Source organism: Melozone crissalis, unplaced genomic scaffold (assembly GCF_028551555.1).
Source record: "Melozone crissalis strain CALT ecotype California unplaced genomic scaffold, PUWL_Pcris_2 ptg000018l_1, whole genome shotgun sequence".
NCBI classification, from domain to species: domain Eukaryota; kingdom Metazoa; phylum Chordata; class Aves; order Passeriformes; family Passerellidae; genus Melozone; species Melozone crissalis.
Genome location: NW_026535796.1, coordinates 34,659,804 through 34,803,639, shown reverse-complemented (window position 1 = coordinate 34,803,639; position 143,836 = coordinate 34,659,804). Strand labels below are relative to the sequence as shown.

The following is a 143,836-nucleotide window of genomic DNA, read 5'->3' as shown; positions in this document are numbered from 1 at the left end:
TTTACTCAAGCATCTGTAACCAGTGATAAGGTTATCAGCAATATAAACCCCCAAATTATCACCAACATTTGCTTCAGATGAGCTAACTGAAGTGCATTTTGACTACAATTAGAAGATAACTTTGCTTGGCCCACTTAGTGCAAATACTTGCACATGTACGATTCTATCACCAGTGGAGCAAGTGCACTGACATAGCTGAAATTATTACCAGCTGCATGCTGCCTTCCTCTTCTTCATATCCACCTCTCTGTGTAACCAGTTACATCTCAAATAAACTTCAGGTAGCATCAGCAAAATGTCCAGGCTTTGCCTTCCCACTGGGAACAGGAGTCAGGGTAGCACCAATGTTGACTGACTCCTCTGTCATGGCCTGTGCTTACTGGGACTCACACTATTCCTCCTGCCTCAGGAGCTGCATGGGCACGAGGTGGCCCTAGCAACTTTCTTAAAGTGGATCAGTGTGTATTAACAATTTAGAATGGAGCAATCCTGAAGAGACGGAAAGTCAGTTTTCTTAAACCACAAGCTGTTTTTTTCAGTTCAGCTCCCCTGACTGTGGCTGACTGTCTGGTATTTCTCTTGAGTTTTCACTGCTGGCTGAAGAGTCTCTCTCTCTTTAATGGCATCCATTAATCATACAACAATGCATCTCTGCAGCACAAGAGCTTAGAATTCAAGTTACAGTACTGATGAGCATTGGCCCAGCTTCTCAGGTTGAGGGTGCTCTAAGGTCAAGTCAGAGACTTCAGGCTCTGTTCACATTTTGGGTGTAATGTAGGACACCCAGGATGTAGACAGCTGCTTGTTCAGGCACAAGAACAGACTTTCAGTTGAGCATGCTGAGTGCTGCAGGTCACAAGTCACTCTTGGGGCTGAGGGAAAGAGAATAAAGCCACTGTCACACTTTGTGGATTTGAAGGCTGCAATGACCCTCCCAAGAATTGTCCCAGTCTGTATCAGCTCAAGCAGGTCCTTACAAAGACCAGGGCCTCAGTCTCTCATGTTCACTGGCTGCTCTTCTAAGAGCAGATGATCACCTTATGCACTCTTTTTATTTTCCCTAGAACAGTCTGTCAGGTTCCTACCAAGGTATCCAGTTTTTCCAGTGCTCAAAGACCCAAAGTCAGCAGTGTCTTCTCTCAGATGCCTTGTGGATGCTGTGATGATCTGCAGGTACAGTGAGAAGCAGCTTTCCAGACTATCCTCCCCCTCCTAGCTGGACACAAAAGCAATTGAAGAGCCTGTGGCTCGAGTTTGCAGGAATGAACTAAAAATGGCCTTCAGGGGATTCCTTAATCAGCTTTTCCTATCTCTTGTGTTGCCAAGATGGCATTCAAAGTAAAATGTCATGGCCTGATCACAGCACAAGGATCACCAGTCAGACAGCTCTGTGCTAGACACTCCTGGGTTTGCTGCATGATCCTTGTTTCAAGGCCTTTCCATGTACCCCACTCCTTTTGCAGTCTGTGTCAGGCATAATGACTCAGCAAATACATATGCTTCTTGTTGGCAGGTAGTGCAGGCATTTGCAATGTTAAATATTATATGTCCTTTTATTTATTTTGCCCTAGTGCAAATTTGACTACAGACTGTTCCATTGTCACTACAATATTTTGTTCAACCTCCCCGCTTCCTTCAAGAGAGAAAACAGCCTGCAGGTGCTGCAAACACTTTTTGTTCCTTTATGACTAGAAGAAACTACTCTATTCCTCTAAGGCTTTTAGTCTGACTTGATCCTGGCTCACCCACGTGCCTGCTTTCTCTGGAGAGCTGGCAGGTGAGTATTTTCAGTAATTTACTTTAGAGCTGTTCTATCATTCTGCTATTTATTTCTGCCATAAATTATACCCAGAGGTTAGGATGCTCTTATTTTCCCACTCACAAAGGAACCAAAGGAAAATATTCTGCGGGGCACAGAGGCATCTTGGTGTGGTTTGTAAATATTTCCAGAGGCAGATATACTGGGGAATGAAAAGAGCTGTAGTCTCTACCTTGCAAGCATCGCCTGAATTAACCTGCATCTTCTAGGTTATGCAACAGGGAGCAGTTGTGCTTATCCAGCCCCCTCTTCCCACTGTGATTTATATCCAGTGTCTGTGAGATACACCAGCTGCTGCTTCAAAGCATATAGAAGAAATAATAAAAAAAAAGCCTTGAGAGATTATACTTATAGCTTACTCCTCATGCAGTGGTTTGACTCATTAAAATCAGTGGAGCAATTTTCAGTGACTTCTCTGGGATTGGATCAAGCTCTAAAAGCACAAGCCTTGAGAACTGGACTGCAGCCAACTAACTTAAGGGAAGCAGAATTCCAACCGAGTTTTCATTTTTAATTCAGAAGCTAAATAAAATTGAACATCAGTGCATTTAGATGAGCTAGCTCCAAGAAAAATCCAGGGAAATGAAGGAAGTGATATTTCTTGTGTGTTTGCCTCTTCTTAGCTATACCCTAAGGGGCTGGTTGCTCTACAAAGCAGTATCAGTTACCCAGCAATGGACTACTGCTCTTATTATTGCTATATGCCTATGTGCTCATTGTACAGAAGTCCAGCAAGCTGGAAAGCACACAAGTATAGAAAAAAAGAGATGACCTTTGATGTTCAGAGTGTCTCAGAGTCTAGATTTACCATTTTATGCTCAGTTTGCTGATGGGTGTTGCACCACAGAAAGGGGCATTTTTTTTCCCTGTTGAAGTCACTTATGTTCCTAGTGCCCCAAGAAGGTGATAGGGAGGTTTAAGCTTCTTGCTTTGACAGAAAAGATGAAACATTAAGTCCTGGTTTTGCCACTCAAATTCCACTATGTTTGTATGGGAAACACCTGCAGAAGTTTATTCAGCATGAGGATGAACTTAGTTGTATCCTACAGGCTTGTTTACAAAATGCAGCATTGCCTGCCTCAAGGCCAAATTTGTACCTTGTGCCAAGGCTCCCTGCCCTGCTCTAGGTAGCAGTGGAGAATTAGCCTACACTATCTCAGTATTTCATGAGTATGTGCTTTCCTCAGAAATATCTCTTTTTCTGCTCCTTCCTTTTGTTTTTCCTCAGCATGCCCTGATTTTCTGTCCTTTCCTTTGATACCTCTCTTTGGTTTTTGTCTTTTTTGATAGCATCACCTGGTCACCCTCTGCAGATAATTCCTCCGGAGAAGGGCAGACATACAAAAATAATAGTTGTAAATCTCTCCCTATAATTCCCTTGGCTTGTGAGGTGCAAAAATATACCTAATTATTTAATTATTTGAGGGGCTACTGTGCTCCTCTGTGTTTAGATGAGCCATAATCATGTTACTCCAGACTCCAAGAAAGGAAGCTCAAGAAATGCCAGAAGAAAAGGTTGTCCCTGTTTCCAGATTTCCCTGTCAAAACCTTTGCCAGTGTGAGATAAAAACCCCAGTATGAGCAAAGAAATGATAAAGGAGAAGAGAGGGAAAGCAACTCAGAAACTTGGGGGCAGTTCTGGCTCTGCTCCAGCAGCTGGTGCTCGTCTTTGACAGGTACAGGGAGAAATCAGACGGAAGAGGGATCTCAAGCAAGCAAACAAACAAATCACCTAAATGAACAAGCTGGGTAATAAAGTAGAGCTGAGAATCAGTAGCTAACGAACACATCTCTGTCACTGCACTGCTTTCTCCTGGCTACAAGGGGAGTCAATTACCCACCTTCCAACAAGTTATTGATCAGGCTGCTGCCATGTATTGAATTGGAGACCTGGCCATCCTGCGTGTGGCTCTTTGATTTTCTCTCCCTCTGTAGTAGCACGTGGATGGAAGCCAGATGAGCCAGCACAGGACTATCGATCAATCCACCTCCCCCCTCCTCCTCCTCCTCCTCCTCCTCCTCCTCCGCCTCCTCTTCACCCCGGTTGCCGTGGCAACCACGGCTGCTGCAGCAGCAGCAGCACTGTTTACCTGGCCTATTTATTTTCCTTTTCAATATCCTTCCCTTCCCCCACTGCTCTCACCTTGGCATGATATTGGCAAAGCACTCAGCAGTTGTAAAAGGGATGAATTTTTATGACTCTGAGGAGCACAATGCAGTTCTCGTTCTACTTTATCACCCAGTTTGTTCATTTAGTTGATTTGTTTCTGAGGAATCATTGCCTATAAACAACAGATATCTCAGTCACCAACTAGGTCATGCTCCAGACATGGAGGAGGACCTGTCATTCCAAAAATACAGGTCTCCTTCATATGGTTTAAGTGTGCCTGTACTAAGATGCACATTTTCTTCTTTATATATTGCCCAAGAGTGGCAACAGAGAACTTATTCCAGGTATGCCATCATTTACAAGCTGTTAATCTCACAAGACTCCTGGGACAGTATATCAGGTGCACCAGCATTTCTTTCAGGTCCTCAGCCACATTTGTAAGGGGTGTTGAGGGTACAGTGTCTTACAGGGACCAGCTGCTATGGAAGGAACAGTGACCAGAGTCATCTCCCAGTAGAAGGCCTTTGCAGAATGTTCACCATGGCTTCCAGCTGCATACAATGAGCAGTTCAGTTTCTGGCTCTTCCCAGTTCAACAGCACTTTCAATCATCCTTGCAATCTTCCCAAGTGACAACGCAGTCTTGTCCCATCTCTTTTCTCACACTGCTTTCATTGCCTGAAACTGCCTTCCCATTCCTAGGCAGGATGACAGTCATGCTGCAAAGACCAAACAGTGGATAAATGAACAACGTTCAAGGAGTAGCTCATTTCCCCCCTCCTGAATGTGTTATTTTTTTGTGCTGAATCATCCATCTGCTGATTCTCAGTATAGGATTCTCTGCTGAAAAAGGCTTTGTGCAGGATATGAAATATAAGATATACAAACAAAAAATATTTCTTAGAATATAATACAGGTGTCCACCCTGTCTCAAAAGTCTTCCTGGCTTCCTTTTAATTGAAATTCTTCACCCAAGTCTCACATTCCTGATTCTTTCCACTGTAAAGCCATCAAACCCTCCCAGGAGACTCCCAGTTTTCCTCATAATTCAGTATGATTGATACAGGATGTAAAAAATCAGTTGATGTTATCAAGAACATATTATCTCTCCTTGAAGCAAAGCATTATAGGATAAACTGTGGAAATTGCTACTGCATGATATTAGGGAAGCAAATACTGTATTTTAAAGAAAAGAGAGACATCTGTAAGAAACAGAAAGGCATTGGGAATTGGGTGAAGTTCCAGCCCCTAGTGCTGGGAGGCACAGAAGGGCTGGGGTCAGTGAGAAGTCCTGCTTAATCCTTGTGTTTTGTCTACCCAAGATTACTGCCACACTGGGAGTATTACAGAGCCATCATCCTTGCCTCTGAACAGTTTGGCTAATGTCACTTTGTCAGATACACTACCAAGTTCAACTAGCCTAGAGTGTCCCTTTATGCAGGAGCTCAGATCCACGACTGGCTGGGCCATGGACTCATTGAGAACGAGCAAGTCTTGGACAGACTCTGCAAAATGAGCCTGGAACTGGGTGTCCAGCCACTGCCCCATGTGAGGGCCCCACCTCACTGGGGGACAATTGATTCAGAGCACCATGAGATAGAGGTACATGTTTGACTGGCTGGAGCAGTGGTCTGATGTGACACGGCAGGACTATGGTGCTAATGCAAATTGTTAGTAGTTGTTAACTAATGAAATTATTGTGCCTGTAAGGCACTTAACACACTATGGGAACAGAAAAGAGCCCAGACCCTGCCCTCAGGAGCAGAAGGTCTAAAAAGGCAAGTACAGACCAATAGTGAAAGGAAAACAATTAATATAGAAGGAGTGTAATGAGAAGCAGCACAGCGTTTTGCACAATTTCTGTCTGGTTTTGCAAAGAAAGGCTTGTGTGGTCACAAGATCTTTGGCAGGGGGACAGTGTATGACATCATAGGTCTGTCCAGATGCATGTATGATTTTTGATACACTGGTCAACTGAAAGTAAATTGGATGGGTGAGAAGCTGGTTCAGACACACTTAATTTCATTAAAACAAAAACCCAAGAGAAGACCCTTCTCCTCAGCTCCTAAGTAGGTTGCAACAGGACTTTATATTTTCTCAGACTTCAGAAAATTCACACAGGCTGCAGCTCTTAAAAACACATGGAAGAAAGAGCCTTTAACTGGTGCTTGGAATCAATAGAACACAAAACTGTAGGAGATCAGACTACCTTAGCTGCAGAAAGCTGACCTGAGCAGAGATGCTGCGAAAGGTGGAGCAGAGCAGTATTAGAGAACGGCATGAAAGGGCGTGAGGAGACTGACAGGGCTAGCAAAGGCTCACACTATTAGTGAAGGAGACAGGGAGAAGCATACTGGAAAAGACAAATGCGCAGTCTTGCACAGGTGACTTTCATTGTAACAAGTTCCTTAAACTCAGTTAAGTAGGAAGTAGTAGATAAATTCAAGCCAGGGACATGACAGTGTGCTGCAGAGATGACCTTTCTAGCTCCATTTGCTGCGTACTGCAGAGAGGAGAGGTGCACGTCTGATCTGGGATATGAATGCTATTGTAATAAAGATGAGAGATGCAGGGCCCTTGATACAATGGCTATAGGAACAAAGATCTTGTGAACACTGGGTGTGAAGAAAAATTAGTTTGTCCACAAATTGGATGGGTGAAGTACGAGAGAGACAGGAATTAAAACAGGGCTGGCTGTGGAGTCTACCAGAAGAAAATCAGTGAGCAGCAAGAGCAAGAAAGATTAGGATTTAATTTTTATCCAGTATTTTAATTAATGGCAAGATGTGCAAGATGGAGCATGCATTCACGATACCAAATGACAGTCTGACCCAGCCCAGCCTGTCTTTTCCACAAAACACTGGCGTTTCACTAAGCACACGCTGCTGCGCTGTTTCATCAGACACGCCGCTCTGGTGTGTATCATATGATATGGCAGCCGCTCAGGCAGGCGGGGAGCAGCGCAGCCTGTAATTTCCTGGTCATATGTAACTGGGTGGGGAAGCGCCTGATCCTTGGGGTGAGTAATGCTGGAATCACACCATGAGGCACCCTGCTCTTTGCTGTTCGAGGCAGTTGAGGTGTTGCTCTTGCTGTTCTGGCAGACATTCCCCATGGCATCCGAATGCACTTACGCTCTGCTACACTTACACACCCTCCTGTAACCTGTTTCGCTGCGCACACTCGCTCACTTTCCCACGTTCCCAGCCTTTTGCCGGCGGTGGCCGCTATGAGGACTGGGGATCCTAGGGCGGCACGCTGGCCTTCCCCCTGCCGCGGGTGTGCAGCAGGACGGTCCCCGCCGCCCTCACGATCCAGGGCTCTCTCTGCGGCGATTATCTGGGAAACGCTCCGGGCTGCCGAGCGAAGGGGGGCGGCCTCTCCCGGCAGCTTTGCCGGCCTGCGCGGGACCGGGGGCACCGCCTCGCTCCTCCCCGCCTTCCTGCAATGGCGGCAGCCGCAGCCTCCCCGCCGGGCTGCCTGCCCAGCAGGCCCCAGCCCTGCCACGACCCTCTCCAGGCGAAGGGTGCTTCGTTTTTTTGGTTTTATTTTTTTACTTTTTTTTTTTTTTTGCTTTTCCTTCATTTTTTTCCCATTTTCCTGCTCCGAGACATTTTCCTACGTGGATTTTTCTCCAGTCGAGCTAATTTACGAGCTGGGTTTGGCGAGGGCGGGAGTTGCCGGCCTCAGCGCGGGGAGGGCGGCCCGGGGCAGGGGGGCTCCCGCTGGGCTCCCCAGCCGGGGGAGCGCACGTCTCCCCGCCCGACATGAGCTGTAATTTCCGGCAGACATTTGAGGGCTGCGACATCTGCACCAAGGCGCGGCAGCTCCCAGCAACCCCCATGGCCGGGAGCGGGGCGGCCCCTCCTGCCTCCTCCCCAGCCATTTGTGTTTTACTCATTTCCTGCTCCCAGTAATGAGGCCGGCGATGCCGGGGTGGCGGTGGTGCCGCTGAGAATGCAGATTGTTAAACACACACACATACACACACACGCACATGGATGTTTTTGTTTCAGGATGAATTTTTAGTGCACGCGAGAGGGAGGGACTAAGCGGAGCTCGCTGGAGCCTGGCACAGGACCAGCAAGCTTCCCGGCAGCCCTCTGCCAAAAGAATCCAGACGTCCAGTCCCCCGCCCGGCTCCTGTGGCCCCTTCTTATCCGCTCTCTTCCCCCTCGGCTCCTCAGGGGCCCCTTTCCCGGGGGCAGCACTGCCCGGGGACCCCTTGCTCACCCACACCTGAGTCCCTTCACTGCCCCAGCATAGGGTTCCTCCCGCTGTGCAAACACGCTGCAGTCCTGGAATTACTGCAGGAGGGTGGACGGAGGCTGTGACATTCACATCCTCGGAGTAGAAAACAACTAGAGGCCAAATAGATGCATTGCACTAGTGACTTGAACTAGGTGAAATGTCGACAGAATTACTCAACACCACAGCCTCAAACTCTCGGTACAGAAAATAAACAAACCTTCTAGTGATATTTTGTATAGTCTCCAGCCCAGCCCCAACCCACTCATCTGTTTCATTCCCCAAGGGACCAAAGGGACGTGGGTCTCCTGGCATGTGACCTATCTTCCCCTACACATCTGCCACAGATGAACTCTGCCATTTGTCTCCTGCTACAGTGTACTAACAGGATTCTGCGGGTTTTGTTCAGTTTTCTTCTGTTTTGATTTGGTGGTTTTTTTTTTTTTTTATTTGTCGTTAAAGAAAAAAGAACAAAAAAACTTTCTTGGCTGCAGCTATCAGCGAATTTTTGGTTGCTTTCGAATGCCAAGGCCAGCAGGATCCAGGAATTCATCTACTGGTGCCAGCAAGAAAGCACTGACCCAAACAAGGGAGCCAGAACTTGGGCTGCAGTCCTTGCCAGGGATCAGCAAGAGGCCAGAGAGCCCATGCTGCTGAGTCATCACCGCTCCAGCTGCTACAAGCCTTTTCTGGGGACGCGGCTGTTGCTAAGATTCCTGGGAGCTGACTGATTGCTCCTTCTATAGTCATGTAACACACACACACACACGTCAAAGGAGCGAGGAGCAGCAGCTGGGGCGAGCACACAGCCTGCTGGCCGTGCGCGGCCAGGCTCGGTGCCTGTGCCGGACTTCGTGCCCCGCGGGAGCCGCTGCGCTGCTGCTCGGGGCTCCTTCTGCAGGCACACAGCTGCCTCGTTCCCTGGAAGCTCCGTCTGCCTCCCGTTCATGGAGGCATGTCAAAATTCAGACAGTCCAGGCGGCGATTCTGTACAAAGTTTTCTTTCTGTTTGTACATGTATGTTTCACCGTATTCCCTCCCGCCCCCGCATTTAGAGGTAGGGACATGCTTAAAATCTGTGCAGTGCATTCCTTGAAGGGTCACTCTTCGGGCATTCTCGTCATGCAGTAAATAAATATGTTCAGTCAGCAGGCAAGTAAAGTGAGCACTTTCCAGTTCTAGGGCCCACAACTGAAACTGGTGATATTTCTTATTAAGCTCTGTGAGGTTTCATAGTATTCTGCAGTTTCACACACTGCACAGGAAGGGAATGCTTGTTCATGAGCATCCTGCATTTTCCTTCTGCCAATTTAATATATTTTAATTTTTTTTCTCCTGTCTTTTATCTGCCTGAGGTACTTGCCTCCCTCAGATGCTGCAGTTACCCTTGTTTCCTGATCCACATTTGACACTCAACATACTACATGTACTCAGGCTTTCAAATCTCATGCTATATAATCACATTTAAGTTGTTAAAGCCTAAGGGTGTAGGACCTGTCTTCTCTCTCTGACATTAGACACATCACTGATTTCAAAGGAATAACTAATCATACTAACATTTAATAGTAAAACTAATGATTCCAGAGCCCAGTCTCCAGAGCCCAGTCTCCTTCCTTCTCTGTTGAGTGTTTGTTGAGGTGCCAAACTGAGAATTACAAATTGCCAAATGAGGATGCAGAGCACTTGAGTTTTGTGGTCACTTTTTTTTTCCAGTAGCACCTTGGAGTCCTAGCCATGGTCCAAGATCACTATATACCATGATACTAAAAAATGGGTCTCTGCCCCAAAGTGTTGACAGTCTAATAATAAAAAAGAGACCAACAGTGGGCAGAGATAGACAGGGAAATTAATTTGTTTTGGCCAGCATGGCAGGAGGTGTTTTTCACAAACAAGTAAACCAACTGAATTTTAGGGCAGTTTCAGGTCAGGAAGGAGAAATTTTCTGAGATCCTTAAAAAGACAGTTTTCAACTCCTTTTTGCAGGAGAAGATAGGCACCTATGACTGTTTCCAAGAAGGAGCTTTAACTATTGCATAAGGTCAGTAGCACATTTGAATCTACCTCTGACCAAATCAATACCTCAGCATATGAAGTTTGTTTATGGAGACAAATGTAAGCTGTAGCCAAATGCAGACATGGGTAAACTTACCTATTAAGTGTTTTGAGAAAGATGATAAGAAACCATATACATACCAATACAGAAACAATTACAGTCTAAATTGCTGAAAGTGGATGTGGGCAATCTCCATCACAGCAAATGCAAGAAAAGCTTGAGGCACACAACAAAACTGCTAGGAAAAAAGTGCTTGGGGACTGGAAGAAGCCACTCAATGTTGACTATAAAGGAACAGTTTAAATGGGATTAGATACAATTTTTCTAGCTTTAATTTATACAGTGGTTTAGGTAATGTAGAAGACAGAGGGGAAGAAAGCACTACACACACACACACATAAAGTTTCTAATTACTTGCATATGCAGACTCAGAAGCTGCTTTTGGCTTGTGGCCTGACAGTATGTCTGCATGGGCGGTGAAAGACATGTATGATGAAGCTCATCTTTCCACTCCATGCAGTTACAGGCATGCTGTGCTTGAAAAATTCTGCAGTTACAACATCTGAATCACTCTTTTTGTTAACCAAGAGTGGTTTTATGCCCCTAGAGTGACTAGCACTTCAGAGTACAGGGAAGTCTCTTGGGCATTGCTTGCAGAAGCTCACCACCCACAACACAGTGAGAGAGTACACTCTGACCTAAGATGCTACACAGCATCCCCCATTCTCCAATTTAGGGCATTTTGATATCATAAGAACCCTTAGATCTGTTGTAAAGAATCAGCCACCACTTATATTTGAGACACATGTCTGCTGTAGCTGGGATGGATGGCAAGGGATGTCCAGGAGCAGCTTAAGCTGCAGATGACAGGAAATCTTAACACTGGCTTTGAAGAAGAGGTCCAGCTCCATTCCATTCTGAGTCATGCTGTTGTTCAGCCAGTCCTCTCAATAACATCTCTGGAGCAATCACATCTTCCAAGCTACTGATTGGTGTTGAACCTCTCACATTCAAACAAGATAGTAAAGTGGCCCATGAAGAAATGCTCCTGTGCACCTATCTGTCACTGAAATCCAGGACAGGCCTCAGCAGAGGTTCAGGTTTGGTTGTCATATAGAGGGTGCAGGCAGCTGTGTATTCATTCTCCTGGGCTAGCCTGCAGTGCTGGCTTCTAGCTCCAGCTGGCTTCTGCAAAACTTTCTTTCTCCAGACACTAGTGATAATTACAGAGACTCTGAAATTGATCCTTTCTGCTTATAAAAATGTTTGTTTGTATGATATGGACAAGGATTGCTGTTTCTTCTGCCTTCAAAGAAGTCATGTGAAGAGCCCCAGAAGGCTTCAGCCTTCCCCCACTACTTTCTACATCAATTCTAGGTCTTTATGTTTATTCTCAAGGCTGCCTGTGAAACTGTTGAAGAATATGTTAGAAAAGCCTCTTTCTTTGCATGTTGTTAGCACTGTTCTTCTGAACCTTAGGATAATGAAAGACAAGGCATTCTGTAAGCAGGGTCATGGCTTTACAGATCACTCTACTTGAAGATATAAATCTCCTTTCTCTGACTTTACTGAAGACAGATCTAAAAACAGCAGAGAAAAGACAAGAAGGTGAAAGAAAAAAGAGATGAAAAGAAAGCACGATTGAAAAGAGCTAAAACAGTGAGAGAGAGGGAGTGAGGAAAGAAGCAGCTTGAAAATACAATTAAATCAGTTACAATGAAGAAAAAGGTTTTACCTTTCCTGAGACATGGGAAAGAAAATCAGCCCAGTGGGATGCCATGCATTGTTCTGCCCTTAGATACTCTAGAGAGAGAGTTTATGAACATATGGAGAAAGGAATTCTATGCAGTACAAAGAGAGATGCCTATACAGGTGATGTGTCTGCTTATACAGCTTAGGCCAGTCTAGCTCTGTGCAGTACATTAACAAAACAAAGTCCTATACCAAGGGCTTTGCAGCTGTTTTCTAATGTCATCCATGAGAGCATTTGACTTGATGGCAGCAGGGATCCATGTGGCATTTCATCCCAAATCATAATCTTTTTATGGCATGTAAGTTTTATCTTTTCTGATATTTCTATCCTGAAGCTTTAAAATTACTGTAGTAATACACTCATCTGAAGGTCACCAACACTAAACAACTCCAATATCTACAGATACTGAGCAATCTCGGGACCACTGTGAGTTTATATCAATGTCAGTGGAAGGAGTCTGTCATGGGGAGGGAAATCCCACTCCCTTGTGCATGCTTTTGAAGGCCCACAAACCTTTAGTCCAAGAGACTCAATAGGATTATAATAGGATTGTAATTCATGCAAGTGTCATGCTTTGGTGTCAGTGTCATAAAGGTTTAAAAAAGTGTAGTTAATCATTAATTGGTTTGTGATACTAAAACACATCAATTACAATTAAAACATAAAAATCTAAATAAAACACACATTTCTACTATCATTTTGTAGCGCTAATCTTTAATGATATCTCAGTCGCTGTTACATTCCGTTCTTGGGCTTTCTTCTGACACAGAGCAAGCCCGATAGTGCTGTTTGTAGCACTTCAGCCCAGCCTTACCAACAGACAAACACTTCCCTAGATTTTCTTTGTATAAACTACCAGCAGGTTTTATTCCATCTATGGTAGAACCATTTCTTTCTGTTTCTGCTATTCTATATTACAATCCACCTAAAACTTCTTTCTCTCTTCCGTATTTAAAGTAGTCCACTTGCAAAATCGGGGTGCATCCCCATTTCCCATAAAGGGTTCAACTGCAAAGTGCCTTGGTAGATTTTAGCATTAGCAAATTCTAGTTTTACAGACCATATTGCATTACATGTAGAGAAAAATTTGAAAACCTTAAGTATTGTTCTGGAGTAACTCACATGGTTCAAGTAACAACAGGGCTCCAAGTCAGGAAAGTATTAATATGGGATTCACAGTGGGTCGTGAGATACTGGTTGATCACATCACTGTTAAGCAGAGTACTTAATCACTTTCTCAGCATTAATACTTGTGTGAAAAGGTTAAAGAGAATTAATAGAGAGCCAGGAAGCAGCCATCTTAAAAAGGGGTAAAAGCACACTTTGATGTTGTAAGCGAGTCAGCTAGCTTCAATATCTGAAAGAACACTGGAATAAGTTATCAAATAATCAATTCATAAGCACCTAAAGGATATCCAGGTAATCTAGAACAACCTGGCTTCAGTTGTTAAGAACAAATAATGTCGAAACAATCAAAATCCCTTTTTGACAGAGTAACTGCCTAACAGTGAATGGCAAAATAATAGGTATTTATATCTGGATTTCAGTAAGGATTTCAATGTCTCATCTAACCTTCTTAGGACATGGCAGAAATGTGAGGTAAACTAAATCATCATTAAATTGAAGCACAATTTGTGGCAATACACTTTGAAGGAGAAATTCTCAGTAAGCTGATTGCTATCAAAGGGGTGGCTAGGATTTTAAAAGAAGCCCCCAGGTCTGTGCTGGTCCTACCCAAAGATCAGAATTTGTAAGTTTATGGTAAATGAACAAATGGCCAAAACCTGGTTCAGTAAAAGTATCCTTTTTTTTGTGTCATAGATTAGACAGAGTTCAGTGAATACTTAAGATAGACTGCCATAGAACAGGAGCAATCTTTGAGAGCCCTTATGGTTCTACATGTCTTTACTTTCTATTTACTTGACTGTATGACTGAAATGAGAATTTTCTGATTCATAATTTTTTTTATAAGCTGATTTCTTTTCCAGACCTTTGTATCAGTGTAAGAAATGTCTTGCTGGGTCAGATTATTGATTCACCTTGGTGAGTTTTCTGATTCCAGCAGCGCCAGCTGGAGATTGTATTTGGGGAAAGCATGAGTATTTGATCAAAAAGAGATATTACACAAATCAGCATTGCCCTTATAACCAAATCTGGTTCCTTGTGAGCCAGATTGGGGGGGGGGTGGAGAATAATACTAAGGCAATTATCCTCCTAGTTGCTGTTAGGATATCTCATTTTGGAAATTTTGGGAGCACAGGGACAGTGGTTTTTTGTGCAGTTGTTCTTTAGGCTGTTGTTCCTGGAGTAATGAGACTCTGTACTTTCAAGCTTTGTTACATGGACACAACCTCATGACAGCAGATAAAAGATGGAAGAATTTACACTTTAACAATTTCAGAAAGCAGTCTTAGAAAATGAACAGCGATATTAGAATTTGAAATTGTCTTGTTCCAGTCCTTGACTTTTGTTGCAGTGAATGCTTAGCACTGGCTAGTGGTTAGTTAGTTACTCTGTGCTCTGTGCCTCTGCTTCCTTTAAAATCTGGAAAGTGGTATCTGTCTCCTTCATGGGATATTGTCATTATGCATATAAGATTATGAGATACTCAATAGGCTCTAGTAATAGGCTCTATTTAACAGTCTGATCTAGAGATATATAAAATACAGAGGGTTTCAAGAAGTGGCTGGAATATCTTTTTAAAGGGGGAAAAAAATCCATCTGAGGAGGTTATGAGAGCATTAGGAAAATGAGCAAAATGTGAGCATGACCATTACAAAATAAGAATGTGGAAACATCAGAAGAAAGATTAAAAGGAAGCTTTAAGCAGGACATTTTCACAGATGTGGTTATACAGGAATCACATGGGAGTGGGAGAATTCTGCCTAGAGCTGGAAGACCCAGTGTGGACAAACATGTCTTTTCTCCTTTCAAATTCCAAAGTCATCATTGGCTGGTTGTGTGGCTCTGAGTAGGTCATTCTGTGTGTGAGGCACCATCATCTCCACTGGTGACACAGGGGTAATGGACCATGACAGGGAGATGAGAGATTACAGATGGGGAGATTACACTAACTGATGACTGAAACACTGTAAGCTCTTCATGGGGGTGCACTAGAAGAAGATCAAAAATACCACGATTTGTTAGTCACAACATTGACTAGAAACATTTGGAAGATCATTAACTGCTGTTATTTTAAAACTAGAATGGATGTTGTCAGTGATGAAAGACAGAGAAGTGACATAGGGACAGTTTTTCCAGTGCAGGGGCATATCACTCGTCTGATCCCTGCAGTGCTGGCGAGTAGTATCTGGTATCCTCTTTCTTAAGAATCAGTTGTCAGGTCCAGCTGTGCCTCAGACCAGTCCTGGATCACCCAAGGATGAATAGGCTTTTCAGCCTTCCTCCTTTGAGAGGAAGAAGTGCCAGGTGTGATGTGGTTTTTGGAAGGTGAGAACCATGTGAACCACTCTGAGTACAGGTAGTGCAACTCCCCTACTTGCAGGGGGCCACTACTCGTGGTCTCTGTCTCATGGGCAGCATTGTACAGGCAGCACGTGCAGGAAAGCATGGAGAGACATTGCAGAGCACCTGCAGTGTCCAATCAGCCTTTTTCCAGGTGATTCATTCTCCTCTCTTTACTCTGACTAACCAAAACATGCCTTCAGCTGCTGTTTCAAGAGACAAACCATGACTATCTGGCACCTCTATAAACCATCTCAGTGAATTAAAAGAACCAGAGTGCATTGTAAAGACCTTTAAGCTACCTGCTTGTTTCCAGGTAATTGAGAGGCTGCCCTTCTGGTAGCCAAGTTGTTGGTCCGGATTCCAAGCATCTTTCCTCTGTCTTCTATCACTGTCTTCTAACACTATTGCTTCTTTGTCCCCTTCATTCCTTTTGTAGCTGTCTCATATTTATTACTGAAACTCAGCATTCCTTGGGCAGGGCCCATTCTTTTCTTCTCTATTTGCACACTGGCTAACACAGAGAGGTACTGGTCCTTGACCAGAACTACTGGGCACTATGCTAATGATTCTAATGGCAGTATTTAATAATGCTTTGATCTCTGGGCTTGCCGAGGCAGTCAGCTGCTGTAATTGTGTTCCACCCTAGGGCTGAGTATGTAGTCAGCTTGCTCTTTTTGGCTATATCTGTTGATTTGATCTTGGTGCCCCATTCTTATGTTCACTCTGTCTTCAGACTGGCAGACTGGAGTCTCCTAAAGTGGTTTTGAGGGCAGTTAGCCAGGCTGCCTTTGGATCCACTCCTTTCACTGGGAATAGCTTGTTTTCCCTTGTATGCTCTACTGCTAGTGTTATCTTCCTCTGTGTTCACACCAGCTCCCAAATAAGGTATTCCTATTTCCCTGTTGTGCTGATGTCTTGTCATGATACAGCAGTGGATTTTTTTGCACCAATGAATGTTATTCACAGGTCACTTGTTATTTCCAGGTCCTTATATCCATACACAACTTCTGTTGGTTGGCTGGGAATTTCAAGTGGAGAAATCAGAAGCAATAAATATCTGGTTGACTAGACTGAACATCTCAGCTGATCCAAGGAGGAAATCTGAGAGGCTAAAATGGCATGGATTTGTGTTTCATGTCACAAATCATACATGCTTGTGCATTTTTTTATTTTTGAGCGGATACACAACCAGTTGCATGTGTAGTTCTGGAAATGACAGTGGACATCCCTGTGCAGCTGTGAGGGAGGCTTGTCCCTTGAGGGACAGAGGGAAACTTCTCAGCAAATGGCTTCTCTAGAGCATATTGCTTCTCCACCTAGTACTTAAATTGCCCTAAAAAGAGAAGTGATGAAAATTTGTATTTCCATCCCCCTTTTTTAAAAAGTCATTCTAAGGCCATTGCTAGTTCCTTGCCAATGGAAGAGGTTTCCATTTGACAATCCTTCTAGGTATCTGAACTGTATCCTGCTGATATCAGCTGTGCTGGCAAAGTCTGAGTGGTGTCACTGGGACAAGCAGCTAAATATATTGTAGAAATGTGAGGCCCTAAAGAGAGGCTAGATAGGTGTGGCCTCTTCTCCCCAGCAAGACCTCCAACACCTTTTCCAGGAGTGGAGTGCTGCCATCTGCATGGCAGGTTTCTGCAGCTGTGGTACCGTTTAGATCCCTATATAACAGCGTGCCATCGGAAGGCAGAGCGGGAGGAGGCAAGAGTCTGGAAAAATGGGAACTGAAACCCTCTTGCCTTTATCCCAGACTCTCTCCAAATGATTTCCAAGCCACCCAGAACAGCTGCAATACTGCACAGTCTCACACCTACAGGGGAAACTAAACTCGTGAGTCACTCCAGGAGGGCTGGACTAATGCAGCAAAGTTTGGAAACTTCATCCCTTCATCAAAGCCACAGAAGTCCAGGGAAGGCCTAGACTGGCAGGATTAGAAATACAAGGGTGTTAGAGATCACAGCAGGAGACTTAACCCAAATTTGGTGGCCTGCCTGAACAAATGTGACGGAGAGCTGAGGAATACGATATTTGTGCTTGTGTGAGAATCAGCTCAGTGGAATAGTAATTATCATCTGCTGAAATGGCCAGAGCATGATGGAAAGTCAGGACAGATCTTTTCTAGTTGGAAAATGGGACCTATCAAAAAATGATTGATTGTTTCTCAGGACTTGCCAAGTCTTCCAGGTTATTCAACACCACTCCAGTTGCAGTAGTGGAGAGGACAAAACCACTCTTGCAGTTAACCTCTGTTCATACTAGAGATCTAGAGCAGATAATATCTTACACAAGGCTTCAATTTTCTTGTGAGGTCTTTTGGGGCATTTACAAGCAAAGCCAGGTTCTATTTTACTTGGGGAAAATGTTTCATGCAGTGAAGAGAATCAAAGATTTCCTTTCTGAGTTCTCATACTCCCATTCCCTCCTCTTGGCACAGCAATCAATACCTCTAGCAATGGATTCAGCCTTGCAGATGAACTGTGGGAAGAGAGCCGAGGTCCAAGAATCTCACTATGCCAGATCCTTGCTGGCTGGATTCCTTAAGTCTACAAAAGAAGGAAGATCAACATAAAACATCTGAAAAGCAGAACTTGGAACAGTCAGCTTCTTCTGAATACTAATTTCCCAAGGGTTTCTTTTCCAAACAAGATGGGGCAGTTTAGGGAAGAGCCAGAAACTTTCAGTTCCATTTTATTAGTGTGTTAGCAAGAATCACCCATTAGCTCATTCTCATCTTGTTGCTTCACTTAATGGATTTCAGATACATTCTCATATCTGCCCTGAGACTACCACTGATCCCTTCTGATCCCTAACCTGTCCTCCAAATCTATTCCTTGCAGCTAGGAAAAAACAGGTGTCTTCCTACAATCTTGGAAGAAATCAAGGATCCAAGTGCATTTAAGTCCTGGTATGCAAATGTTATTAAAGGACAGAATAAACCCTGATGCAGGCTTATACCATTGTGCATAAAGCTGTTTGTTCTTGTACTGTATTGATGTTTCATTCCCATTTTCTTTTGTTTAATGAAAGGTTTGCAGTCCTTCCCTTTTTGTAAAGGGACTGCAGTATTTAGTATGAACATTGAGATTCCCTGGTCGGAGGAGAGTTAATAAGCACATAGTAAACAAGCAAGAACGTGTGTAAACAAAAAAATACTGGTAATTCTTTATTCACTTCAATCAGAGTCCCAAGTCTCTGAAATCTTGGCAACTCCCAAACTCAGAGTTCTTCCCTCCACCGGGATGAGACATTAGCTAGTGTATCAAGCAATTACATAGGGTATTTTTTTCTGCAGAGCTGTGACATCATGCTTGGCAGCTTCCCAAGGCACCAGATCCAATTACCTGAGTCACCAGCAAAGGGAAATTGCCAAGAGGCTGTCACTGAATTCAGCTCTGGTGAATGCAAGAGCAGAAAAAGCAAGTGAAATGGCTGACAGCAGACAGGGGGAGGGAGGGGGGAGGGAAGGGAGCAGCAGCAGTTTCTCATCAGAAACGTGGAAGGAGAAATGGATAAGGAAAGGATGAAAAAAAATCCAGGGAGAAGGAACTAAGAAAGAGCCGTAGGATAAACTCTGTAAGGGGAATTTCCAAGCGTTCCCTCTGTCCTACATAAGGGATGATTGGAGACACTAGATTGACACAGGTCAAATGCTCTTGGAAGAGTTTTTTGGTATGTAATTTAAAAATTAATCTTCACTGTCAATGGAACTGATGCCCTTTTCTTTTGTGATCCCATCTGGAACGTTCTTTTTCAATTTGCTGCATTTTCCAGCTTTCTGCTAAAGCTGTTTTCAAGGACTGACAAACGGACCTCATTGGTGCTTGCTGTTCCCTGCCCTGGGTTATGTTTCCTTTGAAGCTGCAATATCTTCCTTGCCTGGAGGAGTTTGCAAGGAGTACAAGGTTCCTCTGAATCTGGCACGTGGTGCCTTGTTTTCATAACGAATCCTCTGGAGGCTTCTGTTAATTACTTCACCAGAATTCTTATATATAGCATCAAAATGAAATTCCCCTAACACAGAGAAGAAATGTAGGCCTCTGTTGCCTAAGGAGCCAGCGCTGAAGTGGTGACTTTAACATGCACAAAAGTATACTGATGGATATCAAAGCCCTGGCATAAATAGGTTCCCTGCACAGATCACATTTGCAAATTGGGAGGTGCTCACAGGGAGAATTCCACCTGCATGCAGCATAACCAGCTACAGCCAGGGAAGGAGGTTTTATGTGCTGGGCACAGGCAGTGCAGGCACACAGCATTAGTCAGGAACAGCAGCACACAGAGACGTACCTGGTAAGATGAAAGAAAGTCCATAAACCACAGAAATACACACTGCTCACAAGCACAGCTTGAAGCACTGTGCACACACAAAAGCTATTAAGATGTAGATGCAGCCTCATTAATCTGGGCTGTTTTACAAACCTTATTCCCTAGCTTTAATAGGGGATTTAGGTGATAAATGAGGCCATTTTGAAATCTGGCAAAATGCCGCCTTCCTCAGAGCATACTACAGAATAAAATTCTTATATAATGTGTAAAGCGTGAGGGGGAGGGCGCATCTCCAGGAAGGAGCACATGTCTGGGCGTGTGTTTCCATGTAAACTATTAGCTTTATCTCCACTGCAGTGCATTTGTGCAAGTATCCTGTGTGTCTGTGTTGTGTGTGGGGGTATGGATATACAGCTGAGGCTCTGTGAACTCATTTGCACATTGGATAGGAAGAAAAGGGACCTCTGAGTGTGGATCTCATATCTGCCCCCATCCCCAGGTTGGAAAACTTGCCATGGCTGACTTTCAGGGTCTACTACAAAGGTTATGGGTTAAGCAGGAATAAGAACCTTAATTTATCATGGGTGGGTTGGGGAGTTGTCTAGCAATAAAGATATCTTGTCAGCATCATGACCTTTGCATTGTGTTTGTGAACTTTTGCTATGGGTACCCTAGGGGCTTGGGAGAAACGAAGGATATGAACAGAGATATGTGGGTATATGTATGGTATGACTATTGTATTCATTAATTGTGGAACCATGTGTGAAAAATATTTACATATATCTTTTCCTTTCCCCTCCTGCATTGATATCAGAGTTACAGACACTCTGTAATTTATCAATTAGTCTTTATTAGACTGCTCTGGCAGTGCAGACCTTCAAACAGCTTTGAATGGGTGCTGCTGATGGAATCTTCTGTAAATGAATGATGCTTCATCTCCTGTTGACTCATTGCCTACAACTCCCTCGTTTGTACAGTAGCCCATGTAATCTCTACATCTTTGCAACACCCCACTTGGGTAGGAGACTGCACATACACAAATAGCCTGTGTTCTGACTGGGCACCAGTACAGGCTCACTGGTCAGCTGGCTGCTAACAGAGTGTGCTGCAGTTAGATTTTGCCCCCCTTCCAGAACTCTGTGGAGACACAAATTTGGGTTGCAGTACTTGATCCAGCCATTCATTTTCTTGAAACTTATTGCATGAGGTTTTTCCTGGGATTTAATTGCCTGAGGGTTCTGTGAATTGGATTGCAACTAATCACAGTGTTAAAAGGATAACAAGGAGAGAGGTGTGTAGGCAGCATACTCACATAGGCTTTCTTTCCTTGAAAGGTAGTCTAAAGAAAAATATTTACTTCTTTCACCAAACAGAATTTACTTGGCTTAAGACTTAAGTTAGGCAAGATTCAGACCTGTAACACCAGCAGTGATTGAGTAAGGTATCTCCCTGCAGGTATTAAAAAAAAAGAAAAAAAAAAAAAAGAAAAAAGACTGCTTTATCTTGTTGGAAAGCTATTTTCAAGGAATTATGGTGGGGGAAAGAATTGATTAGATTTATTCTTTAAGATTAGTTTCCCCCAGTTTCAGTTAATAATTTCCATGTCTGAAATAACTGACCTATATAATAGCATAATCTGTCTTTTAGGAGGTTTCTCTGGTCATACTCTTCCAACTGGATTTGTGGAATGTATTTGCAGAACACAGAGGCACACCCAAGCCAGCTTTCCTTGGGTTAACTCAGGTTAACCCACTGCTGTTGGAGATATGTGATCAGCCTCAACAAATACCCCATTCCCAGGAATTCCTGCTGCTTCTGCTGCAACCCATCTCTCTGTGCTTCCCCTTTCCTCCTCTTCATGTGCACCAGGTTAAAATGAGTCCTCTTGCATTTCTGGGCGGAGATGTGTTTGCCTTTGGCTGCAGGTGCCGTTCTCAGCTGCCGGGGCAGAGGCAGCTCCGTGCAGGGCGGGTGTGTTGAGCACACGGGGCGGCGGGGGCGGCGCCCGGCCAGGCACGCCGCGCCTTGCACGCTGCAGAGGCTGCGCGGGGCCCCTCATGGTGCCTGGCGGGGCCCAGGGCACACCCCTCCATCTGTGCGTGCCTGCCCCGAGTGCACAGGCACGGACCTGCCACCTGCCTGTGCCTGAAGTGGCTGTTTGCTGGGGACCACCTGGCGTCAGGAGTATTGGCAGAGCTCTGGTGGCATCACGAGGCTGCTGCCTGTTCCAAATATCGTTCCTCCCTTTTTCCTCGTGCAGAACTTTTTGATGGAAAAGAGGAGCATCTCCAAAGGTAGTTCAAGTGTACAGATCTATGATTTATGTGCTGCTTACTCTATGGGCTTAATCCCTGGGTGTATCAACACTCCAGTCCTAGAAGGGACTGTGGTACAGTACAGAGACCCTACAGCTCCTCTAACATCCTGGCTTGGGTGCTGGGAGCAGTCTGGCTGCAGTGGCACTGAGCTTGATTCACAAAGATTTGCTGTGTTTGCTTTGTCATGTAGAGTTTGGTTTTGTTTTGAATCAGACTGTTCATCACAAATCTCTTCATTTGAATTCAGTGTCCCTTTTGTAATGGCATCTGGATCCTGAATAGGTCCTTGAGGTGCTGCTATTGCAACAATAATGCCAATAATAATAATAACTGCAACTGGAGGATCACAAGTGCAGCACAAAGTACTTGCTTCTAGCCTTCAGATGGATCAATACTCTGACCTTCAAAGTCAAGGCATATTTATCTACTGAAGGTATTTTTCATATTTATTTGGAATTTTAATGTGGTTTTATGTTTTCCCTCTGCTACTTCAGCAATTTGTTTGTGGTACCAGAGTATCTGTGTGGCTCAGCAACTAGAGACATTCAAAATACCCTCTGGAAAAGCTTTCAGAAAATTTCACATTCTTTCTAAAATGGCTGCTCTTTAGCACAGATATCTTAGAAGGATAAATGGTGATAGGTGGTTAGAGATTTGTCTGCAGTGACCTGAATGATTCATTGACAACAAGGGTGTGTGAGCAAGTGCAAAGTAAGCTCTGCAGTTTGGCCTGTTTGTAAGCTTGCCATCGAACCAAGGAGCACTGCACTGTCTCCCTGTGCCCAAATCTCATTTGCAGAAGCCCCAGAGTGTGGCTGCTTTATCCTCCCTGGCCCAGATGTCAGTCATGATGGGGGTGTCACATAAGCAGGATCCTGTCTGGGATGCATTTTGAGCAGCTGGACTAAGCTTCAGTTGGTCATGACAGTATGTCATGATCTGTGTCGCATGGTTGCCTGATCTGCAGAGGATGTTGGCATGTCACCTCTGTCTGTTACTTCAGCTCAAGCAGCTTCAGAGATTCTCTCTCTGTATTTTGGAGACAGGCACTGTAGTCCTGAGGGGGAGACAGAATGGCTGTTGTGGGTGCTTGCAGATATTCCTTTTTATATGTGGCATTTTAAGCATAGATAATGTATGGTGCAATGCAACCTGTATGTGCCTAAATGGAGCCTGCTTTCAAGCTTCCAAGCTTCAGTGGTCACAGCAGCCTGCACTCAGCCTTTCCTTACAACAGTGCTGGTCCCTGGCTCTGGCCAGAGTGCAGCACATTCCACTGAGGAGTGAGATTTCACAGCTGAACCCCCCAAAGTGGCCCTATTTTCCAGCCTCCTGTTGCACAATAAGGGATGAGGTGTCTAACCCAAGCTACAGCTCTCCTGTTGCTGGCAGGGAGTGGAAATGGCAGCAGCATGATTTCTAATGAAAGTGCCCCATGACCTCTTCTGTCCAAAGCAGGATGCTGCCCCCAGGGCCTCCTGCCATCCACATCTCTGGGCTGGCAGGGAAGCTTTTTGTGGTGGGCTTGTGACCCCCAAAGTAGATGGATTTTCCATATTGCATACACAGCCTGCTTTCTCCTTGCTTTCTCCTTTTAGAGCATGCAAAAGCTGTGCCAGGAGGCGGGTCTGCAGCGTTCCCAGGAACACAGCGTACGTGGCTGCACGTGTGGCAGTGGGGTGGAGGGCAACAGGACGGGAATGGAGCAGAGGGTAGAGAACACCCTTTCTGCCATGCAAAATCTGTCCTACTTCCTCCTCCCCCATCCTCCCCTCTTCCCTTATATTTTTGTATCTCCACATCTGTGCAAAATTTCAGGCACTTGAGGCTCCCAGGAGATAGCATCATTTTTGTGTTAAGGATGCTTATTGAATTTGACAAATGATGATTTATGACAGGGCAACCCGCATGGGGCGCAGTGAGGAGTCTCAGTGCCTTGTCACAGACTGGGATTCTGTTTCATTCCCATCTCAGCTCCTCTTTTGCCTCTCATTGGAGCTTAGAGCAGATCAAACTCGACAGATGCTGGGAATGTATTGCTTAGCTGAGAGAATGAGTTTGAGAGGGAGCATGACACAAACAAAGAGAGCAGAGTGAGAAGCTGATCTTCCCATGTCTCTCCCTTTAACCCATGATCACACCTCCAAGACCTTGTAGGACACTCAATAAATAAATTAACTTGTAACTGCTATGGTAGCCTGGGTTTGATTCCAACTTCACTGAATGTTCTGCATGTCATGATAGCCTAAATTTGGTTTGCAGGCTGCATTTGCTGTCTTGTGGGTCAGCTGAAGGCTGGATCCTCTGGATGCAGCTCACTCAGATCTGCAGCAGATTCTGCTACTGTCTCCTTTGGCCATTCCAGTTCCACTGTGCACCTTTGACTTCCACCATCCTCTCTGCTCTAGTTGTGGAGCCCACACACAGCTCTGCCTCTGCACTTCAGTCTTTGCTGCAGATGCAGAGAAAGTTGAGCCAAAACAGGTTTGGTAGGACTGAGAAAGGGAGGCTTTGTGTTGCAGTGTGTGACTGTGGCCTTGCTGCTTCCAGATCTGCTTCAGATCTCTGAGCAGCTTTGCCACTTCTGCCAAATGTAGATCCCAACCTGATAAACCTGGCCCAGGTAGAACCAGTGGGGTTGTTTCAGGACCCTGCTGCTGGGGCTGTGAGGGCTGGGAACTGTGGTGCAAAGACACATAAGAGAATTCACACAAATCCTGCTGGATTCACCAGGGCTGGCTTAGTACCCGTCTGTCCAGAGCTGGACTCCCTTGGAGCCAAGCAGGTGTCTTTCCACTGTGCTCTGAGCACAGTGAAACTCACTTAGTTCAGGCACTATGGAGATGCAGAAAGGCAGCTCATGTCTGGCACTGTGCCCAAGCTAATAAACCCTCCCAAATCCAGAGTGCTGGGAGGTGCAGTGTGGAGACACTTGAGCGGTCCTGTTGGGAAGCAGCCCAGGTCCAGCAGGGTTGATGCTGAGCCAGAGCTAATAATCCCTGCTGGACTTAGGCTGAGCCTGTGCAGAATGACTGGGTGTCCCTGCATTGCATTTCCAGCCATCCTGTGGGCCCCACGTTAACGGGTCTTTCAGCTGTCTGAGGTGAATCCCAGCCCCCTTACTTATCTTGGGTCATGGAAACGTGACAGCAATGTCTCAGGGGCAGACCACGCATGCACCAATCCCCTCAGTGAGGCAGTCTGTGAGAGGTAGTTGGGTTGGAAGGTCTGGAGGGAGACACTCCTCTGCTGGCAGCATGGTGAGGGGGAGGCTGGGCAGCACATGGCTGCTCCAGATGGAAGCCATTAACCAGGAATGTCTGTGATGTGGTCTGGAGCAGTGTAAACAAGGGCCATGAATTATCCTGCACCTTGTAAGCAGGGCTGGAAAAGATCCCCTGCCATCCTCTCCTTCCCTCCCTCTTCTATCTCCCTACTTCCTTTTATCTCCTCTCCCTTAATTCCCCATGTTGCTGTAGACATTTCTTTATTTCCATGTGTGGTTAAGTAAGGCTGTGCTTTCTTCAGTCCTTCTGCTTTTAACCCATGCTATTATTCCTGAGAGAAGGGGAAAGGCTAGAGCTGGAGAGGGGCCAAGGTCTCATGAACCACCTCTGAGCTAAATCAGCCCTTGGATGAGTGAACACAGCTCACTGGCATGCTGGGCACATTCACTGCTTCAGACACTCCTGCCAGCAGCAATACCCTCCTGGTCACCCTGCCAGAGACTCTGACTGCTCCCTCAGCCTCTGTTGTTATTGAGTGGGCTGACTCCTAAGAAAGGAGAACAACCTCGGCTTGCTCAAGGTCTAAACCAACTCAATAGTCTGTCACAGAGCCTAAAACATACTTTACAACAGCACTAGTGAAGAATCCTGTCTTCCTCAGCCTCCAGAGCAGTGTCTTCCAGGTCATCTAAATACAGAGATCAGCAGAAAGCATAGAGGAGAGAGGAGCTGGGCAGAAATGTCCTTTATCTGACAGGTTCTGGTGGACTGGCTAAACTGACCATACTGGATGCTCCTCCCTATTAACAGCAGCTTCTCCAGAAAGCAAATTCAAAAAAGGTTTATGTTTATACACTTCAGCAATCCCAACTAGAAGCTCTATAAACTATAAATGTTAAGATCTCTTTGCTTACCATTGAAACGTAGCTATTTCTGGCAAGGAAGAAGGAAGTTATTTAACAGAGCATAGCAATGCTGTGCAACATTTGAAGTAGCAGGATGCTGCATCCAACCATCTATGATATGGAAAATTTAGGAAGCAAAATTACATTGGTTAAATTGAAATAGCAATTAACACACGGTTCTTCAATAGAGCCATGTATTATTTTAGGTCCAGAAAAGGAATTCCAGTTTTGAAAACCAGATGAGCCTTCTGGCTATATCATGTGCCCAAGACAGCACCGGTTTGTGGGGTCACTTCTTACCACCTCCTGAACTCTGCATGCTCCATTGTGTAGCATATATTTCCCTTGGACTGATCTAAAAAGGTATCATCCACTCAGACACCTCTGTGTCTGAACCCTGGTGGGAACACTCTCCTGAGTTAGATTGCTTCAGAGCAAACATCCTGAGTGTCTGCGTTTCTAACTCTGGCAAATTATTGATTTGTTCCTCTTTAGCCACCCAAATGCAGAGTATCTCCATGGGGGAATGATCTCCAATGCTTCTGGACAAAGGCATTATAACCCCCACCAGGCCCTGCTGCTAGGGAGGATGTCATCTCTCCAGGACAGAGGATGGGATATGGTGGGCCCCCTGCAGCGACACACGTCCCAGGAAGCTCCTCAGCTTGGTGGCAAAATGGTTTTTGACAGAATCTAATATGGATGGCAGTACCTCAGAAAGCAGATGTCAGGAGGAATAAGCCCTGGCCAGCTGGACTGCTGCATGATTTAGACAGCAGCCTAATGTCTATTCTTCACCACCTCCAGGAGGGTGTCTCTGCTAATAGGGCTTCTTCCTATCAGCAGCCCTTCTCAGTTTCTTGAACAGTAATGAAGCAAAACTGGTTGGGGAAGAAAAATGTAGATGAGAGTGGGCAGAACTCCAGACCTTTTCCAGTGTTCTTGTGAGCACATCCAGCAGGTCTCATCTACTTCTGTGTCATGGGACAACCCAGAACTCAATTCTTCTAGCAATCCCATGGCCTAATCTTTATTAGTGAGATTACTCTGCACTTTTTGTGGATCCTTGTCCTACTGCCCACTTCAGAGCCAAACAGAGTAATGTTATAATTCAAGTAATTTCTGTGAGTTCAGTTAGGATGTACCATTTTACACCAGAAATGAAAGTGGCCCATTTATAAGATCTGGGCTGTAAAATAGTCTGGATAATCTCTGATCACTAGCAGCATCTGCCTGGGAAAAGAGTGGTAATCAGATATGGTAAATAAAGTTTACACAAGAGGTAGAAGTTTCATATTTTTGAGATTACATCCCTGGTTCAGTGAAATTTCTTTCCCTGTAGAATGCAATGTACTCATGGCCAGATGGATTACCTGCTATTCTCATTGTCCTCTGAGATATCATCAACTGGACACTGTTAAGACTGGCCTCCATAACCGGTATTCCCAGTTGATCAGTTTTGGTCATGTTTTCAGAGATTTTAAAGACAGAACAGATCATCTTCTCTGTTTTTTTAATGCAAGTCCATTCAGCTGGGGAACACACTATTCATTTTCACTTTCAAACATAATAAGGGTAAAGTATGTCTTTGCACAGTCCTTGTATTTGTAGCTGGAGAAATCCTAATTGGTCTCATTTCGTGTGTCTCCTGGGAACCAACAGAGGATTATTTCCTTTACTGTGTGCAGATATAAGTTCTAAGTGATTCAAAAGATGGAGTTTTCACTGCTTTCCTGGAAAAAAAAATCTCTATCTGCAAAACGATCTTGCTTATTTTCTCCACTGTTTCTTGTATTATCTCTATAGACACAATAATTCAAATCTCTGGAAATGTTTTCATCTCAAAAGAGTCCACTAGCTTTCTCTGTGCACGGCCTCTCAGGGATTTGTGCAGCATTTCCTTGACTCCAAATTCACTTAAACGCCACTTTGACTTCTTTTTCAGGTGCAAAATCCACAAATTCTTAGATCCTGCACTTTCTCATTTTCTTGGCCACCTTGGGTAAGTCCTACCTGCCATCCAGGCTTGAGCCCTCTGCTCCAGAGCATGCTCAGCAGTGAGTGCCTTGCTAAAGCACCAGGCCCTGGGCGTCACTACAGCCGGGAAGCTGCTGCCGCCCACTGCGTACATCAGTGCCAGAGATACTGTCTCCATGGCAACTGAGAGCTTTTTGTTTTTCTGATGAACAGTTTCAAAGAATAGAAAAAGCACATCTGGAGTTGCCATATCAGCTGCTCCCTGCCCCCTGCCTGCCAGAGTCAACAAGAGACAATACCTCAGTTTTAGCAGACCGGCACTGAACATCCCAGGATGACAGGAATCCCAGGAGACAGAATGAAAGCAAATGAGGTGTACAAGAGAGAGGACTGTAGTGGAGTGTATTATTGATTTAAGGATGGCTTTGGGTTGGTTACCTTACTGTTTTCATGTTAGGGGCTTTACATGGGAGTAGCTCAACCACACCAGCCTGCTGTGTATTTTCTACCTGCTATGGGTTGCTGAACATTTGAGCAGAACTAATTTTTGTGTTCCTCATTTTTAAAGGCAGAGTTTCTAAGTGCTCTTAGTTCAGCTGTACTTTGCTTATGGGATAGAAAATTATTATGTAATATTTTTGGGTCAGCACTTCAAAAAGGTTCTTTAGAATTGTCATTATTTTCACTTTCCATGTGTAGTTCTTGAAACAAGTGTTTTGCTGCTATTGTCTGCTGTGCAAGAAAGCCTCTTTTTTACAAACAGAAGACATTTCTTAATGGCTTATGGGTTATCAAACAGGAAAGCCTTTACTGCCATGGGACCATACGTAGCCCACTGTACGCGGTTTCTTTAACTTCTTCAACTCCTTATTGATCATTCTTCAGATAATGTTTGCTCTGTTCTCAGGAAGGAGATCAGGTGATCCTGTTCCTTCCCTGCCTCACACCAGCCTTTTTTAAATACAGCAGTTCTAGCAGACAATTTAACAAAGAGGTGATGCTGTCTGGCTGTGTCCGGCACAGGAAGAGGCAGAGGAATCGGGCTCCCTGCCGTCAACCTCTAACTTCAGCAGGCGGGATGTGGGAAAGAGCAAAACCCAACCCCAGCCAAATAAAGCTGGCCTGCAAAAGACCTTCATTCCTGAAGAATTTTTGAATTAAATACTGGCTACAGCCAGCCAGATTCCACTGAAAATGACTATGTCAACCGGTTTTAAATAACAGTCTTTCATGTATGTGCTTTTTATGTTGCTTCCCATTGTCTGTTGATTTCCCCATAGACACCGAGAAATTAAATCTTTTGCTCAACACATCTTTGTTCCTTCTTACTTTGCAAACAAGGATTTTTGAGTCTGACTAGAAACAGGATGGCTGTCTGTGCATTGCTCGCCGTCCGCTCCCTGAGTGGCCCTTGGGAGGAGGTGACAGCTGCCTCTGTGCATCTGACAAAATCAGTGCCTCCTTTGGGCTTTCTGCACACCTATGACTCATTCCTGTGGCAATCTCTGGTACTCTTCCTATTATTTTAGTAGTGCTGTGGGAGTCCTTCTGTACTCTTTAGAGAACAAGCCAGTCCTGACTACACTGGGCTTCCTTTGTAAACAGGCAATTCATTTCCAAACCTTCTCCTAAGAGTGCCAGATCCAGAGTGCAACAGTAGTTGCAGATTGCAGAATTATTTCTGTAAGTTACCTACCCCCAGTGTTGAGCCAGGAAATGAGGATTAGTCCCTCCTGGGGACATAGTGCCCTTATTACACTGTATGAGAAGAAGTCTGATTTCTTTATAAAAAAAAAATGGAACAACTAAAGCTGCCTGAATCCCTCGCTCTGGAAGAAAGTCTGACAGAGACTTGGAAATGGCAGCTACAGTATTCCTTGAAATTACTGAAAGCAAATGGTAATGAGGACCAGCTGGAAAGAATGAAATCTTCCACATGGCTATATGTGCCATCTGTATTGGCTCAAATTGTATGGCTATGGCCTGAAAATAAAGAAAGATCCCTTACAAGCACCCTTATGTTCCATACCATTGCTACAGTATGGATTTTTTAAATGCCCCACAGAGTGCCCTGAGATACGACACAAGGCTGTCTTCCCACAGCATGAGCCTGGTGATGTTGATATTACTACAGCACCTAAGAATTAGTGGCTTTCTTAAGCCAGAGCAGACTTCTTGTCATCAGGGTCAGCAGCCCATGATTCAAACGTTTGTGTAATACTGCAGGTCTTGAACACAGTTGTCTTCCATCTGCATCTGCTTTAAAATATAACATTAAGTAAACATAATGTCCTCTGGCTTTTGAATGGCAAGGCCCAGCATTGTACTGAAAGATCTTCAGGGCAAATCTGAAGCCTCCCTTTAAACCTGGCCAGCTTTGCCTGGGCCTCCTCTGCCTGGAGAAAGGGCCTCAGTCATGATCTGCCATTTGATCTGCTGATTCATTTCAGCATTTTGGACTTGAGGGAGCAGTCAAGGACAAAGAGCAAGGAAGGGTTCACTGCAGGGCCTCTAGTGCCATAATCTGTCAGGAGTTGACTTTTCAAATGTTTTCTAATATCTGAATTTCTATTTTTTTTGTCTAAAACTGCTTGATACCTAGACTGTTCCCTAGGGTTTGTAGTAAAGTCATCCATAACTACCATATCATATAAAATGACTAGGGCCTCTTCTTAGTGATTTCTTATTGTAAATAAAATGTGCTCCTGGCACATTTTCTACTGGAAAGTAGAAAGTGCCTGTATAGCACCAAGCAGTATCATACAGAGATGCTCAAAATTAGTAAGAGACCTAATTTGGGTCAGGAAATAAATGTATCTGTGTGCAGTGCATACATTTAAAATAGAGGCTAAGGAGCCCAGCTGGGCTATGTTAACATGACTGCATTGCTTTGGGTACTAGGGTTGACTTGGACCTCTCTTAATGGCATCACGTGATGGACACCCCACAGACACTTCAGTTTATATTTCTAGCTGCCTGCATCTCTCTGGTGGTTTAAAGTGCTTCTGATGCAGAAGAAAGATTCCCTACTGAGTCACTCCTTTCTCCTTCATGTTTTCACAACTCTGGTCCCATGTGAAGACACCAGGGGCTGACAGAGGCTCTTTAGCAGCAGCACCCCAGTGAATCACTGCTATGGAAACAGGCAGGAATTCTGTGTATGACATCTGGGGAGCTTCCAAAGAGGTATCTCTAACTATATTCAGCCCAGGCCATGCACATATCTGTAAGGTTTCCACTCTCTTCTGCCCAAGGTGCCATGGATGTGAAATTGTTTGGACTCCTGTTTTGATGAGAGAAGGCCTAACCAGTTGCAAACTAATAATAGCCAAAATGTAACTGTCAGCATTAAAATATATATGTACACATAAAAAAAATTAACTGCTAGTAAAAGAATGTAAAAAATGGAGAGTGTCAGTAAAATATTTTGGCATTTCATTGGTATAAATACCCAGACTCCCTAAGCACTTTCAGTGCATAATCCAGATTTACTGCCTTTTCGTGATGGCTGAAGTGGTAGATTCTTTAAAGCTTGCAATGACTGACCATAAGAACGAATTGTACAAATCCAGAGTTTCAATTTTATGGTCTGCATGAACACTTTTCACCATGTGCTTTAGAGATTTACTGAGGTCCTCAGTGTTTGAAATGTTTTTGTGAAGAAAATTAAAATGTCAGTTTAAAATGTGAAAATAACCAATAAATTCTCATTGGTTTTTGGAGGTCAGAGGAAAAAAAAACCTGTTTGTTTGCATCTAAAATAAAAGCCCTCCCTCAAAGGAAAATAATTTTTCATCTTCTCTCCTATCTTTATAGTTGATTTAACTTAATGAGGGTTACCAGGCCCAGAACTTTAAACATGGGAGATGAAAAACATCAAAGCTTCATTCAGCCAGGAAAATGCATGTAGTGACAGGACAAGCTTCCCCTGTGTGCTCTTACCCAGCGAACACGTTGGTGCTTTCATTCACACAATTCTCAGCTTCCTAGACTACTGCATAAAATTACCTGGTAATTGGATGGAAACCCTCTACCTCAATTCAAGAGAGCACAACAGCTCTCACAGAGCATAACAGTCATCACCTTTCAGTACCAAGAAGACCTGAACTGGTGACTTACACAGAATCCACATCTATATCCTTCTAGTGCAAGGAACCATATTTCAGACTTGACTCAGCTCATCACCTCCCACCCTCATAGCCTCAGATTCATGCTGAGACTGACTGCAGAATGATGAAAATAGCAAGACAAGGCATTTCATGTTCTATTTCTGATCTGTAAAGAAAAGCAAAGAATGAGAAATGTCAGGAGTAAAGCCAGCCTTAGGAGATAACCTCTTTCCAGACAAAAGAGATTTGAAAGCACAACCATCTTTATTTTAATGCCTTTCTGAATAAAACCTCTGAATCTCTTGATGCATAGGCCACCACTAATGTGATCAAATCATACTCAGACTGTCTGTGGGTTTCTAAAGTACCTATCACTGCCACAGCTAGGTGACAGATTACAAGAATTAGAAGAGACATCGCTGCAGTTCCATTTATACCGTATTCTCTGTCCCCCCTAAGGCATTTTAAGATGGATTCTCTGCTCTCTGCTAAATTTGCTTTGCACTGGTTATAGAGCATAGAGAGAACTCAAACAGGCAGGAGATTCCCACAGGAAAACTCCCTCTGTACGAGAGGTCTGTGCCAGTTGTATAGCTGTGTCTTCTCCACTGCCTGTCTGTCTACTCTCAGCAGGAGCAGGATGAAACAAAATGCTATATTGCAACAGATCTTTCTCTGGTATAAAGTCCATTATCTTGTTTGCACTGGTGGTGTAAACTGGAGAATGTGATTTATTGTTACAGCTTCCAGTTGGATAAGACAGCTAAGATTTGGACATCTGCCTCTCCAGCATGCATTAGTCAAGGGTCAAGGTCTCTCATATTCTGTTTTGCAGGAAAGCAATGGGGAAAGATATCCACTGTCTGTTTGGCAAATGACTTCACAGAAAAGGATTACTGCATGCAGACCATGTATTGGTCTCAGCCTGAGGTCAGGATGAGCTGTTACTTCACTGGAGAACATGACAAGATGTTCTCATGGCTTAAGGTTTTCTGGCTCAGAAGGTCTTTTTGCCTTTGAGGATGGTAAAATAAAATTTAAGGGCTTCCCTACCTCAACTGCTCACAGGAAAACCAATCATTATTATTTTTCTTCTTTTCTCTTGCCTAGGTTTTCACACAAACAAATCACAGATACTTTTCCCTGCCTGTTGTTCGTAATCTCCTCCTGTCCCCACAAACTTCTCTAAACCAAGCCAGCCAGCCTACTCATTGGAGAGGGGTTAGTTTCAATTTTCAGTGTTACCTGGATTTATAATCTGCCTGCTTTGTAGAATCACCATGGAATCATAGAATTGGTTTGGGTTGGAAGGCACTTTAAAAATCATCTAATTCCAATCCCCCTTTATTAACCAATAGATTTATTAATTTATTTTGCTTTTCACCGCTATGGGCAGTGACGCCTTCCATTAGACGAGGTTGTTATAACCTGTCCTTGAACTCTGCCAGGGATTGGGCGTCCACATCTTTTCTGGGCACCCTGTTCCCTTGCCTCACTACTCTCTTTGTAAAAAGTTTCTTCCTTATAGGCAATCTAAACCTACCCTCTTGCACTTTAAAACTGTTGCCGCTTGTCCTGTCACTACATTACTTTGTAAAAAGTTCTCCTCCATTCTTCTTGGAGGCCCTTTCAGGTACTGGAAGGCAGTATGAAGGTGCAGTTGAAATTTTTCAGGTTTTATTAGTCTTCTAATAGTTTTTTCCCACTTTGCTCCTACTGGGCCCTGCAGCTGGTTAGCCAGAACTCATTCTGTACTTACTGCAGCTCAAAATGTCTCAGGACATTCCTTCTGGGTTTCCCAAGTCCAGCTCCTTTCCTTGCATAGCCAGCCACTTTGTACAATCAGCTGACGAAATGTGTTTAGCTGCTTCTTAAAACCAGCTTGACTTTTGGCCTTACTAAACCCTTTAATTGGCCTTCACAGAGCATCAATGTGTTCAACATTAGAAACCTGACAATCCCTAGCCTAAATGGCTACTTCATACCCATTTGTTCTTGTGCCAGCATTGTCCTTTATCTTTAAATAGCTTTTTTCTCCTCCCCATGTGTTCATCCCCTGAAGTATTTATTTATAGATTGCAATTATATACCCCTTCACTAGGCTAAACAAGCCAGACTCCTTAGTTAATTAAGATCTGGTGAATGATGCAAGGCCAAGCATCATGGATGCCCAAAATCTGCCTCGGTCAGGGCTACATTAAGATTGTCAGGAGCCAAAAAGGACACACCTAATTTTTACCAGAGTTGGTTCTAGCTGCCCTCCTACTTAATGGCAAGTTTCTTAGTTCAAACTGTGACCAAGCCTTCAATAGTCAGTCCTCCATTTTATCTGTAAAGTAAGGCAGATGTGGGCTACCTTTGATGAACCCTGCTTCATCCTTCTTGACATGTCCAAGTGGCTGGGTAATCCACACTACCTTAATCACATTGGGGGTTATTTTTAAAGTATTAGATAAAGAATTAAGAAGTGAAAAATAAATGAACCTCAGTTGCTTGCTTGTTCTAAACATGTCCAAACAAACACAGGAAATGTGTGAGAGGCAACAGTACTGCATCAGCTGTGGGAGATGGGCTGGAGGAGTTAACAGGGCTTTTCCATCTCTATACTGCAGGACTGTTGTAATTCATCATTTCTATAGCCCCATAAATTATATGGCACTTTGCAAGCACAGAGGCAGTTCTTGCTTCCCTGAAGTGGCATGACTCTCAGGACAGGGTGCCTGGCTGCAGTGTGCTCTTCCCCAGCAAGGCTTCCACTGTGAATACCATGCCTACAGGACTATGGGACAATACTGCCCCATTGTCCCATCAGGAGTGGGAGTAAAAAAGCTGGGGAAGGCAGAGAGCTTTTTTCCTAACTCCCCCGTATCACAGCTGGATTTCTCGTCTCTCCGTGGCCTGTTTTAGCATTGCCTGGATGGAGAATAGGCTTCTTGGGGCTTTGATGCCGTCTGGCTGTCCTCCAGCAATATCCACACTACTCCCTCCCCTCCCATATGCTCTCCATTAACATCCTCCTGTCTGCTGAATAAGGAAAGAATAACTCTCCCAGCCCCAGCCAGAGCCCCTGAGCCAGGGGAGTTCATCAGTCAGACTGGTTTCTCCTGAACCCAGAATAGGCCTCGTTAATGGGCCAGGAGGGGATTTTTTTTTTTGCCTTTCAGCTTGTGGCTGCCCTGAGCCAGAAGTAGAGTCAAGTTACTGTGTCCGGGAATCTCAGCTATTCCAAGAGTAGGAGCAAGTGAGCTGCTGACTCAGGAGGTTTCCTAGTGTTTTCAAGCAGGGCTCAGTCCTGTCAAAGCAAACTGAACTGTTGGCCTTGCCTTCCTCTAGCCCCAGGACAGGCATTAACAAAAGTCACAGTTGACTGGAACAGGCTGGGGAATTGATCTGGAGCTGTGGATCATACTTTTTCCTGGCATGAACACAGGTCCTTGCAAAGACTCATATTAGTCCTTTACCCTTTTTTACCCCTCTCCTTGGGGGCTGTTTGGTATAGTACAGATATCCACAAGCTATGAGGCAGTTTAGCTTTATTGGCATCATTTTCTAAAAGAGAAGATAAAATCAGAGGGAGAAACAGACTTATGAGCCAAAATGTTTAATTGCAAATCAGTGTTAAAGGGTCAAGAATCCCTGCCACCCTCAGCCATGCTGTCACCCAGGGACCGTGCTTCTATGTTATTCAGGGATGCAGTAGGATCCCTCCTGTGTGGCTAAATTGTCCTTTGGTCTTCCCAGAGCCTGGAATGGAGTCACAGGCTGTGTCTGGAACAAGCAATTAGAAGTCATGCTGAGTTCAGTATTCCTGTCCTCGTTTCAAGTCTGCCTACGTGCTCTTATCTCCTCTAAAGGAACCAGTTTTAGAGGTTAGCAGAGAAGACAAGTCTACCACAGCAGTCCCCTGCATTCACCCCTCATGAAGCTTTGCACACTCCTTTGCACAGGCTGAAGTAATTGAAGAGCATACGCTCCCAAGTTTGCACCCCTCCATCTCCTGGCACTTCTGTGACTCCAGCCAGCCTGTTATAACCTGTCCCCTCTCAAGCCCTGCAAAGTTCTGTCAGCAGAGAGTCTCACTGTTTTCTTCGAGGTCATGTTAGTCTTTACTTCACTGCCTCTGACTGTGGGCTGCATTTTCTTACTGTCCTATTCCCTTCTTCAAACTCACTTCACCAATGGAAAACCAGCCTAGTATGTAAGAGGCAGTTGGGTGGAAGCTGGTATTTATAAAACAGAAGGTTTCTTCTGCCTGCAGCTATTGGCATGTCTGTCCCAGACACATGCCCTGAGACTAGGATCTGATACAGGGACAAAGAAAGATAAGAGCTTCTCTTACTTGCCTTCAGTCTTGAGGATACAAAGGTCCCCAGTTTGAACAGCTAAGGAGCTCTTGGCTTATGGCCTAAATGCCACCTGTTTCTGCAGTACAGCCAGATGGATAGGATGCCTCTCTTGGCTAGCATCTGACAGAGATTTCCCCATGTAAGGAGAATTTTCAGCTACCTTTTTGAAGGACTTACTATCCCTTTAGATGTGCCCAACACCCCAACAGTGACAAGCTGCAGACTAAGGCTCTGGCCCACTTACCTTTGGCATGCTGTTTGTTTTAGGGCAGGAGCTCTGGCAGAGGTTCACAGATGGTGCCTGGGACTTGTGATGGGTACAGGGAAGCAACCAGGGAGGAAAAGCATGCTCCAGGACATTTTGTTTTCTGGAAAAATGACAAGTGCTGATTTTTCTCCATAATTTAACGCACCATTTGGATTAGGATAGGAGTCCTATCTACTAGAATTTGTCCATTGAATAATGACCAAAAGAAATCTAGGTGTCTTCCTCCAAAATCTTTGCATCAGAGGGGACTGAATTGTTTCATGTCAGCTAACCAGGGTATGATCAGGTATGTAGGACTGGAATACAGTAAAAATGAACTGCAGAAAGCAATACCTGTAAAAACAGATTTCATTTTGCCTGCTTGCTACCTATGAGACAGTGATCCCTGTAAAAAAAGGCAGGACAAACCTGCTCTGATAAATATGACCAGATGAAATAACTTATTTCATAGTCTGTCATCTAGCTCAGTGAGTCACATGTGGTATCTCTAGAAAGTTGGTAACACCCTAGAAATCTGTAACTTAATACATATTTAACTGAGGTCTTGTTTCATATTTAATAGCAACTCCAACTGGGCTTGCATAACAGTCTAGAGAAGGGTGGGGACTGCCAACATAGGCTTGAATAGAGCACTAATAACCCTTTAATATCCATGATGCCTAAGAAAAAATCAGCAGAGCATTTGTGTTTCTAGCTAAGGCTTATTTGCACAGTGATAGAAATGTGATTACCAAGACACTCAGCTACAGTTGTATTGCTAAATAGTTGGAATCCAGGCTGAGAGCAAAGGATGGACACAAAGTGGTGGTAGGGATACCCTGAGCACTATGGCTTCCATGTCAGGGCAACATTCAGAAGCTGTGAGCTCCAAATAACCAGCTCAGAGACAAAGACTGTCTTGAGGGTTTCAGGATAAACACAGCTAAGCTATGCTTTATCTTCTCAGAGAGAGAGAGAGAGAGAGAGAGAGAGAGAGAGAGAGAGACCAAATGCTGCAGTGTTTCAGGCAGCCAGAGCAGCATTTGCTGTGTAATGTGAAGTATTTAAGCACACATGGGCTTCGTGGTGTTTCCTGCCAATCTGCACAGTATCAGTGGGGTGTCTTGTAGTGCCAGGAGCTGGATTAAGGAGAGGAGTTCCCCAGTGGGCATAACCTAATTGCTGTCCTACCTAGGGCACATGGCTGAAAGGCTATGGGGAAACCCTGAAATGTCACACTGTCCCTTCCAATAAAATAAATGTATCTGCCCCTTCTCTGTCTTCTAGAGAGTACTATACCTTCTTCTCTGGCTGTACACCTGAGGAACACATAAATACTCTCCAAGTTCCCCAGCTGTCCTCGGGTCTGCAGACCAGGGGCTGTGACAGAGTAGTACAGCATGTAAGGACTGTATCCTGTGGACATGAACTGCCCTTCCCTCTGCATGGCTTCTCCCCCATGTACAGAGGTGACTCCTGGTGAGGCACTCATCCAGCTGCTTCAGGTGATGTCCGTGTGCCCACTTGAGTCTCCCCTGGAAAATCACATGCCTTCTTAAGGGCTGTTCACATCCATCCATATACATACACATGTAAACAGCATGATAGCACATTAACACAGTTATGACCTATGATAATGGCAGTGAAACATGAAAGCTTCTTTCCTCATCCTTGTTTTTCTGGTTCGAAAGATGAGGGTGTGACTCCCTGAGTGGAGGGAAGAGGGATAGGTTCTTCTGTCAGTTTAGTGGCCCTGCTCCAGCAGTGGCAAGGCAGCTGCACTGCAACTGCTTGTATGCAACTCCAGAACTTCAGGTCACTTCTGACTCGGGGAGGCATTTATTGTCACTGGTAATTGTTACTTCCTTACACAAAGCAAACAAAAATACCTGCTGCACCAGCACAATCACCTGCTGTGGTTTACCCAGGGGGAAAGGGGTGGGTAGTAGGGCCCAGCTGATGCAAGAGAGTGCTCTGTGCTACTCCATGCTGCTTTGTGCCTTTTGGGTGGTTAGGGACATGCAAAATGTTTCAGACAGTATCTTAGCCAGTTTTTCTCTGTCATATGTGTATACCCCACACTAATCACGGTACTGTCTGAGATAAACTGAAGTGCTTATAGGTATGTGACCTGAAGTGCACACGAGAGGGACATACATGTGTCCCTTCCCTCCCAGGCCAGCTGGAAGGGTGGATGGAAGGGGCTGGGAGTGGTGAGGGGGAATGACACACCGACGATGACGGGGATTCAGTGCCCCAAGCGTTTTGCAAATGGCTTCCTTTCGTCTGAGCACAATGAGCTGGTGAAGCGAAAGGAGACAAATGCCGTTTGCAGAAGAGCAGGCATTTTTTTCTCCTTATTGCAGGCAGGACCAGCTGCGTTCCAAACCCGTGACTGCAGCAGCCATGACCCCTCCGAAAGGAAATCTGAGCCCGCGAGCAGTTGTGCCTGGGGAGGGCCGGGCTCTCACGTTTCTCTGTTTTGTTTTGGAGCCTGGGATAAGTAGTGGGCTTGCTTTTTCCCTTCGTTTCTTTTCTTACTTTCTTTTTCTTTTATCTTTTTTTTTTTCTCTGAATGTAATTCCACAGCCTCAAGGAAGGAATTTAAAAAAGAAAAAGGAAAAAAGAAAGAAAGAAAAAATGTAAAAATGTTCTGGCATGGGAACAAGTATGTTTCAAATTACAGAAAGGATGTGAAAGGTTCAAGAATTTGAGCCCTGACTCCGCCTGTGTTTGTCTCCACCCCCCACCTCCCACCCTCATCCCCCCAGAGGGCAGCTGGCATTGTGGCTCCTGCGCTGCGCCGCACAATGCGGAGTGGGCGGGTGTGTCCCGCCGGGCGCTGCGGGCACCGGGCACCGGGCACGGGCTGCCCTCGGCGGCGCAGCGCCCGCACCCTGCCCGCCCCGCCTCGCCGGCTGCTGCCTGCCTGCCTTCCCCAGGCTTTCAACCAGCCTTTCCCAGCTCGCAGGTTTGAGCTCGGGTTTTTTTGTCTCCTAGAGTGTCCATGTGCGCGTGTGGTTTAGCTGCATCCCAGGAATGTGCCGAGGTCCCACTTCTGAGGGCGGAGCGCCCTCTGCTCGCTGGGGAGTGGGAAAAGCAGGCAAAGGTGCAGCTCTAGGGCGGAGCAGCAAGTGTCCTGCTGCTGCCGAGGCGCAGCCGCTGGCCCGCAGGAGCCGGAGCAGGGACACGTCCGTGCCCCCGCGGTGACTCGAGGGAGGGGCGCTGGCGGCGCTCAGCGCTCTGCAGCGCCCGGGACTCGAACTGCGCTCGCTGCTCGAGTTCTCAGCGGCCGTAGCCCGTGCACTGGCTCCCACTGCAGAGCCACAAAAAGATGGGGTGGGGAGAAACCACTGGCAAAGAAGACGGTTGAAATGGCTTGGTCTTCCCTTGCAGGGGAAGATCATGGTTAGATCTAGTCTCAGCCCCTTATGGAGGATCATATCCTAAAGACCTTCTCCGTTATATGACCACTTTATCCTGTGTCCCCAGATGGAAACACAGACTACCGTGGAATGCACATACTCTGTTTCCTAAAAGAGGGATTCTGTGAATAAGGTTACGTGGCAGAACATTCTTTTCTTGTCCTCCTGTAACATGATCAGGTATCCCCTTCCCATAAGGCTGTGAAAGCTGGCATATTTGTCCCTTGAGAATTGCACAGCTAATTGCATGTCAGTGAGGTAATAACAGGTCTTCATGAAACGTCTGGAAGAGAGAGGGCTACCAGAGCAATCTGTCAGGTCTGTAGCATGTATCTGGCTGCCATCTCAGCAGCTTACAAGAAAGAGGGTGGCAAGGCATGAACTATGGCTTGATTGAATTTTCTGTTGTGCCAAATTCAGAATGAAATATTTTTGGTTGAGCTTTCTGGGTTAAGAAACTATGGAAGAGCATCAGTATTGTTGACAGATAAGGACTCACCCTCCTAAGAACAACAACTATAACATAAATCTTCAGGAGCTGAAATGTCTATTATGATCTTGACCTTTACCAGTGTCTTGTAAAAACCATTAGCACCAGTCAATTAATTTGAATCTGCTGCTTCCTGCTGAAAAATTAAATTTTGCCCTTGCAAATTTTCATTCCATCATCTCTTCAGATTCTGTGACTTTGCTGTAACAGGTGAGGGGCCTGAAGCATCTTAGTTGCACTGACCAGTACCTTGTACATGGCATGCTCCCAGTCCTATGATGCTTGATTTTGTGCATGGCTGCAAGACACCCTTTTGAACAGGGCACATGTCCGCTGATACACACTGAACACTCCCTATGTGGATGGGAGGCTACTGGAACAAAGAACTATTGATCCAAGTTTAAAAGAGGAAGACTGGGATCAGTGTACCCGCTTCGGCAGCCTGTGAGTTTTCTCCTTTGCAACTAAAAGCCAAAAACCCTTAGGTCAGTTCAGCTAGACAGATCAAAGGTCTTCACTGTGAAGCTGAGATAGTTTGTCATAAAAGATTAGTCTTTATACTTTGAGATTTCCAAAGATTCTAATTAGTGATGTTGTCCTAAGCATTGTGATGGTGCCTAGGAAATTAGTCTGAATTGGATCTCTTTCTGCTGGATGGGATTCATTACAAAAAGATTGTTTTCCTTGCAAGATAGCCAAAGGTTCATCTAAACTAGCTAACACATTAAATACCCTGGTGTGCACGTTGTGTTTTCAAAACATATTACTTAAACAGTGTTATTTTCTTTCTAATATTGAAGAGCTCTGACAATGTCACTTGGCTGTGTCACTCTCAGAAGCTATGGAAGATATGTAGAGTTTAGCCAGCTTTTTACACTGTCTAATTTTGTGCTGGCAGGCTGAATTCCTGAGGTATGTTAGATGAGTCTCAGAGCTGCCTTAATTTATGCTAGCAAACCATTTCCTTCTGCGCCATTTCACAGGTGCAGGATCAGCAGAGCAATTCATGTTCCATTCCCTGACTGCCCCTGCTCAGTGTCTTACCAGAATTTATCCCTGAATTCCCAGCAAGGGGACAAATGCTGCCACCAAGCTTAAAAAAGCTTTATTGATCTGAGAATGCTCAGAGATCTGCACAATACAAACTGCAACTACATCCCTCTACCACACTGCTTGCATGTGACCAAAATCTTCACTCTCAATTTTAGTTGCATCAGGCCACATAGTAGGACAGATAGTTGCATCTAGTTCCTTCCCAGAGGTTCAGTCTCTTGATTTTGTGTTTGGCAAAATAAATAATTTTTATTTATCAAGCCCTTCTGGAATGAAAATGTGGTCTCAAACTCTTCAGCTGAAAGAAACCATCCAATCTCCCTGCAGATTTTTCCTGGTATAAAGGTACAATCTAGCTGCCACATTGCTGTTGCTCTGGAGTTTAAGTGGACACTCAGATAAATAAAAGTGACACCTGCCGCAGGCCAGTTCCCATCTCTATTTGATTATGTTGTTTTCTTACAGAAGATTTTTGTTGGCTGTAGCTAATCTAGAAACTTGAGTGTGATAATTGAACAAATCAGTTTAGTTGGGCATCTGATTCTGTGCAAACCTAAGTGGAATAGTAATGCGTGACTAATACACAACAGCACTTTGCATAAGATAAAGATCCATGTGTAACATATGCAAGCCCAAGACACTGTGGGAAGAAAACACCAAAGATATTGAACAGAGGATCACTCTGATCACTCTGTTCCCAAAGTTCACTCTTTTCCTATACAACAAACAGTGCTGTAAGGACAGTGAAGCAGGACCTTCACTCTCTGACATCAGGTACCGTGAGATCCCATTGTTCTCTCTTCCTTGTTCTCCACTCTGGAAGCACGTGAAAAACTTCTTATTCCTGATCCAGCTTAAATGACCTTAGATCAGCTGCCTGCTGATAAGCCAGGAGGCTCATTTGAAAGGAAAATCTGGGATGCTACAAATCTTGTTTTCTGTTATGTAACAATAATTGTGTGTCATGCAAAAAAAAAAAAACCAAAAAAAAACCAAACCAAAACACTTTTTTTTTTGGTGCGAATATAAAATCATTGGATGTTCACAACTCTCAGGCCTTAATTCTGAGTCTGCATATGTTGGTATTTCATTTTATGCCTCTTAGGCTGAAAAAAAAGGATTAAAAAAAGGGTTTCTTGGGACTGAGGGGGAGAGAGAGGCACAGGCATTTTACACTGCCATAGCCAGGGAATAGTGCACAGTTGGTCAACAGACTTGGAGCCACTGAAGAATATCCTAGGACATGACCTGTTTCAAACAACAGCCCCAGAAAGGCAGAGTATCTACACTCAGGTCTGTGAATCAGCTGCAGTAACTTCAGTGGGTCCAAGAGATACTAAGACTGTCCTGCAGCAGTGACACATCACGCATGTGGGCCAACAAGCAATGACAGAGTTGCCACACCTGTATGGACCAGTTCTCAGGCATCTTCAGTCCCTCAACCACAACTCCACTGAGTCCAGCACAAAACATGCCACAGCCACTGCTGACCCACCGGCCTCTGGAGCAGGGTGCTGGAGGAACATGGAACAACAGCCACACTCCTGCTGGCAGCTCCTCACAGCACAGCAGCACTGAGGTACCTGGGGGAAGAACAGCTCTGGTAAGACCTCACCTGCATCCAGGTCTGGGCTCCACAGCACGGGGAGGACGTGGACCTGTTGGAATGAGTCCAAATGAAGGCCACCAAGTTAATTAGTGGGATGGAGCACCTTTCCTTTGACAGAACACTAAAAGAATTGGGACTGCTAAGCTTGGAAAAGAGAGGGCATTAGGGTGACCCAATTGTGGCCTTCCATTACCTGAAGGGAACCTACTGGAGAGAGACATTTTGTAAGATTACGTAGTGACCGGACAAGGGGAAATGATGTCAAACAGAGTGAGAATAGGTTCAGATTAGAAATCAGTAAAAAATTCTTTGCTGTGAGGGTGGTGAGACACTGGAATGGGTTGCCCAGAGCAGTTGTGCATGCCACATCCATGGAATCCATGGAAATGTTTTAAGGCCAGGTTGAATGCAGCTCTAAGCAACGTGATCTAGTGGAAGATGTGCCTGTCAGCGACTGGAGATTGGAAGTAGATGATGTTTCAGGTCGTTTCCCACCCAGGCCATTCCCGGATTCCACGAGAACGGGCTCCGGGCGAGGTCTCCGTGGCGCGCTGTGCCGGGCCCGCCGGCGGCACGGCCGGGGCTGTGCTGACACCTGGCGGCCGGCGCGGGCACTGCACAGCCCGGGGCCCGAGCGCGGCGTGCGGGGCCTGCTGGGGGCTGAGGGCTCGGACGGCCGCGGGACGGGCACCGGCCGCTGCCGCCCTCCCCGAGCCCCAGTGCAGGGTTGGTGTACGCTCCTGTGTTCCTCAGGCGTGGGGTAGATTTCATTTTCTTCCAAGGGGCTGTTCTTTGGATTTGTGTTGGACGCAGGGTTGATAATAGAGAGATGTTTTTGTTACTGCTGGGCAGGGCTTGCACAGAGCCAAGGCCTTTTCTGCTTTCCGTACTGCCACGCTGGTGAGGAAGCTGGGGGGAGACTCAGCGGGGACAGATGACACCAACTGACCAAAGGGATATTCCAGACCATGTGGCATCATGCTCAGTATAGAGAGTGGGGGGAAGCTGGAGGAGGGGAGGGATGTTTGGGGTGATGGAGTTTGTCTTCCCAAGTCACTGTTACAGGTGATGGGGCCCTGCTGTCCTGGCGATGCTGAACACCTGCCTGCCGTGGGAAGCAGTGATTCTATTCCTTGTTTTGCTTTGCTTACATGTGTGGCATTTGGTTTCCCTATTAAACTGTCTTTATTTCAACCCCTAAGCTTTCTAACTTTTTACCCTTCCAGTTCTCTCCCTGACTGCACAAGTAGGGGAGTGAGCACGTTGCTGCTTGGGGCTTGATTGCTGGCTGGGGTCCGTGCCAACCCTAACCACAACAGTTTCTATGAAAATATACCTCAGTGTTTAGCAGTAGTCAAGAATCGGTAATGACTTTTCAGGAATGATTAGGAAAAGAACAGAAAATCCCCTAGTCTTATACCCCTGCATGTGCAAACTGGCCAGCATTTCAAATGCTGCTCTGATTCTTCATCTCAAACCCCCACATATTCCATAGGTGAAGGTGGCACTGATTGCAATTGCAAGGCAATTCTGGAAGAGTCACCAGAGGAGGAAGAGGCATCAGAGGACACAGACCTGCTGGGGTAATGAGCTAAAGCCTTCTGAAGGTGAGTGCTGAGCAGATATCACCAATGCCATCATGCCAACCATCATCTTGACCTCTGATTAGGCACTGGAGCCACCTAAACTCTATGAAAGGTTTCAAAATATTTCAAAGATTTTTTTTTCTACATGGGAATTCCATTGGGAAAGAGAGACTTATCAGATTGCAACTAGCTTCTTTCCTTTCCACCAAAAGCTGATCTTCCCAAAGTGGCCAACACTTCCCAGTTAGTCAAGATTTTTGTTGTAAAGACTGTGTTGACAGTTGGTCACATGGCCAAATGTATTTCCTGTACAAATTAACATTTTCTAGATTCTATTTTAAAATAAATATTAATATACGCAAGGCTTTAATTACTTCTTAAGAACTGTAAAATGTATTTTTTTATTGTTGGTTTAAAAAAAGTATGGTGTCCAAGCCAATCTGTATGTCTCCCATCTTTCTAACATATTTTTTTTCCAGGGAGACATTAAAGAAAATTTCTATCACCCATAACTTTTCAAGAAACATCAGCTGTAGTTTCTAATGAATTTATTTTTTTTCTCTTGCAAAGGTCCCTGTGTCAGTTCTGCTAAGGTGGCAGGGGATGACTGGTGGCCCTTACCTCAGTGTTTGTCCATGTGCTTTACCTCAAAAGGAGATAATAACAATATATGAGTGTTTTTATTTCCCAATTCCCACTTTTTGCCTTTATCTTTGTAAGCAAGTTCATCACTGTCAGCATACAGAGCAAGACAGATTTGGTAACCAGGTTCAAAGGACCAATCCTTCCTTAATGGAAAGAGACCAAACTGTATAGGAACCTGCTGCGTAATGGAACATCGGCTTCATTTTTACATTCAATAACTTAGACTATCACAGATCCTCAGTGTTGGGCCTCCCCAAGCTCAGAGCCACTCTGAGCTTTCTTTCAGTGGTTCTCATACAATCTTGCATTGTCTGACCTGCTTCCTTGCTTCATTTTTATGTCTCTTCCCTTTCTTCCTCCTCTATTTCCCCTTCCACAGGCTTCTGTGCTGTCTCCTGGTCTTTTAAGTGACTGATTGAAAAGAAGTGAATGAGTATTATTCTAGTAAAGTGAACCTTCTCTGTCAGATACCTTCAAGCTGCTGAGAGGATTTTGAGGAAACAGCCTGAGTTAGGAACAGTAAGGACAGCAAAGATCACAACTCTTCTGACTTGTCTGCAAGGTGAATATTACAATTTCATACATGCTACAGTGCTAAAAATGCATCAAGAAGCTAGATAAGGGGTATATGTATACATCCATATCTATTTTCCCCCTTACTTCAACTCTGCCATGTTAAGGACACCAGGTGAAGTCTTTTCTGGCCACTGGATTTCAACAGTTTTATCTGCTTAACCACAGTTCTGTAAGTTGTGCCTGAAGTACTGGGAATCCTGTGTAACTTCTGACTGAAGGTTAACCAGGCTAAAGCACATCTAGCATCTGAGCATGGATGCTTTTAGTGTGGTGCTGCTATTTGTTAAGGAACAAAGACTGGACCCAACAAATTAATTTGCTTCTCTTTGAAAACATTAGGAGGCTAAGAGCAAAACTGACCCATTGCTTCTAGCTTTAAAGCTAGACTACAGCATATATGGGCTGAGGGATGGGAACATTTGGGCATGACTAACAGGGCTTTCAGCTGATGAGTCACGTGTCAGAACTGACTGAAAGTCTAGGGGGACTTTTGGGTCCAATGACAAGCAGTTTAGCCTGCAGCAACTGACAACCTCTTAGGAGTTTGCTGCTGAATGCTCAGCTCTCAGAACTTGGACATGATTGCTATAGGCACTAAGGAAGAGCGCTTTCAAGAGAATGATAAGTTCTGTAGTGTGAAGGTAGATTTCCAGGGAAAAGTAGGTCTCCTAAGAAGAGAAATCAGAGAGAAGGAAAAAAACCAAGAGTCCCTGAGGATGGAAGAAAAGTTCTGATGGCACAGATATGCTGTCTTTGCAAATCTTACTTTGGCTGCAGGGGGGATAGTGCTGAGCTGATGCTTCTCATCATAGATTTAGGATGAATGAAAATGCCATTCAGCCCTGAGATTCCTGCAAGATTCTCATGGCAAGTTTATCAAATTGGAAAATATGACTTGTAGTTTGATTCAACAGAACTTCTAAACATACAGGGTGTTTTTTTCATTTACCTTTTATTTGCATAAGTAGTGGACTGGCCAAAAACATACATCCCTTCACATCCTAAGATGAATAAGGTTATGTTTATTTGGTGTCAAGCTGAATTAAAGGAAAAAAGACAAAGCAGGAGTCATTCACCTGTAATGCACAACTGCTGTCTGATTCCAGTCTAGACTGTGCACTAGTTCACCAGTTTGGCCTCAGTTCAGTGGGATGCTTTGTTGGTAAGAGGGGAAGTGCTAGGAAACCTGGCTAATTTTAAGCAGAAAAATTCTCCATATCAGAGTGGGGCCTGTCTGTCTTCTAATAGGTGAGCAGATAGCCTGGTGCATGGAGGAAGAGAGACAGAAAAAATGCAGGATGGTGGTGGGGAGGCAATTTAAGCATTTAAAAAATATAAAAAATATAATAATAATAATAATAATTATTATTATTATTATTATTATTACTATTACTATTACTATCATTATTATTTTGTTTTTGTTTTTGCAAAAGATCATCATGTCTGGTTGACCATTGCTACTGATCCCAAGCACCACAGTGGTTTTGGCAGCAAGACAACTGTCTACTCCATTGTACAGCTGAGGGTTTAGATGCCTATTTTTCACTTGCCTGTAGCAGTAAAACATAAGAATCTATCAATATCCTGTGTATCCTCTACAAACAGTGGCTGTCTGTGATATTCTGAAGTTGGTCCATTATCATTGATGCTATCTACACTATTTATTGGGTGTCATGGCATTTCTGTTGGTGTCATTCTAGGCTCAGCATTTGCTATGAGTGAATTTTGCCTTTTAGCCTTAACAATCACAGAATACTCTGAGTTGGAAGGGACCCAGAAGGGTCCTGATGTCACCAGCAAAGCTGGCTGGTGGCTCTGCTGCAGCAGAGAGATTTCCCTACAGCAGTACCCTACCAGAAGAGATTCTGGCCATGCTTTCAGAGGCACACTTGCATCATGGCTTTCCAGAAGGCTGCCACAGGAATCTTTATATTTCCATCCTTATCAATATTCCCAAAGAAGTTCTCAGAGTTGTAGGTTGTGCTCTTTCAAAGAGTTCTATTGGAAGCAGAGATGAAACATGGGTATGACCATGAAACAGCCACTGATACCTGCCTCCAGCTCTCCTCTTATTCTTCCATCACCCTGCTTTTATTCAGCCCATCACTGAGAGATATGAGTTCTCAACTTCTTGTGCAGTCAGACTTTTGTCAGAACAAAGGACTTTTGTTCAGGTTAATTCTATTCTCAGTTACATCTCCTTCTCCCCCTACCTTGAAACAAGACTCAGTAGTAAACCTGGCTTTTTTCCTTATAATTGCATATGCTTATTTGGTCCTCATCCCAGCAGCCACTGCTTGGCTAGGCTGTCTAATCAAGACAGTTCTGTCCCCCAGATCTTTGATCACTTTAGTTACTCTTCTCTGAATTCTGCTTCCTTTTGAATGAGGATACCTGAATACCTGAATGGCTATTAAAAGCTGCAAAGCATAGTAGTGCAAGTGTGACTAGCTGTGAAGCACAGCAGCATTGTTTGATGTGAGCTAACAGCCCAAGCCTTTGCTTAAGTTCATCTGAAGCCTTATCCGCAGCTAATTCTCACCCAATTGGCTGAAAATCTGCACGGCAGTTAAGAAACACAGTGAAGCTGGTAGTGCAAAAGTGTTATTTAGCTCAGCAAGCATCAATTGCTTGTGTTGGCTTCCAGAAAGGAGGACAGCACCATCTCCTGCTATCCATGGAAACTGCAGACCTTGAAAAGCTGAGCAATATCTATTTCAGATGGAAAATACCTTGTTCTTATAATGCCATATCCTACTTTTATGAAGCACATTAATTTTGATGCTAAAGCAAAACTGTCAGAGAAGTGTTTTATGAAAGTCAGCTGCTGGGATGGGCTTGTGATGAGGATGGACACTAATTTGGATCGTACCTGAAATCAATCCATTTGTTTTACACAGCAAGCAAATATCTATTCATGTTCCTTTTTTCCCCCTCAGTGCTCTAAGATCCCGTGGAAATACCTTCTCCAGAAGATCAAAGGCTTTGCTTAGTCAGTCTGTGTGTTCTGAGATGTGTGAAAATTGTGATTCTCTTTGTGTATTTACTTTTCTGAAGGAATTTGGCTGTATTTCTCACTTGAAGGAAAACTTACCCCTTTGAACCTCCATCCCTCCAAGTGCCCACAGCATGTGTACTGTGTCCAGGAGCTAAGAACACAATTCAATAGCTTGCCTGAATCACTTCCATGGGATTTGGATGCTGTTGGGGATCTTGGTGATTCAGCCTTTGACCTTACTGTAGATGACATCTAGTTCAGGATGCATTTGACCCATCAAATCCTGCAACTTGATGAAAGTTTCATTCATCAACTCATTGTGCTACATAGGGCAAGGAAAGTGCAGTCAGTGTGGACACTCAGAGAACAACAAAGCCTATCTTGTGTTCATAAATACATTAGCCATCCTCTCCTAAGGATGGTGCCTTCTGCTATCTCTGCTCTTCACTTTCAGGAAACCCCTGGAGATCCAACCGTAAATAAGTGTTAATCTTTCTCTTTTTCCATGTTTGAGACAGAAAAAGATCTACTAATTTGTGTAGAAATTAGCTTAGAGCAAGGTAGGTGTTCATCAGTAAATGTCTTTACCAAAGACTTCTTATTTTTGGCCATTCAAGTGATTCATGTTCATCCCTGAGACAGTCCTAGACAGGTCTCCTCTCCATTCTATTAAGACACAGACTGCAAGTTGAACAGTTTATGGCCACAATGTGCTATAGAGTTCTGAAAAATAAAAATCAGAATCACCCAAGACCTTAAAGGATTAATATCTCCAGCAATGGAGCTTTATAGCCCACAAGAAAGATGATTCTCTCTGGGAAGGGGCTGGGTGTCTCCAGATGAACAGAACCTTTGGGAAAGCTCTTTGCTTCATTGTGTAATCCTAAGAAGTTCCAGTCAGCAGAAGAAGGCCTGACATTTTGTTCCTAAGAATTTCAAACAGGGTAGTGGCAGCTCAGCATTTCAGAGTTCATGTTGCAAGTTTTATGTTTTAACATATACTGAATGGGCAGTAGCACAGTGTCCTGATTCAGGGGTTTGGAATGTTAGAAAGTAATCTGTCGATGCAAATATTATTGATGCCACTGTAAATTATTCCTCTAAATTTTACTTTGGATTGATTGAGCTCTTAAAGACATGACTATGATTTTGTTCATACCCATGATGACAGGGGAATTGTTCATGTATTATGTTAGTTATATACTTAATTGTTGAAAGTGTCAAGGCAGCTCAGGAAATTTATGAAAGCTTTTGTTTCTGTCATTGTGAAAGATTAAAGCACTGTATTTTCCCCTAAAGTTTATTTATAGTTTGCCAATGCATTCTTTCAACTTCTTTTTGGAAACTTAAGACCCACTGTTCTGCAGATCCATCCACAAGCTAATAATCTACTGTGCAATAAGCTCTTGACTGTTACTACTCAAATCCAGTCTTGAACCAGTCAGGGTGCAGCTGTTTATTAGCTTTCATTCAGCACCAAGGGTTTGATGGATGTGGGGTGGCTCTCTGATGAAGCCATTCAGACATCCTGGCACTATGGACAGCAGCAGAGTGACCTACTCCTGGGAATGCAGAGCAGGAAAGCTCGAGCTGTTTTTAAGGCTGCTGGCTCTCTCTAGGGCTCACAACCCATTCTGAGCCCATTTGGCAGGGCTTAAGCCCATGCCAAAGCTGGTGAACTGCCAGTGCAGCCTCAGGAGCAGCATAGCCAAAGCACCATGTCTGGCCTAACAAACAGTGCTAGGGTCAGGCAGCACCTGGAGGGAGCCAGCTTGGGCATCTCTGCATGTTTGACACAGTCAGTCCTGTCCAGAAAAACAACACACAGGCAGCTGAAAGGCACCGGTAGTTTCCAGTGTACTGTGGTGCTGAAGATGAGCATGTACTGGCTACTTTGATTAATGATTCCTGAAAATGTTTGATTGTCAGTATGTACAAGTTGGAACTCTATAAAGAGTAGATTATAGAAAGAATGTAGGGAACAGTTATGCTTAGAAATCTTGTCAGAAGGATTTAACTGTTGTTAAAAATGTGCCTTTGTATGCTGCACCATTGCTAGTACTGTCAAATCCATGCAGAGTTTCTAGATGTCCTTATTCCAAATTCCTCTTATTGACACACTAATTATTCATTCTTTAGAAGTCAAGATAAGCATGCATCACTGAGAAAAGGGGCAGAAAAGGCTTTTATTTATGTCTTCCCTTAAGTTTCCTGTAAAGGACTAACACCTTTACTGATTTCTCAAAGATTTAAGACAATGCAAGGTCTTTGGCACTGTATATTTACAATTACTCAGAATTACAAGACTCCTTTCCTACAGTATCCCCCCCACATCACAGGTGGAATGAAATCTGTCAGATAGATTAGATGTTTACCTACAAGCATTTGACTGGGATACTGAAATGTCATTGTAAATTTATGCCATTGACTCTTTCACTTGTGAAATGCCTGGTAATTTAGATTTTTGCAAGAGTGAGGTGAAGAGAACAACTGTTAACCCTTAAAAGCAGATTCATAATGAGATCTAGGTTCAAGATCAATTCCTTGCCTCAAAGTTTCTGAAGTGTTTCCTTTTAAATAAATGCATTTCAATAATCTCTTTTAATTTCTCAGAATTTAGCCAAAATTTATTATTATTTCCAATTTTATTAATTTTTTAGGTTATTAGTAATAAAACTAGCAGGAGCATGTCTATTGCAATGCAGTCCTTTGCACCCATACAGCCTGTTTTAGTTTTCCTTTGCAGAATGAGGCCTGATTTCTTGCAGACTTGGAAAATAATTCTCTTTGATCTTAATTTATGCAGGAAAAAATCTTTACCCTAGAGGAATGCTTGTTCTTCAGATTATCTCTGCTGAAAACTCTCGATACTCTCAAGAAAGACTATGGATGAATATTACTTATTCTGCTTATTTTTAGTTTCTTTCATTAACATAGTAACAAAAAAACACATGCAAATATAACTTAGGTACAACCCATTACATGAGTGCCCATCAGCTTTATTTTTAGCTTGTTTCAAGTGTTTACATTCCAAGTCCCAAATCTAATTTTTGTGAAAACTCTCCTTTAATCACGGTGCTCCCAAATGTGAATGGAGGGCCCTGAGGGCCCTGACACCTTCTGTAACTCCTGCCATGAAGAACCAGTGCATGGATGGGAAGGCCAGGACTGGACTAGTACATACCCAGGTGTCTACCCTGTGCTGGTCTGCAGTATAACCTCTGCTCTCACTCAGGACCTCAGGAGCATTTCTCAGTCTCCTATTTTCGAAACAATAGAGGCAGCACATGAAGTTGCAACAATATGTGTCATGCTCCCACTTTCCTACAGACTATACTAAGATTTGGTCTCTTTGGTTTCTTTTTCCTTCCTACCAGCCTTTTAATGTTTTATTTGCATTTTTTAAAATAGGACTGCTTTACTTTCAATGCCTTGAAGCATCCATCTTCTATTCCCCAGACATAGTGATGGAGTATCAAAGTACTTCACAGTATTTAGCATCTTAGGCTGCCCTGGAGAAAGGCAGCTCAGGGGATGAACAGAATTCGTCCTCCAGTGGTAATTCACTCTTTGTTCTAGTTCTGCTGTTAGAAAATGGAAGTGAGTGAAATGTGGTAAAACTACAAGCACCTCTCCAGAGCTAGACTAAATCCAGATTCTGCATGGCTTCTGGAAGAGTTGTCAAATACTAGCTTTTTTAAATTAATGACGGTGCATAAATGAAAGATACAGCAAGTGGCAAAACAGTCTCTGAAAGGGGCAGTTCTGTGATCCACCCACTTTCTAAAAATGCATAGTGTATGATCCTGGAGTCTTGAATATGGAGGGAGATCTGTTCTTTCTGATGGTTGTGACTAGTGCAGTGGCATCTTCTGTGGTCAGGGGATTACTGGCCATCTGTAAAAAAAGAGACATAGATCTAGACATGGTGAGAATGAAGATATCATGTCTAGCAGAAGGCATGCTGTAACCTCAAGGATGACCCTTTCTTCCCATTCTTCAGCAGGCATGTGGAGAACTGTGGTCCCTTTGAATGGGTTTTTCTGTTTCCTCATCATATCTTGTCTCTGTCCCACGAAAGTCTGCAAGCTTCCAAGTCAAGGGGAGTTACCTTCTTAGTTTCTTTCTGTCTTCTAATGTGAAATTCCATGTATCAGGTCCATCTATCCATCTGTCATGTAGAGGGATGTGATGTGCATCATATTCAGTCTTGTGATGGGAGGAGGCTGAGGCAATGGGCTGCCTTTGAATGGGTACTTGCTTTAGGGCCCGTCTGGATGGGATTGTGCCCCTTGGGACATTTCCCATTCACTTGGCTCCTCTTGGTAGCACAGCAGATCAGAGCTCAGGCTGGTTGTCTGTCTGCTACAAGGTCTGGCTGTCTGGCATTACACTGCTGTGTGCCTCTCTGAGTGCATGAACAGTATCTCTCCCCCACCTTGGACCTCATGTGCAGTCCCCATTCTCACAATTAGAAAGAAAAGTTTCTTTGTTAATGTTGGCCAGCAGAAGACATGTTCTTGTTTAGGTCCTTTGTGCTATCTGCTCCTAAGACAATCTGGATGGCTACAGAGAGAGAGAGGAATGCCTCTGGGTGAGCTAGTGACTTTACCTCAAGCCAGGTTAAGAGCAAGGCACACAGACACGTTTATTTACATAATCTGAAACAGCAGGCCCAAAGACTGGGGTGGTTGCAGTGATTTACAAAGACAGGGTGTCCAGAGACAGGCCTACATTAGCAGCTTTAAGGATGCCTCTCAACCACCATAGTGTCATTCGCGGGCTCTCAGGATGGTGATGCTAGATCTAGCTGAGAATGCAGCTTGGAAGCATTCTGTAAGCAAGCTGGCTTTTCTGAGCTGAATTCCTAGAGTCTGATCTTGGATTGAGAAGGTGTGCTAGCTCTCAATTCTCACCTCTGGAGAAATCTTAGCTGGTTATTCAGTTTTGCCTTTTCAGGGATTATTGACCCCTGTCTTACTAGAAGACAGTTTTGGCTTTCTTTTGCCAGGGCTTGGTAATACTCCTCTATTTTATGTAGTGCCGTGGCATTGCCCTGCGTGGCAAAGACAGTTTATCCTGTGCTTGAATAAATTCTTAGCAAATCATTTACGTTGTGAAGGAGAAGGGTAGAGAGAGGGAGGATTTCTTATATTAATAGACACTGCCTGGGTTTTGTGAAAAATGTCCAGATTCTCCTTGCCACATCTAAAATATCAATACTCACTCTACTTATATTTGATTATCAGAGGAGAGGAATTCAGGAATTCAGCTTCACATGATAGCTGTGCCCAGCTGTACGAGTGCCAGTGCCAATTCACATGCATCACACACCTCAAGGTGTAAGTTCTACTTAGAGCAGGGTATGTGTGAATTCATTTATGTCTGCTGTGGCACTGGGAGGGACAGGACTTGCTGCCAACACTTGCTTCGCATTCTCAGGGAGAATTTCTCATCCAAATTTTCCATGTATGGAAGGTTGGATGGAGGCAGATGGTGAATTTAGCTGACTTAAAAATATTCCTTTTAGAAACAAAACAGAAAGAAACAGATTCTGCAGTAATCTCTGCTGCTCCTGTTTCAAGTGAGCTGAAGGAGAGAAGAGATGTAAAACCTTGAATTTTGGAGAGGCATTTTTCTGGACTAGGAAGGTCAAAAGTTTTAGTACCAATCTCTGTGTTGCCTGCAGGCTTTTTCAAGGCAGGAGCACATTGCTTTGCCCTCGCTTCAATTGTAATTGTACCATATTTTAAATATATGGACTTTTATTAGAAAGAGATAACATATCAGTGGAAATACTGAACCAGGAGAAGGAAGGCGTTCATGAAACGGAAGGCATTGCATTATTGAGATGCTCAAGGAACACTGGGTGCTCACACCACGTGCTTGTGGCCATCATGGTAGCAGGTGTGTGGAACATACTGAGGGAAGAAGGGCATTCAGATATTCATGCAAGTCTTTCACAGTGTAGTAACAGCATCTGAGATTACTGAAATACTAATTGTTTTTTTGCTTTTCCTCTAAAGGACTACTAGCACACTCAGGTTCTGACTCTGAACAGACAGATTAGGCAGCTTTATTTTATTCCTTTCTAGTCTGTGTCTCTTGTTGCTTACTGTGCAATGGCTAAAACCATTATGTTTGGGCTACTTATGAAAAACTGAAGTAGCTCCTGAACTTTGCAATCAAAACAAACAATGGCTCAAATCCTCTGGAATTTTAGTAATTTTCTGCTTTATAAGCCCGGAGGGACTTCTCTTTCAGCTCCTTCCTCTCTGACAGACTGCTCTGTTACTGTGGTTTCTCATGCTGCAGGTGTGTTCCCATACACGACTCATAGTTGCTAGAGTCACCTGTGGGGATGAGGGTGAGCCTGTGAGCCAGCCAGAAAGCTCTGGATCTGGATGCCCTGTTTTTTGTACTATCCACCAGGTCTTTAGGAACACAACTTTATGAAGTTGTGTTCTCTTACACAACTGAAGGTTCTGAAGGTTTGTTTTTCAGCTGTTCTGAAAAAATGTTGATGCAGTTCATCCAACACTGTGTCCTCTCAGCCTCTCTTATTTCTGAACGAAGCACTTAGCAGAATTATGCCAGGAAATCATGTGGGCGTTGCCAAGTGAAATCATGCCAAGTGAGGGCTGCAAATGACCTTGGATTTCAGGTAACTCACTATTCATGCCTCAGCAAAGTATGGTGCAGTCTCCTCTCCAAAGTTGTTTCTTGGGGAAGAAAAGTACGTTAACAATGCACTGATCTCTCCTTTGGTGCTGTGCTGGGGTCTGCAGAAAGATGTGCTTTTAGGTAAAACCTCCAGTCCATCACAGTCCCTATCTGGCTGTAAGAAGTTGTGGTGGGTTGACCTTGGCTGTACATCAGGTGCTCACCAAGCCTGTCACTCCCCTCCTTTGCAGAATGGGGGAGAAAGTTAGATAGAAAAAGCCGTTTTGAATCAAGATAAAGGCAGTTTAATTAGGCAAAAGAAAAAGTCACACACTAAAGCAAAGGAAAAGAAAATATTTATTCTCTATTTCTCATCACTTCCCAGAAAGTCAGGCTTTAGTACACATGGTGTTATATAGTGGTGCATACACATAGCGGTCCAGAAGACAAACATTATAATAACAAATGTGCTGCAGATTCCCATCCTCCCTTCCCTTTACTCCCTGCCTTTCTCTTAGCTCTTATTGCTGAGGAGATGTATATAGTATGGAATATCCCTTTGGTGAGATTGGATCAGCTGTCCTAGCTATGTTCCCTCCTAAGGTCTTGCTTACCACCAGCCAAGTGGTGAAGAGGGGGGGTGTTGGAGAGACACTGATTGATGCTTTGGGAGCCAAAATTTTCCTGTGTTTATCAACACCTTTCTAGCTACCAATACAAATCATAGAACTATGAGGGCTGCTATGGGGATAATTAACTCCACCTCAGCCAAACCTGATAGGGAAGTTTGTCACTTTACTACTTTGCTCTGTGGAGTGGAATTACCCAAATATGTGGGAGATGCTCCAGAAATTAACTAAGTTCCTCTTGAGGGACTGGTTTTCAGAGATGCTGGAAATTGAGCAGGTCAAATATTTAATCATTTAAGTCCAGCTTTCCACTGTTAATCTGGGTTCCCATCAGAGACATAGCTGAGAGATTGATTTTACCCATAGTCTGAGTAGTATTTTCAGGGTGAGAGGCTGGAATGAAACACATGTTACTTCACTTCTACTGCCATCAGTGTTTGTGTGCACACAACCCCCAAGAGTTGAAAAACATTGAGGTAGGACAAATTAACCAAAAGCAAACTGGCAATGGCTTTAGCTCCTGATGTGTCTAGGTGCTTATTAGAGATGTTCTGGAAGAAAAGAAGGGAGTATAAGAAGGATGGGTCCAAAGACTATATTGGTTTTACTGTCTTCTTAGTGCCCAGGATACCAAGGGAGTAATATAAGATGAGCAACATGAAATGTTGGCCAGACAGTAATTAACGTGTAGGTTATAGGTGTATTTAACCCTGTATCCTTCCTAACACAAATAAAGCCCTAGAGTCATCAGTTTCACATAGATCTTTGTCTTCGGTGAGCCAAGAGGCATTTTGCCAAGACTCTTTTCTTTCAGTGTAACACAGATCCCATGGCCTAACAAAATGCGTTTTGTATATCCCAGTTTCAAACTGAAGGAACATTTCCACCAGTTCATATCTGAACATTTAGCATTATTCTCTTAATCTATTTAGAAAAGTTTCTCCGTGTCATGTTGGAGAATGAAATTTTCTGACAAAAACATGTTTTCTGTTGGCCAAGCATAAACTGGAATGACTTAGTTATGGTAATTACTGTCACATCTGCTAATGAAGATAACAGTTCCAGAGTCACCAGACTGCCTACTACATGCACACTTCTGCTTTTCAGAAGCTTGTACATTATAAAAGTATTGCAGCAGAAAATATCATGACTTTCAGAATTTGAACATTTTTGCCTGGGAACAACAGTTGTTTGGATAAAATTGGTTATCTTTCAGAAGATTGAACTTGATGAGCAATAATTTTGACTACAAATTACGTCAGATCAGGTACAGTTCTTGAAGGGATGAATTCTCTCACAACATCTCTCCTATGCATATAGCTCCTTCTACCAAAATGCAGCTGTCTTCAAACTCTAATTGTGTAATGGTTATGTTGGACTGGGAAGACAGAAAGGTAAACAAAGACATACAGGAGTCCCCCCAGCCCCGTCTGTGGCCCTGTAGGGGTTAGAACCACTGAGGGCTTGTGTTCCATGGAAGAGCATCAGTTGCTTTTGGAGGTAACTCCATTAAAGGACATCAGTTGCCACACAAAACTTCCATGTGCAGAGGATGAGAAACATTAGGGATGCCCAGGATTCCTATGTTTTTTTACTCCCACACTGTGTACTCATTGATGACTTCCAGGCCTGAGAGAGGCTTAAAATTCCTATTGCTCTTGAGAACACTGGCCCCACCATTACTGGCTACTCACCACCATAGCACTAACAATGTCTTAGACACCTTTAGGTCCTAGAACATGGTGGTTCAGATTGATGTAAGGCTTAGCCAAATTTTGAATCAAGTGTGAGGCAGGTACCACTTCCATCAGCCTGTGTGCTTCCAAGTATATGGGCTCTGTGCCTATAATGTCAGCAAAGGCCTTCTCAGGATCTACAGAGTAAAAGTATATTGATGAGTGGTGCATTGTGTCCCCATCTCTATTAAATAAATTAAACTACTTAATAAAATTAAGTAACACTATGCAACAACAGCACAGTTTTACTCCTTATGCATTGTCATCCCCTGGTTGTCCCCATGCCTTTATCCCAGACTTTCAGGAGTAAATTTATCCTCCTTTCTTATCCAGTTGTCATCCAGTGACTTGCTGCAGCTTCTCACCAGTCTGCAACATGACTGAATTTTTTTTTTGTGTAACTGAGAACTTTTGACATCAGGTAAAAACTTTTTTTTCCCCCTTAATTTAAGCATGCAGCTGATATTGCCAGCAGAGGTAGGGCAGCTCAGAACATTCTGGCTTACAACCAGCAGAAAGAATGCCAGCATTTTCATCTTGGTGTTGTTGACACAGCTGCAGTGAGACATAGCAGTGCAGCTGGAGGCTGTATTTCCACAAAAACCTGTCATTTGGAATTCCTTCATCAAACCCCATACTTGGAGATCATATTTCTTCATGCTGTTATATGCATTCAGCAGTTTAACCTCAAGACAAATTCCCCTCTCAACGAAGTCCTCTCTCAACAAAGTCCTTTTCCAGTTCAGTCTGTAGCCTTCAACAAGATAGTCTTTGTTCTTGTGTTATTATGTTTTTTGACTTTCCTTCCATTTATAACACATTAGAAAGTTTTCCTAGATCATGGATAAATCCTAATGTTACAAAAATGATTGCAAGGCTTGTTTTATCAGATGACTGACTTCACAAGGCAGAAAATAGAGGACAGCCACCAGAAAAGACTAGAAGGGTTGTGGCAAATCCGTGGTGTGCAGACCACAAGTGCTACAGTGTTTCATCAGGAGTGCACAAACAGGGCTGCAGCTCCATTCCTGGTTTCAGCTAGCTCCTCCTGCTGCTCTATTAACAACTAGAGGAGACAATAGGGAACAAATAAATAGCCCTGGTGTGTAGAAAGTAGTTGAAGAAAGATGTTTAATGTCAAAGCTCTTAAATGGAAATTCCCATTCTCCTCCTCTCCCCCCCTGCCTTTATCAATAGCCAGATTACATGTGGCTGTTAGAATTCTGGCAGGATCATGTCCTTGGCCTCCTTTTTGGATACATACCAGTTGGTAGGTACAATTCTGACAGTATGGAAAGGCTAGTGAGTGCAGATGGTCAGAAACCATTCGGTTTCAACTCCTAGGTCAGTGTCAGGAGCTTGCATTGCCTTCTCTGCTGAGGCACCAGCCAGCAAGACAGACTCCTGGGGCTCACTCATTTTGGACATTTCATTCTGGTCTGCCATGAAGCAGATTCAGTTTGTCAATGCAAGCCTAGCAGAGATGTGACTCCCTGGATGTGACAGATCTTCCATTTCTCTGACTGAAGCCTCTCTTCAACATGCTGTGGATGTACTCCTGCAACCCTGCTTCGTGCCCAGCACTCCCTGTGCACTACATGCATGTGGTGCTGGCCCCAGTGTGGGGAAGGGCTAACTCTGGGGCTAAGCTTTCCTCAGGTTCTTCAGGCCATGTGCAGGGAACTCACAGTTCTCCCACATTAGGTTCTTATTCCTTCACAAGCTACCTTTCTCCCCTTTCTCAATTTCTGAGCCCACCAGGCAAAGCAATTTTTTATCTTTGTCCCATTTCCCCACAAACATGCAAGCCAGAACCATACCAGCTGCTCCTACCTCTCTTGAACTGACTGACAACTCCCCAGGCACAGGGGCTGACTCTGTGATCAGACTCTGGGAATGCTTTGCAGTATACTTGTCCTGCATGGCAGAAGAAAAAGCATTTGAATGCCATTGTATATTGGGATTGAGTGTAAGCAGACTCACTGGAAGAGATACAGCTTCTCTTGTCCACAATTCATAGTTTATAGTTATAGAGAAAGAGAATTTGGAAAATTCCCTTTTAAGGGGACTAAATGCATAAAAAATTATGAAGTGTTATTTTGCCAGAATAATTTCTGGCTAATAGTTTAATACATATTTTTTTTTTTCTTCCATGAATCTTCCTTTTCAGTCCCTGTCAGTGCTTTTACTACCTTTTCCCCTTACTCTCTATTGCCCTTTAGAGCTCCAGGCTATTAACCTGTAATTTTGTACCCTTCCTGGGTGTCACCTAGCACTGATGTGGAATGTGGAGCAGTTTAGCTATTTATTCAGATCTATAAGGGGAAAAGACTAGCCAGCTGGCACCCACATCACCACACTTCAACCAGCTCTGCAGCTGCATCTCCTTTATTAAGACCCTTTCCTTCTGCCAGATTTTGTCAGATGATGGGTTTACTTGCATTACTCTAGTGTGAGAAAGACAAAAGGAAGGGTAAAAATAGGCTTAAATCCCATGTAAAAAAGTCATGAGACAAGTCATGTGCCCAGTACATTAGCCAGTCCCACAGTGTGTGGATTGAGCCTTCTGAGGTAGATTTAGAAATCATTTTGGCACTTCATAAATTGCATTATGAGCTATTTAAATATATAAAAAACAAGCCTAGAAGAGTTGTCCCCCATGCCTTACAGTAATTGCATTAAGAAACAATTGCATACGTAACAACAAAGGAAAATAAGAAATTAACATGTAATGACTAAATGACAGGCCAAAGGAGGTTTAGAACTTTGAGGGGAACTGTAATGCTAAGTTAGGAAGTCAGGCCAAATAGCTGTGAGCAGCCCTGGCACCTGACTCTGCTGTGTACAAGCAGAGCCTGAGAGCAGCAGGTTCAGAAAACCCTGCTGCCCCCATGCCCTGCCTGTCCTGGGCAATGAAGAGCTCAGACAAGATCTGGTCTCAAAAGATGCTGAGCTCTGACGTCTCTTAGAGGCAGTAGGGGCAGCTCGGTGGAGTGTTCTGGAAGCTGGTACTGCCAAGTCCTCTAATGATTCATTTTGCTTTTTCCAAGTGCTCCCAGATGGCAGCTCCCACATCTGGCCACTGGTACTCTGGATCCCTGTTTGCCACCCTTCTTCTCATTGCTGCCTGGCCTCAGGAGAGAAGCCTTCCCAACTGGTGATCAGCCTGGTGCAACCACAGTCCCTCTTAGCTGCTGCTGATTTTCCTTTGGCCATTTCTGAGAATTTCTGGAGTGAGTTTGCTAGTAAGTAAGCCCTGCACCTGCATCCTTCTCAGATTCATTCTCAGTGTCACCACTAGTGAGTCACAGGTTCATCGGCTTTTTCTCTTCTGTAAATGAAGAGTTCACAGCCAGCTCCTAGATCCTAGGTGTATGTTTCACACACACACAGTAAAAGCACAGCTGCTTCGTGTTAAAACATCTCCAGGAGGAATGATGCCACTTGTAAGACCTGAGTTCTTGATTTATGCTGCTTATAAACAAACAGGAGAATCCTATGTGCTGTTTGCAGGGGCTGTCCCGGTGTTGTGAGAAAGCCCTGCAGAGCCTGTGGTTGCCCTGTGCTGCCACATCACCCTTATGTGACCTCACCTGCACCTTCTGACTCCTAAGGGTGACATTCAGTACCAGAAACCCCATCATTCTGGGATCCAGTCAGCTCACAATAACTGAGAATAGCTATGGTTTTGGCTGTGGACCTTCCCCCTTTCCCCCAGATGTATGAAAAAGTCACACGAAGCCATTGCTGAGTGTTCTTGTCTCCTTTAAGTTCATGTTCCAGTTTGTACAATTTCATGATAAAGTTAGACTGTGGCAGTTATAGTGTTAAATGAGATGAAGATAGGAATGTGTTCACCTTTTTAGTCTGGAACAGATTCAGACTTCTCTACTGCCAAATTCCCAGTATGTTCAGTAATAACGTGTGGCTTGTAAACATGTCAGCAGTTAATGGGGCCTTGAATCAAGTACTCACTCATTCCACCAACTACTGTTGGTGCCAAAAGTGGTTCAGTGCTTATTATTTTACATCTTTTTTACTGAGGACTTTGTGACTTTTCCTAAGGTGCTAAAACCAAAACTGTAACAGAAGAGGCTTTCTGATAAAACTTGAGCAGAAATAATTTATAGACTTAGAAATATTTTTATTTCCCAAATAATAGGATAATTTTTGTGGCTTTATTCCCTTAGGTTCTACAAAGATCTCTCAAACTGTCCAGTCATTAGAGACCGTGGAAGGATTACATTTGGATGAAAACCAAAATACCACAAAATCCAGTGGAAGGCTTGACCCTGAAGTAGGTAACCGTTGTCAGCTTTGTTTGTATTGCCAAAATTTGAAAATATTTTTCTAGTGTAGGCCAAACAACTGTGGCTATATGGCCACAGCTGCTTGCTTGTTTGTAGCACCAGCTAACATTCTTCTCTGATTTCAGTCTGAGTATTCTGATGTGGGTTGGGTCTGAAGATCTTTTCTGCGATCTTTCCTTTCAAGGAACAGGCTGGTTTTAAATGACCCAGTCATGAGCTCCTAATGTTGCAGATCCTTCCTCTGGAGAACATCTACATTCTCTGACTAGAAACCAATGATGGATTAGTTACTGCAACAGGAGATGGGAAACCACAGTCTAGTGCTTTGCCAGAGATATCTGTGGGATTTGAGACAAGTCCCTGCTTCGATAGTCTGTGGTGTTCTGTAAATGGAGATTTGAAAAAGAGTGGTAGGATTATTATTTATATACATTGTAACATCATCTCAGATCCTAGCTGTGGACACTCATTGTGCTAATTACTAATGGGAGAAATGGGTCTTAATGTCTTCACAAACAACTCCAGCTGAAAGAACCAATCAAGTTCTGGAAGAATGGCTGTGGGGATTTTATAAGAAATGGATGTTAATGTCTTCGAAATGGGCCATAATGTCTTAATGAATATTAAGCTGCATTTTTTGAAGAAGCTAGATAATTTGAGTTTCTAAACTTTAAGGCAATATGTAGTAGGTGGTTTGGGAAGTCTTTACCTTCCTAGTGCCTCAGCTAATGGGGAAAGGAGGAGGGCAACCTGCAGCCAGGAGTTTAGGAGAAAAGGAGGCTGTGTCCTCCAAAAATTTGAGAGAGACCCCATGGAAGTATGGCCAAGTGGATTCCATCCCTTTACTCAAAATTGCAAGATTCCTCTGTTTCTTTTGTGGACACTGGCTTTTCACAGTGTGATTTTCTGCACATCAGTAAGTGTTTAATTTAATTATGACCCATGAGATGGCAGCTGGTCACCAGGAAGGGGGCAGTTTGGTAGCACTCATCAGTGCAAAATTCAGGGATAATATGAATCTTGACTTCATTGCAGGTACTCAGAGTTTGGAAGAAGGCTACTGAGATTATAAATCAGAAATGTGTATTTGGTGTTAAAAAGCTGTAGTGTGCTCAGCTCAACCTGTTTGCCTTCAGATGTTGAAAACATGTGATTGTGGAGTGAAGCACAAACGTTGAAATTCTGGACTTCAACCAGGACTTCGCTTTTCATATACAACTGCCTGGTTTCAGCACGTGATGGATCTCAACTTGCAAATGGCAGAGTACTCATAGCCAGGTGAGGACTGATTTTGCCAGCCTCTGATAACCTCTCAGCAGCACCAAGTGAGGGCACACTCCTGCTCTGCTGTCTCCCCCACCCCATCGCCACTGCCGCCTAGAGGTTGTGCGTTGCAAAACCTTAGCAATTATCGGTGCTGTTCGAAAAGCCTGTGCAACATCTGGAGCAAAAGGTGGCTTCCCAGGGGACAAGAAATCATGGAAATTTTCCTGTTTGTATTTCTGGAGAACAGGGGGTGAAAATTTTTGTTTGAAACCACAAATTTCAGGGTGGCGGAGCCATAAAGCAACCTTCACTCAGCCCAGGGTCACAGCTTCTGACCCCTCAGGCACAGCACGGCTGCCGGGCCCCTCGCAGGCTGCGCTCCTGCCTGTGCCCCACGCCGGCCGGGGCCGTCCCACCACGGGCCGCGGCCTCCCGGGAGCGGGCGGCCCTGGAGCGGCGCCCGGGGACGGCCAGGCCCGAGCCGGTGCGAGCCCCGGGGGCCCGACGCGGTGAGTGCCCGGGCAGGCCGGGCGCCGGCGAGCCCGCGCCGTGAGGCCGTAGCTGAGGCGGGGCCGGCGCGGCGGCGGGGCCGGGCTGGGGGCGGTGGAGGCCGGGCCGGGCGGCATGATCGGCACCGTGCTCTGCTACGTGCTGCTGCCGGCGGCGCGGCTCCTCCAGGCCCTCCGAGGTAACCCGGCCCCGAGCGGGCGGCGGCGGGAGCAGGGGGAGCTGCCGGGGGTGGCCCGGAGGGGCGGGGATGTCCCTCGCCGTCCCCCGCCCCGGCCTGAGGGGGTGCGGCCCGGCGGCCGGGGCCGGCGCAGCTGCCCCGGAGCTCCCCAGGCCCCGGCTCTAGGCAGATGGGGCGTGGGGCTGCCGGGCCGGGCCGGGCCGGGCCGGGGCTGCTGGCCCCGGGCAGCGCGGGGAGCTGCGTGCGTGGAGGGAACAGCTGCCGGCTGTTGTGCTGCAGAGGCAGAGTGCGCTTTGCGCAGGGGCTCCAGCTCCTGCCGCCAACCTGTTCTCCAGGCTGGGAGAGATACTTGGAGATGGGCAGCTCAGAGATCTGTGATCCCCCAAGGACCTGCGGGTGACTTCGTGGATGGACTTACGTTTTGTGTGCATCGCTATTTCACTTAGTTTCCCTAGATCCTGCTGCTGCTTTACAGTCCCTGATTACTGAGCTCATGTAAAGCCACCTTCCAGCCTGAACCTGTCCCTGGGCCTGTAGCAACTACTGGACTGGCACACTGTCTTTTGTCATAGTGAGCAGCGAGCTGACTCCTCTCAAATTCAGCTCCTATTGTGTATTAACAGGCTTTTGCAGGCACTCATCGTGCCTGGTCAGGGGCGTGTGGGAACATTACCTTGGTGTGTTGGTGTTTCTGACATTAATGAACTTAATTACAAACTGACAGAGAGGAGTATGGTTCTTAAAGCCCCATTTCTGACACATACAGAAAACTTTGACGCAAAAGATATAGTGAAACTATACATGAATGTTGCTGACTCCTCTATGTTACTGCTCTGGCTGACTGACAGGGATACAGAGAAAAAAGTGATTTGTAATCAACAGTAATTGCTAGTTAACAGTAGGGACAAGTGTCTGTGCAGAATTCATAGCGAAGGGTAAATGCCGTCTCTTGTATAGATGCAAGTGAAAAGAATCTCTGTCTTTTTCTACTTTACTGCACAAATATTACTGTGTTCAATGTTACATTAAAAACAGTTTAAAATGGTTTTATTTTTTTGCCACATGTCAGTCATTAGTTGATCTGTAATTCTTATCAAGATTTCTTCTGTGCATATACTCTCTCTAATGAGGCATATGTTGGTCCCTATGTGTCTTCATTTTTCATCTCTTAGTAACAGAATGGTTTTTCTTCTACAATGCATTCTTGTGATGTATTTTTACTCTCTTAGCTGACTGCTATTTCTTGCTCAGTCCCTGGAAAGAAACTTGCTCCAAAAGATGGTCTCCAAGACCTTAGCTTCTTAGCCCATGCATGATCAACTAACTTTTAGAGACTGCCTTTACATATGTTGCTGAGAGCTGATATTTCCACAAGGCCTTTCAGCTTGGCTGACTCTCTGTGCTGCTGCATGAGTTAGAATTGCATTCTCTAGATTTGATAAAGCCATTGCTATTGTGTGCAGTTTCAGTGGCTTGGACTAATATGACTGGATTTGGACTGTGGCTTAGCATTCTGGAGGAGGCAGGGGAAGTTATTTAGACTGTAACTGTTTTCCCTCAGAGAAATAATTTGTTTGGGGTACTATACTGAATGGTTGTATTGCACAGAGTTACAGCAAATGCGTTGGAATAAGAAAATAATGAGTAAGAAAGCATTTCTGGCTGTTTGATTTTGATTTTGTTTTTAAATGACAGATGCTTTCTTTACCTATCGAAAGAATGTGCTTCTGGCGAAGAGCCCGTCCACCCAGATAGAAGGTGTCTTTGCTGCAGCCAGAGGAAGATCAGTTCCAGAAGAGCAAGAAGCCCTTCTCCAGCAGTGGCTGGAGGAAGGAGCAGGGAATTTGCCAGCCAGTGAGAGTGTTCCAACAGTGAGGAAAGTATCAGTTACACTCACTAGTGACTGGTTAGAAGGTTCAGAGCTATTGATGACCAGCCTCAGTGACCTGAATACGTCTCCGGAGCTCACCCAGTGTGCTGATCAGCAGCACTTGGAGCTAAATGCCTTGGCTTCTTCAGAACTGCAAGATCATGCAGTGGCTGAACTGGCCAGATTACCACCAGAGGAAACAGTGACTGTAGCAGGCAGTGCCCCTTGGGCAGCTGTGGTCCCACAGACAGATCACCAGACAGCTGGCTGTGCTGGTATCAACGTGGAGGTGCTGAATGATGACCCAGCTGTGCTGGCCTGGAGTTTAGCATGTGATGCAGAGGCAGTGCCACCAGTGCTCCCAGCCCAGTCCATTCAGGAAGCGGTGCCATTTTATCCTGTCTCATCGGAGGTGCCCTACCATGGTCAGTGATGGCTCTGAATCTAATGTTTAGTTTGGGTTTGGCATTTGTAGTGAATGTGGTCAGGTTATTGTGTTTGGGCTTGCTGTCAGCAAGACATTGATTGCCCCTGCAGAGTTGACAGGATCTGCTAGTGAAAACTGTAAAGTGAGTTTTTGCTGAGGAGGGGCTGGTCACAGCTAGTGGTTTCTGTGCTGTGAGACTGTCTGGTCTGAATATCAATATATGTTCCTTACTGTTTTCAAATGCTGGCTTTGTACTCTAGGAAGCACTGAAAAGTGGGTCTGGTGTTTCAGTATGCTTGACTCTGGTCATGTGTTATGCCATCCCTACAGACAGCTATCCATAGATATCCAGAAAGAGCGCCTGAAAACCAGAGTGGGTGTGGGTTTGCTCAGAGGCTAGAGTGCCCTAGTTTGGGGAATGAGAATGGCTGTTCTCTGGGTCCCAGGGGAACCAAAGTATCAGCAAGGTACCTAGTGCCGCTGTAACTTTGCTTTTTTGTCTCTTGCACATAGAGATCTTATGGAGAGACTGGGAGGATCTTTCTGTCCAGCCCTGTGTCTTAGAGCAGGTCTCCAACACTCCCCTGTTTGAATTTCGAGTCATGTCTTACAACATCCTTGCCCAGGACCTGGTGGAGCAGGGCCTTGATCTCTATGTACACTGTCATCCAGACATCCTGAACTGGAACTACCGCCTTCCAAACCTTTTGCAGGAGATCCAGCATTGGGATCCTGATGTAAGTATGACTAAGCCCTCTCTACATCAGTGTCACCAGAATTCGAATTCCTTGTTTGATCTAACAGTATTAAGAAAAGAAAAAGATGGGGGCAAGTCCTAGGAAGATACTGCCTGCTTGGTAACTGGACATTGATTGGTCTGAGAGTGTGGACTTTCACAGACCATGTTTCTGGTGTCTGTCTTGCTTTGGTTGTAGAAACTAGTCATACTTTGATAGCAGGGCTTAACTTTTATAAACACCAGAAGTAGAGGAAGAAAGACCTGTCTTCTAAGGCAGTACAGGAGGAGAAGCCTGCATAGAAGAGGACTCCATGAATTTCTTATTCTTTGAGTCCTCTTTGTGGGATGAAGGATCTTTTATCTCATTGCTGGAAAACTGAATGATGTGCTACTGTGACCCAGAAAGTTAGTGCTTTTCATCTGGAAAGTACGGGACAGAGCTGCAGTGATGACATTTCTGTTTGGAGGGTTGGTGTGTGAATGCACTTTTCCACTTTCTTCCTTCCCCAAAACAAGGTAACTAGCGAATACTTGTGGAGCAAGTGAGGTCTCTGCCTTCCTTCCAGGTTCTGTGTCTCCAGGAGGTGCAAGAGAACCATTACTGGGAGCAACTGGAACCAACATTCAAGGAGATGGGTATGTCCTGCTTTTGTGGGTCTGTACATCCAGCTCATGGGACTGGCCAGCAGTGCTTCCTGCTTAACATCTTCAAAGCGCTCAGTTTCAAGAGACCTCTTCCTGTTTGCAGGTGGCTGCTGGCCCTACTTCTGAACTATCTGCCTAGACCTTTATCCTTTCTTTTGCAATTGATGCCTCTGAGTTGAAAGATCAGAATAACAAAACAGAGGGCCCTAGAAGGACAAGGAGCGAGGAAATACCTCCAATAATTAATAATAAAAGGTGGTTATTGGAAAAGAATTGGATATATTGCTGTACCCCAGTGTAGGAACCTTTTCTATACAGACTTGCTGAGCCTGAGGTAGTGACTGGATAAACCTTTTAATAGGTGCTGGTTTCTTTTCAGGCTTTGCTTGCTTCTATAAACGGAGAACCGGGACGAAGACAGATGGATGTGCAGTGTGCTATAAGCGCAGCAGGTTCCAGCTGATCAGTCTCAGCCCCATAGAATACTTCCGGCCTGGCCTGGACATCCTCAACCGGGATAATGTGGGCTTGGTGCTGCTGCTGCAGCCTGTGCTCCCAGAAGGTCTAGGTCTGAATGCAGTCAGTCCTCTGTGTGTGGCCAACACTCATGTGTTGTTCAATCCGCGTCGAGGAGATATCAAACTGGCCCAGGTGGCATTGCTGCTAGCAGAGATTGACAAAATTGCAAGAACTACTGAAGGCAGCTACTATCCTGTCATCTTGTGTGGAGACCTGAACTCTGTACCCGATTCTCCACTCTACAAATTCATCCGGAATGGTGAACTTTCCTACCATGGGATGCCAGCCTGGAAGGTAGTTGCCAGCCAGAATTGGGATTGGATAGCTCTTTATTGTCTGCTGCTAGAGAAATGCATGGCTGCATTCCTCCTCTTGTGAGGAAATAGTCTTAATACTGAATAAAATGATTCAGCAGTCTTCCCCAGTGTCTCCAGCGCTGCAGGGGAAAGAAGCAGACAAGTGCGTGCATGTTGTTTCCATCACTGCTCTTCTGGTTTCTCTTGGGGCACACTTGTGATAATAGATCACTTAATATCAAGTGGTTTTTTTCCTTTTCTATGGAATTTTTGTGCCTGTGTGACTGGAAGTGTAAGGAAATGCAACTCCACCAAGACTTACTGAAATTTTTTGTGGACGTTTGTTCTAAAAAAAGTTCGAAGTGGGTCTCTTGTGGTTGTCTTACTGTGTGTCTGTGATCAAATATATGGTTGTCATTCAAGCTAAATCATCACTTCAATAAGATACCTGTAAAGTATCTTGTCAGGTGACTTTTAGCTAATTATATCTGTCCCCTACAGCTGAAGGTTTACTATATCTTTACCATACTCTGAATAGCTTAGCTCATGCCTTTCTAAGAGGGCATTCTCCTGTCTTGCTCCTGGCAAGTGTATATATGTACATTGTCTATAGCTTGTGCATCTGCTCTCTGTCACTGATGGTTGCTCTCCTTTCCTGGCCTTCTTGCAGGTGTCTGGTCAGGAAGACTTTTCCCAGCAATTGTATTCACGGAAGCTGCTGGCCCCACTGTGGCCAAGCTCACTGGGTGTAACAGACAAGTGCCAGTATGTCACCCTGTGCCAGCCAAAGAAACCTGGTGAGCTCCAGTATTCACTGACAATATGAGTTTGCTGAGGATGGGCAGTTTGTGGGCCTTGCTGTCTCTCTGAGTAGCTTGGGCATGTGCTGCATGAGGAACTTGACAAAGGTTCTCTCCTTCTACTTTGTATATAAGTTAAATACATTTTTTTCCAGAACCTATTGGATTTCTGCCATTTTCTTTCTCTAGTGAGGAGCAGAATGTTCCTCTACCAGTAACACTTGCTCTATGTCTCTTTCATATTCCCAGACTTACACTTTTGTGCAGTTGTAAACTATGTTCAGCAGGCATTGCTTTAATCTCCGGGTGTTTGGGGTGTGGTTTTGGATAGTATTTGCAAACCACTGTAAAGAAATAATTCCTAAGATCCAGTTACAATCGTGCCTCTTCTCTGCATCCATTAAGAGGACTAAAAAAATGGAGCCCACACAAAATAGCTTTTGTTAAAATCTTGAATGTAGAACTTGTATTCTACAAGTTCTGATCTCCAGAATTCTACAACCCTGATCTCCAGAAATGTTTTTCTCAGCAGACATTTCCTGGAGTTGCACTAACTGATCTGCTTGAAAGTCCCTTGAACTTTTGGTGTCTCAGAGAGGATATTCTTACTTTGTGCTGACAATGACTCTTGCATCTGAGGGATAGGAATAGATGTGCTCTGTTCTTCTACTTTTACACATCTGTTCTACATGTAGGTTATCAGGTGATAACCTGATACCATTCTAGTCTCATGGTATCAGAGTGCTTGGGAACAAAAGCCTCTCTCAAACTAAAGAGCTCTAAGAGGCCCAAAGGTCTGAAATACAGGTGGTCACACCCTGGAGGTGTGACTTTGCTGCAGTTACTTTCTTCTTTTAATTGGTGCTTTTCTCTGCAGGGAGACGTGAATACAGCCGGGACTTCCTGCTGCAGTTCCGCTTTTGCGATGCTGCCTGTGAGCGACCGCCGCATCTGGTCCTCCTGGAAGGTGTGACAGATGCTAAACCAGGTACTAATGGGAGACTTTGCAACTTGTCACTCTCCTCGCTCAGTGGAGCCTCTCTTCTGAGGACAGACTGAGAGAGTTTGGACTGGAGAAGAGAAGGCTCCACTGAGGCCTCATTGTGGCCTTCCAGTACTAAAAGTGGGCTTATAAAAAATGAAGGAGAGTGACTATTTACACAAGCATATAGTGATGGGACAAGGGGAATGGTTTTAAACTTCCTAAAATACTTTACATAGAGGGTAGTAAGGCATTGGGCCAGGTTGCCCTGGGAAGTTGTGGATGCCACACCCCTGGAAAATGTTCAAGGCCAGGTTGTATGGGGCCCTGGGCAGCCTGATATAGTGGGTGACATCCTTGCCCATGGGATGGAGGGATGGAAGTAGATGGTCTTTAAGACCTCTTCCAGCCCAGGCCATTCTGTAACTGTATGATTCTATGATTTCAAGGTAAACATGAGGTGGAGGTAATGCCTGGTAAGGAAAGGGAAAGGCAGAAGGGTGCCTTCTGTGACCATGATTAGATTTCATGAGAGCTCAGAGAAGTACACTTTCCTCCCTCATACACACTGACTGTGTTGTTTGAGATGCATGGATATTCAGCTTCTTGAAGCTCTTTCCTCTAAACTTCTTTTAAGCTGAAACAGATATGTATATTTCTTTTTTCTGCTTCAAGACTTTGGTGGCAGAGAACAACCTGAATACTGTAATGATACACGATGGTCCCAATATAGATGTCTCAGGAAGCTGGTACCCAGTAGACATTCCTGCACCTCTGGGCCTTGTGGCATGGCTGGTTCTGCTTTCTCCTTTTCTTTTCTGCCTTTCTAGACACCGTTTGAGTAAGCTGTAGGCTAAGACAAGCAAACTTTGTTTTGAGAGCAAATGTTGAAATACCCAGGACTTTGGTAATATTGAATGCTTTAAGGACATGTCCTCAGCAGGACAGAATATGAGTTCTCAGTTGTTTGCACTGATCTGCTCTAGAGATGCTCCTGTTAGTCTTACAGCTTGTGTTTTCTTTGCATATTTTCCTTTATGATATTCATGACTCGAAGCTATCTGCTCTTCTTGGGCAAAAAGATTCATTTGGTTTCAGGAGAAGCTTCTCAGACTTGGGATGAGCAGCCTGTTCTGGGATCTGTGTAGGTCTGGCTGGAATCTCTTTGCTCCTTTGCAGACCGCCCTGCACACTGGCCCAAGCCTGCTGCCATGGTGAAAGACCCTGATCCTCAGCCATTCGTCCCAAGGTAACTTGGTGCACCTTCAATGGCCACAGTCTTCAAACTCAGCCTTGTTTTCCTGAAAATCTGGCTGAAAAAAAGACTGAAGTAAATGTGAGAGAGAAAGAGGGTAAGGAGGGCTATCTGGAAGAGCTAGGTCCACTCAGGATTGTCCCAGGAGCAGGATGCTGTTCTGTCAGCAGTATGTTGGTGAGAATGAAGGGTATAGGCATATACAGGACTGGGTATTGAAGGCTAAGGAAATTCAGAGTCTGTCTTGCTTTGGTGTAAGCGGAGCGAATAGTTCTGAAAGATTTTATGTGCGCATAAAGTAGGGGTAGTTCAGACAGTTGCATCAGCAAGGGAACATTCAGCTGTGACTGCAGTACCAAAAAGGCATAATTCTCTTTCCTTTCTTGGTGGCTGTTTGTGTGCAGGTGTTCAGGTGTTATCCAGCATGGCCTCAACCTGACCTCTGTCTACAGCCACTTCTTGCCACAGAGGGGACGCCCAGAGGTCACAACAATGCCCATGGGGCTTGGAGCCACTGTTGATTACATTTTCTACTCAGCAGAGCCTGTGGAGAACAAGGCGGGTGAGTGTGGCAGTGCAGGGCTTATCCCTGTGACATTGGAAGAGGACTGTGAGACAGGCCAGATGGGCAGTGCTTTTCGTTAGCTGGTGGATCTACAGGATCTGTCTTTGAAATAATACACAAGGTGGAAGTAACATTTGCTCATGTACCATGAGAAGACACTGTTTATCTTTGCTGTGAAAAAAATGAGGCTGCTTACATTCATTTAGACTTCTGAGGAAGCTAGAACAGAATAGATTCTTTTCTTCTGTATAAGTATCTTACCTGTGCTCCTGATAACAGGCAGTGCTGGGTCCTGAGTTCAAGGCTTGGACTTCTGGTCACTCTGAGACCACATGCTTGCTGTTCTTGGAAGGAGATGACTTCGGTTCTTTTCCAGTGGCACCTTCTCTCTGCTGCCTGAAACAGGAATTCTGTTCATGAACGACTGCATGTAAATGCATCCAGGAACTCTCTTGGAGCTGATTTGGGTCATGTCAGAATCAAGTTTGGGGAACCAGTTAGGAATGAAGAGATTAATTCCTCCTCAGGGGGGAATCTGAAGCTATTGCTAGGCCACAGATCAAGAAAGGAACTTCTCATGTAAGCAACTACCTGGTGAATTTAGTGTATTCTTGCTTCCTATGCCTGCAAGTATATGAAACCATGAACAGCAGTATTGTAGGGAGCACCCTGCTTTCACATCTAGGCTCAAGGGTGCATGTGGTGTTTGTGCAGGCAGTCTTCATTTATCAGGGAAAGAACAGGAGAGGATTGACAAGCATCCCTCTGTGAGTGTGTAGAGTTAATCTGTGGTGCCAGTCTCTGGTTGATTTTTCTTCCCATTTTCTTTGTCAGGTCGCAGGCTGTACAAGGATGGAGCCCTGAAGCTGCTTGGCCGTCTTTCTCTTCTCTCTGAGGATGTCCTCTTGATGGCAAATGGCTTACCAAATCCTTTTTGTTCATCTGATCATCTCTGCCTGCTGGCTAGCTTTGGCTTGGAGATCTCCAGCCTCAGAGAGAGTTAGTGTTGGTTCCCTTTCCCTAAAGAAAAGTTGTTCTGAATACAGCGGTCGAGACTCTGGATTGCACAACCTGCTTGCAAGAAAACCCTTTTCCTTGTCATGCCCTAAAAGTCCTTTTCTCCCCTCACACCCTCACTAAATGCAGGGATGGGAGAGTTGGAGCACTTTTTGCATTGGTATTTTCTGCATCTCTGCAAACCTGAGCTGTGTTCCCAGTGGGCTGATAGGTGTATTCAGGCATTGGCATCTCTTTAAGAGATCCTTGTTCCACTGCCTTGGTTAGCAGGTGTTTTTGTGCTGCAGGAACCAATAATGCCCATGGTTATTTGTCCCTGTGTAAGATTTTCAAGGAGCTGGAAAAGAGAGGGGCAATGCTATCTGCTTTTGGTTAGTTTAATTGCTACCAAGGAGCATGGACTGTATATGCCAATACTCTTTTACACCAAAACAAGTTCTTTTCATTCTTTTAATTTCTCAGTAATAGTTCAGTACTTTCAGGGCTAGTTGTTGTGTTGCCTTTTAGATTGGATCTGCTAACTGCTTAGAAATGTCTTTTACTTAATGATCTGTAAGGGCTGACTTGCTGACAGAAGGGTTTGTGTGGTGTAACAGTTTCTACAAGAAATTGCTTGCTGTGACTAATGGACCAGGGAATGGGATTGCCAGGAATGGAACCAGGGGTTCTACAGAGCCACTCACAGCAGCTCTAGAGCTGCAGCAAAAGCCTAGAAGCCTTGGGGAAGGCTTCCTTCCTTTCTAGCGGTCTCAGAATGGTACCTAATATGTCATTTTTAGCAAAAATATTTAGGACCCTCACAGTGAATATCCTGTGGAAAAAATTACCCTGTAAGGCATGATTACCCCAGAAGGCTATAACTCTGGTTGTCCCAAAAGAGAGATGAAGATGGAAAGCATGTGAGAGTCAGCAGAGCCGTCATATGGAAGAGCTGGTCTTGTCACTTGCCCTGTTCTTTGTGCACTCCCTATTGCAGTCAGCCTGCCCAGGGGTCAATAGCCAACCTTCAGTATCCATCTCCTGTGCCAGACTGAAGTCTATGCTGCATCCTTCTGCACCCAGCCATGTGTAGGTGTAGATAGAACCCTTAGGATCAACTCCTGACTCTTGACATGTGTTGGGAGGACGGGGAGGGCTGTGTAACTTGGACCCAGACTGCAGTCACTTGGATCCCAGTGTACCTTTGGTGTCCTGCTTTTTGTCCAGTACAAAAGCTGTACCTATTCCTAGAGTAAATTCCCCAGTTCAACCTGAAATTTGGTGCTCAGTTTTTCCCTAAGAGATGAAACCAGTCTTGGCAGAAACCAATATTGGCAGAAACATGAATCCTCTGTTCACAAACAAGGCAGGAAATCCGGTCCCACCTCAGGTTTTTGCAGGAAGGTACAGGAGACTTAAAACATTGTTTGTTCTTCATGCTCTATATTGAGGGACTTTGATATTTTAAATGTTACTTTCCTGATTGAAAAATAAATTACTGTAATCTAAGAAAATACCACAAAGTAACTGTGGCACCTTGTATTTCTGGCTGCTGAACCTCTGAAGACTTTCTGGACAAGGTTTTGCTGGCTGCAAGGTGAAATAGGGCAAATTGGCTGCACAAGAAAGTAATGAGGGTTGAAGAGAGGGAAGCAATGAGCCTAATTTAATCTCCCAAGACATCCCTAAATCCCAGAGGTGGCTTCTTTGGCATTGGGCTCGTCTTGCTCCCTCCATCCCCTACTTCCTCCCCACACCCCCTGAAAGATTTGCATTCAGGAACCCTTGCCCTCCTCCCTAAGAAAGGAATACTGCTGATCTTTTACAGCTCACTTCTGTAAACTACAAAAACAAGGTGTGTGTGGGGGTAGGGAGTTATGTTCTGTGCCCTTGTGAGCATGTAGGGACTGCATATTCCCCTCTTGCCCCGCCAGATGGTGTTGTATTTGGTGATGTGTGGATGGCTTTTGCTACCATTTGTGAGTTTCTGTAAGTGAACAGCAGTCTTGGGAGGGTGTGAATAATTTTGCCGTTAGGTAATAGATTTGGCATGGCACTGGCACATGGGGGGAGGGATGGATGCAGAGATATACATTTATATGATTATGTTTGTCTCACAGTTTGAATGATTTCTGCAAGTACTCTTACTCTGATTTTGTAAGCAGTAGAATTTATAAAGGGAGGGAAGGAAAGGGTGAACTGACAGCTTTGTTTTCTATCTGGCTCAAAAAGGTTGCCAGAAGGCAGCCTGGTTGCACATGACTCCCTCCTGCTGTTAACATTGTAATAGCAGCCTTAGAAGACACTAAAGGTTTAACGGCAACCAACCAAAAGCACCACAAAAAATTTTGTGGCACATAGTGTTGGCACTTAGAACTTTAGCTATCCTGAGTCTGAGGTCGGTTGGTGAGGAGGGGGGTGTATGTATGAAAGCTGCCCATAAGAGAGCCAGACTCAGCTCCAGCTCTCTTGAGACCCAAAAGGTGTGCACCATACACCAGCAGATGAACTGGTTGTGCCTGCACTGCCTGAAGCACCCTGCCAGTCCTGTGATACAACTCAGGTGGAGGACCTGTGTTCCAGTATCACAGGTGCTCTTTCCATTTTATAGAAACCAAAACCTTGTCTTGTGGGCAAATTGCATGGAAGCATCTCAGGGAGCTTTTAAGGTTCCAGCTATATTTTGCTGGAAAATGTAATGTTGCACAGGTCAAACTAATGCTTTCTCTTTCCATGCATGAAATAATGTGGTATGCACTTGGAATTGTTAAGTTTGTGAACACTGGATATCGAGTCATGCAGAGAAACCCCAGGACAATGCCTACAAGTCCCCTTATTCTTCTTTCTGGAGGTTATAGTGTTCTCAGGGTGACTTGCAGCTCTCAAAACCCTGGCTTACTCATGTTTTGTTGGGCACTCATAGCTGAAACTGTGGCAGAAATGCAGGACCACGGCTAGTGACTGTATAGAGACACAAAGGCAGAGTTGAAAACTTGATCTCTGTGTTTATTTTGACCACTCTCACAGGAGCTCTGGTATGGACTCTTATGAAGGTGGTCTGTTTCAGGAAAATAAAAACCCCTGTGTTCTAGAGCAATTTGGAGTTAATATCAAATGGATCTAGAGACCTGTGAGTACCTCTTGACTATGTGGGATTATAGGAGAGGTTTGGAGGTGGGGTTGGTAGAAAGTTCCTAACTGTAAAATTGCAACCAGCATATAGTTGTTGGGAGAAAAATAATGTGTTTTGTGATGCTTAAAGGATAGCACCCACACATACAATCAGAGCCTGTGATAATGAGCATTGTAATGGGATGAACAACTGAGATTCCAGATGTAGCTCTTAAAACTGTTTCTGGACCTATATGCATGAAGAGTTTTCATTAACACAACTTTCAGATGAATTACAGAGGGATCTGTAAATGGTTATGAAAGCAGAACAGCAATATCTGCAATGCTCAGAAAGGGAAGGTGTCACAGGGTAATTACCAGCTACATGACCTTAGTAGTGATGTAGAGTTCAGGGAGACTGGTGCTTAGGGGAAGTGATGCCAGAGACTGCTGGCAGTGTGTGTACATTCCCTCTTAGCAGCCTCCTAAGCTGCAGGAGCATGCAGCTGTTGAGACAATCAAGTATTTGGCTAAGTATCTTTACTAAAAAACAGTTTAATTTGCACCACAGCTGCTAGGCTGTATTTAGTTATTCTATTTAGATAGAAGTTGGACTTCCTTCATTTTCTCAGTTTTAAGTTCATTGCTCCAGGAGGTTGCCCTTCATAATCAGTTTTCACAATTACATGAGATGGGAGGAGTGGTAAACAATATAATTGCTCTGTCTTGTTTCCTCTTTGTAATAAATGAAACTTGGCTGCTGTTTGAGGTCTTCTTTCTCCATGCCTTTTTCTTATGAGCTATCTCTCCAGCAGCTGTTTTCCCATGACTACTCTATCCAGTTATCTTTCTGAGTTACTGATGTTTATTTTTTCTGCAGCTGTATTTCTTCAGTTAAAAGTCATGGGTGCAATTCTCTAGGGCTAAGTGTTATTATAAATGCAACATATACATGGTGTCAAGATGTAAGATAGTGGGTTTCCTCACCTCTGAAAAATTAAGTGAGGGGATTGGGAGTTCTGGAACCAACACATAGATGGGAGTAAGACTTGTTATATAAAACAACAAAACCAGAGTTTCAGATTTATTGTTAGTGCTCTGTACGCCACCTGCTTTGTGGAGGCAGAGCTCTGAAATATACTTGACCTTAGTTTGTCTGCTCTGAGGAGTCTCCAGGAGGTCGTAAGTTCAGCATGTCAGCGGATCAAGGTATGATCCTGCTCCTAACCATGATGATGGTGTTGGCAAACAGTCTGCAAAGCAGGGTGTTGCTGCAGTCCAATAACTGCTCCCAATGCCACCACCTCAGTATTGAACGTTCAGTGCATGTACTGTTTAGATATTTGCAGACATATCCATGGGTCATCCGAATGAGCCCTTTTGTTGCTTACCTCAAGGGGGAGCACACAAGCCTCAGTGGGATACCATCTCCTTTCAGGCTTCCTGTTGTGCAGACTAATTGAATTGCTGGCTGTGACCTGCTTCTTACCAGACTGTAGCTGCCTGGCCTGTAGTGCTTCCCGTAGCACTGTCATGTTGAAATGCACAAGCTGAATTGAATATTCTCCATTGTGTTTCTGACTGTGATACTGAGTTTCTGAAGGGAACTCACCTGTTACAACGATAACCAGGATGACAGATTAAACAGCTGGCATGCCTCTAACTCCTTTTGTCAGCTGTAAATGTTTGGCATCTCCTGTCAAGGCAAGTTGACCTCCTGCTTCCACTGAAAATGTCATTCTAGTCTTGAAGATATTTTTCTTTTTATTTATTTAAAAATTTATTTATTTTCTTTCAGATTTAGACTGTACATTCTGTACTCTTGTATAATAGCTGGAATTTTTTTTATAACTTTGATAAGACAAACACAGCAGCTTTCAAGGTCCAAGTCTGGCAGATGGGAGGACTAAGCTAGACACTGGCTTATGCTACAACAAAAGATGTATTTGTTCCATCCCGTCTTTAATTTCTATACACCAGAAAAAGAACAAAAAAAACCCCCACCAAACCAAAGACCAAAAAACCACCAAAAAACAAAACCCCAAAAAACCCTTGGCTTCAAACCTTAGCAATTTTATTCAGTTTTTTGTAATTTTCTTTCTGGATGCAAAGCCTTATATTTATTCTATATATTTGGTTATTGGCCAGTGCCTGGAGCTGCTCTTGTACTGGGAGTAGATGAATGCAGTATTTATTCTGTAGTTATTTCTCTCCTCCTTTCCTCCCTTAAAATGAGGTTAGAGAGAAGATAGCACTCCCTCTTTGCCAAAATAAAAATATAATCCAGGAAAACGAACCTGGTTAACTTAATTCTGTAATGGCCTGCTATCCACAGCATGTCATATGCCTTTGCCTGTCATAATCCTGCAGTTGCTGCATGAATGGTGCTCTTAAGGCTCAGTCTCACTCTCTCATGAATGAATTTCTGTGTGCTTTTAGACATGTGAGAACCTTAAGTCTTGGGCCTCTCAGTGTAAAAACTGACAGGGTGTGGTTTTTTTGTTTCTTGGGGTTTATAATTTATTTTCTGCTTCAACATATTGTTTATCCTTCCCCCAATGAAGATTTTCCACTTAAGGTCCAAGCAGCATAATCTCTAATTTACTTGAAAACTAAAACTGCAGGGACAACCAGTCACAGGGGAAAAGCCTGATGTAAGAGGGAGCAGAAAGTCTGTGGCTGCTTCACTGTTCTCACTCCACCCTGATCTATACATCCATAGGGGATATAGGCGTTACCTGATTTAAACCAAAATCTGTAAGGCATGGAGCAGAGGATGTTTTCAAGCAAGCGTCTGAAGTAGATGCTTAGAACTGTGCAATTGCTTTCCCTCAGGGCAGAAGCAGTTCATATAATTAACTTGGCTAAGATGGACTATTGCATGTGCCTTTCTCTTTGGAATAACAGGTCAGAGAATGCTTATTCCTTTCCTATACACACTGTAGGCTTGCCTACATACTGGCCCTGGTCCCAGCTCTTACTCATTTCCCTAGAGAGAAGGGGTATGTTATGCCTGAAAGATGATAGCCTGAATAAAGTTGGATCCCCTTGCTGGGGATCCTTGCACTGAATCTTGCAGCTGACTGTCCTTTATTAACCCAGCATTTGTCTTGAGCAGTCCTGGTGAGGTCATTAGTCTGGAAGGTCACTAAGCAGACTTTGAGGAGAACTGCTTTTCAGGCCAGGAAGGGAGACTGAATTGTACATAGACAAGTTGAGCAGTGCAAGAAGAGGTTTGTATTAACCCTTACAGTATTGTTTGGTACAGTATTGGAAGAGTGAAATTTTTCATGCTGCCTGCGCTGATTTTTTTTTGCCATCCAGCCTGACTGATGGCAGTTCAAGAGGGAAAACTTGAATTTCTTTGCTAAACAGCCACATACATACTTACTCTGGCAACTGCCTCTGTGTGCACAGACATACTCACCTATTCAGATGATTAAAGGAGGATGAGGGTTCTTCCATGTCCACTAGTGTACCAAGTAAAGGACATCTTTACATTATTTGCCTGATACCATCACTCAAGGCTTTGACTTCCTGCTGACATGTAATGGGAAGGTTTAAAGCAAAAAGAAGGACAGTACAGACAACTTGTTTTCTCTGCACAAGCTGAGAGCAGTACAGAGGGAATTTTATTGTCTAAGTGTCAAAGGAAGCTGGAAGAAGTGTCAACATGAAGGCCATGGGAAGTGCAGTAAAAACCTAAATCTAAATAAAAATTCTGTGTTGGCTACATAAGAACACAGAACCACACTGATTAATTACAAAAAGACACACATGATACTGTTCTTAAAGAAAGAAACTTTCAATTTCTTAGTTCTGAGCTGTACCAGTGATAAAGATGTAAATGGTTTTGCAGCACCCTGTCGGTGCTGGAGTGGAATACTGGTGTGCATGGAAGGGGACCACTCTGGTCCCACTAGCACCATCTCAGCCCTGACCTGGAGGGAGACTCTGCTCTGCAGAGATTATGGGGGATTCAGGAGCCTTCTGAGCCTAAACTGCGTTGCTCTGGAGCAGAAAGGGCCAGGGCACCACTGAAGGAGAATGGCTGTGATACAAGTAAACACCTGCTCAGAAGACACACAAAAATATTAAATTCCTTAAGGAGTTCAGCTTGGCTGTAGAGGGGCCATCTCCACCTTTCTCTGGGAGAGCAAACATCAAGCCAGAATAGCACTTGCTTTGTTAAGTAAAGTTATAAATCCATAATGCAGGTCTAAATGTTGTCAGGACAACAGTGCAAGGCCACTGGGATGGGTGGTGTTATTTCAGCCAGACTTGCACACACCATACACCTGAGACACCCCCTGCCTATACCTACAGTTTGATCATCAGGACCACTTGAAATACTTCACTCAGAAGAAGCAGGTAGCTAAAGCAACCACCTGAAGTGACTAGCCAGAGCCACTGGAACAAGGTCAAGCCAGTCTAATCCAGACTCTTGCCCTTTGGCTAACAGGAGCTTTCTTCTGTTCATTATGGTTTCTTAAACTCTGAAATTTTAAGGACAGTCATATTCCAGTCTATACCACACCACACCACACCTGAATCTGCCTTAGGGGGCAGGCACCTGATTAAGGCTTTCACCTGAAATACTTAAAAGAAAATTCATCCTGTTAAGCAGATTTGAAAACAGCAACACAACTATTATGTGAACAGAAACTATGTTTCAACTACAGTTCTGGATTCATTTATTCTGATAGATCCAAGGAAATGGTACTGACCCATACCCTGGCCCACAGGTAAAATAGTAACTGAAAAAAAGCACTCCACTCCCACCTAAAACACTTGCTAACGCACACCAATTTCCTAAAGACTCCTTTAGCTTCTACCAGTAAAAAAAAAAAAAGTTAGTATGTCACAGACTGATGGACACCCAACCCTGCTCTTTAATATACAAAGTTTATATCAGAGTGATGCTGTAGCAGAAAGTTTTGCTCAATTAATGAATCTGTCCATTAAAAAAATTGCAGTTGGCCAGGTATCAAGGGACTTGTCTACATAAAAGCATAAAGAGGGGCTCTTATTTCAAGGTTTGCATTACATTTAGAATAGTTTTGCCAGTAATAGGTCAGCATTTGTTGAAGTCTTTCAAAGCTCACCTCAGCTTCACATACAATGCAGGCAGTGTCTGTCCATTCCTAGTGTACAAACACAGTTCCTTTCCACAGAGTTCACAGGACTTGTACTGCAGAACAGATATCGTGTGAAACCTACTGAACAGTGAAATTTAGATCACAGAGCTACATGAGCGACCCTATTAATATTTAACATTAAAAAATTAATAGGACTCCTTGAGATCCATCTTCCTTGTTCTGCAGGCACTAAAGGAGTATGACATTATCATTCCTTCTGTGTAGCTCTAAAGCCTGCAGAAGTGAAAAAGACTCTCATCACCAGCCTTTCTTCCTTATGGTTAAAGGCAGACAGACCAGAAACCAGACCAAGTAGGTGGGGGAGGAAAGAAGTCGAAGTGCCAAACTTTGTCTTGCACTGTACCCTCAGCTTTCTTACAGCATAAAGCTAGATTGCATTAATTCTCTCTGTCATGGAAGGATGTGGTTTTGTTTGTTAGGAAGGAAGCAAAGCTTTGTATTGAAGTGATTCATCCTGTTACAAAGATGGGGGGAGCAAGAGCAAGAAGGGGAGAACTCTATGGTCCTTTTCCAGTTTCTTGTACCATCTCCTGAACTGGAGATACAGAAACAGTAAGGAGCAGGAATTCTACACAGAGAAACACAGTAGAAGGCTTGAAATGGTAACCCTGTCTGCTCCTGTATCCATCTTGAGGAGTTAATCAACATTAGATACAAGCAAAGAATGAAATACTTCGTAACATATATAATTGTGCAAGTAGATCTTGAAAGAGGATGTTCTTGTCTAGCTGCAGCTGAGGATTAAGAGACCCTGAACTCTACCTGTCATTCATATCTTAAACATCCATTTCCTTTGCTTTTTCTAAGCTAATAGCTTTTTCTAAGCTATTGGCCTCAGTTGCATCCTGCAGGAAAGCTCTTAATTACAAAGTCAAACAAAGCATTTTGTTTTAAGCCATTCTTCCTTGGTGATCTAACGCTGCTGAACACCCCTGTTGCCCTGCTCTCAAGATAGCATCATTAACTTGCAGCTGACCCCTCACTTGTCTCATCTGTTGCAGTCTTCCTCTCACCCCCACATTTCTCCTTTCTGTCTAAAAAAGCTCAATGTTCTCTGTATTAAATGACTAATTACTCTCAAGAGCTCTCCAGTTACTCTGAATTAACTAACCAATTGAAGAAACACAGTCATAGTTAAGATGCATTCTAGGCATCTTTTATAATTGTCTTTAAATTCTGGATTTCATCCACTTTATAATAAAACCTGACAGTCAGTTTCCCCTTGCTGACTGCTGCTTGTATTTATCATATGATTCACAGTGGCATCTGAACTTTCAGTCCGCTGCATAGTAAACATTATGCAAAGGCAGTTTGTGGCTTCCAAGTGGCCCATATTATTTACAGGTAGCTTTTGACATATTTAGTGTCTGGATGCTAACAATGATGTTAGCTGTAAAGGCTGCATCATTGTTAGCATCCACACACTAAACATGTTAATTTACAGCCACACAAAAATGACCAGAGGACACGTTCAAATGGGTGCTTGGCTCCTGCTGCAGTTAACTTCAGTTGTTGCATGTAGCTGGAATATAAGGGAGTGGACAGGTGTTGCACTGTACTGTGGAAACTGGCATCCTCTTCTGGATTAACCTTCTCTTGGCTCAGCAGCAAGTTCTGCCACCTTCTTACAGATTTTCCTCTTGTTTGTACAGCACAAAAGTACAGACTACAAAGGGAGACTGGAAGGACTGACTGCAGTGGTATGGATACGTCTTGCAAGTTACATCACAGTTAAGGATGGACAATTAGGAACCTGTAAGGTCTGAGTTAAATCGCTTGTGGGTGGTGCTTTGAGGATTAACTGCTTTAACTAGGCAGAAGAGCTGATTTGTTTGGGGTTAAGAACCCATTCTCCGCCACCAGAATAGCTCTACTTATTATGAGGATGTGGCACAGGAATACTGTGACAAAAAAACTAGTAGAGCTAAGCTCCATCATGTTTCTAACAAATCAAAAAAGGAAAGAATAAGCTCAGTTCTAACAAAATTAAATGTGTGGTATTTCAGAAAGTGTAGCTCCTTGTCAGTGCTGTGATAAAACAAGACTGTTTCTCTCCAGGATACTCCCACTCCCAAGCTCAGTTTATGCATCCCCCAGATCCATGCATCCAAATCACTTTAAGACCATGCTGTTCTGACTTCTGGAAATCCCACTGTTCCCATGGCCTAGGCCTCAGACAGAGAGATCCTGACAATACTCCAGATTTCTGACAAGCATTACACTGCTGAATCAGTAGTACAACACTCCCCCAAAAGAAGCAAAGGAAGTAAGGCCACAAGTGGCAGAAAGGCCCAGCCCAGCCCTTTGGGAAAGGTTAGTATAAGTGGTGCTATTACATCCTGCAGCTATCCAAAGAGCCCGAACACAAGCACAGCTCTGGCACTGGGGTGGGAAACTGCTTTCAGGAGGCTCCAAGGTGAGCTGTCAGGAAAGCAGCTGCAATTTCCTTGAGTAGACTTTCTCACAAACAGGTGTATGCAACTCTGGCACTAACACAACAGGGAGGAAGGAGCAAGAGCCTTGTGGAAAGGAAAAAATGCTTGTAAAACCTGTTCACATTATTACATCCTTCTTTAACTTTTTACTCTTAAAACTCGTACCTCAGTGACTGAAGTGCCTGCCACAAGCTTTCTGAGTAGCAGCCACCAGAAGTTAGTAGAGAGAAGGCTGATGAACAGATGATGTGCAGTTCAGGTTCTCCACCAGCCCCCACTTGCCCCATCTCCATTGCTAGAACAATTGAGCTCTCTATGCCTGTTTTCATGTAGCAGTGGTATAGGCATATCCTGATCCACTCAACCACCAAAGGGCCTACAGCAACAGTTCACTAGCATTCCACTGTCTACCTCCTCAGAGACAATGAAATACTTTGAAATAGGCAGGACTAAACATACAAGATGTGTTTTTTCTGGATAAGAAGAATTTGTATGGTCAATAAATCAGGCTGAGCAAATTCAGACCTACTCTCACAAGAGCAATGATAAACAAAGTGTTCATAATGACAAAACCAGGAGTTTTTGTACAAGATTCAGGGGTCATCCTGTTCCAGCATCACTTCTCCCTCAGCCCTGCAGGCCTTGCAGGGGTTGAAAACTGCACACAGGGAAGAAGTACTGTTGACAAGATGCTCCATCTACTTGCTGTCAAGGTAAAGATAGCAAGGCCACTGACCCCACTCACTTAATATTCTTCCTGAAGTGAACTCCCACTAATGTACATATTTTTTTCTTTTTTCCCTTTTTTTTTTTAAAAATACTTAAGTGAATTAAGATGGTCACCTCTCCCAGAAACAGGCAGGCGAATCCTCTGGGACCCATGGGATCCAGCTCTGGGACTGGCCCACTAGTAAGCACCTGGGAAAATCAGCAGTCTCTTTTGCTCCCACTCCCCTGTTCCATTTGTCAGAATCACTGCAGGTGGATCCAGGTCCCAACTGTGGCCAGCAAGAAGTCCGTGGAGGCAGGCACACAAGGCACAGCTCTCTTCATACCCGGATCTGGTACCCATTGAGGTCTGGCATGGCTTTGGGATCGGCAGGCTTCTTCTCACCAGATGGCCTGTGAGCAAAGAAGGTAACAGCTCTTCAGAAACTGTTTTTTGTCAGGTGATGCTGCACATAGAGATGGCAGCACAGGAAAAGGTACAGAGCTTCATACTGATCCTGCACTACTGAGGACAGGATTATTCTGCAGCCTCCAGTAATTCTCCCAATGATCTCAACAGAACAGAATGCAAGTTAGGAAGTAGGAGGTCCACTCTGGAACCCCAGGTTATTATCAGGAAAACAATCTTGTTGACAGCAGAATAATTTTTGGAATCTCTTGAGGCACAGGTCTGTGAGACACCAGAGCTCAGACCCATGCATAAGGTTAAAAGTCAGCTACCAGCATCACTGTCTGTTTGAGCTGCCTCCTCCTCCCTGCCAAAACAAGCAAGCAAAAAACCCCAGCTGCCCCCTCAAATCCCTAAGCAATGATAAACTCACAATGGTACTGACTAGGGAAGAATGCTACTGCAGGTCAGAGAAATATCCACTGTTCTAAAGAAACCCAGTAGGACAAAAGAAGGATACAAAACCCAACGGCAAGGTGGAGTCTGAGTAAAACAGATGGTCTAGATAGGTGTCCTGCCCAGCAGCCTCACTCACCGTCGGTCCCCACGGCTGTTTCGCCGATGGGGGCTGGCCTGACCTCTTTGTGGGGAGGAGACATCTTTCTTTCTGTCCTTGGTGGGAGATGGCGGTCCAGTTCCTTTCCCAATCTGCCAGAAAAATAAAATTAAGAGCTGTGTGAGCTCTTAATGTGAGTAATAACAAAACCTACAAAACCTAACCATGATTTATTATATGTGTAAAAAAAAAAAAGACAAAAAGGCAAGGCAAGTGCATCAAAAATGCAAAAGCCAGAAAAAACAAGTTACAGTGACAGCTATGGCTCCAAGGACTGTATACAGTCCAAACTTACAACAGGTGCAGCACTGCACAAACATCCGTTAGGGGACCAGCCTGTATAAAGTGGGTGGTGTTCAGTAAGAAAGAGGCCCCAGCCTCCAATTCACTTTCTACTCCACACATCTAGAAGTAGAAAGTTTTCTGTCACTGCATTCCCCCAGTACACCAAGCAGCCAGGCAAGGCAGTGGATGTAGCAGTGAGTTACTCCATCCTCGCTGCTTACCTTCAGCCTCATATCACGGGCGTGTCTCTCGAGCTCTTTGCGAAAGTCTTCCCGTGTTAGCTTGTCCAGATCCAGGATGGAGCGCTTCCACTCAATCTGCTCCACACTGTGTGGGTCATGGGACACGCAGTGGCCCAGCTTCACCTTTTTCAGCGTGTGCCAGCAGCGGCGATAGGCCTCCTCGAAGTCAAAGATGAGTTCGCTCAGTGTGCGGAAGACAGGCGCTTTGTACATCAGCTCCTCGCGGCGGCTGATGCCCAGTGCCCCATAGCGGCCGCCAAAGTTCACCCCCAGCACAATGTGTCGGAAGTAGTTCCCTGAGAAGTGGGTTTTGAAGCTGATGGGGAAACGGTCCAGTGTGGTCATGTTGTTGGTGAGGTAACTGACAGCAGCCATTATTCAGGAAATAACTGGTGGTAACGGTTTCCTGACAAGACACGTCCTACCTGCTCCAGACCCTCCCAGCCTGCTTAGCAGATTCCCCATTGATTCAGGCATCACATAGACAGGATTTGTTCTCCAGGTCAAGAGCCCGGCTCATTGCAAGCTGCCCTACTTTCATCTGGGTTATGGAGAAAACAGACTTGGCCTCTTCAAGGAGACAGTCAACAAAGAGAAGTTAATTTTGATGCAGAAGTTGCAATGCTAGCACCTTAAGTGTACTGTATTCCCTAGCTCCCAAACTGTTAACACTGCAGCATTATTCCTCGGTGTGTTTTAATCTGTTTCACTAGCTACTGTTTCATACGCCTTCAGGATAAAAACTCACCAACTTCTACTTTTGAACCATTCTCTCACCATCTCTGCCCCTCCAGGTGCATGAAGAACCCACAGCCCAAGTACTACAAACTAAATCTGGAAGATAGCTAGGAAAGATGTGTACTTAAAGATAATACACATCTAGATCTAATAAAGGTATTGCCTAAGCTAGTAAGTGACATACACCATAATTAGAAGTTGGGGAGGATCCGTAAGTTATTTTAATGCAGAACACATACAGGCAGTAAGGGAACGATGCTATCCACAAAGGATTTCCTGACCTAACTCTAGCTAGTGTTTTTGCTCCTCTTTAGATCCTCTTTTGTCTTTTATAATCTTATATGGCTGACCAGAGCAGCACCACCCTTCTTGGTGAAGGAGGAGCAACTCCAAAGTTGTTCTGATACTTTAGAGAATTGCTTGGTTTTGGATTTCATTGGTGGTCTTTTGTGGGAGAACTGGGGAGGAAAAAAAAAAGGAATGTGAGGCTTGGTGACAATATTATCACCATCCTCAAAGCATCACAAGCAAGAGAGCAGAGGCAAAAACACAAGGATGGGCAGACATGCACAACTCCAAGAGGAAAGGATACATTCCCAGGATCACAGCTTCCAGGCATTTTATTGGCAGGGCCTCTTTGGTCATTTCTTTGGCCAGGTCCATCAGCCTGCAGAGTAGGACAAGGGAAAGATGAGGACAGTTAGGGCTTGTGCTATGCACTGTGGCCAGTTCAGCCCTTTTGTACTATAGGTAGGTTTCCAGGAGAGAGGGTGGTCCACAGAGGATAGGGAACAGAACGAAGTATCTTCTTTAAGAAGATATTAAATCCAAACCAGGTCTCTGCCACATGCTGTTGTTACTTCCAAGGAATTCACTTCAGTGAGTTGCAGCAAAACTACTTACTGGCCAACCTGGGTTCTCAGGGAGACCACAGCACCAATGTCTCCACAAGTAGAACCCTCAAAGTGTTTGCCACACGAGGCTCAAGGACAATAAGGCCTTCTTCGCTGGCATTAACCCTAGTCTCTATTCAGTGAGTACCATGGAGGAGACATTGGACTGATTACAAAACAAGGCATCTAAACCCACATAAATCTGTGGACTAGACCAATAGTAAGTCAGTCTTGGGAGATTCTCCATATGCTCTTCAAGAGAGTCAATGAACATCAGGTGCTTATTGCCAGGAACTTCTGGGGCACAGCAGTTCCCAAAATCTTCAACGAGGAGAATACCCTTTCTCATTCCAAGTATGAGTCACCAAAAGCTTAGTGAGCCTAGATTCTGCAAAAGCACTCACAGGAGCTATGAAATCAGACCTGTAAAGATACTTGGCTTTAACAAAGTTTTTGTAGAGTCGGACCTAATTTCAGAATCCCCCAGAAGTTCATATAGTTACATTCCAATTAGAAGCAGGCAGAATATGCACATTTTTGCAATACATTATTTTTGGCCTACTCGATTTACTGATTCATGACAAAAAACTCTACTCTTGAGGAAGACCAGACACAGCTATGCCCCAGGCAACAGACAATAAAGTTACCCTAAGCAGGATGCAGCTGCAGTAATAAAAGCCCTAAGTGCCACTAGACCTTGGGCAGGGGATGGAGAAAAAGCAGTGTGTATAGCAGGGCTCAAACGACAAAGAAAGGATTAAATGCTCTAGAGGCTGCCAGCACTTACCCAGTCAGAGGTCTGCTCTTCTTAATCTCAAAGAATTGTGTCCCAGTGTGATTGTACCTGGAAGCAAGAAGTTAAGGGCTTGGCAGCTCGGAAAGTAGAGTTTGAAGAAAACTTGTCTGAAAGACGTTCATGTTATTTACTATTCTCACAGCAGAGTCATGATCCCACAAATGTAGCAGCACACAAGAAAATCCCTACCTCACTTTTCTGCATTTCCCCACTTACACATCCTCTTTATTTCCACTGTATTTCCTTGTCAATTCTTCTCTTCCTCATACCCACACACGGGTTTCCACTCCAATTCCCAAAGGTTTATGCTTACAGCACACGCTCTGCTCAGCTTTCCAGTTACCAGGGCAGAACAGTTTGATAAATCTCTTCCTGCTCCAATCTGCACATAATACATGGAGCAATGAAACATTCATGGTACCTTATTCTAAGATTGACTGGGATCCAATCCAGAGCACAACCACCCTGGATGGGTGAGAGATGCCAAAAGGTCAGCCTTCTTACCTTGAATTAGGGCTGAAGCCAGAGATAGATCTGTATCTTATCAGTGAGATTAGACTGTGTTTGCATGGCATATACCTGCTCTCCAGCACAACAGGAATGGAGAAATCTCATTCCCAGAACACAGCCACACAGGCAGCTCTGCATATAAAGGGGCAACATATCACAGATGCATAAAATCAGGGTGGCTGAGTGTTGTTTAGACAGAGAAGAGTGATTGAGTAGGATGACCTGAGAAGGTTTGCCCATCACCACAACTCACCCACACCTTAACAATGAGGTGATGCAGTTTGCAGTACATCTGACACTTGGCTGTCAGGATCTCAGATATGTGTGTTTTTAATGAAATACCACTGTAAAGCCACTGACCTAGAAGAGTGGGTAGTGGGGAAAGGTCTTTGACAACATGCTGATTTGTTACATGCAGTGAACCAGAAGGTAACTTGGGCAGAAAAAGAAAAGAAGTGGAGCAGCAAAAGAAAACATTATCCCAAGTCCAGCTTTCTTTTTTCAGGGAACAAGTTTCAGTTCTCCTCCAGCTACAACAGGAGGAGCTTTTCTGTTTGTCACAGGGAAAGAAAGTCCTCTTGCTCTTTCTTCTGGATTATCCCACCAGTGAGCAAGGTAACAGCAAAGGATACTGAAGCTCCCTGATGTAGCGCTGCACAGCTTCCAGGCGCTCAGGGATGGGGGTGGACGGCTGGAACACAGGCACACTTGGTATGGGAATCTGAAATGAGGAACAGAACATAAATCACTCATTCCAAACCTCTCCAGCTTCTTGCTGAACTCAGTGGCACATAGCTATAGGGAGCATGTTCCTCTGAAACCAGACCCTTTTTGCTGCCCGAAGTGACCACACAATAGACATTCCTCTATTTCCACAATGGAAATTGGGAAGGGATTCAGAATGAGGCATCACCACAGAGCTGCAAGAGAAACTATGTGAAAAGGTCTTGCATTTATGCAATGTTACATTGGACAAAATAGATAGAATTGACTGACAAGGCAGGATACAAGACAGGAAAGCAATCATCTGAGGGAGCGCAGCCTCATTTGAGTATTGAAACTGAAAGGCACAAAACAAAAATAAAAGCAAGAGGCAAAAACGGACAATGAGTTTTCCACTATCACCAGAGGGTGGAACAGTCCTGCAAGCAAGGGTAGAAAGGTCCTTCACTGCTTCCTGGCATTTCAGATGAGATGGCACTGACTAGGACACAGGCTTGACAGCATGACTCCCTGCCCTGCAGTGTCTGGTGTTTTGAATTACATGGTCAGAGAATGACTTCTGGATGTTCACCTTTCAGACTGCTGTCCCATTCTGAGGCCTCAGCCTTATGGGTCCAGTCAGATTTTCCTCACCATTTTCACCATTTGCTCTGCATGGGATAACCATAGTGTTGTCAGCAGCTGAGAAAATCTCATTCCCAGAACACAGCCTTTCTAAGGAAAGAGAAGGGACCTGTTCCACAGGACAAATAAAAAGAAGACACAAGTTTGGGATGACTGATAGGCTTGGAGAAACAGCCCAATATTTTCTCTCTGAAAGATAGCTCATGCCTTGTATGCACCTTGCTAATATCAGACTGCATCTTTTCTCAGTTTTAACATTTCAGTTCCTCCTCAGACTTCCCCCAGAGCTGGCCTATCCACAGCTATGAAAGAGTGAGTCAGAGCTAGTTCTTCCTTTGAGCCTTCCACTCTGCTGTGCACAACTGCCTCTGCTGGACATGGTTTCATAGCCAATGGTACTGCTTAGTGCAGCCTTCACATGTATTTCTGTGGCCACTCATTTCCATACACCTCTTTCTTCTCTCCTGTGTGTTGGTACAAGTGACTGGTGAACCAGGTCAGGCACCTGGAGCAGTTGAAAGCTGAGCCAGCAAGCATGGGTAGCTTTCAGCCAGATCAGTTCCCTTTCCTGGCTGGCCACATGCTTGCACTCTGCTTGTGCTCCCCCACGGTACAAGGACCAGAGACCTCTAAACCTTGAGGTGCTGCCTCTCACATCACAGAGGCACCGGCTGCCTCACTCGCAGGGGCAGCACAGGCACGGTGGGAGCAGATGTGAAACTGGGTTTGTTCAGCTGCAGCAGGAGCAGGGAAGGCTCCAGAGAGTGGCACAGGAATGGAGCCATCTCTGGTAGTGCCTGAGCTGAGTCAGTTTGGATGCTGTGAGCTGACACACTGAGTCATAGGAAATGATTTCCAGGCAGAAACAACGAAAGAGGTAACAATCAGGGCAGGCTGACTATTTAATTTTGCTTTTTTTTCTTCAGCATGGAGACTTTAATGCTTCTCAGTGGAGACAGACATTAAGTACATGTTGACAGCAGAGACTAATGATTCTGGGTAGTTCCTCCTCCCTTTACTAGTACAGACCCCCCGATCTCTTTTTCCTCAAAGGACTGCACAACACTGAGACAGCATAATGGCAGGCAATCAGTTCAGCAGGGGACTAGTTAATGTGGAAGAGCCTCCTGCACCTCAAGTAATTAAACTGATGAAAGTACACTGTGCTCTCTCTCAGATCTGGGCCTGCAGCCCAGACTGGGCTACAGTTTCTTTTTGCATCAGGTCTATAGCATTTTAATAGGACAATAGAAGCAGAAGTAGAGGAATAAGTTCTCCATCCCTCAATTCCACACTGACAGGAAAAGAGATCCTTATACTTTTTTCTTCCCCAGCATCATCCAGGGCATATCTCCAAAGAGCTATAAATATTAGTTAGCTTTCACAGTCCTTCAGAAAGCAGAGAGAATTTATTTATAACAGAAAAAATAGGCAATCAGATCTATTTTGACTTCCCTTTAGCTATTATGAAAGCTGAAGAGAGCCCAGATTTCCCAAAGTATATAACCTCTGCCAGGCTTAGCAGACCAAATGAACACACCCTTGATCCCTCGTCACTTGTGTGGAGTAGCTGCATCACCCCACTCCTAGGTTCATGCACCCTGGCAGGCTGTCTATATGCATGGGACTGGCACTCTGCTTTTAGAAAGGGGATTCTAAGAACAACCAAGATTTTCATATGCAAGTGTGCCATGCTGTATGTGAGGAAAGGCACATGGGAGCGAGGCTCAGGCAAAGCTCCACCCTTATCGGTATCACAGAGATGCTCTTCTGGCCAGCCTGGTTTAGCAACAGTTTCTTTTATGGTACTCATGTGTATCCAAGCTCCTCCCTACTCTTCCTTCTGCAAATAACACAGGAGCAGTATCAGCCTTGGTCGAGAGCCTGACTGAAAAAAACAGATTATTTTTTCTGGCTCTCTTGTTCTGAATCCATTAGATGCAACTCTTCCTGTCTTTGCCCTCATAACCATCTCATTTAAAATCCATGATTTCTTTATGAGCCAAGCACACATCACTTTGTACTTCCAGCTTGGACCCATTAGATGGTTGCAGCTTGAAGCAGGCAATACCCCACCCTGTTGCTGGAAAGAACACAACCTACAGGAGAGTGGCATTGACCCCAAGTCTACTGAAAGGAGATAGAAACTAGAGGAGCTCTCTGAGCTCTCAGACTCCAGTGAGAGACACAGCCCCTGAAGCTGATCTGTAAATATGTGTCTAATCACAGCCTCCTCCAGTCATCATTTGGTAGTATTTTAGTTTATTGACAGCTTTTTTGAGAGCTGTTTCCCCCAACAACCAATGCTGGCTACGATCCATGGCCAAAATTTTGGAGTAGGTAAGTCACTGTGCCATTCCCAACACTTAAAAAGGACTATTGACCCTCCAGCACATGGAGAGAACCTGGCTTTTCAAAGGATCTAGCCTTGCAGAGTACACTTACTGCCCTGATTCTCATCTGTTGCACCAGCCTTTCAAAGAAACTTGATGGCACGGAGACAAGTAGCCATAAGCACCCCTCAAAGAAAAAAACACATCCCTGAAGGGGAGAAGGAGCTAAGGAAACAGAGCTCATCCTTGTGGTTTCCTGAATTCCAGTATCCTCCCAGCTGTATGTGCTGAGTGAGCTTGGGAATGGCATCTCAGGTGGCAGAGTGCTGAATACAGTTTATAGATCCATTTCCCAGGGGTGCAAGCAGATGCAAAAAACCCCTCAACAACCCAAAACCCAACAATCCTCAAAACAAAACAGCCCAAATTTGCCTCTTACCACAAGACTGCAGACCACTGGTGTCCCCTAAATGTAACCCTCTTGGATGAAGAGTCTAAAGTGAGAACAGGGGAACTTCTTCACATAAGACCAAAACAAGGGACTGAACACTGTATTTCCCCACCCATCATTCACTGGAGTCTTGTTTGTCACCTTCTTTCTTCCATTTCCTTCACCATTTTTGACCAAATCAATCCTTATGGTCAGGAAATTAGGTAGTGTGTGTTCTGACCGATCTGAAACATGTTTTCAGCCTTCACCTAGGCTCAGGACAAAGTCACAGGAAAGGAAGGAAATCTGAAAAGGAAGGAAAAGTCTAATGGAGTTAGAATAGGGACTGTAATCAGGACTCAGGATTTGTTCCAGCTGCTGCCACTGATGCCTCTGACTCTACTGCACAAAGGATGTTGCATCACATGCTTCTCCAGAATTCCTCATGGAAAGCAGTACGGATTGTCTGTGTAGTATATAATAGCATGTTCTTCCATACTTCAAATTACCTTCCCAAGGAGGTAAGTCCTTGCTAAAAAAGCCTGAGATTAAAAAGCATCACCTTTTTGTATCTGAATTTCCCCTATTAGAGTGATGGGAATACTCTTATCACCCGCCAATGGAGTGACACACCAAATGTTTGCAGTGTCTTTTGTTCACAGTATGCCAATAAAAGGGAGAGATTTTTCTCCAGCTGAGATGCAATACAGATAGCAACAATCACAAGAATTCACACTGAAATATTTCAGTATGGTACAAGGCTCAGTGAAATGGTCAGTGGTTCCTCTTTTCATAGAGTTCTTTGCAACAAGGCCAGGAGCATGCTTGGAAATCATACCTGACCCTATACCAACAATAACCTCTGCAAGCGTTTGCTAACTCCTCTTAAAATGTTTGGCATCAAAAGTCTTTTCTGACAGACACAGTTCTATTCCAGAATGCCTTTTGGTGTGGGAAACTGTACCCAAACCAAATTTCTTCATGTGCAAAGTCTCACCTCCGTCTGTCTCAATCCCCCACCTCCGGTATTTGGGCTCTTCTAAATTTAGCTGTCCTCATCTTTTCATCATTTATCCAGTCTTTCTCTTTAGCCACTGCCCATTCCCCCCCTTTGCCCTGCAGGTTGCTCACACATTAGCTACCTGAAGTCCGTTTTCCAGCAAGGCCGCAGAAGAAGAGGGTGCTGCTGGCGCTCCAGACAGGGCAGAGCCCCGCAGATGCCCTCTCGCACTCCAAGTTAAAGTGTGGCTTTGCTTCCAGCAACAGCAGTCCCGGGGCCCGTTTTTCCCGGGGCCCGCTCCCGAGCCGGGGCTCCCGGCCTCCTAAGGGCACAGGCAGGCCTCCTCCCAGCGGGATGCCGCCGTTTCCCCCTTCCCTCCGTCCGCCCGGCGGGGGACGGTCCGCTCCGGGCGCTTCCGCTGGGACCCCGCGCCGCCGCAGCAGCCCCGGGGTGGGGTGGTGGGGTCTCACCTTGGGCAGGTCGGCGGCGCCCCGGATCCTCTGCGCCACCCGCTCCCCCTCGGGGTGGATCCTGCCCACATGCCGCCACATCCGCTCCCAGGTGGGCTCATCCACGGGCAGCCCGCCGCGGTTGACGAAGAAGGGGACGCCGCCGTCACGAAGATCCTCCTCGCCTTCTTCCTCCTGCTGCTCCTCGTCCCGCGGTGCCGCCGCCTCGCCGGACGGGGGCTGCCTGGCCGCCGCGGCCCCGTCGTCCCCCGGCATCGGCATCGCCGCGCCCGCACTCAGCGCCTGCCGCCCGCCGCCGGGCCGCCGGGGGCCGCGCCCCCCATGGCCGGCGCTCCGGGCACGGGGCGTCACCGCCCCCGCCTCGCTCCCGGAGATATCAGAGCGGAGGGCTCGCCGCGAGAAGGGGAGAAAAAGCCGGGCGGGGCGGTGCCGGGTGCCGCATCAGGCCGCCGCCGCGGCGGGGGAGGCGCCGGCGGCCCGAGCGCCCGCGGCAGTGACGGCGGGCACCGCGCGGGGCGGGCCTGCCGCCGGGGCGCCCCCGCCGCGCCGCCTCCCGGGCGCTCCGCGGGGCGGGCAGGCACGGCCGCCTCCCGGGCGGGGGCTGCATGCGGGGGAACAAAGCCCCGCGCAGGGCGGGGCGGGGCTGGGCCGGGCCGGGCGGGGCCGGGCGCCGCTCCCCTCCGCCCTGCTCCGCCCTGGGCCGGCTCTCAGCGTGCGCCCACCGCCGTAGCGGGGCCGGACTGCCGCTGGCGGGGCGCGGCCGGGCGAGCGGCGGTGTCGCTGCCCGCGGGCGATAAGGCAGATAGCGGCGATAAGGGAGACGGCTGCGGCCGGGCGATAAGGAGGCGGGGCGGAGGGCGGGAGCGGGCCCGGGGGCTGGGGCGGGGCCGTGAAGCGGCTGCTGAGGGGTCGCCGTGAGGGGCAGCGGCGGCCATGCCGGGGTCTGCGCTCGGGCTGCGGGGCGTGAGGGACGGGTGGGGCCGGGCCGGGCCGGGGCTGGGCTGGGCTGGGCTGGGCGGGGCGGGGCGGGGCGGGGGTGGGACGGCCCCGCAGGCCATAAAACACTGCTGGGAGCCAGGGGCAGGTGTCCGTGTTGACATAGCTTTGAGGAGCGGAAGAGCTGGGATGAGTTTTCCAGGTAGGGAGCAGTGGGGGGCGGAGAGCGTATTCTGATGCTCCTGTAGCGCAAAGCAATGGTGAAGGATGGGCTCTTGTGGAACCGCGCCGCTTATCTAAGGGTGTGCTACACATAGCCAGTCCCCCTCAAGGGAGGGGCCCACCAGGGCTCTTCTGCCTGGCAAGAGGCAAAATACACCGTACCTAAGGTCTGGAGATGCACCACTGAGTGTTTTGCTCTGCTTCATCATCTGCTTTTGTTTGAGCTCTCTTATAGTACTGAGAAGTGTGAACTCTCATGGGAGGTTCTCCACATGCTGCAGAAGATTTTTGAGCATGTTCTCCACTGTGTACATGCTGCAATGGTTGTGTCCTTGTCTATAAGAGCCAGGTTGTGTCTCTATCGCTGGCTGTGTTTTCTCACCACCCTGGGGTATTAATCCATGTTGAAAGCTCTTACATAAAAGCATTCTGTAATTTAAGCACCAAGTACGAGAAATGTGTACAAATTACCGGGTCAGCTGCTGAGGTACCCTCTGAAGGGCATCTCAGAATACTTGCATTTAGCACTCCAAACAAAAGGCTGTGGTTCAGCATCAGTGTGGGGAAATACACGCCGGTTGCCATGGAATTTGATGTGCCTTGAGAACAGGGTATAGCATTTACAGAGCTGGGTAGAGGATTTCAGAGAGAGATTCCACTTCTTCTGTGGTGCTCTGTAGGCTGTTGCTCACATGAGATCCTTTCTGAAGGCACAATACTTGAACACAGTTTTTTGTTGAACTCAACATTGCCCAAAATGCTGAAAGGTTGATTTTTTTTTTTAAAGGAAAATTAGGCTAAATGTGTATCCCTGCTTCTGCCTTCCAAACAAATCACCAGCATCACTTCATAGAGCCTTCATTAACTTCTGTAATACTTAAACATATAAGTCACTGAATAAGAATTTCTTTTGAATGGGGACCTTAAGCACTGGAGATTTATCACCTCTGTAAAGTTTTTATTGTTTTTATTGCCTTTGCCTTTTACTTGTGAGCAGTTGATGGTTGGTTGAAATTGCCCCCTTATATCTAAAGAAGAAGCAAAGCCTGTGACAGGAATCACTGCACAGCCCCTGAATGGACACATTTTGCAAGAACAGTTCATAACCTCCCATGTCCTCAGTCCCTCTAGAGACACGGGATTGGGAGTGTGCCAGTCATGCAATGGCAGAGTCCCACTGGGGGCATAATCTGCATTTTGCTTGAGGGGCAGGTGTATTTCCAGTAACAGCACAGAGGAAAGGACAGGTAGCAAGGAGTTTAAATGCTTCTTTTAGAGCTGTATTGCCTCCCCTGGCTGAAATGAGGCACAGCTGTCCATAGAGGCAAGGATGTTTGTTTTGATTTGGAGCCCCAGCGCTAATTCAGGGCTGGTACTTCATATGGCCTTCTGTACCTCAGCTTTTCTACCTGTTAGAGGGAAATGCTAATAACCCTGACTTGCAGCCAGAGATTTTGTAAAGATTAGTTGGCATTTTTGGCACATTAACTACTATTCTTTCTTAAAAGTAAAAATAGTTGTAGTAGAAGTGAAATACAATCCTTGTATGTTTCATGTCTTAAAACAAATTCTCAAATCTCAGCTGGAGGAAATGTAGCTGATAAGTATCAACAGTCCTCAAAATAAGCTTATCAAGGGATTTTTGTTTGCATTGGATAATTATAAGGCAGCATCCCTCCATTCTGGCCATCACTCAAATAATTGGTCTGTAGCAGGAGATCTGTATTTTAAGGTAGTACCATGGCACTAAGCTTTGCCCAGCTGAAAAAGGATAGAGCAGAGCCATGCCAAGAGAGCCAGTCCCTGCAGGGGGAACTGGACACAACTGAGGTGACAGCAGAGGACAGAGACTTCACTTCCCCTTCTGCACAGCTTGTGCTTCCGTGCCTTGGGGGGCTGCTGCCTGCAGTGCAGGGTGTGTAATGTGCATTAAACACTGCCTTTCATTTCTGGCAGCACACTGGCTAGGATGATGAGGGACCAGAAGGCATGCAATTTCTGTTTAATAGCAACATAAATTGTTTATTTACCTGTGCTCTGTAGAAGAAGACTGTGTAAATGCTCTGAGAATTGTTTAAATGGGTGAAACTTTGTTAAGGCAGAGTTAAGTTTTGCTGTCAGTGAAAAAATAAAAAGCATTGAAAAAGGATTGAAATAAAGGCAGAAATTATTGCACTATATAAGTTATTTTTTAAGATATAAAATATTTGATAAAAGTATGCAAATGGCATACAAACCATTTGAGAACCTCTGTTCTTCTCTGGGATGGGAATTTTGTCTCTATTAGAGAGGATCTGATATTAGTTTCTGGGAACATGGACTATATGGATAGTGAATTATAGTGTTCCCTTTGTTTTATAACATCTCCTACATTTTGTTAACATTGAATTATTTTTACTTCTGACAATCACTTGTTCTTATGGTGTAATTTTGGTTTTGAGTTTTGTTTTTTTTTTTTTTTGTCTTCAAACACAGTGTCTTTGTGATCTTGCATAAGGCCAATTAAAACACTTAGCAGAGATTTCTTCCTAATGGCAGTTTTAGGCCACTGTTTAGTTACATTTTCTTAGTGTGAACTGGAACATCACAATGATCTGAAGGGTTTTTCCCAAAGTACATGATTCAAGGGAACACTGAATGTTGCTTAGAGCATGAGTAGGGCTTGTGCTGTCTTTATCCAACTTGCTCTAACTTTTTGTGATCTAAGGTTCTCTGTGGCACTAACTTCCTCCTTCTGTAACTGTTTTGGACTGGGCTCCCTTTTCTGTATTCCTGAAAGAGGTCTGTGAAAAACCTCATGTGACAAGTCAGCATATTTCTGAATTTATTTCCCAGAGTACTTAGCTTTGAGACTATTTCCTTCCCCCCTTCCTTCCCCCTTCCTTTTTTATTAACTTTTCAGTTGAAGATAGAGGTTTGAAACTTATTGTCTAAATGGTGTTTATTGATGTGTTTTCTTCCCCTGTGTTTAGTTTTCTCCAGCTCCCAGTACTCCCTTTAGCCTATTCACAGGAATGTCTTTATGAGCAGTGAAGTTCTGTGCTGTGCAGAAGCCCCTGCTGAGATCACTGTGCTGCCACAGACCTTTGCCCTGAGCAGGAGTTCTACCTTTGCCCCTGAAGCTGTTCTTGCCTTGCTCTAATCAGGACTACCTATACAGATAACAGCAAAGCTTTTGTTTTTTGATTACAGCACGTGTATTATTTAGTCTGTCTGGGAGATCAACTGGCATAGCAGTGCCAGAATAGTCCTGTTTTGTTGGCAGCTAGGAATGACTTCAACAGAGACTGATATAGTGACTCCACACATTTTTCTCTTCAGGTGAAGTCATTCTGATTTCTTTTCATGCGTAGATCACACCTAAGAGGAGACTTAGATCCAGTCAAGCTTTAAAATGCCAGCAAATATTTATGAGACTTCTGTATTTGTCTAGAATCATAGAATGGTTTGGGTTGGAAGGGACCATAAAGATCATTTAGTTCAATTTCCCTGCCATGGACAGGGGCACCTTCCACTGGATCAGGTTGTTCACAGACCCATCCAGCCTGGTCTTGAACAGGGATGGGGCGTCCACAACTTCTCTGGGCAATCTGTTTCAGTGCCTCACCACTCTCACAGTAAAGAGTTTTTTCCCAATATCTGATCTAAACCTACCCCCTATCAGTTTGAAACCATTCCCCTTATCCTGTCACTACAAGCATTTGTAAAAAAGTCTTCTCTAGATCTCTTGTAGTCACTCCAGCTTTGCATACTGAAAGTGGGTCTACAGGAAAGACCACAGACTGAAATGATTGCACATTAAACTTTACTGAAAGGAATATGGCTATAAATATAACAGGTATAAAGTACTGTACTTAGCTGGGAAGGAAAAGGGGTTTTTTTTCTGAAGGGACTGTGGAATTACAAAAAATTGGACCTGTTTTAAAGTTCATTAAAACAGGTACAGTGAACTTCTCCAGTGAGCTTTTGAATAAAGGTAGAATTTTATAATAAAATTCCTAATTTCCTTTTTGTCTGTCTGATATTATTTTCTAGAGATGAAGAGGAAATGGGCTCCTATCCCACAAAATATTTTTCCAGCTCTACACTGTACAGAACAGACACTTCTGATAGATTTAACTGGAAACAGAATAATGCATGCACCAACAGACAGGGTATTTATTTTTTTTATTTTTGAAAGAACTGCTTTCAAATCCCAACAATGCTTTGTGCGAAATAGAAATCTAAATGTAACATTCCTCAGCTCCAAACTAATGTGCTGAGCTTGGTCTAGCATGTGAGCCTTTCCTTCAGGGGTTACAGTGGCCATTCAGTTGCACATGAAAAAGACACCACTTCTGTACTAGCCAGATCAGGAACTTAAGTGGAGCCATAGGTTTAATTCCCCGTGCCAAGTCTCATGCATGCAGTTTGAACTTCTGTCTAATCATTAATGCTGCAGATTGTCAGTACATTGTAGAATTGGTGCTGACATTTTTTATCATTTTCCAAATCAAATTGATCCTGATCAGTTTTCTCTCCACAGCTTGGTCCTTAGTGTCTCCAGTTCTAACTTTATCATTTAGTAGTAATAGATTTCTAATTTTTTTTCCCCCTGATGCCTAAGATAAAATCATTGCAGGAAAGCAACTTTCAAGTGCTGCATGGGTTTTAGAGTTCTGCATGCATTCCCTCCTCTCTGGTACTCAGTTCTGTCTGCACTTCCCTAGTTTTCTTGTTTGTATGCCTGCAGCATATTTGCAAAACATGGAAGGGCTACTCTTCTCACTCTTCAAATGGAGAAAAGAGATAAAGAAGCAGCAAGTGCTTTTATTGTTGGTGAAAAGACACCTGAGCAGGATGTGTGATCACTGATGTCATGAGCCAGGCAAGCACCTCCATGCAGTGACACCTTAATGTACCAGTACTGACTGGTTCATACAGGTTCAGCAGTGCTGTGCCTGTGTGTTTCCTGGCTTGGGAATCTGCAGCTCAGAGCACTGTGCATTGTTCTCTGCTGTGAACTGTAAACATGTCCTGAATGGCTTGTCCATGATCCTGCAGGAAGACAGTGGCATACCAGGGACATAATGTGAGTTTTCTCCTAAGCAGCAAGCCAACCTTCTTTATTTTGGTTTCTAGGCTACATAAATTGTAAGTGAATGAAAATTCTGTGCATGTGGAGAGATTTCAATATTTTTTTGGAAGTAGGTTAATTCCTATAACATGGTAGGTTTGGGGGACTGGAGAGGACTGATTGCAAAAGGATTAGCTATGCTAAAGAAATAATTTATTTTCACTGTTGGAAATGCTTTATTGATGTTAGAGTAGAAATGCATACATCAGTAGAACTATACTGATCTGCTCTGTTATGTCATAAACTGAAAAGAAGATAGCAATTTGTTAATATTCTAATACATTGAAGAATGTATTAGAAGAGTATGAATAAAAAGTTTCATGAAAAAAGGGTCTGCCACTATTAACAAATGGCACGTTGTTTTCATCAGTGTTAATCTCCTGGCTCTTGGTTTCCCCTCCTTCCTTCTTTCTGTTTCACAGTCTTCTCATATGTTCCCTGGTTTGCTGAAACTTGCTAATTTAATAGTTACACTTTCACATTCAGTTTTGCATTACATTTTTTTAGGCGTCATATGAAATGTTCTTAATGCCCCACAGTGACATCTGTTTATCCAGGGGAGAGAATTTATCATTGCAGGTTTTGCAGGTAGGGCTGGGGTTTCATGAAAGTTAAGGTATAGTACAAAGAGCTGAATTCATTTTTTAAACTGGCTGTAAACTAAAAAGATATCTTTTCCAAGGGAATATCTTATAAGGTATGTGGAGAGAGACAGCAGGTAGGTTTAGATACTATTTCTACTCTGCTTCACTAGGAAGAAATTCTTTATAATGAGTTGGGCTGCCCCCTTCACAAAAGTGTTTAAAGCAAGCCAGGCTGGAAGGGGCTCTGAGCAGCCTGTTCTGGTGGAAGGTGTCCCTGCCCATGGCAGGAGGCTGGAACTGGATGATCTCTAATGTCTATTCTTGCTCAAACCATTTTAAGATTCTGTGATTAGGAATGTACTGCAGGGGTCAAGGCTCACACTTTGGGAATATTGTGAACTTTGCAGAAGCCTAAGAGGTGATTCTTTCCACCCAAGTTGTTCACTTTGTTGCTGTTTGAATTGGAAATAAATTGAACAGTTAATAAGTCTGTGCCCGTAACTGTGGAGTTGATCTTTTTACCCTCTCCACCTGAAAGCGGTGCCGAATCTGTCTCGGCTTCAAAACGTCGACCTATGTGTATTTGAAAGCTACTTCAGGCTTACAAAGAAACTGTGTTTGGCAAACTTTGTGCGCTATGGGACATGTTCTGTTTTTCTCCGAAGCGATTCTTTAGCTTTTTTGTGTGTGTGTGTGTGTGGTTTTTTTGTTGTTGTTGTTTGTTTTTTTTTGTTTTTTTTTTTTTTTTGGGCGGGGGGGCCGGGTTTTTTTGACGTTTTATTTCCCTTGGGAGTAAATTGCCGAGGTGGTAGGCATGGGACAGAAATGGGTTGAGTGACATCTAGTGGTTAGGAATGAAAATGTGTAGCATCAAGTGTTTTTCCTGCAGGACAATGAAAAGTAAAGCAATTCCTAAAACTGGATTGGGATTAACTTAGAATCTAGAAAACCTGAAATTTAGAGAACATTTCCAATAAATGCAGCTTCTTGTTTGTGCCACTGTCAGCAGTAACTTTCCTGCATGTTGTCTGATGCTAAGGAATGGCTTTGATGTCTGGTGCCAGGGCCCTGTTACTTTCAACCCATTCTAGTGTCTTCTCATGTCTCTTTCCCATTTCATTGCTTGTTTGCTTTTAGGAATATTTTTACATGACCCTCCTTTGCCACAATCAGAATGACTTTAGGATCATACAGTTTTCTGATTATTAAATTTTTTTAGGCCATTGGAGAAAAGTGATCTCATTAATAGTGCAGTTGTGAGAAGCTGATCTTGGTAAAGATCTGCTGTTTTGTACTGCTGAGAACCCAATTGTCTTATTTGTTACTCCCAGTTTCAGAAGAGTTGACACTGTCCACTGTTCACATCCACTGGGAAGGATTCTAGTCCAGTTCTCTGCTATCTCAGACAACCTTGTCAAATTGATTCTGTCTAAGGGTACAGAGTGGACTATACCTTTATGATGCCTGGTGGAGGAAATGGATGATTTTAATAGTTTATTTCCTCTTGTAATTTCCAACAATTTCTTTTCTAGGCAACTGGACCAGTGTAACTCATCTTGCTATCAAATAAATACTTATGAACAAATCCCAGCTGGCCAGTTGCCATTGAAATGGGAGCTAGATAAAATCTCTATCACTGTAGGGCAGTGCTTGTCTTCTTGTGTTATACAACACTATGCTTTCCAGTTATATTTGGAATGCTGAGAAATGAGCTAGTGTATGGTCATATTTGTTAGATTTCAATGATGAAAATGTTGTGCCTTCCTACTTGCCTTGCAGGCTTCAGAGAAAATGGAAACAGATTTTTCCTCAAACTTGAGAAAGGAGTGGGCTCCACTAAAATTATATCCATCTTTCTTATGGCTTCCTGGGAAGTCACAAGCATATTCAGAAATCCACCCACCCATCTGCTATAGTATGAAGCTGGGTAAGTTGTTTAGTCAAGTTTAGACTAGTGCCCACTGCATATGTTATTGAAAATTCTGGGAAAAGAGGTGGCATTTAATGCATAAGAGGAGCAGTAGCTATTGTCAATCCATCTGGTGTCATGACTCTTTGTTTGGGCCTTGCATACATCCACACAACTCTGGCCAGCTCAATTTCCTCTTACTACTTCAGGGGTGTAGAAATGGAGAGAGGGAGATAAAGGACATGTGGCACATGTGCTGTGTGTGTTAGTAACATATCCGTCACAGCTGTGGGAGCTGAAAGGAAAAGGAAGGAAGCAGGTGAAATCTGTTGTGCTCAGAGGAAGCCAGCATGTGTTTGAGTGCTAGCAAATGACAGATTTTTTCTTTAAAATTCTCTGCTCTCATATTGTGAGAGTGGGACAGGCATGCCATTATTAGATACCACCTTTATGAAGCTGTAATTTGAGCTTACTTGTTTGGTTGCAAGTTTTGGGGAGAAATTCATACTGTAACAGGGACAAAGCCTGGTGCCATCACTGAGTTCCTCTGGAGCAGGGAATATTATGGACAGGAGCTGCATGTAAGGAAAAACAACACAGGAATTTTTGCAAAACTTCAGTGGTTATAGGTACCAGGATATAACAGAAACAATTTTGAATTTAGCTTCAATGCTCTTTGGGCAGGAGCAGTTCTTCAATGTGTATGCCCATTGCATTATAACTTCTGCACAGGTTTCTAAAGTACATGTGGTCTGACAGAGATTCCAGGGGAAGCCTTGCCAGCTGTGAGTCTGGGCTCTTAGGCCTAAAGTGGCAATGACTTTCTCCAGTCATGGCTTCATGCATGAAAGTGTAAGGAATACCTTATTTTGGCAAACCTAAGGCCCACCTAGACAGGTATCTTTGCCTTGGACAGTAACAGCAGGCAATACTACATGGAGCTAGGACATGATCCTGGCCATTAATTTGTGCATTCCTCTCGTTCTCCCTCAGCATCCACAGTCACTGGATTAAAATCTCTGGGAGGTACACCTGTGGCCATTCCCTTACCTATTTTGGAATGGCTGTCCATAAAAATTCTCTTTTTGTAGCCTTCTTGTCTCCTAGTCCCATATGATCAAAATTTCACTACAGTTGTGTTTGCAAAATATTTTTATTTGTCTGAAACCTATCGTGCATGCAGTTTGAGTGAGTGCCCATACTTGTAGTATTACAAGGTTTGATAGCTAACAGTCTGCTCTCACTTCCTCAATTACCTTCATGATTTTGCAGTTCTCAGTTGTATCCTCCTCAGCCTGCATGTCTTCAAATTAGGGAGAGAAATGTCTCCTCATAATGCAGTTGCTCCATCCCCTAAATTCCTGCTGTACAATTTATGTGCTCGATGAAACACGAGTGCTTAAATGTGGATACAATTCAGTCTCTCAGTTGCTTCGTGTCCCAGCTGTCTGTCACAAGGCAGAGCTGGCTGCCCAGTTCAAACAGCCAGAGTGATCACAGCATAACTCTTTTTTGAGCACCTTCTATCTGACCTTTTTTAAAGCTGTAGCAAGCAAATTCCAAGAACACTTGTGGGATGAATGGCAGCAGCTCTCTCTGTTTGTAGGTGGAGTCTGGGCAATTCACGGCCATCCCTATGGATGTTCAGCTTTTCCTTGGCCTGAAACCAACTGTTACAAAGGGCCAGATCCTCACTAGTTGCTTGTGGAGTTTCTGGTCATTTGGGTTATGGTGCTGGCCAAACAGCCATTTGTGCTTTTTGTGGTGATTCCTGCTGGTCTCAGTGCTGAACAAGTAAAGTAACTTCTGCTTCTTGGTGCTTAGTACACTTGCTGTATGTGATGGGAAATCCACAGTGAGAATGTCATCAGCTGCAGGGCAGATACATGTAGCAGCCAGACTTGGAGGCACTTGCACTGATTTCATCCAGGACATTGATGCCCTCTGTCCTGAGAAGTGGACCTTTGGAGGAAGTTGGTGCTGCAGACAGCATCTATCAGTTCACTGGTCCCTGGAAAGGGTGGAAGTTACCTTCCAGTGGTGTGGTTATGATAAAACTGGTTATTATATGTTATCATTCTAGCAGTTTATTTTATATTAAGATGTCCTGGTTTATTGAAAACAACACAAATATTTTTTAATCAATCAGTTTTAATAAATGGATGAGTTATTTTTTTCTGTGGTCTTTCCTGAGTTGCTCTTCTTGGGAACCCATGCAGAGGAAAGGTCTGTTTCTCAGTTTTAGATCCTGTAACTGATTTGACTGAATAGCAAAGGGAAGGCCAAAATGTTAAATTTTATTATATCAGTGGGAATCAAAGGGTGCAAAAGAAAAGATAGCTAAGGCTAACACTTAGTAATTGGTATAACTGTGACTAGTCTGGCGTACAGAAGACTGCAAATGGAAATTTGCTGTATTTTTTCGCTTTTAGAAAAGCAAAGATTTAAAGAATGGAATAAGAGCAAGTATTGTTTTTAGGTTTTAATATAAATCACTGAATGTGTCCACCTGCTCTCATTTTATCACTGATTTTGCCATATTCATGTGTGAACAGTGTGAGCTACAATGTCTTGCATTGCAGTGACCCTAATTGTGTAAGGCATGAGACACATCCTCTCTGTGAGGTTCTGTAAGCACAGTGCTGTGCAACCTGCAGCACATTTTCTAGATGTATTCTGAATTGGAGTGTTTTCCTGTTTATTTATATGAATAATACATCCCAGAGTCCATCTCCCATGTCTCTAGCTGCTACATTCTCCCTGCCAAGAATGTAACCTTGTTCAGCCTTTGCACCAAGTGGTGTCCTGGAAGCTTTGTAGGTCAAGCTAAGAAATGACTACCTACCAGAATAAACTCTCACAGAAAACTAGCAAAGAACAAACACATGCACAGTTGGTTTGCCCCTGATCTCATGTCTTTTGTTCTCAAAACACCTTCTATATCTTAGAATATAAAACTGTCACTATCAACTGTAGACTCAGCATAGTTATTATAATGAATGATAATTTCCCTTCTCACAAACTCTCACTATTTCACACTAGCAATTATCTCTCTCTTTTCCTGAACAGAGAAAGACCAGCTGCTTTTTCTCTTGGATGCTTTACCAATGCCTGTCAAAGTCAATGCAGAGTTCTTGTACTCAGCTGTACTCAGAGGATTTTTGATCTTTCAGGGATGTTTTTGGGTTTTTTTTCAGTTCTCATGTTTCATCTAATAAGAGCTACTATGTTGGTGAACAAGCTCAGAATAATTTGCAGCTACAGCAATGCTAATGCTGTAAGGAATAAAAGTGACTCAGTTGCTTCTGTGATGAAGGGCAATTGCTCCCTCTGCTGTGCAATTCTCCTGCCAGAAGCTCTGCACTTGCAATAGTCATTCAACTTTGCTTTTCCTGTGACACAGTTGTGTTGCTGGGTGCTGGTACCTTGTGCATAGTAGAAACCCCTTCAGCCTGCTGGCCTCACTGCCTTTGATGCTGCCTGGGGTATGTTTGGCTCTCTGGACTGCAAGTGAGTGTTGTCAGTTCACGTGCAGCCTCTCAGCCACCAGCACCCTCAATTCCTTTTCTTTGTCAGCCATTCTCAATTCCTTCATCCCCCAGTCTGTGTTAATGCTGGGGGTTGCCTCAGCTCAGGTGTAGCACCTTGCACTTGGTTTCATGAGGTTCCCATGGACCTACTTCTTGAGTTTGTCCAGGTCCCTCTGGATGGCAGTCTGTCCCCCTAGCGTGTCACCTGTACCACTTAGGGTGGTTCTTGCACTCCAGCTTGCTGAAGGTGCACTCAGTGCCACTGTCTGTGTCACTGATGAAGATAAAAAACTGTGCTCATCCCAGTCATCTGGACACCACTTGTCACTGATCTCTGTCTGGACATTGAGCCATTGTCCACTTCAGCCAATTCCTCATCTGCCAAACAGCCCATCCATCAAACCCATATCTCTCCAATTTAGAGAGAAGGGTGTTGTGAGTGACTGTGTCAAAGGCCTTACAAATGTCCCAATAACAACCATAGCTCTTCCCTTGTCCACTGATGTTGTCCCTTCATCACAGAAGGCCACTGGGGCTCATGTGTCTTCTTGTTGACAGATTTCCACTTTCCACTGCAGGCTGGGGACTCCTCACAGCTATTTAGGCGCAGCATATTTATCATGATGTTCTCCTTGGCTTATGATCATAATGGGATCTGGAATGGGAGTGGGTATTGGTGCTGGTTTTTGATTTGTTTTAACTGCAACAATGCTTGTCTTTGAAGTTAATGCCTTAAAAATCACAGTGTAATACAGCCTCACTGGAATATCTTCTTCCACAAGCCACAGCTGGTTACTTTGAAAGTTTTAGAGCAGGCTCCTCTCATATGCTCAGGATGTAGGACTACCTTATTCTTATGCCTTTTCCTTGGTATCCATCTTTGGTCTCTGTTCACAGTAGCACAGACAGCAAGATGAACTCTTCACGTGCCTCTATTCAGGCTGACTGTTCCAGAGTTGATTCTGCTCTGGGATTGCACGTTCAGTGACTGTGAGGTAGTGTAGGAGACAAGTTATCAGGCTAGACTGGCCTTTGGTCTGACCCAGAACAGTTCTTGTATCTTCTATCTCTGTTCTCTCTGTTGGGTAAACTTTGCCAAATACCTTGTAGGTCAGCTGAAGGCTAGCCAAAGGTATGGCCAAAGAAGAGAAATGTTTCATTTCAAGACCCATCTCAATGAACATTTTCTTTGTAGTCACCAGACATTTTGCTTCTTTATTTTCATTGACATGGCCATAGCCTTTGCATCTGGCTTTTACAGGTATGAAAAGTTTGCCCAGAGGTAGATTGTATCTGTGACAAGTAAAGATCCACTCTCTGTTTTTATTCACCTCCCCTGTTGTATTGCTGGGGTTTTTACATTCTATGGACTGAAAATTAAACAAATACTGAATTGAGTCCACTGATAATAAAAAATTATCTCACAAAGACAGGCACTGAGGATATCTGTATTTGAGTAAGTGATTAGCAAGAAGACCTGTGATATCAGGCCAAGGAGACACTTAACTTGTAGGTGGCTTGAGTTTTCTGCATTTTTGCTTAGTATAGTGCTGTGTTTGCTGGAAATGTTAAAAATGAAGATGAAGAAAAATTTAAAGATCAGGTAGTGAAAACTATGTTGTTTTCTTTTAGATTTAGAGGGGTAAAATAATGTCAAAGTAGCTGAAGAGATATTTCCACCCAATTTGCAAACTACAGTCTGATATAAAAATTCCTTTATTATTGTATCTACTTCTTCTGTTTTTGAATAACCTTCAAGAGTGCAGTGAGTTCAGAACTGACATAAACTTAGCTAGATGTCAATGTTATTTGGATGTTTCTTATTCTGACACTCTGGGAGTACAAGGTTGTGGTGGCTTAAAAAGTTGAATCTGGAACATTGCTGAATGGTTATATACATGTAAAAATATATGGGGAGGTGTCAGCCAGAGCACACAAATGCATGGAATCCACAACCATTGATCAAAGCTATGTTGAAATAGTGTGTTTGAGTGTTTGCCCACCATCACACTTAACCTTTCTTATGTTTAAATGGAGCTTCCTGTGTTTCACTGTGTGCTCATTGCCTCCTGTCCTGTCACTGGGTGCCACTGAGAAGAATCTGGTTCTGTCTTCTTTCCTCTTTCTGAATAGGCATTTTTGCAAATTTTTAAAATTCTCCTTGCATCTTCTTTTCTCCAGGTCTCCAGGTTAAACAATTTCACCTCTCTCAACCTCTCCTCGTATGATAGGGGTTCCAGACCCTAAATCATCTTTGTGGCTCTCATGCTGGGCTTGCTACACTATATTCATGTCTCTTGTTCTGGGAAGCTCAGTCCTGGACACAGCACTCCAGGTAGGATCTCAGCAGTGCTAAGCAGAATGGAAGGAACACCAAGCATTGCCAGCTTATCCAGCCCTGGAGGCTACTTGCCTTCTTTGCCACAAGGGCACATTGCTGGCTCATGTTCAGTATCTCTAGATCCCTTTCTTCAGAGCATCTTTCCAGCTAGTCAGCCCCATCTTGCACTGGTGTATGGGGTTATTTCACCCTTGATACAGGATTTGGCATTTTGCTCTGTTAATTTTCATGACCTATTGACCAGGGTTCTTCTGATGGCAGCACTTATCTCTGGTGTGTCAACCACTCCTCCCAGTTTTGTACCATCTGCAAAATTGCAGAGGGTGCACCCTGTCCCATTAGCCAGGCCATTAATGAAGATGTAAAATACTGCTGGCCCCAGTATCAACCCCTGATGTACACTATTAGTGACTGGCCTCCAGCCATTGATCACAACCCTTTGAACCCCTTGACAGTTCAGCAGGTTTTCACTCCACCTTACACCCCATTTATCCAGCCCATGCTTCATCACCTTCTGAGGAATTTCAGAGTTAGCTAACAATTGCCAAGTATGAATAGGAAATTGAATCTGTTCTTCGAAGATATATAACATTTTTATTGTCTAGACAGCAGCAAAGTGTTTCTGCTGAATTTATTTGATTTTCAAGTAACAGAGAAATTCACAACTCTTGCTTTGTTATTTTTTCATGGCTGCGAGCAGTGTCAGGTTAATTTTGTTGCAAAGAGTGAATTGATCACTATTCACTGCATAGATGATTCAGGGAAAGTGTGAATTCAGTTATATAAATTATTTAGTTATATGTATTGCATGTAGAAAGCTGTGTGAACAATATTAATCAAATCAACTGTGTGAGGATTTCCCTCAACTTTAAAAATAGTTTTATTTTCAACAATTGTCCTTTTGTCAGGTCAGATCATGAGTGAGCTGATGTGAATGAACTCATATTACTGTATCACATGGAGGGCAGAGAGTTTTGCATGAGCTCTCTGTACAGAATAATAGCAGAAAGAGAATCAGTGCCCTTTCTGAGAGCACTTGTTTGATATCCTAATCTCTTGTGTGGGGGGAATCAGGAGCTGTTTCTAGGACCCATCCAACTGAGCCACAGCTAGATCTCAAAAAACCAGCTCCTCCAAACTGTGTGAGGTCTCCACACACTTTGGTGCTTTCCAAGTGAATTTTTCACCGTCACGAAGATTGCTGCTTGCTATTTTAAAGTGTTACTTCTGATTCTCAAACTTGGGAGTGAGAATCTGTTCCTGTTTAGGTGTTGGATGATATGATTGAAACACTTTTGTCCCCAAATGGAAAAGAAAGGTCAAAACATTTCAAAGTACTTCTTGCAGGAGGCTGATGCAATGCAGTTGGCTCTGAGATAAGCCTTATGCTAAGAGATTCTGGTTTTGGAAAAGGACTGTGTTTGAATATTGCAACCCTGGACAGTCTTTGCTTTTAAGACCAATGTGATTTCAGGCATTAGTTGCTGTCAGATACAGTGAGAACTTAGTGGACCTGTGTTGGGATCTATAAAATTAGAGAGTTTTGAGAAAATGGTAAAAAAGACAGGCCTCAGACAGTAGATTTGTGAACATTGCTAATGCAGCAGAAACGTTTCATTTCCTTGGCGTTCTATTTGAATCAGCGAGCTGTTCACACCTCGTCTCCATTGTCATAACAATGTTCTGAGACTGATGTTTGAAATAAACAGCTCACAACACTTGTTCAAGTGTCCTGTCCCTGTTTGTAGTTGTATATAAATTGCCGATGGCAGACCTGATCTGTGAAAGCCTGCAGTGAGCAGCTGCATTGTGAGCTCTGCCAACAGGCTGAGGTGCACAGGCAGGAGGAATCCGGAGGTAGTGCTGCTGTTCCAGCTGCCACCAGGTGCTGCTCTGCAGGTAGCCTTTCTTGCTCTCTTCCTGCCACCCAGGCTGGGTAGAGGAGCCAGCAATTAGACACTGGTGCTTGCAGTACTCAAGGCTAGGCTTGGGCTTAGACCAGGCTCCACATGTCTTGTGAGTCAGTACAATTGCTCCCAGGGATAATTCTGCGTTTCTCCCCAAGCAGAACTCAGCCTGACAACCCTTCAGTAGGCTCTGACCTGATCACCTCTAGCACCCACTGGTTTAAGCACCTCTACCCAGTTTCCCTTTTACCACACATCTCAGCTTTCTTTATGGATATGTAGGGCCTGCCTATGTACACAATGCTTGGTACTAATGGAGAAGACAATGAAAAAGTTATTGGAAGTGCTTGAGTGGATGCTGATCTATTCTTGTGATTGCCTCACTCCTCCATAAAGGCAGGCAAATACTGAGAGTAGCTCTGGATTACTAATATAAAAACTGAACTGTACTTGCCTCCTCAGTCTACTTTTGTTGGCTTTGAAACCACTTTCTAGTGGAATATTCTCTGCCCATGGCAAGGAGGGTGGACTAGATGACTTTAAGGTCCCTTCCAACCCAAACCGTTCTATGATTCCTGAAACTGTGTGGTTGTGAATTGGTTGACTGAAAGATCTCATTAGAAATAGTGAATTTAATGTGGAATGGTCCCACAAAGCAAAAATGGAGCTTCTTGGCAAGAAATTTATGCCAAAACTGCATTATTTTTGGCTGGAGAATGGAAGCAACATTATGTGTTATAAAACCCAGGTAAGGAAGTCATTTTACATAGGTTCCAGATCAAGACTATTCATATGGATTATTCAGTGGGTTGTTTTATTTGAATATAATTGGGTAACAAAGGACAGGGGTGAGCTATCAAATCTTTGGAGACAGTTCACTAAGGTGGAATTTATTTTCATGTCTGCTTGATTTTGGTTATTTTCTCTTCTGTAAAAAAAGCTGAGTGTAGTCTTGTGAATAAGGGTGATGGGACTCCTATTAATTGACTTCTGCATGTTTTTATTCCTTTATGAACTACATTATAAACCTATTTTATTTTCAAAACTATTTTCATTAGAGTTGTGACTGTTTTCACTACGGGAAACAGTGGATTAAGAGAAAATGGTGAGACTATAAGTGACAGGTCTGAAGCCAAAGAGGGAATTGTTCATTGAAACTAGTGGTACTGAAGGTTTCTATCACTTCTGACCACTTGTGACCAGGAATTGGTTTGTGAGAAGTTACAGAGAGGGCAATACTGAAGAAAATAAGGGAATTTGGGAAGATTAATAGGTTTGTTGTCAAAGAAGAGCTGAGAAATATGCAGCCTCAACTTTGTAGTCCTCCATACTAAAGAAAAAAGAAAAGTATTTTTCCAGAAAAAAGCATTAGCAGATGTATCCTGATTCTGCCATCAATATCAAACAATTTTTCTTTGTGTATCAGTTTCTGCTTTGCAAAATGAGGATAAAGGTATTGGGCAGTGGTTTGAGATCTGTACCAGTAAGTGCAGGCTAACACAGCACTACTGTCCTTTGGTGCTGGATGCTCACCATGGTGCAGGACTAACAAGCTGCTGACTAAATGGTTGTAGGACATAGGAGCATATGGCACAAACAGTGACATTTCTGATTTTGCATAAATTTATGTGATTTTTTCTGTTTCCTTTTATATTTCTTTCCCATGGGAGAAAACCAGGCAATTATTTTTTCCAGTGCTGCTACAATAAGCTACAAAGCTGATTCTGATGAAAAAATAGACTATGATCTCTTGATGATTGATCAAAGCAGATGATTTTGAACTTGGTTTTAATCTATTTTTTAAACAATATGCTAAATAAAAAACCACTTGAGTAACTTCACATTTGTTTTACCTTTATAGTTCTTAGTGGTTTTTTTAAAGAAAAATTATATTCACTGTAAACAAGTGAATTTGTAGCTTTTACTCTGACTTTCAGAGGCCTGTTGACATCACTTCTAGAACCACTGCACATAGAAGTACAGTTCACATGGTACCACCTAACAGCTCTGCTGTTTCCCAGAAGTGTCAGATGTCCTGTGTGAATGTTGGAAAGGCCTCTTCTGTGTGGGTGTGAATGGATTCCATCGGTGTTTATGTATGGGGGGTAGAGAGGGACACCAGAAGAGAATGAGTCAGAGAGGGCAAAAGAGCATGCTAAGAGTCATGTCTGAAAGTCTCTCAATACCTGATTAGCTCTAGAGTCAGTAATGCTGTTGCATCCATAAGCATGGATATATTAGCATGTGAGGCAGACAAATGTGTTGAAGGCCACCAGGCCTCCAGCAAACATCAGGATCAACAGTGGGATGCCAAACTCACATGGTGACTGAGGCAGCGGTGGCTGCTCTCTGCAGAAAACAACTTCAGGTTCCATACCAGCTGAGATAAGGGACCACTTAGAACACTGTCTGAACCCCTGCCAGCCCTTGTTGTATCAGTACAATTTTCTGTTTCTGATGGAATGGCTGATGTTGGCCTCCCAGCTGTTACTCCAGTCTGGGAACTACCAGTTAATATTTTGTTGTGAGCTTTCTGAAGGGAATATATTGCATGTAGTTATCTGTTATTGAAATTAACAGCTCAATTTTATTATTAACAACAGCTTTATTGAAAAAAAAAGTGTCCTTGTAAATATGGGTTGTGATGTTTGTCTTGCTTCAACTTGATATTTTCAACATATGCAGTGTGTAATCCAGGCACGCAGATATATTTGCCTAAATTCCTTCATGATTTCTGGCAGGTAATGGGATCAGAACAGGCATGGAGGACCACTCAGGGTACTTCAGCTGACACATAGAGGGTCTGTATGTCGTGGATGGGGCCTTCCTGTAATTCTGTTCACATTACTAAAATTAATTACACAGACTTACATAGACTGGTCAGGTTATTTTTCTGGGTGCCACATTTCTTGGGTACTAAGATGTGGGTGGGTTGGTGGGGGTTTTTCTGTGCTTTTTTTTTTTTTGTGTTGTTTTTGTTTTGTTTTATTTTGTCAAGCTGGATTTTGGATAAAAACTGCAATTTATTAAAAGCTGGCAATAAAGCATTAAAATTTTATTAAAGTGTGTGGCATATGTTAGGCACATTCATTAACTTTAAAATTATTAATTTTTAAATTTTAATTTATTTAATTTTTCAATTGATTGCTTCTTTAATTAAATTTTATTTATTGGCATTTTATTAGTATTTGGACATTTCTTTATTGGTTAACTAAATCCTGAAGAGCAGAATTAACAGTGACATGCTGGAGGACAGAAAATTTTGTATTGAAAGAAGGAAGGACATCAACAGATGAAAATAGTGTTAGAAAATATAGGGGAATAGACTGGATGGGCTAGGACTTAGTTTGCCATATTTTTTGGTAGTGATAGATGCCACTCTCTTCTCTCTGGCTCTTAGATGTGACTGGAAACAGGAATATTAGTTTCTTTCTTTTTCAATTCCCAGGTGAATTTCAACTGTCATTGAGTTAATGCATCTGATGAAAATTGTCTTTTTTCACTTTCCAGCTACCAATAGCAAAACTAATTAAGGCATAATTTTTTTTGCACAATGAGAGCTGGAAGTACTGGAACAATAAAAACACAAGGTTGTGTTCTGTGGTGAAGACTGGAAATATGCTTGTCACGAATAACTATGGTTTATAGAAATGAAAGACTGTTATGTAAATTCATATTTGTCAGAGCTGCAAAATGGAGACTAAGAACCAGCTCTGCTGCCAGTTCATACAGACCTTTGATTATGAAAGGCTGGGTTCTGTAGAGCACACCAGTGCACAAGAGACAGGCTGGTTGGAGAAAAAAACTCAAGACTTTTATTCCCTGCAAAGGCAGTTCATTCAAAGAGGTGTTCAGACTGCTGGGAATATCTATTTCACCCTAGGCATGCTTTTACTGTGTGCTTCACAATAGGGCATAGTTTTAGCAGTCCTCTGAAAATTTCAAATCTGCATGAAACATGGCACAAGCTTGCAATGATAGTAGGATGGCTTTCAGGAGATCAAAGAGCAGCTTTTAATATTCAAATGATGTGACTGTGTATCCAATAAAAAAAAAATCTCATAAAATCATTAACCTTAAATTTTAATGGAAAAAGAAAAACCTGTTAGTTCTCCAGACCCTTACAGTGAGATTTCAATTGACTTTGAGGCAAGGATTTTGCTCAGTAATAAAACTGTTAACTGATTCAGTTGCTACAGTAATTACTTGTTTATGTTTTGCTGAAAGGTGATCTAGCAAAGCGGAACATGTCTCTCTGCAATTCTCAGAATGATTCCTATGAAGAGCCATGTATGGGTAAATTTAAAATTTGAAAGAAAAAATACGCTATTTTATTAGCTAAAGATTTAATTTTCCTTTTGCTATTACAGCATTAATTTAAGCACTTTACTATTACTAAGAATATTCATGATTTGCAAAGCTGTGTAAGACAGAAAAAAAGCTAATTTTTCTATTAGCTGTGTCTCACTTATTCACTTCACTGTCATGTGAATTAATCCAACATTAGGCACCAAAGCATCAAATGTAACATTAACTACTGGGAGATGTTATTTGCCTCATATTGCTCACCTACTGTAATCTTAAATGAAAAAGCCTAATAGAATCCAGCTCATGAGACAGCCCTTCACTGACAAAAAGTCAGTGTTAATTCAGGATCTTCCCCTTGATTGAACAAGTCACTGTAGGAAACTGAGTGGAAATAAAATTTGCTGTGGACCTCCTAGTGAGGAAATGCTTCCCTGGATGAATAATTCCAGTGTTCATGAGCTCAAAGATGTGTGTGGCAGATGTGTGAGGAGAGAAACAAGGTGTCTAAGTACACAAGGTTCACCTCATAAAGGGAGTTCTCACACAACGATGGGTTGTGTTATCTTCTGTGATGGCTTCAGCTGATCCTTCTCCTGGCCCTTCCTTGAATTCACTTCCTCCTTGAATAAAAATTATCAAGTGCATACATAGTAAAGAAAAGGGGTAAAATGTTCTAAATTGATTTTATTAGCTAATTTAAAGTCTTCATAACCTATTTGAGAGGTAAAGGCCTAAAATATTGTACTCATAAGAAGTGCTTTTCTGACATTAATAACTGAATTCAAGTTCTTTATCTTCCAGGATAAAACTTTGAGTGTGTTATTACAAGAAATACAGAATGAGCACAAGAAGAAAATTGACACCAATATCACAGATATGCTCACTCACCTTTGTTCCAGACCAAGCATTATCCCCAGAGAAATAATTTCTCTCTTGTCTTCTTTTACAAATTAAATCCATACACAAAGCATTCTTTGTTGATGCTCTTACTCTATTAACTTCTCCTTTGTAAGTTTGTGGTCCCCAAGACAGATCAGAATATTGGTGTTGTGTGCGTCCTTGTGACTCAAAAGACCTTCAGCTCTGTGGGGTTTAACCTGTTTTACCTAAGGGAGGCATGGCTGCAATTGTGTACCAGATTTTTCCTGTATTTTTCCCACATGATTGTGTTTTGACACTACAGACAGGTCCATGATGAGCTATGGAGGATGGGAATTTGGTGACTAATGACTTTTAATTCCTTCTGCTGTTGTGTGGGTCTGTAAAAAGAGAAAATCTTAGCAGAGCATGTTGTTCAGTAGCAAGGTAAGGTTTGGATAGGGTGATAGGGTCCTTCCAAGTCTTGTGGTACCTGTCTATCTGAGTTAAATGACACCTAACCTTGGTCAGACCTGGAAGGACACTTTTTGTTCAAAAAAAGAAAAAAATGTACACGGTGATAAGACCATTTCCTTTCTCACAGTGTCTCCTTTAATGTCAGGCCTGAAATATGAAGTCATTAGGGGATATTAAAACAGTGCTGACAAACTAATTAACAAAAGACATTACGCCGGATGGGCTCAATTTATCCTTTTTAATGGTTCTTATAAATGGGTGCCGCCAATTAAAATTAATAAAGATTTACCAGCGATTGCCCAGCATACACTGTTAAAGAGCTTCACTGAAGGTCGCCTTAAAGTCAGCCTTGTCAAAGCTGCAAGTTCAGCTCCCAACACCAAGCCATGCTGAGCTACTCTCAGTTACATTTTCCCAGGCAGTTTCTCTCTCTTTGTGTTTGGCTGAAGTTTATACACTTCTGTCTCTGCCTGTCTAAAATCTCATCCATCTGCCTGTTGACTCTATTAAAAAATATCCCCCCATGCACTATTAGATTTGTCACAGTTTCACAAAGGAGAATCTCAACAGTCAGTATAATGAGAACTTTGTTCTTTCCAAATCTGTCTGTTATGATGAAATCCTTGACTAACAGCTTTCATTTTAAACTACTCTTTATTTTCTTGCTGTCAAATTAAGGTACAACAGTGTCCTTGCTTAGGGGAAGAGTATGGATGATTGAGAATGCCCTGTGTGGCTATAGCTTTGTTCAGTCTAGACCAGACTGAATTCTGCCAGGCCATGCTCTTATGGCTTCCAGCATTTCTCCATGTGTTTGTGATAAGATATTAAAAATATGAATTATGAATGCATCAAGGGAGAAGGCTGCTATTACCCCAGTGACTAAAACTTGGTGACAAATAATAATTTCTTTGCAATCTGTCCACCAAAGGAAAACAACTAGGAGACTAGCCATGCTGCCACGAGCTCACCTCTGAGGTTCTGCCCTCCATTTCCATTTTATAAGGCAGTGGGGCAGGCAAACTGGCTGAATGCCACCCTTTTTTCACCCTTGACAGAAATGCTGTCAGAAAGACTGCTGTAAGTGTATAGATGGAGATGCAGCTGTAGCTTGTTCTGGGCTATGTTGGCACGTCTGTGGTGATCTCTGTGTCATGGGAATGCATCAGCTGTAATGGGCAGGATACGGACTGTGGGAGAAGGTGGAATTTCTGCCTAAGAACTGAATTCTCTGGCACAATCTATTGGTGTTGCTGCTATTAAGGATTCCCCAGAAGGCAGCACTAAGGGCCAGCTGCTGTTGTCTTCTCATGCATATTTAGGTCTAGATTATCAGTGTGAGATGGCAAGACATGCTGATGCTTTTGTAGAATAGCAAACAGTTCCAGATGCATTGCTTTTCAATTCCTGGGTAGCAACTGCTGTATGATGGAAGGAGGACCCCAGAAATGGTATCCTCTGTTTTGTTCTTTGTAATTGATGAAGTGCAGTAAATTAACTGCACAGTTAAAAACAGAGAAAAAGGAAGGAGACCCATGGGAGCAATGCTAAACATAGTGTTACATGAGCTAGAGAAACAACTCAACTGATTTTGTGGGACACCACCTCAGATTGCCACAGCCAGGGCAAAGTGACCCCGCTGGGTAAGCTGATGAAGGTTCAGGGAAGTGAAAAGGATTAAATATCTGAGCACTTCAAGAGAGCTGAAGCTTCATGTTGGTGTATAACTGTAACTGTCTCACTGGAGTTGGTTCCTTACTTTTTTTACTTTTGCCACCTCATTCCCCCATTTTGAGTATGCTAAGCACATGCAGGAAATCTATATATTATATTCCAGGAGTGAACATGTCCTCCTTGTGAAGCTTAAAGGACATGATAACAGAGAAAAGATTTGCAGATTTTCTGAGCAGGACAAGAGGGAGGGTGTAGGAAGGAGAGGAAGGAGAAAGAGAAGAAATAAAACCTAAAGAGGAACTGGAAAGAAAGTTAAACTGAATCATTGTTACTGAGTAGTCTTTCAAATTGCTCTTAACCCTTGTCTGATATTTTAGTAACTCGTCTAGATGAACACTTATCCTTTTCTCACTAACAAGCAGTATTCTTTGGCAGAAAGGTACATGATTTTTTCCAATTAGGAGTATGACACATGGGGACTAAGGGTCAAACTTTGGATTTTGGAAGCAAATTCTCTGCTCTATTGAAACAAATCAACTGCAAAATTATAGGATTAGAAATGTGAGTTCATCCAAGGTTTTTCAGAAATGACTTGTGGGTTCAACCTGTCTCAATTTCTGTATTTATTTCTCTTCTATTTGCTGTGTGAAAAGACATCAGACTCAGTTCTGGAGCACAGACAGGGTACAGTGGTACAGCAGTGGATGGAAGCTCTAAAGCCATTTATTCTAAGTGGAGAAGGGCTAAATCTATTACCAAGCTTCCCGTAGTGTCTACGGCTAAATCTGATGATTTCAAAACACATCTCATTACAGAGCTCTCAGAATTCCTCATGAGTTGACTGAATACCTAAAAGCCCCAGTAGATGCAACAGCTATGGGACCAGTCGCCCAACACAATTTCTCTGTTGGTTTGTCTAGTGAGTCCATATTTCAGTTGATGACAAGAAGGTATTTCCACACCACTTCAACGTAGATTTTAGTAGTGTGCAGAGTCTGTACTTTTCCTATTCCACTTGTTTAAAATCTCCTTTTCTGTAGTGTTCACATATCCTTGAAACAAGAATTTTGTTGAATACAGTTACTACCTTGTGTCCTGTTATACTTAGTGTGACAGGACTCTAAATTGTTTACTGTCTCATGGTAAAATTTTGGCACAGATATTTATGGCAGAGCTCCTAATCTTTGTAAAACTCCTTAAACGTCTTTTCCTGTGCTATATTAAAATAAGCATTATGCTTTAAGCTTCTGATGCCTAATAATGATGCTTAGAACAAAGTTGTCTTCAGATAATTAATATTTCCTCTTAATTTACTTTCTTCTATTTCTGATGCATATGTAAGTGAGAGCTTTGTAGTGTCCCTGTAAGCTGTTCCATGTTTGCTATTCACTTTTCATGTTAATCTGGAGAAGGGAAAATGAAGAAAGACAATCTTTAGCATCTACTAATTTCAGAAATATTCACCTAAAGGCATGAATTGTATTTTGTGTGTTAAGACTTCTCTTACCCAATCATGTCCTGCAGCAGAGGATGTTGCATTTTTTTTTTCTAGCTTTGTACTACTCAATCTTCTTTAATTTCTAGTTGCTTTGCAGGTTTGCTTGAGCTAGATCCCCACTAAAATAACAAGTTAAACAGGGCAGAAAAAACAACAGGTGAGAACTCAAAGGGAAAAGCAGCAGAGCATTGTGATTTCAAAAAGTCTAAATAGCAGGAAAGAAAATGGAATGTGAGAGATTTCACTGTGTTACCAAGTTTTATTCCTACAAACACTGGCTATTCTGGAGTTTCCTGGCCTCATCTCCCGCAGTGTGTAGAGCTGGGGAGATATGGTGATAAATGGTGGCAGATCTCTCAGTACTCCTTTGGATCTTTGCATCCTCATGGGCCATGTCGCCTAAACTCCTTGGCATCTTGGAATCTTCTGGTGCAGTGAACATACAAAACCTCCTGCTATTCAGGAACAGCCATGTATAAGCTTCAGTCTTCTCTGGCTTGAAAGTTTGCTTGTGTACATTTGGGTATGAGCTCTCACCCTCCTATATGCAGTGACTGCCAGCCAGACTCTTTCAGGGTGTGTTAGAGGGAATATTGGGGTATACGTGCTGCAGCCTGGTTCAAGGCTGCGAAGGTTTTCAGTTTCCTCAAACAACCCTGCACTGAGGGATCATGAGCTTTTGCCTGCGCTCTTGATGTACAGCACATTAATCGTGCCCTCCCTAATTCCTGCTTCAAGATAAATCTCTGGCGCTCCCATTATTGGGCTAATTGCTGTGGATTATATGGCAGTCAGTTGCTCTTTGGCAGGGAAAGATTAATAGAGGACACTTCCTTTGTTTTGATTTCATTTGCTAATTGCTGTATGGTGGTTATGTTAATTCATCTCTCCCCCTGTTAGATAGCAGGGTTTTGTTTAGCATGTGCTGGGAGAGGAGTAGTTGCCAGGAATCCTAAACGTTTCTTTGTTTTGCTCTGTGGATTTGGGACAGTTTTAGCAATTCATAGAGAGAGTGCTCATATGTTTATGTGCTTTTTTCTATGTTCTAGGCATAGGATGTGCTAATTACAGGTGCACAAAATAAGAAATAAAGAATTTTCTGCATTTTTGGTAGGGGCTGAATCGTCTGGTTGGTCTCTTTGTACCTCTGTCAGACTCATGGCAGAAAGTCAGGACCCCACTGAAAAACCTGGGCCTTTTAATTGAGCATGTATGTCACCATTCTGGCCCCTGGACAAGAGGCAGAGCCTGTGAGCAGCTAAGCACCTGGGAGTTGAGTGTTGTTACTAGCTTTGTTTTTATTAGGTAATTTAAAACACAACTGTCACCAAGTGTGCAGTTTTCTCAGCTTTAGATGCAGAGGTCTGAGAGAACTGGACAGATAATTAAGCCATTCACACTTGTTAACCAGAAAGGAGTCCAAGGTAGTCACTAGTGAATGAAAATTGCTGCCATCTGTTGCTTGTTCTTTGGCTTTTGCAAAGTGTCTGGATGTCACTCTTTCCTTCTGAGACAGATGTTTCCCACTGTACATCTGCAGTCCAGCATTTGTGCTAACTGCCACCCTCACCGCAGCAGAGATGCCTCAGAACAGAGATTTTATTTGAGTAACAACTGAAAGGTGTAGTTGAGAAGAATCTGCCCAGTGCCTTCTATAATTTAATTGCTCTATGAATAAATGAGACCCCTCAGTCTCCAGAGTTATCATCTTGACAGTTTTTACTAGAATAAAATTCTTTTGATCCAGTGGCTGCAGCTATTAATTTAGGGATCCAGATATAAAGGCTTTATTATAGAAGACTATCAGTCTTTTTACCAAGAAACCTCTCAGCCAGTCTTCTTAGTTTGTGGAAGATGAGCAAGCTGGCCATCTTTAGATCTGGATGTTTCAAAGACTTTTAAATTGAGCACAATAAAATCAACCATGGATAGTGACAGAAATAATTGTGCTGAACTATTTATGTTTCTGATTGTTCATGGCAAAATGGAGGGAGAGGATTTAGTTATCTTTGGATTTATTAACTCTAATTATTATTATTATTAAAATTCCAGTGGAAGCCTATCTGTCTTCACTTTATTAGACTATAGAGCATACTTACCTGCTCCAGTCTGTTTATTATTTTTCTATTGCTATGAAAACATTCTCTTTTCTCTTGTGGTGTTGAGCAGGCAGAAGGAAGCATTTTGGAGCCTCTCACAATTTTGTTGCTCCATTGTTATTGCTATTGTTTCAAGGTAGGCTCCCTGCATTGTATCACTGGCAATTTCTGCTGTGCCTGCATTACTTATTGCATCCTTTTAAATTTTCTCCCCATTGCTGTGAGCTTAGCCTACAGAGGAGCTTGGCTGAGGAGTAAAATTCCACTTCCTATAATGTCCATACTTCAAACAACCATGCAATGTCATATCTGATCTTGGATATTGCTGGATTACAAGTTAGGATTCTTCAGCACTTCCTTGATCTTCTTCAAAAAAATCATACTTTTTTTTTGTTCAGAGTGCATCCTGTATGCAAACTGTAAAAATTGCTTTGTGTAGGTCTTCAAATTGTATTTCAGGTCTCCCAGGAGGATTCTGATTTCAAGAATTTGCCAGGAGGTTTTAAGACACTGCCCTGTTTCAGGTGTCTCAGGAGATGGCTGGGCAGGCTAAGCTCTGCTCTGTTATTAATAGTTCCATTTGGAGCACTTGGAACTTCTCCCATGTCAGGTTGACAAACTTCAGCCTCAAGTGGGTTTCTTGGTATAAGGTAGTCATTGTCTGGAGTGTGAAAAGTGGTTTTCAGAAATCTCTTCACAGCTACTGAGAGCATTAGAATTTACCACTCATAATGTAGCTGGGAAAACTGCTTTATTTTGCCATATAGATCACTGCTATAATGTTTCTGTAATTGTGAGTGAGGGTGGGGGAAACATGAAACGTTACAGGATGTTTCATGTTAGAAATGAATCCAAGATAGGCTGTGACTAGGAGTGTTTTACAGTGGGTGCCTGAGAGAAGGCCCACTATGAACTAAGTCATGTGGAAATGATTCCAAGACACTTAATGTATTTTGCAATTCATAGTACTTATTATCTATGGCTCTCAAAGCACTTTCAAGAAAGGTTAATGCTGTGAGAAGCCTTTAACACAGGGGCAGCTGTTTTGCATGGAATAAACTCACAGAATAACAGAATATTGAACAGGGCGAGCTGACTGAGAAATGCAGAGAGGAAAGTTGGTTAGGAAAAAGATGAGGCTCAGCTCCTCAGATGATTAAATAAGCTGCACTGCGCATGGTACTCATTTGCTCCAAATAAACTGTTTTTGCTCCAGGAATCCTAGCTCCTGGTTAATGTCTAAACTCTGGCTATTGCTCCCTTCTGTGAACCATCAATGAAACAGTTGCAAGACTAGATAGGAGAGACACAGTTCAATGGCAGGGAACAATAGCATCAGCACACCAGGACCTCTTCAACCTAAAGGATGCAACAGTCAGAGGCCTGTGAGGACCCTTATGGCCCTAAGAACAACAGACAGCATTGCCATCGTGGCATTGAAGTCATGAAGCCTAAAGGTAAAGTAGCTAGTACTCCCTTGAAAAAGCAAAGAAAAAAATGTACTACAGTGACCTAGCACTTGGCTAGAAGTGGCCTTCATCTTGCACGTGTGTGTGCATCTGATGATTTAACTGAGTTTATACATTTTTTAGTGCACTACTGAAAACCTGAGCTTGCAATACAGGTTGCTGCTGGGAATATAGTCTGGCATACAGCAGTCATCTGGAAAGGAGTTCTTGATGAAACATCATTAGCAGCGAATTCACCAGGAGAGCAGAAACGATTTCCATAGACCACAGAATGAAAACCAATCATGCTAAGTATTGGTCCCAGTTCCTGATAAACTTGAAAGCTGTGTAAAGGGAAGGGGTTTAGGCCATTTAGTCACATGTCTCTACTACTTTGCCAGCTGTTTTTAGTTCTAGTAATAACTGATTCCTCAGGGTGACTTTCCTGATCTCCTAATCTTTTAATTAGCCAGAACTGATAACAAGGAGGTGACCTCTATAGACAGGGCAATGGAAATTATACTGAATCCCAAACAGAGGGGAGACTTACACTGTTTTAGAGTTGAAAACTGTTATTACTTAAGGTATCGTTCATTGTTCAGAATGTGGCATTTCCCCTATGAAATAAAACACAGGTGGAGGACACAAGCATGCAGCTTTGAAAGACACCTAAGGTATTATTAATGTATGTGCTACAGGAACAGATACTGATAACCCCATGCATGCCCACACTACACAGACATTTTATTTGTGTCCTGTGTAGAAGAAATATCATCTGTAGCAATGGAAGGATGGGGCTTTTTGACAAAGTCTGCTAACTGCACTGGATATTTGGACTTCCTCTGCCTTACTTCCCTTCCTGCTTCTGTGCTAAAATTTGTCTATTCACTTCATGTAGAGTATGACTCCCAGTGTTTGTTGGGAAGTCACTGGAATCTAAGCATATGCTTTTGATGAAGCTGATGTGGATTACCTAAAAAAGCAAATCAGTCTCTGCCATAATGCTCTACACTGTTTCATCTTCCAAGCCAGCTTCCACAGGAAGTGAGCTGCTGGACATCCTCCTTCCCAAGTCAAAGAACCCAGAGAAATTGGTACCTGCTCTCTGATGTGCCGGTCACACTCTTGTGGATCCTTGTAAACTAGCAACCTTGTAAAGCAGGAGCCAGCTAATATTCTCTCAGTAAAGAAGGCAGTGGGTACATACAATACACTGTTATGTACCTATCAATATGTAAGAGAACATAACAGAAAGGGATGTACTTTCCATGCTTTTCTGTTCCTCTTTGAAAATAAAAAGAAAAACCTGGGCAAGAAAATGTAGAAATTATCATCATGGTATGTTGCTGCCTCTAAAGTATGTGATGGGTGTTTCAGGCAGTTTTCTCTTCACTGAGAAAAGACTGGCTAATTTACTTCTCCAGCAGTGCTGCTACAGCTATGGCTTTGCTCAACATGGTTGTAGATGTCTGTTGTACAGCTGTGATGTACCACTTCTCACCAGCTGCTGCCATGGGGGGAGCCCATTCCCCAGGCTCAGTAGTGTCAAAGTTATGGTACTTTGCCTTCCAAGGAGGGTTGGCGTTGAGCAGGTAGGAGGCAGACAGGGAACTCAGTGGTGAGTCTTCCATGGCAGGATGTGGAGGATACCAGGTTATCTTGGAGTCTTGAAATACATCTGTGGAGCTTTTGTTTTGCTGCCATTCCTGTGTTTTAAACAATTGTTAAAGCTGTGCTTCCTGCTTGTTTTTAGAACAGCAAGCTAATTGGGTTGTACACATCCAGTGAGGTGGAAATGTGTGTGTGTTAGTTATTCTTTTGATTTACTTACTCATGCAGAGGAGGTGGAGATGAGCCATGACCACATGGATCCAGTCACTACAGAAGCACAAAACAGATTGACCCTTACCCTAAGGCTGTTATAGTTTATACGTAACTGAGTTGATTCTTAGGAGAAAATGATGATTTGTCACAAAGTATTTGAAATACTTGAAGATTCTTCCAGCTCTGTAAAATATATGAAATTATCAATGAAGACTATAATGCCCAGATGTGCAAATCCTTGGGTGATTACTAGGGCCTGATTGTGAGAAATTATTTATACCATGGTAGTTAAGGGAGCATAAGAAAAGTAGTTCCATTATTTCCCATAGTTTCATAAGGAAAGCCATTAAAAAATTAAATTTGTTGCAAAATGAAATTTAAAATGCAGAATGCAGCAAGACAGTATCCATAATAGAGGCCAGAAGGGTCATATCCATTGATTTTTATTTTTCTGCATGAGATGTTGCCATCTGAGAATATTGTCGTGTCCCAAGCTGAATTCTGAAATAGGGAGTTTGCAAGTTCATTTAATCAATCTGCAATTATTGATTTGGTTCCAGAGGGGAAGGTATGGCCAGTGAAATGACAGGCTGGCTGTACTTTTTATTCTCCTCCCAGAACCTAAGGGAAGACCATGATAGCCCAAGATTATTGCCAGAATCTGTCTGGCTGTTTACAATGACTGTCCTATCTTCAATGATTCCTGCATTGCAATAAGGAACAAAAAAAGATTTCTTGTTCTCATGCATGTTCTGTTCACTTGCTTGAAGCCTCAGAAAGAAATTTCCTCCAATACAGCAGCTGGCAGGTGTCCAAAATGGATTATAACCACAACCACTACCCCAAGAGAGTATCTGTTCTTTCTGGGAAACAGAAAATGCACATCAATCAGAAAAGCACACACAAAAGGCAGGCCATAAAATGTTAGTAGACCTGACCACAGATGAAGCTTTCTGGCCTTGATACAAATATAACTTTGTCATGCAAAATCACTTCTTGAGCTCCCAGCTCATCATAACCAACAAATTCATCTTGAGTAGATGCACCTCTTGTAGCTTGTGCAACAGGATAAACCCTATTGTTCCTAAACTGTCTATGGCTCATTCCCTTGATTGATCCTGTTCCTGTCATCAGTTCATTGGAATGTGGTTACAGAAATGAAAATATGTGGACTGAAAAAAATGTAGTGCCGACACAGTGAGAAGAAGTACCAAGTTATCTGTAAATGAGTCAACAGAATCCTACAGACCTGTCAAATTAAGGCTGGATGGATCAGTGAGCCTGAGAGAGGAGAGTACAAAGGAGCATAAAATGCCCAACAGAAATCTGCTCACACACATTTTAAGCCAAAAATGAAGAAAGAGGTTCTGAAACATGTCGTGAAAAGATGAGGCTGGTAAACAAATAGAATTGAGGTAAGGAGTGGGAGGGAAATATACCTACTCATACTGTAAGGAAGTTACAAGGGAAGGGAAGAGTAGATTCTTCAGTAGATTAGAAGGATTATATTATCTGAGGGTATCACTACATTTTTTTCAAGTCACATGGACAAAGCATCAAAGAGGCAAAGACTTCTTAAAGACTAACAATGTGAGATCAGTCTACACAAAAGACAGGAAGGAGTTCCCAACAATCAATGTAACTGCTGATAAAGTAGCACAGACAAATATATTTAGGTTTTATATGAGCATCAGCTAGTGCTTGCACATAGATAACATGGACAATGGGATCTCTAGGTGAAGAATCTGGGGTCTGCAGTAAAAGTGAATGACTCCAGTGAGGGATTCTGAGTGTCTGTTTTTACAGAGCACTCATCTTCAAATGGTTTTGATCTGCCATACCTATCAATAAAAAAAACTGGGCATGCTCCACAAAGCCTGGGCCCTTGGAGTTAGCTCCTGAATCTGCTAAGCTCTGAAGGAGTTGCCTGATTTTCTTAGCTGATGCACACCCCTTGCTTCAGCTGGGGTGAAACCCAGGGTGGACCACGCTCTGCTGGAGACACCATAAGGCCAAGGGAGACACTAGGGAAGAAAAGTAAACTAGTAAGATCGATGTCTCCAGAGAAAATTCAGCTTTCAGTGCTTAGACACCCACTGCTCTCAGAGTCCCCTGCCATTGTTTGGGTGGATGTTTGCTGGGAAGCGTTTTCACTGTTCTTGGAGTCTATGGAAGAAAGAAAATGATTTATTCTAACAGATAACAGTTTGGACACAAAAATAACCATTTCCATCTGGCTATAAATGAGGTACCAAACCTTTCATTAGAACACTTATTTTTGATCTAGAATACTAAGTCATTCAACCTGTTGACTATTAAAAGCTTGACAGTTTAAGATACAGAATCAAGACATTTCTGGAAGCTGGAATTTTCTCTCTATAGACTCTCTTCTAGTCTTAGACGTGTATAATTTGTGATTTTTCAGTACGATTTGAAAAAAATCTTCATGATTTTTTTCTCTGTTTAATAAAATTAATGTGTTTTTGAGTTATGTGATGGTATATTTAATGTTTGGTGATAATGTGATTTCATTTTACTGCCAGCTGTCTGAAAGACACATCTAAGTGACTTAAATGACTCATTTTTTTAGCAATCTGGGAGATCAGCCTGTCAGGTAGCAAAAGTTTAATTTCCAGTGTGTTTACATGCATAGGCAAACCCCTTTTTTCTTGTTTTTCCTGTGTGCCAGGGATCAGGAAGAATGTTAGTACCTAGCAAGACTTCTCAGTTGTCTGGAGTAAAGAAAGAAATGGCCTCTGCGTTTGTTCTTCTTAATTGACTTCTCTGTTTTCCTGAGTAAAAGTTTAAAAATCTATTGCAAATCAAGAGTTTTCTCACTGTTGAGCAACATGTAATTCCAGGAAGATTAATGTAATCCATCAGATCCATTCTTTTGTTCTTTGGATTAGCAAATTTAGCTAAAATCTAATTTCTTAGTCCAATTTTATGTCCACTCCAGGAGTTTGCAAGGTTATATGGATTCAACATTTAATAAGTCTGAAGACTTAAACTGAGGAACAGGAAATAAGATCTTAAATCTCTTTTAATCTTGTTGTGTAATTTTACATTTTGAATTTCTGTGGAAATACTGATTTTATTTTGGTGTTCACCATTGAACATACGTGCTGGTATACTCTGTGTGATAGTTCCCCTGACCAAGAGGATAGATTATACCTATACCAGTCTGAGTCAAGCAATAGTGCAATTTAATGTGCACCCTTTTGGGATCCTAATTTTTGCATTTTATTATACTAAAAAAATAATGGGTTCCTTTTTTATCAGAAGATTAATTTGTGTCAAGATCTAATTGAATTAAAATTGGAATTCAATTACAATGCACAAATAACTTTAAATGTTTTATTTTTGTTACCTATCCAGACTGTTGGTGGTAGTTTCACTTAAAGCTTTAGAAAATATTTTTTACTGAAAACTGAGCATTAAAACTCTGTCTATACTTAGGGAATTGAACAGGTTGTTTCTGTTTGTTCATGTCTTTTGGTATTTTAAACTAGCTTAATTTCCACTCTCACATGTTATTTTTCTTAATATTTTGTAAAAGAAAAAGAAACTTTCCTGGCTTTTCAGCTCCCAGTTGATTTTTCAGATTTCAGTGAACAAGTTTTTGAACTGAACTAGTTGAATAAACCAAAACATTTCCCTGTAAGAAAAAAGTTGTCAAAATAAGATTCCTATCTTTTAATAAGCCATGAATCTAGAAGTTTGGACAGTGGGTTATGTGGATTTAGTGGTTTGGTTTAAAGTGCCAACTGAGAACCTGTACTACTTGCTCTTTTCAAGTTGATTTTTAAACAGGTTATTTGAGAAAAATTCCAAAGGGAATATACTTCTGCACTTTGGTTTACAGTCCAACAGAAGTTTAAATTACCTATATTTGTAATGTTTCCTGCATGTCCGTGACAGCAGCAGTGGCTGACAAAGGAGCAGGTACTGAGTAGGTTACATGCATACCTATTACACTGAAACCAGTAAAAATGTAATCTCCCTCCCACCACTGCTGGAAGATAGGTGTTCATAATTTCATTATATTCTTTCTGCCTACAGGTGAGTGTGCTTTCTTCCAAGCCAATTCTGGTTGGTTTTTTCCCTCTTCATTGTGGAGCATGCAAATAGATTAAGGAAGCCCATTACATACTGAAAGTCTTGGTTTGGCCAAAAATTAGATTAGAATTAGGGTGAAGATGTTTAGGTACTGAATGGTACAAATCCTGACTTGTAAATCGAGCCCTAGACTGACCATTCCAGTGTCTCTTCAGCTATTCTATGAAGATGAATCGTGTTCATTCAAAGAGAGGCCATGTTCAGGTTTTCTTAAAATGCAGCCTGCATCATTCTTTGCTTTTTGACACCTGTAAGACCATCCTCTTGCATTGTTGTAATACTGCTAGCTGAATTTAATTTTATTTTCTCTCTCTTTAAAAATTTCTACTGCCAAACAGTTGACAGCAGGACCCAGCCGTGAGTATTGTGGAGTAATCCCAGGAGATGAATGGCTGTCCCTCTGTTTCACACTGGACTGCCTGTACTCCTGTACGTGGGGTACCTGCTTTGTACTGTGAACCCCCTCTTCCTTCCTTCTGGGCTCCACTTTTGTCCAGGGAGCCTCCCTGCTTTCAGGCTGAGTACCCCCGGTGAGGATGTAGCATTGGTTTTGTTCGGTTTTTTTTTCCCCCCACAGCTCCCTTTGAATTCTCACATTTAATGCCTGGAGCTCTTTTCAGTCAGCTGTTCAGTCAGTAAAATTTACGACTACATACTGCTGTCCCTGAAGTTTTTCCGTAGGTGTGTTTAAAGTGTGGCTTGAAGGAAATCAGGATGGTGACTCTTGCTCTTTTTATGATGAATAAATGTCTCTCATTCACAAAAAAAAGCAATAACAACGAGAAAACAAAAAAATGTGTTCCCTGCCCTCTCTCCGTACTCCCAGAAAAAAAGCCTGCATCCTTTGCTATGTTTCCTACGGGACGGCTCTTTGGAGAGGTCGAAAACAGGGAGCTTTCACCATCCTTCATACTAGAGTTGTTGAAGCCTTTTTATCCCAGCCAACAAAAACTCTTTACTGCGTTTTTCAGTGCTGCTTAGAAGCAGGGCAAAGTTAGACCCGTGTGCTTCCGCTGCCGAGGAGAAGCGGGAAGGAGCTGAGTCCCGCTCCAGGGCTCCCCGGAGCGAGGGCGCGGAGCTCCCGCGGGCCGCTCGGGGCTGCCGCCCGGCCTCTGCCCACGGGGCGGCGCCAGAGCACCGCGCTTGGCGCGCTGGGGCCGCGGAGCCCCCGGAGAGCCGCGGCCGGCCCGGGGTTCCCTGTGCGCTCGGTGGAGCCCCGCTCTCCCTGCCGAGGGGCGGCCTGGGGCAGAGCCGGGGCTCCCTGTGCCCTCAGTGGAGCCCCGCTCTCCCTGCCGAGGGGCGACCTGGGGGCAGAGCCGGGGTTTCCTGTACGCTCGGTGGAGCCCCGCTCTCCCCGCCGAGTGGCGGCCTGAGGGCAGAGCCGGGGTTCCCCGTGTCCTCAGTAGAGCCCTGCTCTCCCCGCTGAGGGGCGGCCTGGGGGCAGAGCTGGGGCCCTCTGTGCCTTCAGTGGAGCCCTGCTCTCCCCGCTGAGGCGCGGCCCGGGGGCAGCGCTGGAGGAGAGGACACCATCAGAGAGCCTCTGATGGCCCGGCCGCTGGGCTTTCGCGGCTCCCTGGCGCGGCCGTTCCGCGGCTGCCCTGCTCCGCTCCCTGCTCCGCTCCCTGCGGCGTCGCAGCCGTCGAACCCGGGGTAAGGGAATGCTGCGAGCTCCGTCTGCAGCCCTGCATTTGTTACCCGGCGGCTGGGCAGAGAAAAGCCGAATAGGTAGCGTGTCTGCCCTGGGAGGAGGCTTGTCGCGTCGCCCCGCACAGTACTCGGGTGCTGCCTTCAGCCACCCCCATCTCTCAGGGTACCAACCACCTGCCATTCTCTTCTGCATTGTGTTTCGATGCCACATTTAAAAATTACTCAGAAATCTGGAAAAGCTTTCCAAAGTAGTATCTTTAAACAATCTTCCTTTTCATCTGAGATTGACAGACACTTAGTGAAGACCAGTCCAGGATCCCAAGGGTGTGAAACAACAGTGCAACCATTTCATGTTGATTATGGCACAGACTCATAGAAATATACATGATATGAGTCTGGCCCAGGTTACTCCTGTAGCTCTGTGGGACGACAGTTCTGTGGGAGAGCCTGATTCTGCATGATGTCTGAATAGATAGAGCATGTGAATGTTGGCTACTTTGGGAACCCCTACACACTGGAAAGTGCAGTGGACCTCTTTGAAAATCACTGTTTTATGGTTTCCCTCCATTAAATGCCGCTGTTTTGCTAAACAGAGATGTAGGGAAGCTCTAGTGTGCCTGTTGCCATCAGTTTAGTGTACAGCAGCTAGCTTGGTGGTGAGGCACGAGGAGGTGCTGGTGGATGGTCATGTAGGGCAAGGTGGCAAGGGAATATTTGAGTATAGTTTGGTCCTGTGTGTAACTGTGGTAAAGAACTGATCAGACCTGCATCTGAGGGAGGTTGAATAGAAGACAAGTGTGGGATCTCAGCCTCTCAGAACTGGGGTGCAGGGTGAACAAGACCACCCCTGGGGGGCTCGGGAGTCCTGGAATGTTGCCAGAAATGTCTGGTGGCTGGACTTTGATCCCACATGGGAGATGACATCAGTATGAGGATAGGAGGATTTCACTGGGGTGAATGGTGAAGGGATAAGTTAATTGGAGTGTGAGATAAAGGGTTTAAGATTTCTGTACAGGGGGGTCTAGAGAAGTAAGATGGAGGAATTGGGGCGTGCCCTTCTCCTTCTTCTTCTTCCTCTAGGCCTCCATCTTCTGTGGTGATGTTGGCACTTTGGGATTGGACCTTACTAAAGTGTACTGGTTAATAAGGGTGAAAGGTATTGGAGAAAAATGATAAATATTGTATACGTAACTCCAAGTATAAAGATAGATGACCGCCCCAGGGGCTCTTAGTGTGTGCCCATGGCTGACTGCTGAGCAGAACTCTGTCAGGCCAAAAGAAAATCTTTTAGATAAGCATTTAATAAACACCGAGACCGAGAAAAGATCTGAAGTCCCTTCTCGTCCTTTGAAGCGCGGGCGGCCCAAGGCCACCTTGGGCCTTCCCAGACCATCTAAACAGCCGAAAATCCGACAGACAAGCTACATAAAATGTATTGATAAAAGGTCTTTCTATTGCATGAAAAGTGTTGGTGCTCAGGCTCCACAAGTCACAAGCCCACAAGTTCTGTCTCCAGTGGCACTGCCCAGATGGTGCAGCTCAGAACATGGATGTTCCTGCTGGTGCTGGCAAACAGGCTGAGCTCAGAGCCGGCTTTAGCCCAGTGTATTCTTTAGTTTCTCAGACCCAAGTTGCTCTGTGGATTTTGAGGGAGTGTGGGAGCACCTGGGAACAAACACATCCTGGGCACCAGTGGAGAGTGTAAAAAATAGATGGCATGTTAGTGAGAAAGCAGCAGTTGTGGTGTTGAGGAGCAAGTACTCATACCTGCTTGCATAGCGGTTGATAGCTCAAGCAAAGTTGTGAGTGGCTTCCTGTAACTTGTCCAAGCATCACTGCCTTCTGTCTGTCTTGCTTTCTGTCTCATTGGAAGGTTTTGTTCCTAAATCCTTGCTGTATAGCCATTTAGTAACAGATGGTCATGGAAATGCTGAGTGTTCAGATGCAGCAGAGTAGTAGAATTCCTTCATCTCTTGATGTAAATGCCAAAAGCTGCAGAGACTATGGCAATGAGGAGTGGGAAGAACAGTCTGGGGCTTCAAGCTTCTTACAGGAGCTACCTGATGACACCAGTCTATATAGTTTTGAGGCCCTCCAGGAAACTGAGAAACATGCTGAGAGCTTGAATTCCAGAGTATAGATTTCTATTCAGGGGATAAATCTTGCAGAACACTCTTTTGCTGTCTGGTGCATGAACCCTGATATCCTGCAATCCTGTAGTATCTTTCTCAGAGCACCCCAAAGTACTTAGCTATGTTTTTAAATGCTTCACTGTCCTATTAGTTGGTCCAGAGTTTAAAGTCCTGACTGACTGATGGGGGCCCCAAGGCATAGAACTAGGTTACAGGATTGTTGCAAGGTCATACTAGTTTATTAGCTCCCATTTGCTGGCTTAAAACTTTAAAGGTTTTATAAAGCTTCAGAGCTTAAATCCCCTTTCAGTTCTCTGTCTCTGTGATTTTTGCCTTTATTTTTTTAAATGTAAACCTATTAAATCTCCTATGGGCAGCCTTTTCTGTTTGTAGATCACATAATCTAACTCATGGTGGGAGGAGGCTTCCAAAGCTGTACATGCTAGACAAAAATCCTGCTGAGTTCTGTGTATTTATTTAACCTCTGCAGAACCTGACACATGCAGAAAATGGTTTTGTCCTATGTCTGAAAGGAACAGTGTGCTTGTGAACCGTGTGAGGATCCATTGGTGCTTCAGGTCCATTCGTTACCACAAGTGAGTGTTAAACAACATTAAAAATGAGAAAATAATTTTAAATAAGCAAGTTGTGGGTGTTAGGAAATCTCTGAATTACTGATACTAGCTTTTGTTCCATTTGGGTATTTCTTTACTGTTTCAAGGACTGTAAGGTCACCTGGAGAGGATTCACCCTGGATATGGAATGGAAGACAGCTAGGGAGGCTGCAATTTCCTATTAGTACTGTTTGGTGGTGCCTTTGGGAAAGACAGTATCACCACATATCTCTTCTCTTGCACTTCTCCCTTTCCCAGCCATGCTGTGAGTGCATCATGCCCTGCCTTTGTACGCCAGAAGTCAAAAAAGAACAAGGGAGTAATGGGAAATCTGATATGGAAGTCAGTCGCTAAAGAATAGGGATATAATTAATGCCAGTCGACATAGTTTTATGGAAACTAGGTCTTGTCAAACAAACTTGATCTCAATAATGTAATCTCAAAGAATGGGTTGTTAAAGGCAATTGTATAGATGTGAGGTACTTATACTTTCGTAAAGCATTTGGCTTAGTACTGCGTGATAGTCTGGCTAAAATTTTAGTATTACACGATATCAGTGAAGTGCCTGTTAAATGGATTAGGAACTGGTTAGTGGAGAGAGCTCAAAGGCATCATTTGTGGGAAATATCACTGAATGAGAGAGTGTCCAGGGGATTTGGCAAGAACTGATATCAAGTTCAGTGCTATTCAACAGGTTTGTCTATGATTTGGAAGTAACTATCAACCCTAGCTGAGTGTTAAGTTTTGCAATGTCACAAGATAGGGTGATAAATAATGAGAAAAACTATAATATAAAGTGATTAGCATCACAAGGAAAGTTAATTCTACCAAAATGTGTATTAGCAGTCATGTTCAAAGTAATACACTTGAGAGCAAGTATCTTTCAGTCCTCCATTCTATAGCTTTATATTAAAAAAAAAAATATTGCATTCCTTTGAGTTGACCACAGATCAGGAAGTGGGAGCGCTCTGTAACCTCCGTATATGGCACTGGCAGACTGCTAGTAGAATGTCACATATACCTCAGTTTGTAGTTTTTAAAGCAAAGTAGAAAAACTTAAGAGATCAAAGCAGAGGAACCAAGATGATTTGGAATGAGAACATAGATCTCAGCTAGTTTGAAAAAAATTGAGAATGGTAGTGCAGAAATACCTTAATGGAGAAAAAATGCCAGGTGCACTTTTATCCCCCCCCACCCCCCTCCATGATTAGAGGATCCTTTCAGGTCAACAGGAAGCAACATCTGGAACCTAAAACAGTTTGTATTAAAATTGCTAGAGAAATTTATATTAAAATAAGGTACATTTCTTTCAATAGAAGAGTGAGCAAATATTGGAAAGACTTAAAAGGATGCTTTTTGTTTTGCATATCCTTAGCATCTCTCCAGTGCCTTAAAGAAAGAGTCATTTTAACTCATTCAGATCAAAGTGTAATTTTGTGATCTGAAATGTACAGGAAGGCATCCACATGGACTTCACTCCCTTAAGTATGAATCCATGAAATGAACACAGTGCTAAAGTTTCCTGTTGGCTAAGCATCATCTTTGTGTTTGCGTCATATGAGGTCATAGGCAGCACTGCAGTGTTTCACTGTGCCCATATTCAAAAAGAACAAACCACATGACCAGGTGATGTACTCTGGGTACATACACACACACTCTATATCTGTATAAAACTTGCAAAAATCCATTTTTCTTCCATCTTGTGCTCCCAAGCCACGAGTGAGTAAAAGCCTTCTGTTGCTAACAGCTTAGGCTGCATTTCCAACCTGCTGCCTTCAGTCATCTTGCCAAGTCAGGTAGCCTGCTGTGTTCCAGTCTTGTTTTCTGGACCCTTCACCTACATCTAGAGCTCCTGACTGTTCTGAAGACTTTGTTTGGTCCATACTGTTCTATTTCCCTCTGCCTCAACCTAGAGTTCAGGTAGGTTGTTTCTGGCCTTCTCTACTGGTAGGCATCAATGTGGGGAGCTGTGAAAAACTAAAAAGGTGCTGAGGAAGTCTCAGTAGGCCCAAGGAAGGAAATGCTCTGTTGTGTCCCCTTTCTTTGCACCTATGAGTCTGCAGATCTAGGGGAGAGGCAATATTGGAAATACTCAGAGGCCTTGGACAAAAAATTAATAAGCAAAGATGGGAAAAGGCACACAAAGATGAGATAGAGGAAGCAGAAAGAACCATATGAGGAGGCTGACAGGAGGTCTTTCTAATATATTTTTTTTTATTAGAAAGTCTCAGGAGAATGAGAAAAATTGTTTGCAGCCAAAGCTGCAGTTTTGATCACCCAGAGGCTTATGTGTCCCTCTCATGAAAGAACTGCAACACCATCCTGTTTCTTTCTCATAATGGACATGGCCATGTGTCCTTTCTTCCTGTTTTGTGCTTCCTGTGGAGCTGGGTTTGCTGAGTTCAGGTAACAGCTGATCCTGTTGTAAATACTGATGCTGTGTTCCTGGCAGTACCCCTGTGTTCCCACAGTGGCTGTGGCCAGGGTTAGTGACCTTGCAACAGCTGTGTGCCCTTTACCCTTGCCTTCATTCTCTGTAATGGCACTACCACTGATTTAATAGCATTCATGTTTAAGCCTCTCTCAGATAATTCTGCTTCCATTGGCCTTCTTTTATCTTAATTTGGCTGGAAGAAATGGCAGCTTTTCTTGTTTTTTGCTAATGAACCTGCCTAGAGCAACTTTGCAGGTGGCAAGGAAAGTGATGTGTCTGTGGCACAGAGCAAAGCATGCCAGTGTCTCTGTAGACCAAGACTTTTTCTCAGGTATGTTTCATGTTCTCAAATCCAATTACTTATTTTGTGAGTCACATTTTTTTCTGTTCCATGTGTGGTTAAATCAGCACTCTGTAAAGCTTTGTCAGAGGAAGAGAAAAATATTTGGCTTGTAGGATAGACAGTATTGAGCTGGTCAGGATTCTTATGTGGGATACTGCAAATATTTACTGCAGCAAATCTGAGCTGGACTTTTCCACAGGCTAGTGCAGCTGTAGGACTGAGCTCTTGCCAAAGAAGCACTTACTAATTCACACAGAATGAAAAAGTTCCAACAGGAGAGACTGTTCTCAGAAGGAGAAATTGCACTATTCAAAGTATTTAGCTAAAGGAGGAGCTAAAGTCAAGTTTCAGGTCCAGAAAAGTAGACCAGGAACTCAAGCCCAAATCCCTTATGTCTGATGTAGGTCTCCTTCTACATGCAGGCTTCTGTGCTGCCCAATGCAAATTTGGGGAGCCAAAACTTGTCAATTCAACAAACTGAGTATCTCCCAACAAAGCTGGTTATGCCAAAGACACAAGGAAAAGACCTCCACAGCCCATAAGCAGTTCTGTGGATGAGATGCTTGGGCAACTATCTAATTATCTCTATTAACATCTCCCTCTGGAGAGGGAGATGTTGAGAGAGATAATTAGATAGTTGCCCAAGCATGGGCAGACTTGTGGCAACTGCTTAACTCATGTCTCTCTTTTGCAACTGTCTTTTGTATTTGGGCTGCACCATGTGGGAAATGAACTTTATGATTCCAACTTTATTTGGAATCATAGGGAAGATTGGGAGGTTTAAATCATTCTCTATGCAGTCTATGCCTGCAAAATACGATATTCCCTTTCCTTTGCCAATAGGAATGGAGCTGTGTTTTGATGTGTGGTGCTTTTATGTGCAGACAACTTTGGGATTTTAGCATATATGGAAACAAATCCTACCATTACGTTTGCTCTACTTTTCCTGTTTTCAGTGCTGTTTTGGAGCAGTTCCTAGGACTGTTTATTTCAGATACATAGCTGCTTCTTCTTTGTGCCCAGTTGGACTGGGTAGGCTACTAATCAGTGCTATCAAAAGACATCTGAGTTGGTCTTTAATTCACCACCTTACTCTTCCTAGAATTATTGTTGTGCTTGCTTGTAACTGGAAAGATTCTCTCCAGCCCCTTGGTATTGCATCATGTAAGTGCAAGGTCACTTCTACAGCACTGGTTTTCATCCAGCTCCACGACTGCTTGTAAAGCATTCTCTACAAACTGCTTGGCCTTTGGAATGGGACAGTCTCAGCCTAGTGCCAGTGGACATCTGGACCAGAGTCACGGCTGGCATTGAGCAGCCCCCTTGACAGTAGTCTTGGCAAAGAAGTCAGGAGTTGAACAGACCATTAGATAATTAGAATCTACTCCAGTGCCTTGCAATTAGAGATGCTAAAGAAATGGATGCAGAGGGTCCTGTTGTACTCATAGAAGTGGTAAGTCCATAAGTATAAGTAAGTCCATAATAAGTAAGGAGTAATAGTGGGTCTGAAAATGTTTTGTTTTCTCTGACACAAACCCCACTGTGTATGGTAAGCTTTTGCAGAGTTTCCTGACCAACTGCTGTCTCTCCTAGGGGGCTTGCAAAGCCAGGAGACAGGCCTGGATCTTTCTGTGGCTTGTTTACCATCCATATGATGGTTAAATGTTTCAGTTGTAGAGTTTTCTATTGCTAGTTGAGGAATCAGAGAGAGTGTAGTTCTAAAGTGTAAGCTGAACTTTAAGATATCTTTTCTCTCTTCTCCAGGTTGAGCACAAAAGAGTGAAGAGTTTTATAAGTCTGAAAATCTGACATTGAAATTGTTGTTCTTCTAAGGAAACAAAGGGAATGGGAATTGATCATAGCATCTGTTTTCAACTTTTTTTATTTTGCTAGTAGTTTAGTAAGAAATCTCAACCTTTTCCATTTCCCCTCTGCCCTCTCGCTCTCCTGTAAAAGTGAGCAAGATTCATAGCTGGGCCTACACACTTAGACAAGTTTGAAACTAACACTGAAATTGAAGCTGGATTTTCTGTAAATATTCCTCTTAGCAAAGACAATCCTAAGTCAGAGGTGTTTGTGTCTATTTTTTGCAGGTCCTCAGATGAAGTGTGATGAAGTATAAAGTCACTAGTCAGCAACAGCCTGTCTGAATGGCCTTTAATGAGGCCTTGGTGCAGAGTGTTTTAAGACTTTGTCTTCAAAATCAGAGCCTTTGCCTGTGCTGTGTTAGCACCGTTTCATAGCCAGAATCTGTATGAAGCAACTAAACACCTTATTACTGTCTGGTAACATGCAGAGGGAGACCTGACTTAACAGGCCCAAAATTTATTTGGAATCAAGGGTCAGGACACTCATGTTAATTATGATGTTGAACTGTTTCAGCAGTAGTTTGTAGTGCACTTTTCTCTCTGCATCAGTCCTGTACTACATTTATTTCCTTTACTGATGGTTTTGACTGATACAGAAACTGCTAACGGATTTCTGTAGGGAAGACTTCACACTCCAGATAGAATCACTTCCCAAAATGACTATCACTTTTGATGTTACAGTGACCTGTGACAGAGACATTATTTTTACTTTAATTTGTGGCTTATAACAGGGGAGTTAAACAGATTTCAGGACTGTAGTTCAAACAGGTATGCATGTAGAATATTTTTCTCACATGAATCTTGCTGATTCCCTTCATTCTTAATTCTCTCTGCTGTTTGTCACATATCATTTCAAGAGCTAGCCCCATCTCTGACTGCAGCTATTCGTTATCAGTTCCTTTGCCTTTACCACTTCCATTTGTAATTTAAACACCCTAATTTAATAGGTTTGTCTCATTATTTTGATTAATCATATTAGCTCATATTAATTAAGAGATGGATTTAGGTAATGACAGAGGTTAATGGAGTCAGTTTTCACTTTCCCCTGGTTTTTCAGGGAAGGGGGGACTTTGGTAGGAAGAGAAAATAGAAAGAGAGACTAGAAAGAGTGAAAAAGAGAAACTGTTAGGGGGGAAATCTCAGTTAGCAATCAGAAATTCCCTGCTAATTGAATGTCTGATTTTATTAATGATGAAATTTATAAAGGTCCTTAAGAAAAGAAAAGAATTTAGCCAGTTCAGCAGTTAAGTGTGAATATTAACTAACTCCAAGATAAAAGTTAAAATATCCATTTTCTTTTCTTTTCTCTAGTTCTTTAAATAAAAAGCTCTCTTTGACACTTCATCCCTTTAGATCTCTAGCTTCCTTTGCCATCCATTGCTAAATGTCTGGAGACTATGCAGAGAATGTAATGTCCTGTATGATTTAAGAAATGCTGACCCTGGAGGGCAGGAAGTTAATACATGGATCACCTTAATGCTTATTTTCCTTGATGCTTGCTCTCTGATGAGGCTTTGGTGAGTGGGAGGAGGTTTCCAGCTCTGCCCTACACTCTGTCTCTGCTCTGTCACTCTTGTTTCCCCGAGGCTTGAGAAAACGCCAACCCCGAGCAGAGTGTCAGATCCAGACTGAGCTTTGTGTTGGAGCTGTGGGCTACATTTCCATCTTCACAAAGGTATGGGGAATCCTTTGCTTGTCCTAGACCTCCATGGCAGGGTCTCATGGTTATTATTCTTGGGCATGTGCAGACTGTTCCTAATTTGTCTCTTTCCTGTTTGCACCAACACTATATAGGCACAGAATCCCATTTGGGGAGAGGAACTCTTAGCCCTACTGCCATTGTGCAAATAACAGCATGAGGGCAAGTCAGTGGAAAGGTCTTTCATCCTGACCCCCATGACACTTCAACTGACCTGCTTCAGTCAATGTTTGAACAGAAAGTCATTTTGGAGCTGGAGTCAGTTGGTAGTGAAGTGTGGGGTAGCTGTGCAAGTCACCAGAGAAAGCAGTGAACCTTTTTCCTTACCAGGGAAGACATTTCCATGACAATAGTAACATTCCAATAGTAATATTTTTGTAAGAATGGTAACAAGTTGTACAAAATTTAGAGACTTAACCATACGGGAACAAAATCTGTTATGCAAACCCTAAATTAATAAACACAAGTAAGCATTTTGTACAATTTGTCACAAATCTGACACAAAAAAAATTAGAAGAAAAAAGTTGTTTTGTGAACCAAGTGTTACCAAAAATATTTTAACAAAGTTGACATCTTTGTATACACTCTTTCAGCAAATGTTGCTGTTGAAATGTGGTACCCATAGGTGACTTGTGAAAGGTAGCCAGTAAAGTTTGTAAGACCAGGTTCTGGTCTGAAGCACAGTGCACTGTCAGCCCAAAGATTATAGGACAATAAATTATAAGGCAAAACACCAGGAACATGGTGACCATTTCCTGTGAAGTGTTTGGGGAAATACCCTTTCAGTGAGACCAATTGTGTCATTTATGTTAAATTGGTAGAATATGCTGTCTGTGGAAGGACACACAGTACCTCTTGAGAATCCAGACTGTGCATCTGTGGGACAGTCCTTGCTCTCAGCTGCTTTAAAGTTTGCAACATAGACAATCTCGTATGAGTTTTTAATTTTGTCCAGCTGAAGTGCTAGTACCTAACCTGACTGCCACTCAGAAAAAAATTAATATCTATTCCAGAAGTTAATTTTCTGGTGATCTCTCAGTAAAATTGCAGAAATCCAAAGTGGAATTTTTCCATAATCAGTATTTCAGAGTGGATGAATGTGATACAATTTTGCTCAAAATGCACTAGAGAAGTTGAAATCTGATAGACTAAAGACTGACTGACCTTTTTTGTGACTTTGATGAGAACATCAAGAATCAATTTTGCTTTATGTATGGTATTTCAGAACAGGTAAAAAATATAGTATATTTCAAGATTATTGGCAACTCAGAAATGTTGACTATTTCTATGAAGGTAGGGAACACTATAAAATTAACATTCTATTTGTTGTAATTTTGTTTCTTCTTTGCTTAATATAAGCATAATTCACCTAAGGAGTGACTTCTGTGCAAAATGGCAGGTGTCCTGAACAGTGGAGACACACGAGTTTGAAAGATCCAGTTGGTATTCCCAGTTCAGTATCTTTTGGCTTGCATATAGAGATATAAGCCTGTAGGACTTGTATTTCGAAAGCACGAGGTTCAGAAGAGAGAGAATGCTGGGTATGTACCATTAAGGGAATTCAGAAATAGATGACTGGGAGCATCTGAATGCAGCCTGACATTATGAAATGACCCAGCAAAATTTCACTAAATTGGGAATTAGAACAATATAACTGGCAGCATGTTTTTGTTCAGAGAGCTAAGGTCTTGTTCAAGCAGGGAAAGCCTCTCAGGCAGACTTTGTCTCTGTGGAGTCTTCCTTTGTGGTTACTGACCCATCACAGCTTCTTCTCTACCTAGGAGTATTTCTAAAACTCCAGTCCCTGAAATCCTGCTTTCCCTTGAAGAATTCTTACTTTATTAAAGCCTGCAAAGCTTTTATCTCTTCAGAAAAGCTTGAAACGGTAGAATATTAATGACTCAGAAAATGTGAAAGCCTGACAGAAAAATATAATACTTGTATATGGATGTGTGTGTATATGTGTGTATACATATATGTAAAAGTCAACAGTACCTTGTGGTGTTTTAAGACATTTAGGAGATCATTTTGGAAACCAACTCACACTTGAAGTCTTTCATTTAGCAAAACAGTCAATGATCTCAGTGAAGGTTCAGATGGACAGGACATCAGGAACAATATTTTCATTGTGGAATTGGAAGGACTGAAATACTCCTTTTTTGAGACTCCTAATGGATACTGTTTGAATTAATAAGTGTCTAAAGGGCAAATTTGAAAAAAAAGCTTGACTTTAAAGGTTAGGATTTTTTTTTCACATTCCATCATTATAGTTTGAGGTAGGGATTTTTTTTAATTACAGTAGACGTACAACCAGAGATTTGCATACTGAGAAAAAGTACTAAATAGGCAAAACCAGATTGTACTGTTGGACTCTGACTACAAATAAAGATTGGAAAAAAAAAAGAGCACAGAAAAATTCTATAAATAGGATATTTTTCACCTAAATAAACCCTGTGGTAGTTTAATCCTGACTTTTTTTCTGTTGAATTTACACCAGATGAAAGTCAGTGGAGTTGCTGCACAGTGTACAGTAGCACAAGGTTAGAACCAAGTGCTGTATCATAAAATATTACATGTAAGTGTATACATGCTTCTTTGTGGGTGCACTGTATCTCTGTGTCTATGCATATTCAAGTGTATATATTTCACAGCTGCTGTCTGCATAATTCACTTCCAAACCCAGCATGCGTTCATTTTCATAACTTTTTGTTCTATTACAATATTAATGGGACTATCAATGGGAAAGGACAAGAGAAGCATTTTTAATGTTTATCTGACAGTTGCAAATTTCACTTGAGGTTGTTTACTGGGATCTGATTGTTGGCAAAGAGGAGTAGGAAAGGCAGCAAGATGAATGGGATCACAGGAAGAAGAGATGTATTTATGGGTCCTCTTAGCACCATCTAAGAGTAATAAAAAGTCCTGTTTTACCCCTCCTTTACCCAGTCTTCAGTTTAAAACACCAAAAAGTGAGGGATTGTTTTAATTAATTCAATTTAATCCAGGTGGCCTGTTCAAAGTGAAACACATTGCATTTAAATATGTGAAAAATTGGTGTATATGTATATTCTTATCCAATATCTTTTCCCCAGTGGGAAAAATGCCTGCAAATAAGAGAAAGTTAATGGACTTGTGGATGAATCTGCAA

General features: G+C 43.5%; 3 protein-coding genes across 4 annotated transcripts; 1 reads left to right on the top strand and 2 right to left on the bottom strand.

Annotated features, from left to right (window-relative positions):
* Nucleotides 1–45,994: 45,994 nt before the first annotated feature.
* Nucleotides 45,995–61,905, bottom strand: LRRC74A (leucine rich repeat containing 74A). The gene is given in 16 exon segments (XM_054275379.1): nucleotides 45,995–46,070; nucleotides 47,312–47,389; nucleotides 48,129–48,202; nucleotides 48,204–48,233; nucleotides 49,410–49,441; nucleotides 49,444–49,555; nucleotides 52,418–52,493; nucleotides 53,027–53,130; nucleotides 55,886–55,955; nucleotides 56,973–57,076; nucleotides 57,283–57,394; nucleotides 57,797–57,903; nucleotides 58,220–58,400; nucleotides 59,595–59,700; nucleotides 61,524–61,620; nucleotides 61,855–61,905. Coding segments are annotated over 16 exon segments (1,410 nt in total).
* Nucleotides 61,906–64,269: 2,364 nt separating this feature from the next.
* On the top strand, nucleotides 64,270–74,822 carry ANGEL1 (angel homolog 1). 2 transcript variants are annotated; one of them, XM_054276347.1, is made up of 10 exons: nucleotides 64,270–64,346; nucleotides 66,221–66,820; nucleotides 67,336–67,559; nucleotides 68,128–68,197; nucleotides 68,586–69,019; nucleotides 69,692–69,818; nucleotides 70,699–70,809; nucleotides 71,983–72,052; nucleotides 72,463–72,620; nucleotides 73,458–74,822. In XM_054276347.1, the coding sequence occupies exons 2-10, from the start codon at nucleotides 66,454–66,456 to the stop codon at nucleotides 73,625–73,627; spliced, it is 1,731 nt and encodes a 576-aa protein (XP_054132322.1). In that variant the 5' UTR covers nucleotides 64,270–64,346; nucleotides 66,221–66,453; the 3' UTR covers nucleotides 73,628–74,822. The 2 variants fall into 2 exon arrangements, with proteins under 2 accessions (XP_054132322.1, XP_054132321.1); XM_054276346.1 differs by lacking the exon at nucleotides 64,270–64,346 and adding an exon at nucleotides 64,442–64,525.
* Nucleotides 74,823–74,842: 20 nt separating this feature from the next.
* On the bottom strand, nucleotides 74,843–95,362 carry VASH1 (vasohibin 1). Its single transcript, XM_054276345.1, has 7 exons — nucleotides 95,102–95,362; nucleotides 90,154–90,242; nucleotides 89,003–89,059; nucleotides 87,915–87,989; nucleotides 86,564–86,945; nucleotides 86,037–86,149; nucleotides 74,843–85,446 (listed from the first exon to the last, which is right to left on the bottom strand). Exons 1-7 carry the CDS (start codon nucleotides 95,360–95,362, stop codon nucleotides 85,374–85,376), a joined length of 1,050 nt encoding a protein of 349 aa, XP_054132320.1. The 3' UTR covers nucleotides 74,843–85,373.
* Between the last annotated feature and the right edge of the window lie 48,474 nt (nucleotides 95,363–143,836).

Excerpts from the sequence above, each read along its gene's own strand:
- ANGEL1 (XM_054276346.1), top strand. The coding sequence starts at position 64,462 with ATGATCGGCACCGTGCTCTGCTACGTGCTGCTGCCGGCGGCGCGGCTC. Across the intron at positions 68,198-68,585 it reads ACCAACATTCAAGGAGATGG|GCTTTGCTTGCTTCTATAAA; the intron begins GTATGTCCTGCT and ends GTTTCTTTTCAG. Across the intron at positions 72,621-73,457 it reads GCCTGTGGAGAACAAGGCGG|GTCGCAGGCTGTACAAGGAT; the intron begins GTGAGTGTGGCA and ends TTTCTTTGTCAG.
- VASH1 (XM_054276345.1), bottom strand. The coding sequence starts at position 95,362 with ATGCCGATGCCGGGGGACGACGGGGCCGCGGCGGCCAGGCAGCCCCCG. Across the intron at positions 90,243-95,101 it reads GCGCCGCCGACCTGCCCAAG|ATTCCCATACCAAGTGTGCC; the intron begins GTGAGACCCCAC and ends TCCTCATTTCAG. Across the intron at positions 89,060-90,153 it reads CGCTACATCAGGGAGCTTCA|GTACAATCACACTGGGACAC; the intron begins GTATCCTTTGCT and ends TCTTGCTTCCAG.